Genomic DNA, 140,458 nt, shown 5'->3' with positions numbered 1-140,458 from the left:
TGATCTTGATCTACACTGGATGTAGACAGTAATTAAAAATAAAGTCCGAAGGGGCGCCTAGCTGGCTCAGTTGATTAAGCGTCCATCTTTGGCTCAGGTCATGATCGCGCACCCCATGCGTCGGGCTCTGTGCTGACAGCTCAGAGCCTGGAGCCTGCTTCAGATTCTGTGTCTTCCTTTCTCTCTGCCCCTCCACTGCTCGTGCTCTGTCTCTGTCTCTCCAAAGCAAGTAAAAATGTTTAAAAATTTTTTAAATAAAATCTTAAAAATAAAACAAAAGGATAACAAAAGGATGAACTGTATGGCCACTAATTTCATAACCAAGACGAAATGGACCAATTCCTTGAAAGATACAATCTGTCACAACTCACTCAAAAAGAAATAGACAATCTGACTAGGCCTGTATCAACTAAAGAAAATGAATCAGTGATAAATAACCTTCCAAAACAGAACATACCATGCCCAGATGGATCTACTCATGAAGTCCATAAAACATGTAAGGAAGAAATGATACCAATTCCCTATAATCCCTACCAGAAAACAGAAGCAGAAGCAATACTTCCTAATTCATTTCTGAGACAAGCATTATGCTAGTACCCAAACCAGACAAAGAGCTTACAAGAGAACTACGGTTCAGTATCTCTCATAAACACAGATGCAAAAATTCTCAATAACATATAAGCAAATCAAATGCAACAAGGCATAAAAAGAATTATAAACCAAGCAGGATTTATCCCAGGTATACAAGACTGGTTTAATATTTGAAAATCAATTAATGTAATTCATATCAACAGGCTAAAGAAAAAATCACCTGATCATATCAATAAATGCAGAAAAGGCATCTGACAAAATCCAACACTCATTTGTGTAAAAACTCCCAGCAAACTGAGATCAGAAACAATTCGATTCAAATCCAATCAAAATCCCAACAAGTTACTTTGTGCGTACTGACAAACTGATTCAATGGCTTACATCAAGAGACAAAAGACCCAAAACCACTAACTCCATACCGAAGGGAAGGAAAGGAAAGAACGAAGTTGGAGGACTGGCACTACTGACTTTCAAGACTTACTATAAAGCTGCAACGATCAAGACAGTGTGGCACTGATGAAAGAACAGACAAATCAGTGGCACAGGACATAATGACGGTCAACTGATCTTTGACAGTGGTGCAAAGACAGGTCTTTTCAACAAATGGTGCTGGAACAGCTGGACAGCACACGCAAAAAAAACTCCCGTACTCTTCACAAGTCAGCCCTAAATAAGGGGAACTTGGGTGGCTCAGTCACTTAGGGATCCGACTCTCGATTTGGGCTCAGGTCATGATCTCACAGTCTGTGAGACTGAGACCTGCACTGACAGCACGGAGCCTGCTTGGGATTCTCTCAACCTCTCTCTCTGCCCCTCCTCCTCCTCTCTCTCCCTCAAAATAAACAAACTTTTAATAAAATGTTAAAAAAAAAAAAAAGAAAAACTCACAATCCCCTACCCTAGCCAAGATTTTAAAACCAAAGCCAGCAAAAGTTCATCAAATAAGCTATTAGTCATTAAGAAAGTCAACTTGTGGCCTGAACCACTTGTTCCGTGAGAAAGTCTGTGACTTCTACGTAGAAATTAGAACACCTGCAAAAAAAATAAAGAAGTAAATAAACATTCAAAAATTCAGATTCCCCCAAGTTATTTTTTTTTTTTTTTTTTTTTTTTATTTATTTTTGGGACAGAGAGAGACAGAGCATGAACGGGGGAGGGGCAGAGAGAGAGGGAGACACAGAATCGGAAACAGGCTCCAGGCTCCGAGCCATCAGCCCAGAGCCTGACGCGGGGCTCGAACTCACGGACCGCGAGATCGTGACCTGGCTGAAGTCGGACGCTTAACCGACTGCGCCACCCAGGCGCCCCAACCCCAAGTTATTTTCTATGGAAAAAGGAGCAGAGCTTTAATCCCTCCATACTACATGGGAAGAAACTGGGGCTCAGAATGGGGAAAGAATCTGCCCAAAGTCAGCCAGCTAGTCTGGTCACACCGACGTTCCAATGCAGTTCCCATCAACCAAACAGCCCTTTCTCAGAACCATTCGGGCCAGACTGCCTCTCTCCCTCCCATAGGCTCCTTCTTCGTATGAAAGATGAACATCCTACACTCATCTTGGGGGAAAACTTAAAAAGAATGCGTGTAATGAATCAAACACAAGTGACAACTGTACTAACAGGCACAGGGCCAACAAACTAGGAAGAGACACAATTTACACCTACCAGGGTGAGGCAGGTAGGGTGAGCTTGGGCAGACTGTGGACGGTTTCCGCTGAACAGGAGGCAATTCAGCAGTAACTGACATGAAGAATTGAAAAACAGGCCTGACAATGCGGCAAACAGCAGGAATGGACGTTCTCTGTTTTTTTCTGGAGACACATACAAACACGCCCAATACTGTTTATTTTTGATCCTTGCAACAATTCTGCCAAACCACCTCTCTCTCCACTCCGTGCCCCCTACAATTCTTTCTCATTCTTTCCTCAATGCCCTGGAAGATTATCGAGCTTTGGTTTTTGAAGTTTGATGAAAACAATGGTGACACTGTCTATGCATTTCAAACTCTTTGTCCTCATTGAAACATCACTGGGACAGGACCAGAAGCCGCTATTAGGTCTTTGTTCCTGACGTCGGCTGCCCTCTCCGAGAAGGGCTGTGGTGGAAGCAGGACCACAATCTGGGGGCCTGTGAACCTCAGGGCCACAAAGCGACTTCAACCCTAGCCCAGCCTACACACCCTCAGGTCCATTGATGCCTCTTTTGTTTCTGATTGTCCCTCTTTCATTCATTAGTCAAAGTAAGAAAAGACTTAATGTAAAGAAGTAAGTACACAACGGTCCCTCTCTCCCTCACGATAGGCCATGTGTTATAAATGCTGAAATGCACTCTTTCCTTTTTCTCTTGGCTCATTATCTGTTTTGATCCATTACCCCTTTTCCAGATTATTTTTGGTGTTCTGTATTGGCCAGTCACATTTAAGGTTCACACAAATGTTTTCTAGCAATCAAATGATTCCATGTTAAAAAGGTAATTATCTTTGAAGTCTTTCCCATTTCTGGATATAAAAATGAGCTAACTAATGTGAAAGAGTAGAAAATCTCTAAGAAATTCCTTACTGACACAGGACCACCCCACACTAACAGAAAAAACTTCACATCTGCCAGCTCTTAACAAAATGAACGTCTTATATTGTAATTTCTCAGGTTTTTTGAATACTGACCAACATGTATGCAAAAACATGTTTCTGGTACCTGGTTATTCAGAGGTAACAAGACCAAAAGAATAATCCAAAATAAAAGATAATGCCACCAACCTAAAAATGAAAGAGACTAAACACAGCTGCTGAACTGACCAACATAATGAGTGTTTTAGGAACAGAACACCTCAAATTCCCGGATAAGGAACAACTGACCGCTAACTTCCAGCTAATCTCAAAAGCAGCAATGGTCAGGGCACCTGGGTGGCTCAGTCTGTTAAGCGTCCAACTTCAGCTCAGGTCATGATCTCACACTCCGTGAGTTCAAGCCCCGTGTCGGGCTCTGTGCTGACAGCTCAGAGCCTGCAGCCTGCTTCGGATTCTGTGTCTCCCCCTCTCTCTGCCCCTCCCCTGCTCATGCTCTGTCTCTCGGTCTCAAAAATAAATAAAAACATTAAAAAAAAAAAAAAAGCAGCAATAGAAAAAAAGACAGGAAATACTGTCAAAGTGCTAAGGGAAAATAATCATCAATCTAGAATTGGGTATCAGACAAAACTGCTTTTCAAGAATAACAGTATATTAGGGGCCCCTGGGTGGCTCAGTTAGTTGAGCGTCCGACTTCGGCTCAGGTCACGATCTCACAGTTTGTGGGTTTGAGCTCCGCATCCAGCTCTGTGCTGACATCTCAGAACCTGGAGCCTGCTTCTGATTCTGTGTCTCCCTCTCTCTCTGCCCCTCCACTGCTCACGTTCTGTTTCTCTCTCAAAAATAAATAAACATTAAAAAAAAAAAAACAACACAGTATATTAAAAAAAAGTACTGTCTCATCTGTGGGATTTTAAAAGCAGCAAAATGAAAACTAGGTAACAGCAGCAGATTAATCGGGAAGGAATATAGACCAGAGCATTCAGAGGTTCTCATAAGGGTAAGAACCTCCGAATGAATGCTCTAGTCTACACTCCTTCCCAATTCTTTGTCAGGGCAAAGACATCAATTAACTATAGGCTGTTAAGTTAAATATGAAACGTCCGCGGTTACCAAGAAAAGAGTGTCTAATCTCCGTATTACTGGGAATGGGTACAGGGGGTAGACAGGAGTAAAGAAAAAAAAATCCTACAACACATAAGGGAAGAAAAGAAAAAGAACAACAAAAAGCCAAGTTAGAAAGCAGAAAATATGGTAGTAGAAATAAATATTTCGATCACAATGAACATAAATGGACTAACTCATCACTTTAAAGTCAAATTACAAAAATGTAATCTAGTTGGTGCTGCTTTCAAAAGGCACATTTAAAGCATCAAAGCCACAAAAAAACCTGTTGGTGAAAGGGCAGAAAAATAGGTATCAGGCGAACATTAGCCAAAGTCCTGGTGTACAGCCATACCAATGTGACAAAATATCCTTTAATGGAAAAGGATTCTGAGAGATTCACAACAGAATGACAAAGTGTGCTGGTCACTGGGAATTTAATGAGTCTAAACTTACAGGCACAAAGCAAAATCAGAGAGGGCTGCAGAGATGGGACCAGTGTCCCATCATTAACAGGGGCCTTCAACCACACCCTCCGTAACTGACATGACAGCAGACAACTAGTTAAGGTTACCAGTTTGAGTGTGAATTCAATTACTGTACTTCATCTAATACGTATGAGGAAACCTCACCTTAAAAACAGAAACACACCCCAGCTTTTCAACACACTGGAACAGTGATAAAAATCTGCCACAAACCGGACACCATTAAAACAGCCTCAACAAAATTCAGAAACATCAAAATCACACTGGACCATGTTTTACTAACACAGTATGCTAGCAATCAGTAACAAAGCTTTAAAAAAACACATACATACACCAAAAGTTTTCAACATACTTTTTCTAAGCTCTTAAGTCAAGGGAGAAATCATAAAATCTGAAAACATTCAGAACTAAAAGAAACTCTACATAGCAAAACTTCTGAAATGTAGCTAAAGTAGTATTTGGCGGAAATTACTACTTTATTTAGAAATACACGTATGCAGGGTGGCTCAGTCAGCTGAACGTTTGACTTCGGCTCGGGTCATGATCTCACGGTCCGTGGGTTCGAGCCCCGTGTCGGGGTCTGTGCTGACAGCTCGGAGCCTGGAGCCTGGAGCCTGCTTTGGATGCTGTGTCTCCCTTTCCCTCTCTGCACCTCCCCTGCTTGCAACCTGTCTCTATCAGAAATAGAAATTTAAAAAAATACATGTACACTTAAGCATATGAAAAGGCTAAATATTAACGACACAAGCATCCTGTTTAATAAATTAAAAATCAGTGGGGTCCCTGGGTGGCTCAGTGGGTTGAGCATCCAACACTCAATCTCAGCTCAGGTCTTGATCTCAGGGTCATGAGTTCAAGCCCTGCACTGGTGGAGCCTATTCAAAAAGGTAAAAATAGAAGTTAAAAATTAATGATGAATTACACATAAGGCAGAGACTCAAAAGAAATTAAAATTTAAAAATTTCTGCCAATATATTTGAAAATGAAGACAAAATAAACAGATTTTAGAAAAATGTAAATTACCAAATGGAACTCAAGAAAAATAAAGACGCTAATGATCCTGTAAATATTAAACCAAACAAATCAGTGATTTTAAAATGTCAGACAGAAAACACCAGGCAGGCTTTGTTGGTTTTACAGGCAAATGTTATCAAACACTGAAGGAACAGGTAATTCCAATTTTACATATAAACTCTCTGAGAACAGCAGGAAGTACTATAGCTTATCTTATTAGACTAGAAAAGCTTTGATGGAATTTACCAAACTCGATACAAAAAAGGAAAATTGCAGACCAACAACAGACCAATCAACAGAGATCCATAAATCCTAAGATATTAGTGAGTCAGAAACATTTAAAAACACCAAAAAAAAATTTTAAGACAGTATTTTTTCAGATATGTCACGATCAAGATGGATTTGTTCCAGAAATGTAAGGTTAATTTCAATATTACCTTAATTTCAAAATTACCATATTTTTCTCACCTTACCAGATGAAAAGTTGAAAAATCCTATTATCATCATCTTGGTAAGACACAGAAGATGCATTCAGTTAAACTTAACACCCACTTGTGATTCTGTTTAATTCTCCGCAAACAAATCCCGAAGGAATCTTCCTCAAGTTGCTAGAGGAAAGAAAAAGTACCATACGTTTCATCTCATAGTGGAAGCTGAAAGCATTTCCTTCAGACCCAGGAACAAGACAATCATGTCTGCCACCACCATTTATCGTCTCCGTTGCAATGGCTGTTCTGAAGCAGCGCATTAAGACTAGAATAAGATATAAAGAGAAAAGTACTGGAAAGAAACGAACCGCCATTATTTACAGATGAGATGACCATCCACATAAAAACCCCACAAGAGTCCACAGGCACATTATTAAGTTAGAGAAGTTGCTGCACAGAAGAGCTGCATATAAAGGCAACCGCAATGCCATTCGGCAGCAGGCAGAAAATTGAACTAAAAAAAAAGTCATTTCACGAGGCACCTGGGTGGCTCAGTCGGTTAAGCATCTGATTCTAGGTTTGAGCTCCGGTCACGATCTCACATTTCGTGAGATCGAGCCCTGTGTCAGACTCCTTGCTCACAGAAGAAGCCTGCTTAGGATTCTCTCTCCCTCTATTGCTGCACCTCCCCTGCGCACGTGTGCACGCTCTCTCGCGCACGCGCTCTCTAAGATGAGTAAATTTTTAAAAAAATTTCCAACAGCAACAAAAAACTATAAAAGTATCCAAAGAATAAACCTAACAAAAGATGAGTAAGACTTGTAGGGAGAAACACCACAAAACTTTTTAAAAAACAACTACCCAGGGGCACCTGGGTGGCTCAGTCAGTTGAGCATCCAACTCTGGCTCAGGTCATGATCTCACGGTTCATGGGTTCAAGCCCTACGTCCGGCTCTGTGCTGACAGCGCAGAGCCTGGAGTTTCAATTCTGTGTCTCCCTCTCTCTCTGCCCCTCCCCTGCTCATGCTCTCAGTCTCAAAAGAAAAAAATAAACATTAAAAAAAAAAATTTTTTTTTTAAAAACAACTATCTGTAAACTAAAAGTCTGTTTCCTCTTCTATTTGGCCAGTACAGTGTCAGAAGACACTGACATCCTGTTTTGTCCTTTAATTCCATGCTTTCAATAAACACTTTTTAAAAAGTCCCACAGGGGCGCCTGGGTGGCTCAGTCGGTTAAGCCTCCGACTTCAGCTCAGGTCACGATCTCACAGTCTCACGGTCCGTGGGTTCAAGCCCCGCGTTGGGCTCTGGGCTGATGGTTCAGAGCCTGGAGCCTGCTTCTGATTCTGTGTGTCTCTCTCTCTCTCTGACCCTCCCCCGTTCATGCTCTGTCTCTGTCTCAAAAATAAATAAATGTTAAAAAAAAAAAATCTTAAGAAAATAAATAAATAAAAAGTCCCACAAACACAGTAAAAAGACAAGTCACAAATTGGGAAAAGACATTTTTCACACAATCAAAGATTATTAATCAGAATACACAAGAGTTTCTACAGGGGAGACTGGCTGGCTCAGTGGTGGAGCGTGCGACTCGATCTCAGGGTCGTGAGTTCAGGCCCCACACTGGGTGTAAAGTTAACTTTAAAAAAAATGAGAGAGGGGCGCCTGGGTGGCGCAGTCGGTTAAGCGTCCGACTTCAGCCAGGTCACGATCTCGCGGTCCGTGAGTTCGAGCCCCGCGTCAGGCTCTGGGCTGATGGCTCGGAGCCTGGAGCCTGTTTCCGACTCTGTGTCTCCCTCTCTCTCTGCCCCTCCCCCGTTCATGCTCTGTCTCTCTCTGTCCCAAAAATAAATAAAAAACGTTGAAAAAAAAAAATTTAAAAAAAAAAATGAGAGAAAAAAGAATTCCTACAAATAAGAAAAAGCAAAGAACTCAGTTTAAAAAAAAAAAAAAGAAAGAAAGAAACAGCCATTTCACAGAAGTGGAAATCCAAATAACCAAAAAGATGCTTAACTTCATCAGTAATCAGAGAAAAGAACAGTAAAACCATGCAAAAATGAGGGGAGCCTGGGTGGCTCAGTCGACTGAGCGTCTGACTTCGGCTCAGGTCGTGATCTCACAGTCCGTGAGTTCGAGCCCCACGTCGGGCTCTGTGCTGACAGCTTGGAGCCTGGAGCCTGCTTCAGATTCTGTGTCTCCCTCTCTCTCTGCCCCTAACCCACTCACATTCTGTCTCTGTCTCTCTCAAAAATAAACATTAAAAAACAAAACAAAACAAAAACCTATGCAAAAATGAGAATCTGAAGAGACTTTCTTCTAAGGGATGGGATGGGACAGCCAACCAGCCAGTGAGCACACGTGGGCCTGTCCACCAGCATGAGTCATCGGGGAAGTGCAGCTCAAAACCACAGGGAGATACCACACTCCACACCCACTAGGCTGGCTATTAATGTTTTTGAAACGGAAAATAATAAATGTCAGCAAGGACACGGAGAAACTACAACCCTGATATAGTGCTGGGGGGAACGTAATATGGTGCAGCCCCTTGGGAAAACAGTTTGGTAGTTCCTCAAAATGTTAAACATGCCATTACCACGATCCCGAACAATTCCACTCCTAAGCAAACGCGGAGGAAAATAAGAACGTTATGTCCGCCCAAAGACGTGTACACAAATGCTCTTAGCGGTACTACTCACGACAGTCAAAAAGTAGAAACAACCCACTGGATAACAACACGTGGTGTATCCATACAACAGAACATCACTGGACAATAAAAAGCAACAGACTACCGATGCTGACACCTTCCACAACGTGGATGGACCTTGAAAACGTTTTGCTAAGTGAAAGAAACCAGACACGAAAGAACTCACGGTGTGCGATTCCAATCACGTGAAATGTCCAGAACAGGCAAATCTACAGAAAGAGAAGGTGCGCAGTGGTTGCCAAGAGGTAAGCAGAAATAGGGAATGACGGCTCGAGGGGACAAGGTTTCTTTGGGGGGGGGGGGCGAGAGGGGGGATGAAAACGTCCTAAAATTAGACTGTGGCACTCATGACACGATCCTATAAACACACGAAAACCTGTTAAATCCTACACTTCAAATGGATGAAGTGTATATGTGAATTCTATCTCAATAAGGTGGTTATATTTTTAAAAACGAGATGTAGGTTCGTACCCACCAAATTGGCAAATATGAAAGTGTGACAAAGCCAGCGCTGGCAAGGATGCGGGACAACAGTGCCTGCAGGAAGGTACGTGGAACAGCCACCCTGGAATACGATCTGCAGCGTTTACGCAAGTTAAAGACGTTCAGGTCCCACACTTGTACTTCGCTGCACCGCTCTTCGAGGCCTACGCCCTGGAGAAACGTTTCTGCCTTTGTTGAAAGCGGCACCAGCACCGTTTCTCGACTGCAAACAACCCTTCCCTCCAGTGCTGGGACAAAGACGAGATGAGACGTACGTACGCGGTGACCAACAGGACAGAGCACAGAAGCCGGGAGGCGTGAAGCACGGCCACGTGCCCAAGGGTGGCCGCAGCTGCCCGTCTACACACGCTCACTCCCCCCGCCCCCCACCAGGGGCAGCTCCGTGCCCCACGTGCCCCACGACAGCCCCTCCCTTGACCTCCTCTGGCTTTGCCACTTAGGCTCCAGGAAACCCACAACCCCACGGGGCCTGCTCGTGTCTGGTAAGACAAAGGCAAGTGCAAGCGCTGCTCCCCCCTGAACGTGGCCCGACTTTCCCTCGGCTTCCGCACCTTCCCTCCTTCTCCTCTCGCCCCACCAGCCACCACTCACCCTAACGTTCACGGACTGCTGCTAACTTCCTATTTCCCCAAGAAATGAAAGAAAGAGGGAAATGCCCACGTGCTCCCACTGCCCTGCGCCCCGCAAGGAGGAGCCCACGGCTCCGGCCCGTGTCCCCCCTGCGTCACCGGTCGCTCACTCTCTGAACAATCAATCACCTCCCCCAGTGTTACAAAATGCCGTCATTTCTCCCATCTCGACAAAACCTTCTCGGGGTCCCAAATGTCCCTTCAGTGTCCCAGCACACGCCCAGAAAGAACTCTACCTGCTCTCCTCTTCTCTCCATCCTTCGTGAACCCTCCCCCCGCAGGCTTCTCGTGCACCGCCACGTGGGAACTGCTCTCGTCAAGGTCATCGACAACTTCCGTGCTGCCAAAGCCACCCAGCGAGGCCTGGGCCTCATTTCACTTGACCAGATGCAGTAGCACTGGCCACAGGTCCCCCAGCCCGGTCCTCCTCCTCCGCCTCGGAGGCCGCCTTCCCGTCGTGCCTGCCGACTCGGTCCTCATTCCTCAGTGTCCCCATTCCACCTTGGGGCTCCCAGGTGCCCTCACAACACAGAAGACTAACATTTCCGTCCTCAGCCCAGACCTCTCCCCCCAAGTGCAGACGGCCGAACCCTGCACGTGTCCGGCTGGCCCTCTAAAAGCTCCACAAACTCACCAGGTCCGAGCTCTCCCCAGCCTTTGGTAAGATGTCCGCACCCTGCACCTCCCGTGGTCTTCCCGTTCTTCACAGGTGACAACCCCCACGGCCAGCAAAGCCCCGCACCCTTCACTCTGCTCCCACGCTCCCTCTGCCCACAAACCCCGTCAGCTCTACCTTCAAGAGGCATCCAGAACCCACCCACTTCTCACAGCCACCCAGGGCCCCTCGGTCCCAGCTGCCACTACTGCTGACGGGTCCTGTGGCAGCACCGGGGCAGCTGTTCCCACAGCTTCGGGGGACTCTTCCAAAAGCATAAGTCAGGCCTCGTGCCACACTTCTGCTCCAAACACTATGGGGACCTCCCATCTCATTCAGAGGAAAAGATAAAATCCTAATGCTGGCCCGTGTGACTGGCTCGCAACCAGCAGCACCTCTGCCACTCTCCCCGGGCTCTCCCTCCAGCCAGCGGGCCTCCCCAGTGTCCCTTCAACACAGCAGGCACGACCCTTCTTCGTGCCCCCAGCTGACTCTCGGCCTGTAAGGCTCCTCCAAGCCTCGGCCCTAGGGCTGCCTCACCTCCTTCTCAAGGAGGTCCACCCTGACCCCCTTTCAATCTTCAAACAGCCCCCACCATCCCACCTCCCCGCTTTGCTTTCCTCCCTACGATATCACTCACCATATCACGGCCGCAGCTTTGACCTACCTGTTAACTATCTTTGCCCAATGAATTGTAAGCTCCATGAGGACAGAGACTTTTGTCCGCTTTACTCATGCCAGCGCACCCAGCATCAGAACATAGGTCTTAGCGCCTAAGACATAGTAAGTACTCAAACATTTGAATGAAGGAATCTCAAAACACATTGTGGGGGAAGGGGGAAGTCACAGAACAAAATGATTCAATTCGTATACTTTAAAGATTGCAAAAAATTAAGTTACATTATATAAGGATACATTCACATATGGCAACACCACAAAGAAAATGAGACATGTAGGGTAGTGCTTGCCCTCCTGAAGTCGGAAGAAAAGGTGGTCAGAGAAAGACCTAGCGAGAGCCACAGGTACTGGCAACATTCTATTCCTTAAGCTGGTTACTGGCTACACAGTTGCTGGTTTTAACATTTACCGTGGACACACACTGCTCCACTCTCTCTGAATTGATGATCTCATAAAAAATTAAAATACAAAAGCAGGTTAGAGCAGGACAGCCCCACCACCTGTCTCTTGTGAGGTTTTAGCTTTTGGAATAGTTTTATTATTTTTTCACTAGCATGTAATTGACAAACAATATTATCCTAGTTTGAAACGTACGACATAGTGATTTGGTGTTTATACACTCCACACTGTTTTTGTAAATAATGTTTCACTGGAAGACAGCCAGCCTCATTTGTTTACATGTTGTCTATGGCTGCTTTCATGCCACAACGGCAGAGCTGAGTCGTTAGAGATTCTACACCCCGCAAAGCCTAACATATTTACTAACTGGTCCTCTACAGAGAAGAGGTGTCTGGTTGTAATGCGGAATTTGTAAAGAAATTAAGTGCAAAATAAAGAAAGATCCAATCGTATGTTAAAACACATCGATCCCTCAAGGCCTGTGTGATTTTCTTCAAGAACACAGTACGCCGAAAAATACAGTTCTACGAAACAGAGGACACTAAAGCAAACGGAGTTACCTTTACAATGTTGCAAGTGCCAGAGGGATTTTAAAGACCTTTTTAGAGAGCAAAGTGCAAAACCTCAAATATATGATCTCTACTCCCATCAAAGAAATATGATCACATTTACCTAAGCATATATAATATAACCCAGATTTGAAAAAAAACATGCATATCAACACTAACGCCATAAGCCCCCCTCATCCGTATCACTATCACCCAGGACCACCCCAGAGCAGTTCGTCGGACCTCAAAGTCCTGTAAGATCCCTTAAAATTCCATTTTACCTCTTTAGAGCATTCACTACACCTTATATTAGAGACATTTCTGTACTTACTTCTATTGTTATTATGAAGAAGATTGAGAACAGTAATACCAACAAAAATATTACTCTGTTCTAACCATTGTGCAAATGAGTTTATATTTAATATTCATGTCACAGATAAGGAAACTAAGGAACAAAGATGTCATCGGATATTAGGGTTACACAGCTGGGAAGACTTTGGGAGCCAGAACTCAAAGCCAGCTATTTTAGGTCCTCGCATACTCTTGACCTCCACGACATACTCTGAATTGGGGAAAGAGAACAGTATTAATCTGTGAAACCCCCTTAGTTTAAGATACTATGCCATGACAGGCGCCAAAAGCATAGTTGTTGAATTCATGTAAGGGTGTAATAAATTGAGGATGAGAGGTCTACAATGGGAAGGGCATGTTTTGACCAGAAGGGACAGGGTCTTGGCAAGCAGGCACCAGAGGCAGACGAGACATGCCCCATGCCCACTGTCCAGAGGCAACAGAAAACCTTTGTATCTCCAGGAAGACACTATCCCCTCGTCTACGACAATGACAGAAAACTGACAAGTACTACCACCAAAAGGAAACAATTCAGAAATTAAGCATTTATTCTTAATTCTCAGTGAGATCCAGTTGTGATGTCACTCTTGAAACAAATGACACTAGAAACTGTGGTCTAGTGGGGCCACCAAAACCGGAAGGCATCACCCAGGAACAGAGAGATCTATCTGCTGCCTATGGGTCCATTCTCCAGCATGGCCTACACTCTTCTCTAAGAATCAATGACCTCGAAGTTTTGTTCCAGCTCCAAAACCATGACTTTCAAGAAAGGAAACCCCAAAGAGCCAACCAAGTCAGTCTTTTCAATGTTCCTCCTGCCACTGCCCCCATCTAGAGACAGAAAGCCCAAATCTCACCAAGGCCCAGCCAATGCATATGAACCACCAGGCCACCATGGAGCGTGACTTAGCGGGGAGTGTAGCACGCCCACCTTACTTGCCCCGATCAGGGTCTCGGGGTGCCTCGCATGCTCACCCAAGCTTTCCTTTCTCTTCCTGCCAAAGTATGTCTCTGGTGCCAGATTTGTATCCAGGTACGGGGAACTCAAGGCTCCAACCAGCAATCTGAAGAGCTTTCTCCAAATCTGACTCGACATTCAGTCACACCCTTACTTCTGCAGACTTTGTGTTCTACTCTCTAACTCCAAAATAAGAATCTGTAATTCGTCTTTCCTTTGGGTTACCAGATTTCATGGCAGTCAACCTCTGGGGCACACAAGCCATTCAAGTCAATATATATTCCCACTGAAACAAATACCACCCTAGTCTTCTCCAAAGTCACCAAGAAGTACAAAACCAATCAGAGCTTCTTTATATTAGGAAAAAGATGTTCAGAACCAATCAAACTTCATCTGTATAAATTCACAGATGACTGTGTCTTCACTAATACTTATTACAAAGCAGGTCAACACTAGCCAGCTGTGAGTGACGAGTAGTAAAACACTTCTGCTCAGAGCTAAGCCCAGACTGCTAAATCCAGGACATGAAATTGTCTCCACTGAGGTGAGAAGTCTTTCAACTACTACCAAGGTTCCTCCTACTTGCTTCTTCACGGGCTGATCTTCCTGGTATCCAGAGGTCAGTCCACAATCATTTAAGCCCTGAAATAAACTGGGTATTGATCCGACTAGTAACTATCAACCCTCTCCAAGTAAAGAAAAATAAATGGGGAGGGAGAGAGGAAGAAAGGGGTTTTCCGTGGCAACTAAATCTAAGCCAAAGTCAAAAGGCCACAGAAACAAACCTCTAGTCAGCCTAGACCCAACTGCAGCAGGAAAAACAAAAAAAAACACTCCCATTAGAGACACAATCAATTCCAAGGATGCTCAAGATGTTCATTCAGTGAGAACCTACACAGAGCCTCTGATCGGTTCGGGAGCAGTCTGTGTTTCCAGTTTGACCAACAACCATCATCTATGGAGCAAAACCCAATACAGACCGATCCTACTCGCCGTTACAAAACAGCTTCGCCAGCCCAGAAACGGCACTGCTTTTTCTAAGACACACCAACCAAAGAAGCAAGGCAAAGTAACCACTTAATACACTTAAAAAACAAAGGTGTAACTATTTTCTTAAGTGGCAAGAGACTTCTGGCAAATTCAACCCCCAAGGAGCAAAACCTAAGCTCTTTCTGCCCAGGCTTGTAGGGCCTCCCTGAGGAGCCTACTTACCTACTCCGTGGACAATTCTAACAAGCTTTGTTACCTGGCCTCCCAGCCAAAACTGCATCCCTTTTATAATTGCTACCTCTCCCTCCAGAGTGCAAGTCCTTAAGTGCCTGTTCGTGAGTGAGTCCCTAATACGGCTCCTGGCAGAGTAAGGATTCAATTACTCTATCTGCTGATCAAATAAATGAAGATTAGAAGACGTCGATGGGGGAGGGGTCGTTCGTCCTTCTCAACAACAGCCATAAGCTGATTTCAGGATGAAAGATTAGAAGGTGCCACCATGATCTTCTTTCTCCCTTTTAGATGCCCAGATACTAACATTCAATTGCTGGAAATCTGTAGTTTTTAAACCAGTGTTCTTCCATTCAACAAACAAGACAATCCAAATTGTAAGTATGTGTAAGAAAAGGATCCCTGCCCTTCTGCTAACGCACCTCTTCCCGCTCCCCAACTCCACCACCCACCCCGCCAGGAAGAGAAACACTCCCCCACTTGGGTCAGAGTCCAGAGCACAGAGGAGCCTCCTTTCCTAGCAGGCAAGGGTCTCTGTGTTAAAATGTTACACATGGAGTATGCCTCTCTCTTGCCCTAAAAAGGCAGAACTGGCAAAGAGATCCAGGGCTAACTCTCTGCAAATAGGCCTTCATTACAAAAGGAAAAAAAACAACAACAAAAAGATAATGATGAAGCTTGCATCTAAAAACAGAACTGACAACTGACTGACAGGATGGGAGCAAAGGATATAAAACTCAAAAATCACGTTCTAGGAGTAGGAGCAAACAGCCCTAAACACCTGAGAGCTGCACAACACAGTGATGTATTCTCACGAAGTAAAGGAAAAGTTTCTAAATTATATTATAAAATCTATTCACTTAAAATTTCTTTTAAAGTTCAGTCTTCAGGGACGCCCGGGTGGCTCAGTCGATTAAGTGTCCGACTTCAGTTCAGGTCATGATCTCGCAGTTCGTGGGTTTGATCCCTGCGTCGGGCTCTGTGCTGACAGCTCAGAGCCTGGAGCTGCTTCCGATTCTGGGTCTCCCTCTCTCTCTGCCCCTCCCCTGCTCGCGTGCTCGCTCCCTCTCTCTCTTAAAAAAAAAAAAGTAGGGGCGCCTGGGTGGCGCAGTCGGTTAAGCGTCCGACTTCAGCCAGGTCACGATCTCGCGGTCCGTGAGTTCGAGCCCCGCGTCAGGCTCTGGGCTGACGGCTCGGAGCCTGGAGCCTGTTTCCGATTCTGTGTCTCCCTCTCTCTCTCTGCCCCTCCCCCGTTCATGCTCTGTCTCTCTCTGTCCCAAAAATAAATAAAAAACGTTGAAAAAAAAAATTAAAAAAAAAAAAAAAAAAGTAAATATTAAAGTCCAGTCTTGAGGCACCTGAAACTAATGTGTGTACACCAAGTATCCCCACTACTAAGTGATCTCCTAGGTAGGATCTAGGTGCCACAAAGACAGAGCTCACAGGTCACCTGAAGGATTCCTTGGCCAACAAGTGGTCATTACTGTCTGTGGTCTTGAGCAGTCGTTCCAAAACCTAGCTACACTTCATTACTACCTGGGGAGCATTCTAAAAATATATTCTTGGGGCCCCTGGGTGGCTCAGTCAGTTGAGCATCTGACTCTTGATTTCGGCTCAGGTCACAATCTCATGGTTCATAGGATCAAGCCGTGAGTCGGGATCCACGCTAACAGCAAGGAGCCTGCTTGGGATTCTCTTCCTCCCACTGCTTCTCTGGCCCCTCCTGGCTCATTCTCATTCTCTCCCTCTCTCAAAATAAATAAATAAAACTTTAAAAAATATATTCTCAATACCACCACAAATTTCCAGAGGTGGGGTCCATCATCCTTGGTCTTAAAAATGTCCCAGGGGCACCTGGGTGGCTCAGTTGGTTAGGTGATCAACTCTTGATTTCAGCTCAGGTCATGATCTTGTGGTTTGTGGGATTCTCCCTCCCTCTCTCCTGCCCCCCCTTCCCTGCTCACATACACACAGTCTCTCTCTCTCAAAATAAAGAAACATTAAAAAACAACAACAACAAAAAGTCCTAAGTGACTCTAATGCGTGCCAGTCTAGCATCTATCTACAACAGAGTTTCTCAACTTCTACACTATTAATTTTGGGGGCTGGGTAATTTTAGGGTGCCAACTTGTGCATTACAGACTGTTTAGCAGCATCCCCGGCCTCTTATCTTCTAGAAGCCAAATTGCACATTGCCCACTCCCACAGGCAGGACGTGCAAAAATGTCTCCAGACATTGCCAGATGTTTCTTTAGGGGCAAAACTGCCTCCCAACCATGAAACACATACCTAGAGCAAATCAAAAACCAGTTACTTGAGATTCTCTTAAGGAAAAAGAAGAAATAAGACAGATGCTTAAAGCCAAGAGTCCAGGTTTATTTTTTTCAGTCCATCTCACCTAAGAAAAGTAGCTAACACACTACTTGGCCCACACAAGGACTCAGCTCTTGACTCATGAGGCCCAAACCACAGCTTCTGCTGCTTTTCATGAAATAAACTCAAGGCTGAGTTTCAGGTAAGTAGATAATTAGAAGAACTGCATTGTCACTATCATGTATTCTTCTTAGGGGTAATAAAAACATTATAAAATTTGGACCAACATATACTGAAGCTGCCTCTCAACTGCCCAAAATATGACATTTCAAGAAAGAAGTTCACAACGGCAACAAACTAAATACCGATCCTGACAAATACTGTTGTTTTTTCTTAAATTTTTTTTGGTAACATTTACTTACTTTTGAGAGACAGAGACAGAGCATAAGTGGGGGAGGGGCAGAGAGAGAGGGAGACACAGAATCCGAAGCAGGCTCCAGGCTCTGAGCTGTCGGCCCAGAGCCTGATGCGGGGCTCGAACCCATGAACCACGAGATCATGACCCAAGCTGAAGTCGGACGCTCATCCGACTGAGCCACCCAGGCGCCCCAGTGACAAATACTGTTTTAAGAAAGAGGTTTTTGTATACTAACTGGAATTTAAAACTTGAAAGAAAAAAAAGAGAGAGAGAGAGATTTTGCCTGTGATAAGCACAATGCCTTTGCACCAAAGCAATGCAAAAGTTACCTTAAAGGAGCGAACGTCACTCTGTCAAATCTTACCACCATTCATTTTCTGTCCAGCTGTGGTCTGATTCTCAAATTCTCAAGTAGTTAATTCAAACCAGCAAGTTTTTGTTTTGTTTTGCATACTTCACACAAAAGCTAAAGTTTTCTAATCCAAAACCCTGTTCTTAAGTTACCCCAGGCGAGATGCCCACCTCTACTTAAAAGTGCACAGGGGAGGGGCACCTGGGTGGCTCAGTCGGTTAAGCATCCGACTTCGGCCCAGGTCATGATCTCACGGTTTGTGGGTTCGAGCCCCGCATCAGGCTCTGTGCTGACAGCTTGGAGCCTGGAGCCTGCTTCGGAGTCTGTGTCTCCCTCTCTCTCTCTCTCTCTGCACCTCCCGAGCTCATGCTCACTCTCTGTCTCTGTCAAAAATAAATACACTTAAAAAAAAAAATTAAAAAATAAAAAAAGTGCACAGGGGCACCCGGGTAGCTCAGTCAGTCAAGCGGCCGACTTCGGCTCGGGTCATGATCTCGCGGTCCGTGAGTTCGAGCCCCGCGTCAGGCTCTGTGCCGACAGCTCGGAGCCTGGAGCCTGCTTCCGATTCTGTGTCTCCTTCTCTCTGACCCTCCCCCATTCATGCTCTGTCTCTCTCTGTCTCAAAAATAAATAAATTAAAAAAAAAAAAAAAAGTGCACAGAAACACTGCCCCAGTGCAAGCGAAGCAAGCCAGGTCCCAAGCAAGTGACACCGAGGGAAGGGCACCACGGTTCCGAGTACCAAGGATTAAGAGACTGTGAGTAAGTGTGTGACCGAGCGGATGGCATTCTGTTATTAGAGGCTCCAGACTCCCTAATCAGACACACCGAAGGCAAAACACTTCCATAGCATCCGTGGGAGAACGGTGACTTCCCAAATGAGGCTTGAAGTACATCTCAACACGCAGCACCCCTGCAAACCTCGATAACCCGGAGAACACGGACGAACAGATACCGGGACCATAAAATTGGAGTTGACAGACACGGGGACCAATCGCACCGAGGGCCTCGTATCCCCACGCAGGCAGGAAGAGAATCGGACCCGAGCTCCCGACGGGCTTTTCCTCAATTACCCACCTCTCAGACAAAACACTCCGAAGCACCAGCAAGAGCTTATCACTTCAGGAAACACTGGTGATTTGACGAATCTTCAGCCACCCCTCTCCTGGAAAAGTTAAAATAACTTCCAGCCTGTTTTCTCCGCAAAGCTGACGGTGAAACACACAGGGCTTTCTGGAGACCGTCACCGAGGGCCAGGGCTTACACGCTCATTTGACTTCCTAACGGTAATCCAAACATTCAAAAATCAAATTTAAATTGGCACCAATAGCCACTAATTGCACCAAGCTGATTCTGCGCGCCAGGCACCGTTGCTAACTCGTTCCCGCCCCACAAACGCGGGAGATGGACTATTATTATTGCCGTGTTACAGGGAAAGCAGACAAGCGGGGTAACTTGTCCAAGGTCGCAGAGCCAGCAAGTGGTGAAGCCGAGACCTCAAGCCAGGCACTCTAGCTTCGCAGTAGAGAAAAGCTGAAATCCCGCCACCGCTTAGGAGACCTTCATTCGAGTGGCTGGACATCTGGAGCCCCTCTCCCACTCGCCGCCTCCCTGCAACGTGACCTTGAGGACAAAAACCAAAGTAAACTTCCCATTAGCAAAGTGGGACGGTATCCACGCCGACGGGTGCTGTGGGGACGAAAGGAAACCACCACGTAAAAAGCAAAACATAAACAAAGCTCTAGCCGACCCGCTAGAAAACGTTAAGAAGGACCGGGAACGCCGCGGGAAGCTCGGAGGCTGAAGCTTCAGGGCGCAGGGATGCTCGCAAGGGCTCCTTCCGCGCCCTTACAACCGAAAAGTCCAAGTTGAGATGGGAGCGAGCAGCACCCGGGAGGAAAGCCCTCCAAGTCCGCAGCGGATGGGCTGCTTTAAGAGGGAGGTACTTCCAGCCACACGAAGGACCACCCCCCTCGCTCATATTCGCCGGGGAGGCGTTCGTGACCAGGTCCACCTTCGAGTCACAACACCGGAGTTAAAAAGCCGCTCGGAAGGCTATTTACATACTCCGAGCCGGGTTCTGCGTGTCCCGATGACTCTGCGGCCAAAGAGCACAAACCCACAGAACTTGTTTCCCGCAGAACGGAGCCCAACAATGGCCTTCGAGAGTCTGCGGCGAGCTGCCGCCTCAACTTGACACGCTCGCGGGCCCGCGCCCAGAGAAGTTGTCCGGGGCGGGCCGGAGCCGAGCGGGGCCCGGCCGGGTTAGGGGCGCGCCCCGCCCGCCGCCGCCGCCGCCGCCGCCGCCGCGCAAGGCCGCGGACGCCAACCCGGGCGCAAAGTTCGCCGCCGGCCCGCGGCCCGCCCCGGCGCCCGGCGCCGCCAGGCCCCCGCGGGCCGCGGCGGGCGAGCAGGCGGCTGACAGGCGCGGGCGGGGACGGGCCGCGGTGCCCGGGCGCCGCGCCTCCCCGGCCGCCGAGCGGCGAATTCCGGGGGGGAGGGGAGGGGAGGGGAGGGGGCCGGGACGCTCCCTCCCCGCGCCGCCGAGGCCGGGCGGAGGGGGCCTCGCCGTCGCCGCCCGCGCGCCGCGCGCCCCCCGCGCCCCCCGCGCCGCGGCCCGCTCCGCCGCCCCCACCCCCACCCCCATTACCTGGAGGTGCCCGCGACCCGCCGCTAGTCGCGCTCAGGCGGGAAACGCGCTCACCGACACCATCAGCGAAGCGCCCAAAATGGCGGACGTATCAAGCAGGCCTTGAGTTCCCCCCGCCCTCCCTCCGGCCGCCTCGCAGCCAATCGCGACCCTATCTCCGCCCCCAGGTCCGCGCTCATTGGCCTTCCTCTCCCGCCCCCTACAGCCTATTGGATCGCCCGGCGGCCCGGTTGCGCCTACGCCGATTGGCTCACGGGCCCCGTCAGTCAAGCGCGAGGGGAGCATTCTTTTCCCATGGACTTGACGGATCCGGAACCTCTAGGACCCCGGAGTCTGGAGAAACAAATCAGAAACCGGGAGAAACCTGGCCGGGTCCCCCTACGCCGTAGCAACAGCAGGGCCTCCGCTTGACGGACGCTGCGGACCACCAATCCGATGGCCAATGCTTTTTAAAACTAAACTGAGCCAAACCAATCCTGGCCATGGAGTTGGGAGCAGTAAGGGAACCAATGAGGTAGCGAGAGCCGCGGGGCAGGCGGGCTGGAGGGTCAGGAGCCGACCGTGATGACGTGAGCCACAATACGTCCCCGCAGTGGAGGGCGCCCCGAGCTGGGGAATTAGCTCAAATGGTAGAGCGCTCGCTTAGCATGTGAGAGGTAGCGGGATCGATGCCCGCATTCTCCACAGCTGCATTTTATAGGGGGGTGGGGTGGGGTCGTCCGTTCTCGGCCCCTGCCTCGCTCAAGTGGTGGCCGGGCCGGGAGTTGGGGTCAAGGTGAGGGGATGGCTGCTTCCACCCCCGGCGTCCCAGGGGTCTGTGACCCTAGCTGTGCGTCCACGCCCGCGGGAGTGAAGTGCGCGGTGGGGGGCGTCCCTTTTGTCTTGCAGAAGGATTTACACCGGAGCCTCTTCCAAAATGCTCGCCCAGGCCCCCCCATCCACTGCTCGGCCTCCCCGGCAGGGAGGGGCCGGGACACATTAGAGTAGCCCACCTTGGCCCATCTTAGACACCTTCTAATAACCCGTCTGGCTTCTCAGTAGGTGCGGAGCTCCGTCTAGAGTCACGAGTAAATCGACAGGAGGGCGGAAGTTGGCGGCAGGGCTGAGCAGCGCAGGCGAGGTGAGGGTGGTGTGGAACCCAGCCCGAAGTCGGCAGAACGCGAGCGCGCGCGTTCGCGAGGCTGCCCCGGGGGGAGTGCTGGCCTCTCGTGGGCCGCTCTCCGGTGAGCACTGTTCTGTGCCCAGCCTGCACGGGTGCGTGGGCACAGAGGGTCCTGGCTCTGGCGGTCTGTGGGGGACGGTCAGACACCCCTTGTAACACAGGCCGCAGAGTGGCGGGGGCCCCTCTGGAGCAGGTGGCATTTCAGCCCCCGAACAGGGAGGACAGAACCGTGGGTTCCTGGGTCCGGGTGGCGGGGAGAGAGACCAGAGACCCCAGGGCGGAGCTTTGGAGCGCTGGGGAGGCAGGCACGATTCGGTTGTGGTGGGAGAGGAACGTGGCCGAGAGAGGAGGTGGCCGAGGTGGCTGCACGATGCGGGGCCCTGCGGACAGTGCCACCGTGCCCAGGAAAAAACAAGAATCCCTAATGCCCAGACTTGGGTTGGGCACCAGGCCGGGCGTCATAACGGGGGCTCCATGCAGGGAGGTTGGAGTCTTTAGGGCAGCTAGCTCACTCCAGTGGTGCCAGCTTGGTCCGGGATGGCCACTCCAGCTCACGGGAGGCTGGTTTCTGTGACCTTCCCCAAGCCTCCTGAGAAAAGTGACATAATCTGGCCACTGCGGGTAGGGAGGGCAGGCCCAGGAGAGCGGCCGCCAGGTTGCCTTGCAGATAGATGCTCAGGATCTTTCTGTGCCCATACCCCCACCCTTGGCACCCACCTCAGCCGGCCCCCAGCTCCCTCCGTCTCAGGGACTCAGGCGCCCTCTGAGCCCCCATGCCACACAGGGAGAATGAAAACCAGCGGAGCTGGGTCAACCCCAGTGCCTGGAAGCTGGGCCTCTGGTGCAAACATGCCCCCTCCCCCAGCCCACCGCTTCAGCAGAGCCTGACGCTGATTCTCGAAAGACGTTGCGGCGGGTGGCTCTATTACGGTACGGTATTATTGTCCCCATTTTATAGATTGGTGAACAGAAGCCCAGGAAGCATTCAGGCACCAGGTGTGGGCCGTGTTGGCTGAGTGAGCTCGGCTGGGTGATCTCACCTCCCTGACTCTCCAGTTCTCATCTGTAAAGTACAGTACTGATAATACCTACTAACCTGTGTCCGTGCCCTGAAGGGTGCTGGACGTCTAGGGAGGTAGCAGCCAAGGGCAGATACTATTCACCATTGATCCTGCTGCTCAGAGCGGCCTTGGGCCTGGCCAAAGGCCACACAGCTAGTGAGGAACGCAGTCGACGCGGTGGAGGTTGAAACCAGTTCAGGTGTGCTGGTGCGGAAGGGTAGGGGGAGGAGACATATGCAGATAACCTGGGGTGGGGCCGGAGCAGGCCGGCCTGGCTGAGAAAACTGCAGAAGGACGGTGCAGAGGATCCGGTAGGGATGACTGAGGTCTGGGCGAAGAGACTGGGAGGGACTCCGGGAGGCATTGGAACTTACGGTTTCTGCTGGGAGACTGAGGGCCGGGAAGAGCTTCTGAGTTAGAAGGGGCGTGTTCAGGGCTGGCCCCACCTTGCAAAGGACGGACAGAGCAAGGGCAGCAAATCTCTGCTACAGAAGTCGCACCAGGCCAAAGGGCCAGGCCCCAGCCGCTAGACCCAGCAGCCCGGGAAGAAGCCGCAGGGAACCCCTGGACAGGGGGGCGGCGCCTGAGATGAAGGGCTGGGCCAGGGTTGGGAGCCTGGGGAGAGCCCAGCCCCACACAGAGATCCCTTTACTCACTCATCATCAGAGGACTTGCCTGTACACGCTTCAGGCTCTTTCACCCCAGACCCTGAGGAGGGTCACAGGGACATTTGCACTATAATTAAGTGAATGATGCAGTACCTCCCCCAACATAAGTGGGCCCCAAAAGTCTCCAATTATGATGAGCTAACCTAACTGGAAGGGTTGAAGTCAGGGAGGACTTCCTGGAGGCATCTGAGCTCAGCCTATCTCCTGAGAGCCCTAGGGAGCCATTGACAGGCTTTAAGCAGGAGAGTGATTTTGAACCTTTGCATTGGCCTCAGTATCCTAAAACTTCTAGAGTTCATGGATCACCACCTTCCCCTTTTCCCCCTAATCCTTTTATGGTTTCATTTTCACTGTTTAAATTTTCAATCCATCTAAATTTAAAAGTGTAATAATGAATGCCCACATACCCAGCTATCACCCCCTTAGCTTGTGGGAACAGACACAGAGCTGCCAAATTTCAATTCTATCAAGTAATGATTTTTAAATAAAAAATTGTTAGGTAGTGATTTAAAAAAAACACACCTTTATGCTATTACGATGATTTCATGAAAGAAAAGACATTTTAACCCATACGTACACTCAGAAAAAGGCTTTAAATTGAATAAGCTCAACTTGGGGGAAACGCCCCCTCCCCCATGGTCCTTCCTAATGTCATGTCACCAGGGCTCGGACCTGGTCTAAGGGCTGGAGTGAGGCCACCCTGGCAGAGGACAATGCCTCGAAGGCCAGGCTGGTGCCCGGCCAGGTCATGTGTTGAGGCTGGAGGGCTGTGGGGCCAGATAGGGAGCTCTAGGAGGTAGGAAAGGTCAATCCGTTTTAACATGGAAATTAAGTTCTTCTGTTTCTCCTCCTTTTTTTCAGTGCATTAAGATTCAGTCTGGGTTGCCAAGGAGGGGAGTGTTGTACTTCCTACCAAAGACTGTTCGTGGCCCCAGGGTTGGTAGAAAGGGCGGCCACTAGCGTTGCTAATGATCAACCTGTCCAATCCAGCAGGGAAGAAAAGAAGAGAGGGCATTTGGGGAGGCGGAGGGGGGGGGGGGGTAGGGGGTAGGTATGGGAGTCTGGGAGAAGCCCCCAAGGGGACAAGCCAGCAAGAGCCGAGTCTCACCCAGCTCCCCAAAGCACTCAGGTTTCTTGGGGACAGAAACTTCCACACCTGCCAAATCCCGGTTCCCTAGCGTCCTGCCTGGCGGCGGACATGGCCAAGATCTGGCCACCTGGATTTTGTTCAAGTGTCCAGGGCAGCTGTAGACCCACGGGGGCTGCTGGACCCGGGGCAAGGAGGAGCCCCTCACCCATTCTGGATGAGGCGAGGGAGGGCTGAGCGGAGCAAATGATCGGACCAGTGAGGAGTGAGACCCCGCAGGACTCGGGGGTGGGCGACAGAGACTTGGGGAGTAGTGGGTGTCACTGCAGAGGTGAGATGGTTTGGAAGGCTTGGGCACATTGAGCAGTGTCTGGTTGTCAGTATTGCTTGTTGTGTAAAGAAATGATTGAACAGGGGTGCCTGGGTGGCTCAGTCGGTTGAGCGTCCGACTTCAGCTCAGGTCACGATCTCGCGGTCCGTGAGTTCGAGCCCCGCGTCGGGCTCTAGGCTGATGGCTCGGAGCCTGGAGCCTGCTTCCAATTCTGTGTCTCCCTCTCTCTCTGCCCCTCCCCCGTTCATGCTCTGTCTCAAAAATAAGTAAACATTAAAAAAAAAAAAGAAAGAAAGAAAGAAAGAAATGATTGAACAAATTAGTAAAAAAAAAAAAAAAAAAAAAAAAAATCTATTTTCTCCCAAGCCTTGGTTTCCTCAACTGCGAATTGGGGACACCATCTACCTAGCGGGACCGTTGTGAAGTTTAAATGAAATAAGCCAGGTTAACTTCATTTAAGACACAGCTTAGATAGCACCTCTTCCAGGAAGCCCTCCCTGCCCTCCCATCTACATAGGATGTTCTCTCTGGGCCCCAGGATATCTCAACACAATGCTCTCTCCCCCTCAGCTTTGGAAACTGTTGGCCGCGCCTTCGACAAGCCAGCAGGTTGGCCCCCCTTCCTCCTAGCTGACCTCATGGCAGCAGAGGGTCCAGCAGAGTGGCCTCTGGAGACAGGCCTGGGATGCCAGGGGGGTGTCTCAATCCTCCCCTCAGCCCATGCAGGCTGTCACCAGCGGTCAGCGGCACAGGCCGCTTCTCTTCTTGCCTGACCCTGGCTGGCCCTAGGAGAACGGAGGGGACCCTCACAATGCACGACTGAATGGAAGGGCAGGACAGTGGAGGGGGTCCCGGTAGCCCCCCGTGATGCAGCTCCTGCTTCTGAGTCGGCAAAGTCCCTCCACCCCCACCCCCTCTGCCCACGTTGAGATTAGGGCTTTCATTGGCACCGCAGGGCTTGTGGCCCAGCCTGGAAGAACGGGGATCCTGAGTGCTCGGGGGGCCCCAACTCCCCCCCCCCCGCAAGAAGCTCTCTGGGGCTGGGGACCCCACCCTGGGCCTGAGAGCTCTGGGTGCACCCTCTAGGGCTGGTCCTTAGCGGTGTGACCTTGGGCAAGCACGTCATGTCTCTGGGCTCTAATAGGTCACAGCTTCCATTTACCAAGGAGCTGCTCCTTGCCAGGCGCTCACTGGGCAAGGCTTCTCAACAGGCATGATCCCATTGGAGCGGGATGTCTTAAATGACAGTCCTCAGGGACGGGTGACAGCACCCTTCCTTACCAGATGGGGCCAGCTGGATGAAGTAAGTGAAGCTGGCCTTCCCAGGAAGATCCAGTCCCTCCTTCTGCAAAGGGGCCTTGAGCACAGGTCCCCCCACCCCCCACCCCCTGGTGGCAGCCCTCTTGGTCCCAGGGGCAGCAAGAACCAACAAGTCCGCCAGCCAGTCCCCGTCACCGCCAGTGCTGACCGTGACCTCCAGGAACTCCTGGACAATCAGGGAGCAGGGGAGACAGTTCCCCGAAAGTCTCAGGAAACCAGCCTGCAGACTCATATGCCTGACACCCCAGCTATGTCCCCTGGTCAGGCAGTCTGGGGAGCCCTGAAGGCCACCACCTTTCCCATTCCGCCTCCCCAGCACTGGGGCCCCAGGGTCTGAGTGTTCTGGGGTTTCCTCATCTTGGAGACTGTCACCTCCGCATTCCAGGCCCTGGGGGCTGGCCAAGGGTTCGATCTCCAGTCCCAAAGGGAGGCCCTTCTTCCAGATCGCTGTGCATCGATTCTTCTGAGTGTGTCCCCGGGACTAAAAATGGTAGTTCTCCTCTGACCTCCCTGTGACATTCCAAGTGAGGTTAGTCCCTTCCTGCCTGGCACCTGGGGAACAGCCTAACTTCCTCATGACATGCCGACCGGTTAGTCTCCTTCAGCAGGCTGGGGATCCCCCCACCCCCGGGGGCGGGGAGCAGGCCTTATCTCTCCGACGCCTCCTGTACCTACCCGGTGGGTACACGGGTACCCGGCGGGCCTGGGGGCAGTGTTGACTGACTGCCCTTGCGGGGACCAGGCTGGGGCAGGTCCCCAGGGCCTGGGGGCCTGTGTGCTGGAAAGGACAAGATGGAAACGGGGGAGGGCACGGGAGCTGGGAGGTTCCCACCCGACCGTGGCAGCCCCATCCACTGGGGGTCCACACGGAATACACAGCCAGGAGGGACCCCCCTCTGTCCCTGCACCATCTCCGTGGACGGCAGGCGGTAACTGGGGCCAGCACGCACAGAGGTCAGACAGGCCGAGGAATAGCCCGAGGCACAGGTACGTAATCTGTGGAGCCCAGGGCAAAACGAAACGCAGGGTCTCTTTCTTAAAACCCATTTAGAATTTCAGGATGGTAACAGTGGAGCCGGGGCCCTTCACGAGGGCACAAGTCAGGCATCCTGCCTGCCCACCTCTGCCCAGAGGCTCAGCCCACCCCGTGGGGGCCTGACGGGGACCCGAGGTGCTCAGGAGGATCAGTGCACAACTCTGACAGCTGTCCCAGGGAGGACGGAGGGCGGGATTCGCCCCGTGGGGTGGGGACCCTCAGCTCAAAAGCACACGTGGCACAAAAGAATGGCGGTGACGTTTAAAAAAAATTAAGTTTATAAATATTTTCTCCGCTGTACAAAGTCTTCCCCGGCCCGGCCCGCCCCATCACTGTTCACATGTCTCGTGTTGCTGTTTTCTTAAATCCCAACTATATTTATTTTTTTTTAAATCATAAAATATATTTTTTTCTTTGTTCATATTTAAAACTATTTACAAGGGCGCCGAGAGAGGCCGGGGCGGCCCGGCGGGGGTCAGGACGAGTCCGTGCAGGGGGACGGAGGGGGAGGGGAGAGGTGGAAGCAGCTCCTCTCGGTGGCGGGGGAAGGCGGGCAGCTGTCCTCCGCCGACAGGTACTGGCTGTGGGGTGTGGGCGGCGGCGGGTAGGGGTCTGAGTCCGAGTTCAAATCCAGGTAGTACTTGCTGGCCTTCCAGCGGCTGGCGCTGTAGTCGCTGTCACACACGTCCGTGCTGCAGGGCGTCGTCGGGGGCGCCACGCCGCGGATGATGTAGGGCCTGAAGGGGGACAGGGGGGAGTGGCACCTCGTCTCGGGGAGACCCCCCGGGGCCCGTCACCTGTGTGCTCCCTCTGAGCCACGCCCCCCACGTCCAAAGTGGGCGTGTCTGCACCGACACACCTGGGAGCCACGCTTGCCTTTTTTTTTTTTTTTTTTTTAACGTGTATCTTGAGAGCCAGAGACAGAGCATAAGCCGGGCAGGGACAGAGAGGGAGGGAGGCACAGAATCCGAAGCCGGCTCCAGGCTCCGAGCTGTCAGCCCAGGGCTCAAAGTGGGGACGCGAACCCACGGACCGCGAGATCACGACCTGAGCCGAAGTCGGACGCTTAACCGACTGAGCCCCCCGGGTGCCCTTTGCTTGCCTTTATGGAGAACAAGGCTTGCAGAGCCTACCTGGCCTGGGGGCCTTGGGCAGCTTACTTGACTTCTCTGGGCTTCAGTGTCTCATTGGGAAAATGGGGAGGCTAAAACAGTACCCAGTTCCAAAGAGGCTGGTGAGGATTAAATGAGATTCTTCGTGGAAAGTGCCAGAAACAGTGCCTGACACCAGAAAGCGCTGGACGACTGTTCCCCATTTTATCATTATTACTGTAAGTGCCGGAGACCAGTGAGCCTGGAAGTCTAAAGCCATCTGACCCAGGCGGTGTGCCTCCAAGCTCCCCGTGACGACGCCTCCCAGACGTCTCCTGCGCCGGAAGGTTCTGTCAGGGCCACGGCATGGCCTGAGCTGGGGGTGGGGATCGCGGTGTGTTTGAGGGCCCCAGAGGGCTCACGGAGGGCAAGAAGGTGGAGCCAGCGCCCTGGGGCCAGGGAGGGGCAGCGGGTGCTGAGAACATAGAGCAGGTGGACAGGCCTCCTAGGACCCCAGGGGCAGAAAGGGACCCCGAGACGGGGGGAGGGAAGAGGTGCCATAAAAATAGGACATAATGAGAAAGGCAGGACGTGGAGCAGAGACTGAGGGACCTGGCCAGCGTGGATGTGACAGCCTGGGGACAGCCACCCACAAGGCTGCTGGGGACACCCTGGGATGCTGAGGCACTGGGGGCGGGGGGAGCACTGCAGGCCCTTGACTAGGGCAGTGGCTCGCTCTCCTTTGGGCCCGGAGTCCCTGAAGTGGCCACCAGAGGGCAGGCGCGACGCGCTCTGAGGCTTCCCCGCTCCAGGCAGCTCTAGGGAGCAGGGAGGTGCGGGCCACTCTCCAGCTTCTGCCTCCCCCTTGGGGCGAGCGGCCCCCATGCACCTGTGTGGTAGGCCTGTGGCCTAAGGCCACCGGGTTGGAGGTCACCCCAGGCTCGGACCTGGCCCCTGGACACAGGCCAGCACACCCAGATGCCTCTTCTCAGCACCCTCAAGGGCCCCCTCCCAACCCAGGGGGGTGGGGTGTGCCACCCCAACACGGACCCCCCGGGGGGCTGAGAGGATCATCCCAATGAAGGGCCCTCCGCGGCAGGTGCCACCCCTGCACTCGTGAGACTTGGGGCCCTCACGGGATGGAGGCGGCAGAGGTGGGCATCACTGCCAGAGTCCCGCAGCTGGATTCAAACACAGTCAAACCTTGGCCCCTGTGCACGGGCCTCCCTAGGCAGTGGAACCTGGCCATGCCACAGTGGGAATCCCCTGGTGGCGCCATTCAAGGCCACGCCTGCCCGGGCACGTCCCGACTTAAAAAAAAAAACAAAACAACCCAGAGCTACGTCTACCTTCTAGAGCCTGCTCAGAACATGGGGTTTGGTTCCTGGACTCAGCAGGCAGGCCCAGCTTGCCCCACGGGGAGGCAAGCCAGGTATGGTCTGAGCGGCTGGGAGAGCCCACCAACACCCCAAACCTCTCTTCCCAGGTTTCCTGACCCGGGAAACAGGGACCGGGGGTCCTGCTCTATCACAGGCTTGTCTGGAGGCCCAGACGGCCACGGGTATGGAGGGCGGTGGCAGGAACTTCGTACCTGTAGGGTCTCGCAGTGGTGGGAATGTTGGAAGAGTAGAACATGTCCACGTTGTACAAGGAAGGGTCCGTGGCGGGGGACGGCGGCGGGTTCAGGATCTGAGGAAAGCAAGCAAAGGTTACACCCGCCTGACGGAAGCAGGTGCTCCCTACGGTGCGCCCACCCTGGCCTGAGCAGGCGGGCAGGGCTGGGAGGGGCCCGCTTGGCTCCGCGGGCCCCCCACGGTCTGTACGGTTCCGAGTCGGCGTTCGTGAGACTTAGGGAGTGGACAGGAAGCCACAGCTGTCCCCCCTGAAGGTTGTCACGGTGAGAGGCAACCCTGCCTGTGGCCCAAATACCACCCCGCAGACCAGCCGTGACCCCAGGCCCACACCTGAAGGGCCGGAGTCCGCCAGGTCCCTGAAGGCAGCAGAAAGGGCCTTTGTGGCCAGGCAGATGTGTGCGGGTCCTGTTCCATCACCCCCCGGCTGCAGCGTGCCCCCGCCCCCCACCGGTGAGGGACTTCAGCTCTCTGGGCCTCCACTTCCCCATCTCTAAAGTGGGCCCCTTGGTGACACGTGGTGAGTAACCTACGCTCCTTATTCTGTGGAGGGTCCTCTTCAGCCCAAATAGCCGTCCTTGGGGAGCCTTCAGGATCTGACCCCAAAGTTGGGAGGGCACGATACTGAGGAGGGTGTCATTCAGAGGGGGGAGCAGAGACCAGGCAGGGAAACCTAGCGGAGAGGGCCTCCCAGAGGTGCCCCCACACCCCAGCTCTTGGGGTCCCGTTTCCTCTTCTGCCCACGTATCGGACTAGAGCTGGTTCCCCCCAGCGCACTGCTGACGGGCTGGTCTTCCCACGTTCCACGGGCGCAGCCCCTCAGCGACTTGGGCTCGGGAGAGCGCCTCCTTCTGGTCAGGTCAACGCGGCAAGCCGTGTCTCTACGCTGTGGGATACTACGATGGTGGCTGTGGGTCACCGTCCACCTGTCCGAGCCCGCAGAATGTACGAGAGCAACAGTGAACCGTACTACACGCTCTGGACCTTGGACGGCTGTGACGTGTCCACGGGGTTCATCGATGACTGTTATTCATCAAGTACTACATGACTCTGGCACAGGATGGGCAGGAGGCGTGTGGGAAATCTCTGTACCTTCCTCTCAATTTTGCTGTGAAGCTAAAATCGCTTGTACGAAAAAAGTCTTTGGGGCCCCTGGGTGGCTCAGTCAGTTGAGCATCCAACTTCGGCTCAGGTCATGATCTCACGGTTCATGAGTTTGAGCCCCACGTCGGGCTCTGCTGGCAGCTCGGAGCCTGGAGCCTGGTTCGGATTCTGTCTGTCTGTCTGTCTGTTTCTCTCTCTGTCCCTCCCTTGCTCATGCTCTGTCTCTCTCTCTCTCCCGCAAATAGAAACAAACATTTAAAAAATTAAAAAAAAAAAAAAAAAAAAAGGAAGTCTTTAAAACAAAAAAGCACATTTGTAAAACTGGTAAAATCTGAATAGGGCCAAAGAATATCACACCAACAGCCCAGTACTTCCGTTGTGCTGTTACCATAGACTGAACGTTTGTGTCCCCAAAGGTCCTATGTCGAGTCCTAACCCCCGAGTGATGATAGTGGGAGGTGAGGCCGTCGGGAGCTGATCTGGTCCTGAGCGGGGAGCCCACGTGAGCCCGGCCGCCGACCTCGCGCAGCAACCTCACCCCTTCCCGCCACGTAGGGAGGAGACGGCCGTCGGTGATCCAGAACTGGGCCCCTGCTAGACGCCACAGACCCCAAATCTGCCAGCGTCTGGATCTCAGACTTCCCGGCCTCCAAAACTGTGACAAGCAGGTGCTAAAGCCACCCAGCCGACGTCATCTCTGTCAGAGCAGCACAGAAGGACTAAGAGGACGTTAGTTACGCGAGGCGTTACCTTTGGGGGAATCTGGGTGAAGGACAGAGGAGGTCTCTGTCTGTTCTTACAACCGCACGTGAATTTACAATGATCTCCGAAAGCCAAACTATCACCCTCTCGGCTGGGAAAATAAAGTCCATACTCTTGGATACCTGCCTGTGTACAGATTACCCCGAGGACACATAGGAAACTCACCACGGATGTGCCTCTGGGGGGCAGGGGTTCACGCTCAGCGTGAGGGGGGTGACCGTCTTTTCACTGTACGTTCTACGGTACCTTTTGAATTTTGTACCATGAGCATATATTTCTGATGTGAAACAATATAGTTAATTTATTGTTTTGTTTTTTTGAGAGAGAAGGCAAGCGGGGGAGGGGGGTGGCGGGGACAGGGGATCCAGAGCGGGCTCCGCGCTGACAGCAGCGAGTCGGACGTGGGGCTTGAACTCACGAACTGCAAAATCATGACCTGAGTCGAAGTCGGACACTCAACCGACTGAGCCACCCAGGTGTCCCTTGTAGTTATTTTACAAATAGGTGGCTTCGTGCAGGGTCTGTGTTTGGCGTGATGAAATGTGCTAAAATCCACGGTGGTGATGCTCGCACGTGTCCGTGAATTTGCTAACCACCGCCGAATTCTACCCTGTAAGCGGGTGATTGGTGTGGTATGTACGTTATATCTCAACAAAGTTTTTAAACGATAGCTGGGGGGCGCCTGGGTGGCTCAGTCGATTGAGCCTCTGACTTCGGCTCAGGTCATGACCTCACGGTTCGTGAGTTCAAGCCCCACATTGGGCTGTCTGCTCTCAGCACAGAGCCCACTTTGGGTCCTCTGTCCCCTTCTCTCTCTGCTTCTCCGCTGCTCATTCTCTCTCTCCCCCTCTCTCAAAATAAATAAGTTAATTAATTTAAAAAAACAGCTGGCTGGGGGCACCTGGGTGGCTCAATCTGCTAAGCATCCGACACTTGATTTCAACTCGGGTCATGATGTCAGGGTTCATGGGATCGAGCCCTGCCTCAGTGAGGAGCCTGCTTGGGATTCTTTCTTCTCTCTCTCTCTGCCTCTCCCCTGCTCATGCTCTCTTTCTCTCTCTCCCTGAATAAACTTAAAAAAAAAAAAAAAAATAGGTGGTTGGTAATAGTGTCATCTCTTGCTAATAAGACCCCCTCCCCTCAGCTCCCAGCAGAGCCAGAGGACCGAGAAGCCAGGGGACTGAGCCTCCCGGTATCTGCATGGGGGACCCAGGGGGCTGTCCTGGAGTAAGCTCGGCCTTTCACGATCGCCGGTATTTCCAGCTGGTCATGTGGCACACGTGAATGTCAGGGGGACAGTAGCGGCAGAGAGGACCAGACAGACGGTGGGGAGTATTCTAAACTCCAGGCTCTCGGCTCTTGGCTTCTGCTGCCCCTAGACGCAGCCCCGGCCTGCAGCCTCCTGGAGACGCGGTTCCCAGCAGGTGAGGCCGCGACAGCGACCCTTGCTGCCCCCTTCCTCCCCGACGCCTGCCAGTGTCAGATGTGCTAAGGAGGGGAAGGCCCGGACATGAGAGACACAAGAAGGGCAGCAACACCCAGCCCTGGCGGGTGGGGCTTCCTGGAGACCCCCAGAGAGAGCGCAAGAGGCAGAGGTCACCTTAGAGGAGCATCTGTTGCAGGAAGTTGGGCTTTTAAGGATCAAAAAGCACAGAACCACGTAATGTCAGCCCCGATGCTTGTATACACAGATTCACACTCGCGGATCAAGCTCGCCCCGTTTCCTGGGGCTGTGCCCTTGGGAATGTCCTCCCCAGCCTCGGGAGAGGTCCCCTGGCAGGAACCTGTAGGGGGCTCGGGCGCTGGGGGCTTCTGTGTGTCACCCTCTGTGTGACCACTTCTCTCTGGCGTGTGGCTTGCCTCGGACTAGGCCCTCACCCACTCCGGCTCTGGAAGCTCAGCCACAAAAGTCACCTGTGAGTGCCAGCCCTTAGGAAAACAACCCAGCTGTTTTCTGGGACCCAGCAAGGGCCTGGGAGGGAACATCGGGTGCTCTTGGCAGGGACAGCAAGGAGAAAGTCACACAGGCACACTGGGAGCACCCCGTCCAGACAGGCCCTACAAGAGACACAGTCACGGACAGGGTGGGCCTACGAGGGTCAAAGACAATCCCCAGGACACTGAAATGCCCGGCGGCAACCTGGGAGGTGGGGTTATGGGGGAGACTCCGCCCTTGATATTGTTATGGGTTTCCAGATTAGCCACCACGAACATGGAACACCCTTTCTAAACAAGAAAAAAAAAAAAAAGTCACAAGGGAAAAACGACAAGACGTGCAGAGGGAGGAAAGTGAACGCTGTCACCATTCTCTGTGACGGCGGGACAGCTGATAATTCCAGAAATGCCGAGGTCACAGGAAGGGGTCCCCCTGGCCGGCCACCGATGGTGGGGACCCCCCCCGGACGGCCGGGCCTCCTCCCGCGCCCACTCACCGGCGGGTACAGCGTGGCCTTGGTGCTGGATGAGCTGCTGGACGAGGCCCCGGTGACGTGGTTCCGGTCGTAGAGGGGCACCCCGCCCCGGCCGCCCATCAGGCTCACGGAGCTCATCACGGACTTGCCGCAGGAGATGCCTGCCGCGGGGGGAGGGACGAGGTGGCTCAGGGGCCAGGCCACCCCCCCCCCCCCCAAAGCACACCCTCCTTGGCTCCCGCGGCCCCCAGGCCCAGGTTCAGGCCCCTCTGCCCACCGCCAGGGTGCGTCTTCTCCGCTCACCCCAGCCGTGCCCAGGGCCCTCGCGCACGTCGGCTCCTCACCTGTGAAGGGGCCGTGCTGTGAGCCGCCGGGGGCTATGAAATGCAGGGGTACGTGGGGGGTCCCGCTGACGTACTCGTGCGGGAAGGGCCCGTTGGCCCCCGTGTAGCGCTGACACACCACACGCTGGCAGACGAAGTAGACCCCGCCCATGACAAAGAGCGAGAGGATGATGCCCACGACCGGCCCGATGGCACTGCCGTGGGCCGGGGTGTCGTCGGAGGGCGGCTTGGTGATCTCTGCCAGAGGACGGGTGGGAAGAGACGGTCGACGTTAACCGAGAAGGACAGGCCCTCCCGCGGGGGGTGGATGCCGTGTGCCCTGGAGGGGCCGCTGCGGTCCAGGCACAGCACCCGCTGGGGGAGGGCGGGAGGAAGGGAGAAGCTGGGTGCTGGGGCGCCACGCCACCCCTCCACCCGGCCTGCCCGGAGCACCCTCCCCCCTCCACCCCACCCCTGGCGGAGCTCTCCACGCTGCCCGACAAGCTCTCAAGAGCAGTCTCGGGTTCATCCCCCAGGGTCCAAGGGCTCTCTGGAGGCCCGGTGACGCCCCCAAGTCAGGTGGGCCAGGAGGCCGCTGGCTCCGGTCACCAGGAGCTGACAGGGGCCACGGGGGTGGGGGCTCCGAGCCGCGCCAGCGGGGGACTTGGCCCACGCGCAGGGGCAGAGCTGGGCTGATGGAGACCCCGGGGGCCGGAGGCCTTCACCAGCAGGGCTCGCTGAGCCCCACGCGCCTGCTGACACAGAGGTCCCAAGTGAGGGCAGTGTGAGGGGCAGGGGCCAAGCCCAGGCTCGAGGGCCCAAGGGTCTTTCTGAGCATCCTGACGGGGCGACGAAGTCCGGGGGCCGGTGCTCCTCAGGCTGCCCCCCGCCCTGGGGAGGGAGCACGGAGACTCTAAAGTCAACTTTGGCGAAAAGAACGTTCACTTTCCCATCAGGCCCAAGGATTCCGTCCACCGCGTCCCCTCTTGCCAGCCAGAACCCAAAGCAGAGGAGGAAAACCGCCGGCTTGGGCGACCAGACCAGACTCTGGATAAATGTCGCCCCTGACGCCGGAGGCGCCATCATGCCAGAGGCTGAACAGAGACACGGTCAGACTGGCGCCTGCCAGCAAAGGGGTGGGGGCGTGACTCCCGGTGGCACCCACGGCCGCCCTCCGGCCCCAGGTCACTCACTTTCTTGAGACGCTAACTGAGGTGCCTCACCTCGCTTCACACGAAGGGACAACGTGCTCAGGGAGCCCCCCTCCTTCCCTGCCCTCAACACCCCTCTCCCGTAGTCAGCTCTCAGCCCAGATACGTCTACAGTGAATGCAGAGCCCACGTCCTCAGACGTGTGCACACATTCCCACTTCCTGTCTGAGACTCCGGCTCCCTCCCCGTCGGAGTCAAAGACGGCCCTTCAAGAGCCACCACCTCCAGGAAGCCTCCCTGACTGCCCTGGCCTCACATCCCACGGCCGCCGTACCCCTGACTGTACAGGCCACGTCACTCACGGGGCACGAAGTGCCATGCACCTCCTCGCCGGAGAGCAGGCTGGCAGGGAGAGGGCCACCCTGACCCCCATCTTCTGATGGAGATGCCTGACAGAGGCTGCCGAGTGAGGTCCTGGCGGGCAGAAGCGTGCCCTCTCAGGCACAGTCAGCTCCAACCACAGGGGCCTGTCTCCGTCCCAGCCGGAAACACCCCCATGGGCTCACGCGCCCCCCTCCCCCTCCCAGCTCAGCCCCACAGCTGCCCCTACCTCCAGGCAGGCTTCCCTGCCGGCCTCCCCCAAGGCCAAGTGCTCCCAACCTCCCAGCCTCCTCTGTCCGTGTACCAGGCCCCCAGCATGTCTTCTCCCTCTAGACCCCACACTCGTGGGGAGCACCCCAGCCCAGGGTGAACCCTCCACGGGAAGCTGGCTCACCGCACATGAGCTCATCGGAGCCGTCGATGCAGTCATGGAAAGAATCACATTGCTGCTTGATGAGGACACACTGGCCACTGGCGCACCGGAACTGGTTGGGCAGGCAGACGGCTGCAGGGGGAGGGCTTGCGTTCAGAGAGGCTGCAGGAGGACGAAGTGGACAGCCGCCAACAGGTGCTTCCCGCCCCGCCCCCGAGACCCAACAGAAAGGTCTGGGTTCCAAACGCAGAACGGACAAACGGGACCCTTTCTAGGATGGGTTCAGGGAATGGCCACAGCAAATCCGGTCTCCACCCTCCCCTCGACGACCCCTATTCCAAGGTCTAGGCACGGCTGGCAGGGAAGGGACCTCAGTGACTCCCAGGAAGTACTTATCAGGCTCCTACCACGGCTCAGGCCCATGCAGAGCCAGGGCTAACACAGCCCCTGCCCCGAGGCTCTCCTGAGTTATGGGGAGGTGACAGCCAACTAGAGGAATGACCTAGAATGGGTGGGAGCAGGGGCAGGTGATATCTCAGCAGAGCTCCCAGGGTGGAGGATAAGGAAGGGGGAGCAGGGCTCAACCAGGAAGGAAAAGGCAGCTCACGGCCTTTTAGACTAAGAGGAGGAAGGCTGGGTATGGCCTGTTTCCCTCGTGTTCCAGAATGCCAACCCAGAAGGAGCTACTGTTGCAGAGGAGGACACTGCCCAGGGGACTCAGCCATCGCCCACCCCCAGTGCTTGCTATCCAAGCTCTCCAGCCACCCTGCCCCACCCCAAGCGCCCCTCCCTGGGAGCCAGAGATGAGAGGACCCTGTCCTCGCAGCGGGTGGGACAATTTGTTGGTAACAAAGGAGAGGAAGCTTCTGAAAGAGAAGGTGCAGCCCAGAGCCTGAACTAGGGCGTGCTGTGGGTGCTGCACATTGCTCCCAGAGAAACATTACAGGGGGAGAGGCGGGGGGACGGTTCCCAGCCAGGGCTCCTGCCATCCTCTGAGACGGCCACCTAAACACTCGTGCTACGGCAAGGCTGTATGGCTGGGCTCAGCAAACGTCTCTGCCAAGGGCCAGGCAGCAGGTATTCAGGCCTTGAGGGCCACGGGTCTCTATCGTTTTAGTGCAAGTAAACGAGCGAGCCTGGCTGTGTTCTCACGCAACTTTACGAAACCTGGTGGCGGTCTGGATCTGACTCTCAGGCCGCGGTCTGCCAACCCCTGGCCTCCCGCCGCCATCAAATTCTCGGAGGGTCCATAAGCTGCAAAGACTTAACATCTGCGGCTGTACAGGACCAGCTGAGGAGATGAGCCCCCACCCCCGGGCCTTCATCTTCCATAAACGGCTGCTCATCACGAACGGGGACAGTAGACGGTGATCCACCAGTTGGGGGTTATCTCACAACAGCAGCCGGTGGCTACGGGGGAGGCAGAGCAGCCCATCAACAGCTCGGCGGCAGTCGTGGGGCCGTGGTGCTGACGCTCTGTGGCACGAACCACCGAGCAGGTCGTTTATAAAAGGGAAATTCAGAGAACGCCCAGAAACAGAGGTTAAAGTTAAACAGAGGTTAAGACCTCACTGCTAAGGTCTAAAGGAAGATCCTACTGGTCAGAGTGGACCGAGATGACTGAAGCGCATCTTTTTGTCACGTTCGGCTCACCGGGTTGCTAGAAACCACCCAGGAACAAGCATTATCCCACAGACTGCCCTGTGAAGGGCAGCGCTGCCTTTGGGGACGGGGATTTATCCAGCTGACTACTGGATTTGCCTGGGGATTTTGTGAAACTCTTGAGCCAGGGGCGGAAGGCAAGTAGACTCTCCCAGCCTGCCTTGGAGCCAAACTACTTGGCAGGACAGGGTGGGTGGCAAAGTTTTCCTCGGTAGGCCTACGAATAACATTTTCCTCTCCCAACCTGAGGATTTAGCGATTTCGCTCGGGACAAACGTTCTACCCTACTCTTGCGTGGCCAGCCTGGGTTCACGCTCCGGGAGGACGACAGGGCAGGTGGCTTGCAGGGGGTGGGAGAATCTCAGGAAGGGGGCAGCCAGGATGAGGCAGGGGAGGGCGGGGGTGGGGCAGGGCCTTTGAGGGTCGTGGTCCAAGCCAGGGTCGGGCAAAGGCGGGGGCGGGGCCAGCGGGCAGGGGCGAGCCAGTGGGCGCGCCCATCCCGGGGCTGCCGGGGGCGGGGCCAGCGGGCAGGGGCGAGCCAGTGGGCGCGCCCATCCCGGGGCTGCCGGGGGCGGGGCCAGCGGGCGAGGGCGGGGCCGCTCTCACCGTCGCAGTCCGCCTCATCCGAGCGGTCCTGGCAGTCGGCCTCGCCATCGCAGCGCAGGCGCAGGTCGACGCACTGGCCCCGCGCGCAGGGGAACTGGGCCGCCGAGCACACCGGGCAGCCCTCCTCGTCGCTCTGGTCGTCACACTCGGGGAAGCCGTCGCAGCGCCAGGCCCCAGGTATGCAGTCGATCTCCCCAGTGGCACACGCGAACTGGTCTGGCGAGCACGTGGGAGGCTCTGCAGAGAACAGGAACACCATCACGCCCCGCCCCGCGGGGCCATGCGCGGTTCGATCAGTGGAGGCCCGCGCGGCCTCCACTGCAATGTGACCTGCCGCCGTGAATCTTCTTTGTTGCCTTTTTTTTTTTTTTTTTTTTTTTTTTTTTTTTAACCGTAGAGGGGATAGGGGGGTGTTCGGGAACCTGGGTTTGAAGCAGCAGGTACTACACCAAGTTGAGCAGAAAACGCTCTGGGCTGGAAACTCGACCCTGTCCGCTGAGAAGCCGGGGCACAACCCCTTCGTGTGAGTCTCCATCCCCTCACATGCAACTCAGGGCACTGGGTTCCTGAGGATGCCCACGGTACCTCCAACTGGAGCCCTGCCTTTACCTGCCTGGGGTCCCAGGCTGGGCTGCCAGTCTGCTGCACCTTGTGCACGTCCGCCTGGCCACACCTGAGTGTCCATTGTGCGCACACACGCACGTACACATGCACACCCCTTAGGAGATGAAGGGTCAGAAAGCAGGTGCTCAGGACCAGCACCTGTTACAGGTCTGGGGCAGCTGCTGCAGTGGGACTGGGACTTCGTGGGACCCACGGACACGGCAGGGGCCGGTGGAGGACCTGCAGGGTGCCTTGCTGAGGAGTGAGCTAAGGAGAGGCAGGAAGGCGAGGATACCACGGTGAGGGGGTGCAAGGAGGAGTAGGAAGGCTCCCAATGGAGGGAGTCACCTGAAGATGGGGAGCTGGGTGGGTGGAGAGGAGACCTGGGGCCACCTCCTACCAGCTGACCACGGTGAGTCGTTCCACTCCTCAGATCCAACTTCCTCAGCACAGGCCAAGTGCAGGCCAGGACATGGTTGGGGCGCAGGGTGGGACAGGAGGGAGGTGGACAGGTCTGGGGTTGAACCTAGCCCCCCTCGGCAACTGTATAACCAGACAACCCCCCCGCCCCCCAGCTCCCCCGATCTCCGTTTCCTCGTCTCTGAAACAGAAGCGGCAACGCTAGACCCACGCCCCTCACGGGACAGCAAGGTGAGTGTAGATGTGTGTGGCCGTGCCGACTCGGGAAGGGCTCAAACAGCTTTCATGATGGCGTGCTGAGAATGCTGTCTGGCTCCTGCCACTTCACGAGGCACGAGGGTCCACGTCATCCCTGAGAGCCCCTCGGAGCTCTTATCCTTCTGTGCTGTCCCCAGAGAAGTAGCCAGGCATCAAGTCTGAAGGGCCAATGGCAGGGGAGGGGCAGAGGGGCACGTCATTCAGGAGCCCCAGGGCTGTGGTCCAAGGGAGAGCAGAGCACTCTGTGCAGCCCCATCTTATCCAGGGCAGCCTGGACATCTGTGGGAGTGGCAGAGCCACTCAGGCCACAAAGCCACTTGAGCCCTGGGGCTGGAACCTGGGAGAAAAGCCATAAAGACGCTCAGGAGGGTCAAAGCGGCCCCCAGCAGGGACAGCCACAAAATGTCCCCTCTGCTCTCAGCAAAGCTCTCTGGGGTTCACAGTGTGAGAAAGGACCAGCGAAAGCTCCTGTGGCCCTACCCCTCGAGCACCTTGGCAATGGACAGTCTCTCCAGGGGCAAGGCCAGCTGAGGATAGGCATCCGTGTTGTACTGGTGGGCATGTGCTGACTGTCTTCTGTGTAAGACACGGTGTGGGTGCCATAAGGGGTGAGGATAAGCAGAAAAGGGGCAGGATAAAGACCAGCCCCCAGGAGCTCACAGAAGAGAAGGGGAGATGAGAAGATCCAATGTGACCTGGGGGACACTGAGGGCAGCAGAGAGGAAGCCCCAGGATTTGGGCTTCATCACAAGTGACAATAACTGTTGTCCCTTTTTGTTACTACTGCCCAGTGTCCCACAAGTAATAGCAGCTGGCATTCCCGTGTGCCACGTTGGGGACCATGCAAAGTACTCGTTACTTAATGTCACAACAACTCCAAGGCAGGCACTCTCGACTGCTCTATTTTGCAGAAGAGAAAGTGGAGGCTCAGAGAGGGCAAGTGACCAGCTCGAGATTGCTGGGAAGTGGTAGGGCTGGGATCTGAACCAGGTCTGTCTGACCTTAAAGCTTATATCCTTGACCACTCCCCACTCAGCTTTAGGGAAAGAAGAGAATCAAGCACGGAAGGAGAAAGAAAAGACAAAACTACAAAAAGAAAACAGATAAGCCTGCTACTGGAGTTGCAGACTTTAGCACCCCTGCCTGACAGCTCACAGGCAGTTAGGGGGAATACAGACGGCTTGAACAACACCATCCGTCAACTGGATCTAACTGATGTCTACAGAACACTTCCCCCAATAGGAGCAGATGACACATTCTTCTCAAGCTGACATGAAGCACTCACCAAGAAAGATCACATGCTGGGTCATAATATTGAAAGGACAGAAATCATAAAAAGTATGTTCTCTGACCACAGCGGAATTAAATAGAAATCAGTAACAGACTAATAGCTGGGATATCCCCAAATATTTTGAAATTAAACAACACACTTCTAAATAACTCAGGGGACAAAGAAATTGTCTTAGGAGAAATTTTAAAACATGTGAATTAAGTGAAGAAGATATAATTTATCAAAATTTGTAGGATGCAGCAAAAGCAGTACTTAGAGGGAAATTCATAGCCCCGAATGCATACCCTGGAACAGAAAGGCAGATGAAGGGAGAGTTGGCCCTGGAGAATGGATGCCACATTGAGTGTGACTTTAAAAGGATGCTGGGCAGAGACCTGGCAGGCAGGGAATCAAGTCCCTGTCCGGTGTCCCAAGAGAAAGTCCTGAGGTCACACCTACCACCACAGGTCAGCAGGTTCTGCAGGAGCACGAGGTGGACTGGGCATGAGCACCGTGGTGTCCCGTCACCCTTGGCAATGCAGATGTGGGAGCAGCCACCGTTGTCCCGGGCACACGGGTGGGCCGCTGTGGAGACAAAAAGAGAGAGGGGGTCAGGCTCGGCCTCTCACCTCAGGACTGTAGCCCTAAGGGTGCTGGAAACTAGGGCCAGGCAAGAACTCACGAGAATGGTCACTCCTATAGGCCAGGCCCCTGCAGTTAATCCCACTTAATTCCCGGGGCAGCTGACAGCGTCTACTTCCATTAACGTGCATTTTACAGACAGGAAAACGAGAGGCTGAAAGCACTCACAGAACTGGCCCAACACCACACCCTAGCCCGTCTACACCAGCTCCCACTGCTCCCACAACCATCACTCTACACTGCCAGTCTCTCACGGTGTAGTGCACCACCCCCCACAAACATATGTCCACGTCCTAATGCCTGGAACCTGTGAATGTGACTTTATTTGGAAAAGGGGTCTTCACAAATGTAATCAAATTAAGGCTCTGGAGATGAGGTCATCATAGATTTTCGGGGTGGGCCCTAAATGCAACAACAGATGTCCTTAGAAGAGCCCCAGGAGAGGTGAAGACACAGACACAGGGGAGAAGTCTGGGCAGGGACTGTCTCGGTCTCGGTCTCTGTCTCGGTCTCTGTCTCTCTCTGGAGCCCCACTGGAACCATGTGGGCCCAAGGAGCACCTGCAATCACCACAATGTGAAGGACACACAGAGCCGCCCCAGCCCACAGCCCCTAGAGCGGGCCACAGGCCTGCTGACACCTTGACCTCGGACGCCTGGCCTCCAGGCTGTAGGAGAACACGCTTCTGTTGCGTTAAGTCACCCAGTTTGTGAAGACTTGTCATGGCCATCACAGGAAGCGAATACACATGGGGATAAATAGCAGGACGGCACGTCCCCAGGGAACTTGTGGTTTTCGATTCAATTAACCGAATTACCCACCACCTGAACAGGAAGACGCCGCCAAGGAGGGTGGCTGCCCTCCCCCAGGCGAGAGGAAAGGAAAAAAAGCACTATCCCCCGCCCCACGGAAAAATCAGTGTCCTGCCTCAACCTCGGGGGTTAAGAGTTTAAAGTGACAGAAGTCACGGTTTAGAGCAGAGGTCAGCAAACTTTCTCTAAACGAGAAAGTAAAGGGTTTGGGCTCGATGGGCCAGACCATCTGTCACAAGTCTGCCAGCTGTAACACAAGGGTGGCCATGGGTGATGTACAAACCAATGGGCGTGGCTGTGTGCCAATAAAACTTTATTATAAGATCAGGTGATGTCCAGATGGGGCCCAGGGGCTGTGGAGCGCCACGCCTGGTTTAGAGTTTAGCTGTAGAATTTCGTGGGTAAGCAGGTTGGGTGCTCCACGTCCCAGGTAAATATGGGAGCGCTCACTCAAGGATCTCCCACCCCCACCCAAAACAAGGACCTTCTCCCTGGACATCACACGTTGGCGCTCATGGGGACATCCCAGTTTCCAGCTTCATCCCTGTTTGCTAAACATTTCCTGGCTCTCCCAGCCCCTCAGGTCCAAGGACCTGCTGGTCGGCCTGCCTGGCTTTCTGCCAACACCGGCAGGTCTGGGCATTTGTGGGCTCAATGTTCACCATGCTGAATGGTTCTGAAGGCTGTGACACCCAGTAATCAGTGGCTTCCCTGAGAACAGTGTAAGGGGCCAGGGAAACTCAGGCATTCTCACCCCTATCCATTGGGTGCCTCAGCTATCCGGAAGCCGTTGGCCCAGTGACTTCACTTAGGCAGGGCCTGGCCAAGAACCCACAAGGACAGAAACCAGCCACCTGGCAGTCAACACAGAAGTGACCAATTCGCTCCATCGGAGGTCACACCCCCAAGCTCAGAGCAGGGAGCCTCACGACCTCACTCAGAGCCACGTGTTTGGACTCCACACATAACTCTGATGAACTTGATCTGCCCAACCCACCGGGGGGTAAGCTTCAGAAAAGCCAGTGAAGAAACAGGGGCTCTGCCCTCAGATCCAAGCCGTGCTGTGTTGATCAGCCCGTTGACCGGGGGGGGGGGGGGGGGGGGGGGGGGGGGGGCAGTTAATACCCTCACTAAGCCCCACCCTCCTCAGGTGTAATGCAGAATTAGGGCAAAACAACACAGGCAACATAGTGATGCACTGAGCACAGGGCCTGGGGGCTAAACGGCCAGAGCAGCATTGCAGAGCAGGGAGGCCGAGAGAAGCTTATCCACGCAAAGTGCCACACCTGACCCTGGGTGGGGGCCAAGGAAGTAGCAGGAGTTACTCAGAGCAGAGACAAGGACTCCAGGGACAGGACACGTGGCCAGCGGGAGCGTGAGGGGCCCAGGTGAGGCGGCAGGTGGGGCAGCGCCCCCATCCCAGGCCTTGAAAACAGGGAGCTCGAAGATGGCCAGACCAGGGGCATCGCAGGACAGGGACAGCGATGGCCCTGCTCACCGCTCTGTCCACGCAAGCCGCTGGCAGCTGGGGTGTATTTACTGAAAGCAGAGTGAGAAAGACAGACAGACAGACACGTTTTCCTGTGTCCACCTATAGTCCTACACAGAGCGGGTGGAGAAACCAGAGGTCCCAAGTGTAGGGGTCCTGATCTCCCAGCCCTTGGGCACAGCCCAGACTGGCGGAGGCAGAATCCTAAAATGCCTCCAATCTCCCAGCCTAATCCCCAACACGGCGGATGGGGTTCTGCTGGAGTTAATGAAAGGGGACGCTAATTTAAAAGTGGGTGACTCTCAGGGGACCCTGGAAAAGCCGAGCAGATTGTCCGGCTGGTAGCAGACGAGGAAGTCAGGTTCGGACCTGTTGCTGAGATGGAGAGGCATACTGAGGACCCGAGAGTGGCCCCTGCCAACAGCCGGTCAGCCCGCAGCCCTCACACTGGCCAGCCTCCTACTTTCTCCGAGGGGCCGGTTCAGGGCTCTGCACAGGTGCCCCCCGCTCCGGTCGGTCGGGGACCTGCCCGCCCTCCACGTACAGAACTCCTCCACGCTGATATCCTCCACGGCGTGGATGCCGGTCAGGTGGGCCACCCGGCCCTGGACTCGAGTCCGCTTGTCCCCGGTGGTCTTGTCCACACGCTCGATCATCTGCTGCTGGCGGTCAGTCCAGTACAGGTGCTGGCCCAGCACGGTCAGGCCCACGGGCTGCACGATGCTGGCATCCTCCAGGGTCAGGCGGTTGGCCCCTGCAAGTGGGACAAGTGCCCCCGAGTGGCCGCTGAGCCCGAGCGCTCAGCCCATGCTCAGCTCGGAACACAGGGCCGCAGGGAGCCAGGGGAGGGCGGGGGGGGGGGGGGGGGGGGGATTCTGTGCTCTGGCCAGGGCCAGGAGCTGGAGCGGATTCCCTGGAAGCTGGCCGACCTGGCACCTGGGCTGACCCCTCCCTGCAAGCACAGTGCTGCCGCCCCCTCCCCTCCCCTGCCCCGCGTACGGAAGAAAAGCCCCTCTAAGCAGGTCTCCAGCCCAGAGGCATCCGGGTCTAAGGCCGCCCAGGGCAGAGCGGCCACGAGGGTGGGTGCTGGAGGCAGAGGGGTCAGACTCCTGTCCAGGCCCACAGTGTGGGACCCTGGCAGGTCACCCACCCTCTCTGAGACGCGTCTTCTGCCCCGCCACACGGGGATCATTCAGGACCCACGTGCTGGAACTCTCAGATGATAATAGTAGGCGGTAGAGACATAAAGCCCCAGCGTGACGCCCGCCTGACGAACACGGCGGCTGCCCCCACTGTTCCCAGTGACAAGGAAGGCCGGGTGTCCCCGGGAAGGCCAGACGTGTGGGTTGCCGAGGGACCCGCTCCCTGGGGAGGCCCCAGGGCACCTGCCTGACAGGTCGCAGCTTTCGATACGCTTCAGGTCCGCGTCCACCCAGAAGAGCTTGCCCAGCCTGTTGTCCACCACGAGGGCCACGGGGCGGATGAGGCCCGTGGTGAAGAGGACCTCACGCTCGGTGCCGTCCAAGGCCGCTCGCTCAATCTTGGCGGCTCGGTCCTGCATGTTGGTGAAGTACAGGTACCTGGGGGAGGGGAGCAGGTGAAGGGTATTGAGTCCCCCCCCATCCCTCACCGGGAACGAGCTCGCCAGGCGCCAGATAGACCAGCCCCTGACCCCGCGGCCATCCAGCCGGGCTTTGGCAAGTCACCAGGCACAAGGCCCCGGCCTCTCAGGGGTCGCCCCCCAGGCCCTATGGGGTTCAATGTCCCCCCGAGAATTCCCATCCACCCAGAACCTCAGAAGGGGACCCATAATTGGAAGCTGAATCTTTGTAACGCAGTTACGGTGAGGCCATCTGGTCAAAGAACACCCAGAGCCCCCAGAAGCTGGAAGAGAGACAAGAAAGGATCCCCGCAGAGCCTCTGAAGGGGGCACAGCCCTGCCACCGCTTGACGTTAGGTTTCTGGCCTCTGGAATCGTGAAAGAACAAACATCTGCTCTTTTCACCTCCCCCGGCTTGTGGTCATTTGTGGCGGCAGCCTTGGGGACCAGCGCCCACCCCAGCGGCTGCAGCAAAGGAGCCCCTGCCTCCGTGGATGCCAGCCTCGAGGGAGACTCATCAGCTTGCAGAAGAGCCACTAGGCTTGTGCTCCCTGAGCACTCGTGTGCCGCGGGGGCTGACATCACCATCGTCCTTCTCAGAAGAAGACACCGCACCCCTGAGGTCACTCCACCTGCCCGGGGTCACGGGGGCAGTATGCGACAGGGTCAGGATTCCAACTTGGGTCTGCCCGGCCCAGGATGCGGGGTCGCACTGGCCGTTGCCCGGCACGAGCTCCATCAAGCGGAGCCCCCAAAAATCTGACTCCCGCCTGGCGCGGTGGCCGTGCACGAACCTTCCTGCGCTCAGCCTTGTTTCTGAGCTTTACGGCACGCGGCTTTAAGGCTCCCCCTCACCCTGGTTTTTATTCCCTTTGGGACCCTCCACGTCTGTCTACCTCCTCGTGGAAGGAAGAAGCTCCCGGGAGTCGAGGCTGTGCCCAGGAGGGTAGTGAGCTCCTGGTGGTGAGACGTATTCAAATAGCCAGCCCCCAGCTGGGATGCTATGGAAGGGATTTTTGCTCAGGGTTCAAATTTGATGGGGATGGTGCAGAACCTATGGATTAAAACTTCTATCCTTCCCGGGTCTCCCTGCCCCGGGGTGCAGCACCCCACACCACGGTGCCCGCCCACCCCACCGCCTCGCACCCTCGCTCGGCGTTGACGACGATGGCCCGTGGTTTGTCGCGGTCCCCACGGAGCACCACACCCATGGCGTCTCCATTCAGCCGGTGGACGTTGATGGTGTTGGTGGCCTCACACGTCCAGAACAGCGTCCGGCTGTAGATGTCGATGCTGAGGTCATGGGGCTGCCTGTCTGGGTTTTGGCTCTGGCTTGGAGAGGTCAAAACGAAGGGCTGCATGTAACACAGGAAGAGATGGGCGTTGGCTACGGGCGTCACGGGACGGCAGAGGCCTCGGTGCCCGAGTTCAGAATGAAAGTCGATCTCCGACCCTGCGTCTCGACCTTTCCTGTCAGATCAGCACTCCCCCACGTGGCCGCTTGAGAGGGAACCTGATCACGGAGAGGTCCCAGAAGGGCCCTCGCCCCTCAGCTCGGATCTCCAGCCCACCCCTCGGCAAACTCCCGGCGGACTGTCCGCTGCCACACCCTCCGGGTCCCGTTCCTGCCCCGGAAGGGCCGCCTGGTGGCTCGACAGTCAGCCCAGGGGCACAGCCTCCTTCTCGAGAGACATCTCTCTTCTCGCTCATCGTCTTGGGGTCATGCTTTGGGAGTAAGACCTTCAAGTCTTGTTATTTGTTCAACTCAGGGTGACAGGACCACAGGTGTACAGAACAGAGTTCCACCTCTCGCGGCCCCTTCCCCGAAGGAGAGGCCGGGGGTGCGGGCCCGGGTCGGGGTGCGTGATGACATACAGTGCCTGTCCCGAGCAAGGGGCCAGCCGCCCCCCCCCCCCCCCGGCAGTGGTTCTGTCTACACTCTCTGGGTCTCTGCCCTGCTGGAGAACTCTGCCTGACTCTGTGCCACCTGCTGTATCTCAGGGGGTTCCATGAAATGCCGCGGAGGAAGGGAGAGCCCGAGGTCACCCTCATCTGCCTTACAGACCAGAAGCCTCACTCCCTGGTGGATCTGGGCCCCTTGGGTTACCCCGAAAGACTGTGTTCAGGTTCTCAGGTGATCTGAGCTGCTGCAAGGCGGGCTTCCCCGGACTGCTACCAATGGTTTGGATGAAAAGTCCCCTCCTCTGAGGGCATCCTTAAGATGATGCTGTCACAAGAGCTCATTGCAAACTTCCTTTATCTCTTTGGCAGTCACTGAAACGAAGTCCCCTGGTGGCAAGAAGGGGCTTGCAGCCAAAAAGAAGCCCCTTCGCCAGGCCCAGCCTCTTGAACCCAGCTGGAAGGGTACACCGCCCCCCACTCCCCGACACACACACACACACACACACACACACACACACACACACACACACAGTCCCACTGGGCGGCTAGCAGTGTGCGACTCACATCTGAACACAGAGCCCTTCTTTAAAGGGTCGTGTGCCTCTGCAGGTGATAACACCCACCTCCCCAAGAGCTGGGCGCTCTGGGAGCCGAGCGTCTGCTCCAACTAGGCACACCCCTTTCCCCCGAAGCACAGACTCTGGCCCCTGAGACCACAGCCCGGGGCAACTGACGGGCTGGGACTGAAGCAAGACTGCAGCCCAGCCCTGGCCGTGTCCCGGGCATCAACCCTGACTTTGGGACGCCAGCCATCAGAACAGGCAGCTGAGAAATGCACGGGGCGTGAGGTGACACGCTGCCCACACCTGTCCTCAGGCAGACGGATGACTGTCCAGTTATAAAACCGGAACTCCACGAATGCAAGATTTCTTAATAGAATCCTATTCGAGGCCACAGTCAACACCCCACCTCCTCCCCAGGACAGAGTAGCGCCTAGCCACGTGGGGGCATCCACAGGGGTGCTGTCACAACAGCCCAAAGACCCAGCGTCCATCAGTGGAAGGACAGAGAAGCAAACCGTGGTCCACCCACACAATGGAGCGTTTTCAGCCTTAAGAGGAAGACAATTCTAACACCTGCTCTGATACGGATGAACCCTGAGGACATTATGCTAAGCGAAAGAAGCCAGTCACACACACACACAAAAATAAATAAACACTGCATGATTCCACTTATATGAAGTACTTAGAATATAGTCAGATTCGTAGAGACGGAAAGGAGAAGGGAGGTTGCCTTAGGGTGGGGGAGGGGGAGGAGGAGTCAGTGTTTCATGGGGACAGGCTTCCAGTTTGGGGAGATGACCGAGATCTGGAGATGGTCGGGGGTGACGGCCACACGACAATGTGTGCACTTCGCGCTGCTGAGCTGTGAACTTGGAAATAATTAAGATGATAACTTTTGTGTATATTTGCTACCCTGAAAAAGTTTACTAGGAAAACAACTTAGCCAAAGTAGGTAACAACTTAAAACGTCGTCTTTGGGGCTCAGGGATGCCCCTAATAAAGGATCAAAGCCACTAGAGGGTAGAGTTTTGCAAGACCCACAGGGAGGGAAACAGATGTTTTCCAAATGAAGTAGGAACCCAGAAGGTGTTTCTTAAAAGGACTTTTCCTTCAAAGTCTTCCCTCGCATTTGCGGGACACCACGAACGAATGGACCCTCTTGATGAGACTTTCAGGCAATTTGCGCCTGGTACCTTTCTCAGCAGGAAAGCCACCCATCATCAATTAACACCTCCCATTCTCCAAAGGACTCAAAGGGACTGTCACCTGCATGGTGGAGGGAAGAAAGGAATATATGCCCACCATTTCACCAGCTCTGCTCCCGCAGAGATGATACACAGCTGCCAAGGCTCTGCTGGAGCTTTTTTTTTTTTTTTTTTTTTTAAGTTTACTTATTTTATTTTGAGAGGTGGGGGAGGGACAGAGAGGGAGAGAGAGAATCCCAAGCAAGCTCCATGCTGTCAGTGTAGAGCACGATTCGGGGCTTGATCCCATGACCCTCAGCTCATGATCTGAGCTGCTATCGAAAGAGTCGGATGCTTAACCGACTGAGGCACCCAGGTGCCCCTCGGCTGGGGCTTTTTATTTTTTTTTTAATGTTTCACTTATTCTTAGAGAGACGGAGCCCGAGCAGGGGAGGGGCAGAGAGAGAGAGAGACACAGAATCGGAAGCAGGCTCCAGGCTCTGAGCTGTCAGCACAGAGTCAGAAACGGGGCTCCAACTCACGAGCTGTGAGATCATGACCTGAGCCGAAGTCGGACGCTCAACCGACTGAGCCACCCAGGCGCCCCTAGGCTGGGGATTTTATCACCAACCAAGGACACAGACCTCAGAGGACAGCCTGTTAACTTCACATCGTCGTTGGATGCAGTACTTTGCCAGAAGCGATGCTGAGCCCGTACACACAGCCCTAGCACCCAGTTCGGGGTAGAAAATGGCCAAGTGAACTTTACTGACACAAAAGTCACCCCAAAATCTCCACCGGCAGCATTTCTCTGCATCGCTGTTGTAACAGTGCCGAGATTTCACCGTGACAACCTACGTGCCTACCCCGACCGTGGCCACGGAGCAGGTCAACATTTGGTTCCGTGGCTTCTGTAAAAGGAGTCCTTGAAAACAGGCACGGTGAGCCAGGCGCGTCCGTGAGCGAATGCCACACGAACGGAATGCCGGCCACCGCCGCCTGCCACGTGGAGACTCTGAGTGGGCCCCGAGGCTGCAGTGACAACGTCCTTCATGGGACAGGCCACAGAAACCTAGCACGGAAGCCATCTGTTGTGCTGGAATAAGCATTCTGAAAAGACGAATCTGTCGGGATCAGTGAGTGATACGCCGGGGACGGCTGGAGCGCGACAGAGATTTCACCCTTGCCAACGCACAGGTCGTCCGTGAGAAATGCTCGGGGAACGCGGAGAAGGGCAGGGATACACGAGCACACACCCCCCTCCCCAACTCCCTCCATCTCCCGTGGGCGGCGTCACGCCTGTGAGCGCTGGGCTCGTGACTTCCCACCCGCCGTCCCGTCGGTTCACGCACACCCACGAGCTGCAGCCCTGCGCCCCCGCGTCCTCAGCAACTTCAGGTCTCTTCAAGGTAAAGCGCCACAGTCACTTAGGAGTTCCGTCTTGAACCACTGAATGTATGCAGAAAGGTGCACCTGTATTTACGACGTCCCTATCTTTTCTTCACGTGTCACCGGCGAGAGTTCAGAGTGCAGTGCGCCTCGCCCCCTTCCCCCATCGCCCTGTCGTCTGCCTGTGTGATTCTGCGTCGTGCAGTGAGTTTTAGGAACGTAGATGCTGCGTTAAAGCAAACAGACTGTACGATTCCTACGAACTAAAAATAAATCCAGAATAACCAATACCAACTAGGCTTGCGCGAAATCACTGTGGGAAGAAAAAGAGAATCGCATTTCTGCATATAATCTAAGGGTTTCCCACTGCTCAGGATTATACCCTGCAATGACATAATTAGAACCCAAGCCGTTGTCGACGCGAGCCGTGCTGTTGGCAAAGCAAAGCGGGGGAGGGGAGGGGGTGGAACTGCCATGGTGGGTTCCTCGCGGAAGTGACCCCCACATGCCCCAACGGGTTACACTTGCCTGGGTCCCGTCGTCCTTGGCTCGCTTGATGTTCTGGCGCCCGTCCACCCAGTAGATGAACTTGTCCAGGGGGTCGTAGTCGATGGCCTTGACGTTCCTCAGCCCGTGCAGGGGTAGGATGAGGTCTGGGCTGTGCTGGTCATCGGGGATCATGCGGCTGATGGCACATTTCTGGCTGAACAGCAAGAAGGTGGTGGGCGCTAGAACGAGGCAAACAGATGAGGGGGCTGCGCGTCAGCATCCGGAGCCAAAGACGGGGCTGGCGGGGATGGACCATGTCGCCCTTCGCGGCGGGGAAAGTGCCGGAAGGACCTAAAAGTATTTCCAGGGGGTGGACCGTGGGGAATTTTCCTCTCTGCACGATGCGTGTCTCTGCTGTTTCAGTATCTCGTGAGTGCATGAGTTATTTTAAAGCAGATAGCAACTGATTTTTAACTTCTCAAGACTTAAGACAGAAGCAGGGAAATAGTAGCAAATAGTCAACTCCCACCCACAAATGCACTTGCTGCCTGGACAAGTGTGTGAGTTGCCGTAGGCCCACAGGTGGTCAAGTGAATGGTATGAGGTGAACGATGGCGTGGGAGGGGTCACCTCGTGGGGGTGTCAGTGAGCAAGACGGCCTCAGTGCAGAAACTGCACCGCTCAGTACGTTTAAGAGGCCAACAGCCACAGCCTGTCAGAATTCCAGTTGGGTGGCTTGAAACAAAGTCACGGCCCCCAGTCTGCCGGCCACAGGAGCAGAGACTCGAGTTACAGGCATCCCCGCTGGGTGATGGGTCACCTGCACCTGTGCTTGACCCCGCAAGGTCCTGGCTCCCAGGGGACGGGGACAACAGGACCAAAGGGAGCCCAAGAGTAGGGAGGCCCAGGCTGGACAGAGGACCCACTACTTCATCAAGACACAAACACATGGGCCAAGCCCTCGGCTGAGACATTCCACGGGGGGGATCTCTGGACATAAAACACCGTCACTGGGGAGAGTACTCACTTACAGAGCCAGGCCTAGGCCTCTAGGTAACAGGCAGTGTATACAGTGCGAAACCTACTCAGCCACCCGTGAACACCCAGGCACCCCCAGAAAAGGAGCTCCTTTCTAGGGGCACCTGGGTGGCTCGGTTGGTGAAGCATCTGGCTCTTGATTTTGGCTCAGGTCATGATGTCGCAGTTGATGAGTTCAAGCCCCGCGTCGGGCTTGTGTGCTGCCAGCTCAGGGCCTGGAGCCTGCTTCGGATTCTGTCTCCTTCTCTCTCCACCCCTCCCCTGCTTGTGTTTTCTCTCTCTCTCTCTCTCTCTCTCTCTCTCTCTCTCTCTCAAAGAGAAATAAAAACGTTAAAAAACAGATAAATCGATAAACATTAAAAGAAAGAAAGGAAGCGTCTCTCTCCCTCAGCTCCCAGAACCAGCCTGATTTAACACGGGCGAGGGGTGCAGGAGCCAAGAAAGACACTCACGGCTGCAGTTGCGGCTGCTGGGGTCTAGGGTATAGTGTGAGGCGCAGCCACAACGGTGACCGCCAGGGATGGCGAGGCACAGCTGTCCACACTGCCCGTTGTTGTGCGTGCAATCGTTGAGGCCATCCTGGCGGGAAGAGTGGAACACCAGGATGTCCATCACGAAGTCCAGGTGGCCCTGGATGAGGGTGCGGTTCCGGCCACTGGTCTTGTCGGCCCTCTCGATGCTGTGCAGGTTCCAGTCTGTCCAGTAGATGTAATCGCTGTACTGGGTGAGGCCGAAGGGGTGTGGGAGGTCGTCGGCAATCACGACCCGCTCCTGACCTGCGTGGAGATACGCAGACGCGGCATCAGCAACACACAGCCGCCGCCGACCGGTTCAAAGCTGCCTGGCCACCCGGGTCAAGGTCCAAATGTTCAACTGCTTTGGAAAACGAGCAGGGCCGGCTGAAGCCGGACGCCACCCACCCCGTGACCGGGCAACTCCCCTCCTATCCCGCAAGAGGAGCGCACGTGGGGTCCGCTCGGGCGACATCGATGCGGGTGCGCACGGCAGCAACTGTAAGAGCCGCGAGCGGGAAACAACCCAAATGCCCGCCCATCAGTCGTGCGGGTGAAAAATGGTGGGCAGCTGAAAGAAGCCAGACCCTAAAGAGCACGTGCTGTATGATCACCAGGATAGAAAGTTCTAGAACAGCAAAAGTAGCACCTGGAGACAGAAGCCGGGGCAGCAACCACACCCTATACCCCAGCAGCGGAAGACCCTTGGAATGAACCGTGGGGTAACCCAACGATAGCATGGCCACGTGCAGAGCCCGCACGTGATACACCACGCACGGGGCTCTGTGTCAGGGTGGAGATTACTTAAAAATAAAATCTCAGAGGGGCGCCTGGGTGGCTCAGTCGGCTGAGCGTCCGACTTCGGCTCAGGTCACGATCTCGCGGTCTGTGAGTTCGAGCCCCGCGTCGGGCTCTGGGCTGACAGCTCAGAGCCTGGAGCCTGCTTCCGATTCTGTGTCTCCCTCTCTCTCTGCCCCTCCCCCGTTCATGCTCTGTCTCTGTCTCAAAAATGAATAAACGTTAAAGAAAAAAAATAATAAAATCAAATCTTAGAAAAGTTTTCTTTGAGACTAGGAAACAACATGCCGCCACATCAGTATTGGTTATCACGGGGCAGTGAAAATTAGGAATAATTTGCGTTTCTTCATATGGTTCTGTATTTTCGGAAAGTGTCTACGCTGACGATTTTGCCATTGGGAGAACACCAGTTATTAAGAGGCTCCCCGACTGTTTCCATCAAATGCACGTGTGCGCTCCCCGCCCCCCCCCCCCCAAGGGCCCTGCTGCAGGGACAGGTGTCCACAACCATCATGCGTGAGACGCGCTTTTACCCCAACAGCCCCAGGTCCGTGCTCCAGGCGCTGCTCGGCTCTCAGAAGCCCCGTGACCCACCCTTCATCCACCCGGGGGCCTTACTAATCGAGCGCTCGGTAAATGTCTGTGGCATTCAACGGAACGCATGCCACAGCAGAGTGCCAGCCAGGCCCACGACACGTGGCCACCCTCGGTCTGCAGGGTCCTGCAAGTCTCCAGGGTTTCCGTGGATTTCCGCCCGAGCGTGTCTTCGCTCTGGGGTAATTACTGAGCTTAATTATTTCAGGCAACCGCAGCTGTTCGGTGACTGGTTCCCCACGTGCACCAACCAGCCTCTTGTCGTTCACTGCGGGCCTGGGGACACATTCAAACCTTGCCGTTGGCCTCAGAAGCCGGCACGGTGAGCGTGCAGGGGCGGGCGGGGGGACGGCGGTGGTGCAGCCCGTCTGGAGCGGAAACCAGGATGCTGGGGCTGGGACAAGCCATTCAGCCAGCCTGTGCCTTGGTTTCCTTACCTGTGAAATGGGCACAAGCACGCCCACCCCGGGGAGCAGCAGCGATCAGGAAATCAAGTTCTCCCCCTCACACAGGGCGGCCCCATCACCTGGTGTGTTACCGAGAGAACTAACATAACCACTCCCCTCCAGCGGAACAGAGTCTAGACTTGCACGCCCCGCCCCTACTGCCGGGTGACTTAAAATGAGGCATTTTTTTTCTTTTTTTTACCTAATCCCAGGATGTCGCGTGTGGCCTGTGAGTGGTCCCAGCACAATGTCCGGCACGCAGTAGGTGCCCAGGGTCCAATGGAGATTAAACGTGTAGCCCTGGAATCTCTCTGTGACCTTGGGAAGATCCTGTGACCTCCCTGAGCCTCAGTTTCCCCATCAATGAAAGCCTACGCTGTGATACTGAAGGAGCAAACTGGACTCCTGGCACACGGCTTAGCTGGGACACGGCTCTCAGTAGGTGAGCAGGAAAGAGCTGTCACCCGGGCCTCTGTCAACATGCCTACGGCCACAGCACCAGGGGGTGGAAAGGGACAACCCCAGGAGAAGAGAAGGCTGGACGAACAGCCAGGGGTGTGTCCACACCTCCTGTGGGGCCTCGGGACTTGCAGGCCAGAGGGGACAGTGCAGCGGGGGCTGAGAGACAGCCAGCGCCCCGGCCCAGGGATGTCCCATCGCCGCAGGCCAAAGCCCCCGGCCCAGCAGGACCCCGCCTGGCCCTCACCCAGCATGTCGGACGACTCGATCATGTTGGTGTCCAGGTCCGTCCAGTAGAGACGCTGGTCAGCGTAGTCGATGGTGAGGTCGTTGGCCCGGCCCACCTTGTCCACCAGCGTCATGCAGTTGGTCCCGTCCATGAAGGCCCGCACGATCCTGGGCTTCCCGCCCCACTCGGTCCAGTAGACGTACCTGGAAGACACAGGGAGGGCAGCTCGGGCTCGGGTGCGTCCTCTCTCGCTGCAGGGCAGTGGGGGGAGGGACACGACCACCCCATCTCCTCTGCGTGGCCCCCACCAGCCTGGAGAAAGCCACATCAGTGACATCCCTTCAGGAAGCAGGGACGGGGCGACGTGCTCGCATCCCTCCAGATGCCGTCACCGGGCTGCCTCCCGAATTCCCACAGCAGTGCACCTGCAAGGTTAAGTGCGAACGCACCCGTTTACAGACACCAACTGGGTGCACAGATGGGGTGACCACGTAACAGAATATCCAGGCTGGGACACTTTGGTAGCAGAGACAAACGCGAATCAAGCTGGCCAGGACGCCGCGGTGACAGGGGAAGCCAGGCTGGGCAAGACGTGGGCAAGTCAGGGTCCCTTTACTCAACGAGGGCGGAAGACAAGCACACGGGGCTGGCAGGCACTGCGGGGCCAGGATTCAAACTCAGCTCTCCTGCCCCCAGTGGGCCCTCCTTCCCTTTTCCGCAGCAGCTCCACAGAAGGAAGCCCCATTCCAGAACCGTGTATTACTTGCCCTTCTGCTAAAACCTGGGCCATTCGCTCTGCGCTGTCGTCCTAAAATCTTTCCTTCCCTAACAGAGCGTGTGACAGGCAGGGTCTGGGGCGTGCCATACACATCACTGATGCTTTAGGGGCGAGCACTGTGTCCGTCTGCACTCTGGTGCAGAGGGAGACGCGACCCTGGCCGCTCTGGCCCCAGTGCCCGGGGCAGGGCCCCCAGGCCGGTGGCAGATTAAAGCGGGTGCCTTGCGAGGCACGTGAAACTCTGCCCAGGAGGCCTATAAGACGCCCTTTGCGAGCAGGCTGGAATCCAAGGACCTCAAAGCCGGCTCTGAGATGGAAAAGTCCGGCGACACGTGGCGGGGGAAGGAGCCCAGCTCTGCTCTCCCTGGCTACGTGACCTTCAGTAAGCCACTCAGCAACTCTGAGCCTCGGTTTCCACATCCGTAAAATCAGGGACAAAGACACTTGCCCCTCGCAGGCCCCCCCAGATGCTGTGCCGAGACAGCTCACGTAAAAGTACCCAGCGCGGCACCCGACACAGTGGCCGCCACTCCTTCCCTCGGCCTCAGTTTCCTCTCTGTGAGATGAACTGGATACATCCAAGGGTCCTACCAGCACCGGCCACCTCAAAGCTAGTGGGGGTCATTACCGCTCGAATCACAGAGCGCCCGCTGGACAGCCACCCCCCCCCCCCCCCGGGCCACAGGTCATCCCACGCCGGCTGACGGACAGAAGTGGGAGGGGACAGAGACGTGTGTGACAAGCAGAAATGGCTCTCACCCTTTGGTGGGGTCCAGGGCCAGTGACCTGGGGTTGTCCAAGTCCCTCCACACGAGGACCTGCCGGAACTGCCCGTCCAGCCGGGCCACTTCGATCCTGTTGGTCCCGGTGTCCGCCCAGTAGAGGTTCTGGCCCATCCAGTCGACGGCCATGCCTTCCGGGTAGTCGAGGCCAAACTCGATCACGTGCTCCACGGAGCTCCCGTTCATGAAGGCTCGGCTGATGGTCTGGGGGCAGGGGAGGAGGCAAGGGCCACGGGTTAGGAAGCGGCATTTGTGCAGACCTCTAACCAGGAGGTGCTTGGCCCACCTGGAACACAATACCGACCACGTCTGGGGCCAGGTCGTCACCAGCGACAGTTTTCAAATAAACGCTTGAAATGCAGCCAAATACAACTTTTTGTTAGGGGAAAAAAAAATGATTTGGTGATATTGAAACATGTACATTTTATACGCGTATGTACATAGACACGTCCTTTTATCCAAACATCTACCTCGTGACATTTTATCTGGAGGAACCAATGTAACGCAAAAGATGAGAAGCCTGCTGAAACGTCAGTGAGGCTTGTGCACAGAGGTGTTCACGACCGTGGTAATGGGGGTGGGGAACTGGAAGCCACCACAGCATTTAAAATAAGGGAATGGTGGGGTGCCTGGGTGGCTCAGTGGGTTAAGCATCTGACTTCGGCCCAGGTCATGATCTCACGGTCCGTGAGTTCGAGCCCCGCGTCGGGCTCTGTGCGGACAGCTCGGAGCCTGGAGCCTGCTTCGGATTCTGCGTCTCCCTCTCTCTCTGCCTCTCCCCTGCTCATGCTCTGTCTCTCTTCAAAATAAATAAAACATTAAAAAAAGAAAATAAACAAAAAAACAGGAGTCCAGCACATGAACCAGTTTGCCAAACCCCGCTTCCCTGTTTTCGTGTATATTCACACCATGCATAAAGAAAGCATTTGCTGGGGGTGCCTGGGTGGCTCAGTCAGTTAAGCGTCTGACTTCGGCTCAGGTCTTGATCTCAGGGATCGTGACTTCGAGCCCCACATCAGGCTCTGCGCCTCCAACTTAGAGCCCGCTTGGATCCCCGACCTCCCTCTCTCTCTGCCCCTCCCCGGTTTGCGTGTGCTCTCTCTCAAAAATAAGTAAATATTTAAAAACAACAATAAATAGATAAAATAGTTCACCAGATCAAGTTACAACAGACAGCATAGCTCTTTAAAGGAGAACGTAAGGGGCGCCTGGGTGGCTCAGTCGGTTAAGCGTCTGACCTCAGCTCAGGTCATAATCTCACAGTCTGTGGGTTCGAGCCCCACATCGGGCTCTGTGCCGACAGCTCGGAGCCTGGAGCCTGCTTCGAATTCTGTGTCTCCCTCTCTCTCTGCTCCTCCCCTGCTCATGCCCTGTCTCTCTCTGTCTCAAAAATAAATAAAAACATTAAAAAAAAAATTAAAAAAAAATAAAACAGAACATAAGACCTTTGAGGCAGGGCCGTCACCGGCAAGGTGTTCACGGCAAAGCCGTGCACGTAGGACCCCTTGCAGACTGTACCTTCAGGCTGACGTCTGTCCAGTAGATGTGATTGTTGGACACGTCGAAGTCCAGCGCGGAGGCCTCCTTGACGCCCGTGAGCGGGATGGCCACGTCATTGTTGTTGGTCTCCAGGGAGATCCTGTGGATGGCAGCCCTGCTCGTGAACACCAGGAAGGCCTCGGGGACGATGCAGGTCTTTGTGTCGCTCAGCAGCTCCAGGCCGATGGGGCAGCCGCACTTGGTCGCGCGGGGCGTGAAGAAACACAGGTGGCTGCAGCCCCCGTTCTTGTCCGCACACGGGTTGGTTCCTGGAAGGAAGCACAGCGGCTCTGAGCACGGGCAGCCCGGAGAGAGAGGCGTGCCTCAATCTGCCATCACACGTCCCTTCATCCCCGCCGGACGTCGAAGGGGGACACGAGGTGGGGATGACGGCCACCGTCCAGGGAAGGGGCAGTAACAATGACCCGGTGTGTCCGAACTCACGCCGTCCGGCCAGCAGCCTGGGAGGTGGGGGCCGTGCCCACCCCCGTTTTTCAAGCAGGGAAACTGAGGCCTGGAGAGGGGACAGGTGACACAGCTGACACAGGAAGTAGCAGAGATGTAAGAGTGCCACGTGACGGGACAAGCTACCCTTCCCTGGGCCTGGACTCCTGGCCCGCGGACCGGACCGATGCCCCGGACGGCCCCTCCAGCTCACCAATGCTCTGCAGCCTCCCACGCTCGGGAGCCGCCCAGGGCCGCCAAAGGGGTCTCTTCTTTACGAAAGCAGACGGCACTTGGCATGATCATTTATTTTTGGCCAGCCTGTTATTCTCACCTGCTGGGGTGCTGCTAAAAATCGGCTTTTAGTGTTAAGTATTTCAGCTAAAATGAAAGAATCCTTTTCCCCATCCCTCTCAGTAAATCCTCGGATGAGAGAGAGACAGAGAGACGAACCCAATTTCTCAACTTTAAATCATATCCCACGGAGACTTCTTTTTTCCTAGCTGTTGGGTTTTATTTTTTGTTTTCTTTTCTTTTCTTTTTAAACACTCACAGGCGGGCCTCACCTTCGAAGGTGGATAATCAACACGTTTCAAAAGGCGACTGGTAAAACTAAGGGTACCAGTCCCATCGTCTCTTTACCAGGAGTGCGGGTCGCTGGACAGTAAGGCCCATCCCAGGGACACAGAGGCACCCCACACCGCCCCACCTCACCGCCAGGCCGCTGCCCAGCTGCCCCTCTGCCAGGCAAACCTTGCCGCCCCCTGCTCCCCAAATTCCAAGCTCAGGTGACCTCCCTCGTGTTTCCAGGCCAGGCATCCCTAACATCCCAGCTCTGACCACTGCCTGTCTGCAGAGCTAAGGAGGGTCTCACCCACTAGACTGTGAGCTACTTGAGGGCAAGTGATGGATCCTCTCTGGTCATTCATTCATTCATTCATTCATCCCCCAAAGGTCTTTTGAGCACCTCCGAGGTAGAGGTGCTGTACTAAGTACAGAGCCCCTGCCCCCATGGAGCCCAGAGACCCGCCCCTCCACCTCCCCTACCACACCCGGACGCTACTCTCTCCAACGTAGCCTACTGACCTGCATCTGGAATCCTTTGCATAAAGAGACAAATCGTCACGTTAAGTGAGAGTCGGCAGATCCTGACTTTCAGCTAAAAGGTGTGTATTTGAGTGAGGGGCCATGAGACAAGGGTCACAGCCCACCCCAGGGATGAGGCGAGGCAGACCCGGGGTGAGTCCTGAGCTCAGCCACTTCTCGGCCATGTGGCCATGCCTCCTTCCTCCCAGTGCGAATGGGGCAACACTGTACTGAGCGTATAGGGCTGCTCCGGGCACTGAGGCACTTAGCCAGAGCTGGCACACAGCAGGCACTCAACGAACATTAACCATTATGACAATATTGCCAGAGAGGCCCGCCCACAACCACCACCTGGTCAATATCCCAGGCCCATTAAAAAAAAATTAGGAGGAAAAAAGGGGCGCCAGGGTGGCTCAGTCGGTTGGGCGTCCGACTTCGGCTCAGGTCACGATCGCGTGGTCCGTGAGTTCGAGCCCCGTGTTGGGCTCTGTGATGACGGCTCAGAGCCTGGAGCCTGCTTCCGAGTCTGTGTCTCCCTCTCTCTCTGCCCCTCCCCTGCTCATGCTCTCTCTCCCTCTCTCCCTGTCACTCAAAAATAAATAAGCATTAGGGGCGCCTGGGTGGCGCAGTCGGTTAAGCGTCCGACTTCAGCCAGGTCACGATCTCGCGGTCCGTGAGTTCGAGCCCCGCGTCAGGCTCTGGGCTGATGGCTCGGAGCCTGGAGCCCGTTTCTGATTCTGTGTCTCCCTCTCTCTCTGCCCCTCCCCTGTTCATGCTCTGTCTCTCTCTGTCCCAAAAATAAAAAAATAAAAAAAATAAAAAAAACGTTGAAAAATAAATAAATAAATAAATAAGCATTAAAAAAAATTAAAATGTATACACATATCCCTGACCGAGATGCCACACCCATTCCCTCCTGTCCTCAACCAGGTATCACCATATCCTGTCCTGCCCATCCCCAGACTGCGTGCCTGTGGACCAAAGGGGGGCCACAGCCTGCCGCTTCTCCCTTGTGCCAGTCGGCATGGCTGACCCGTGGCTGGAGGCTGACCACACTCACCGACGACCTTGGCCACGTTCACAGCCTTGAGCCCCATCAGGTCGGGCAGCTGGTCGATGATGACGTCCCGGGTGGCCTTGACCTTGTGCACACGCTCGATGCTGCGCCGTTGCCAGTCGGTCCAGTAGATGAAGTCCCCTAGCAGCGTGAACCCGAAAATGTGCGGGAGCTTGTCCTCCAGGAGCGTCCGCCTCTTGGTCCCGTCGACGTTGATCACCTGCGGGATGGCAGGCGCAGCTGTGAACCGGCCCCGGGCCTGGGCTGCCTGAAGTACGACAGCTCCCGGGATGCTCGGCTCCGCCCTCGCTGGGCCAGGATACAAAGCCGGGCGGCATGGTTCACTGGCCCAGCTGGACGGATGACCTCTGCGGTGACGGAGCTGGCTCAGGCCTCTCCCCGCAGCCTCCCCTACCTGGGTGCGGCCGCCGTGCCGACAGGTGTCCCCTCCCTTCCTGCTGGCAGCGGCTGCCTGCAGCACCAAAGTGCGGGCCTCCGACCAGGGGCGGGCTGTGACCACAACGTCTGCCCACACGCAGCTCTGGCAGACATCGGATCACTCTCTCGACACAGACTCGAGTTTCAAGAGGCTGGATTACTAACACACCGTGGGCCCTGGGCAAGACCTTCCACTTGTCTGTGGACCGATTTCTTGCTTGGTCGGGACCAGACGAACTCCGAGTCTGATGACTTCTGGCCCTGAGTCTAAGCCTGTAGCTCTAAGACGCTCTCCATCGTCAGGCCCGCTACCGGCCATTTGCTCTGAGATAGAAAAACTCAATCTTTTTCTGGAAGAATCAGTGCTGAGGCAAAGCGTTGACCACAAAAGCCACAGAGGAGAAAACTACTGTCAGACGCGAAAACGCCTTAACCAACCGAAGCACACAAATGGGGTAGGATGTGATTCCGATGACAGGTGACCCTGCAGAAGCTGACGCTGAAAGGAAGACTCGACAGAAACACGACGGCGAGGCTCTCCGGCTCTCAGGCCAGGATGAAAGAGACATGATGAATGAAAGTCAGGTCCCAACAGGCCTCCCGCAGCCAGATTAGATTTCCAGCTCATCAAGAAAAGTGATAAATCCTCTGTTTCGCAGGTGGTGGGAACGTAAGACAGATCAAATTCATGCTGAACGGAAGAGACTTGGGTCCTCTGCTGTTGGGACAGCAGAGGACAAAACTGCTTTGGTCACCTGGGAGGGGCAGGGAGCTCCACGTCCAGCCCGGCCAGTCCCTGCACCCCGTGGACCTCATTTCTCCACCTGTAACTGAGAGGAGTGGCTGGGGTCACCCAGGGAACTTAACCAAAGAAAGAACAATGGCCGGGCCCCGATCAGAACCGGAAGGCCTGGCCCCAGTACGGATCCTGAATGCAGCTCCACACAGGTGGTCCCAACGTGCAGCCCAGGTGAGAACACCAGATTAGGTGATGCCCTTGACCATGAGCTGGGGAGCTGCCGGCCTCGCCCAGGAGGGAGCTCAGGTTGTATTGATTTCTGTGCCCACCTCTGGGCACTATTTCCGGCCCCTCTGGTTTCCCTCCTTCCTCAGCTGGGAATAACCAGGTCTGGGGAAGCAGTGGTCCACACGGACGGCACATTCAAGCTACAAAGAAAATCATCGACAGCTAGAAAAAGAAAAAAAATCACGACTCAAAGCTGTAATATACCAAAATGTCAATACCGCCTTTAAGAGATTTTTCTCTTCCTTCACTATTTCCATATTTTCTCAACTTTCTTTAATAACGGAATTCCAGACATAAATAAATACACGTTCTATTGAACTGGGGCAAGAGAGTACATTTTTCCTGGCTCAGGAGCAATGAAAATGAGCCCACGGAGGACACGGGGCCAGCAAGGGTGATGGCGTTGGCTGCAGCCCGTCCTCTCTCCCCGCCTCTGCCCCTCCTCGGCCGCCCAGCTGCGCCCACCGCCAGGGAGGGGAAGGGTCCCGCACACTGAGAAGCCACTCTACGACCCCGATCATTTTCCATCCTGGCTGCAGAACCCACGAAGCACCTCAAAGGCTCTCCACCAAGACTCCTAATACTTGAAAAAAATTAACGATCCCAAAATGATTTTCTTATTAAAAAAAATTTTTTTAACGTTTATTTTTCAGAGAGAGAGAGAGACAGAGCATGAGTGGGGAGGGGCAGAGAGAGAGGGAGACACAGAATCTGAAACAGGCTCCGAGCTGTCAGCACAGAGCCCAATGCAGGGCTCAAACCCACAGACAGTGAGATCATGACCTGAGCTGAAGTCAGATGCTCACCGACTGAGCCACCCAGGCGCCCCCCCCTAAAGTGATTTTTTATGGCGGCTTTCAGCACACCATGAGCAAATCCAGACCATCCGTAAAAGTTAACTCTGCTGGACGGGGCCTTTAGCCAGTCCTGGAGCACCAGAAGAGTTGGTCCACCGGGAGCACCCACGTCTCAATATTCCAAATTTCCTAGAGCCCTAAGTGGCGCTGAGGGTGGGGAGACAAGACCCAGGGCACATGCTCATCTGACTCCTGCGAGGGTAACGCATCCACACGAAGTCAGGAATAACGGAATCAAGTCTGAACACCCGGGAATGCTGGAGCCAGGGGAGGGCATGGGAGACAGATTTTCCAGGTCAAGCGCTGACAAACTTTTCCTGCAAAGGATCATAAATATTTCCAGCTTTGCGGCCATATGGTCCTTGTAACGCCAAGAACAACCACAGGGAGTGTGTAAAGGAACAAGTGTGGCTGTGTTCCAGGAGAACATCGTTGGTGCAGAAAACAAAAATTACTTTCTGGACGCTGAAATGTGAATTTCGTGTCACTGTCACATGTCACGAAATAGCACTTTAATTATTTTTTTCAATCATTTAAAAGGATAAAAACCATAATGGTACAGAAACAGGCAATCTGGCCCACAGGCTGTAGTTTTCCCCCGCTCTAGAATAGAGGGGCCTGTGCCCCGGATTTTCAGGAAAAGAAACTAGTCGTTTTCAGGAAGTTACGGCAAAAATGCTCACGCAGATACCAAAGGCGCCCGGGGGCCAAACTTGCTCTCTCTGACCCGTGGCTTCTGCCCTCCTGTGCTTGGCCAACTCCACGGTCCCAAAGAAGCCCACGCTCAGCCCAGCACTGAGGGGAAGACGCCACACAGGTCTGTGGGGAGGCCCACAAAATGTGGGCCCCAGAAAGTCACCTGGCTGTAGTTTCCTTACACCGAATCCTCTGTTTCCACTGACTTAGTCACGCAATGAGATATGAGCCCAAGACCAACCCTTTGAAAGCACACGTTTATAGAAAAAGGGCTTCTGTCTTCTTAATAAAAAAAAATTTTTTTTAACGTTTGTTTATTTTTGAGAGAGAGAGAGAGCATGAGCAGGGGAGGGGCAGAGAGAGGGAGACACAGAATTTGAAGCAGGCTCCAGACTCCAAGCTGTCAGCACAGAGCCCGACGTGGGGCTCGAACTCCTGAACCGTGAGATCATGACCTGAGCACCCTAAGATTTCTGTTTTCTGATGGAATCATTATCACAGTCAGACATAAACCAGACATAAATTAAAACTGCCATGGTTATTTTGTTCCACGTAATAAAAAAGATCTTAGACACACACTTGCGTGCACGTGCACGTGGCTCAGCTGCCGGGATGCCCTGTGCTCTAACTTCTTCCCTGGGGACGAGGGACACACAGCCAACAGGCCTCGAAACCATCACTCTCGCACTGAGTTTTAATTCTGGTGGCACCGGAAGTCGCCTCCATCGACTCAGGAAATGTCAGGAGCAGGGAGATGGATAGATTTTTAACTTCTCAGTCCGTGATTTACCCCCAGCCCGCCGGCCAGCCTGCCCTGCCTGGGTACTCTGTCTGAGAGCCTATGCCGATGGCAGATGTCCACCAGCAGATGTCAGCTGCACTGTCCCAGCCGGAGTGAGACAGCAGGGGGCCTCAGAGAGCCCAGACGATCCAGGGCCCCCAGCAAGTCCACGGCAAGCCACACGCTGGTGACAGGTGACACTTCATGCTGCAGAGACAGGCTGAAGAGCCGGGGCTGGGGGTCGGCCTGCAAGACTATCGTCAAGTCAGAGCAACCCAGAAGGAAAGAGCCGAGGAGGAAGCTTTACAGATGAAGCCTTCAAGGAGCGAGACCACTCCTCGCTTCTACTCAGTAACGGCTTAAACCACCCCCCACGGACACACACCACAGAGCGTGCAGACGTGAGGCTGCTTCGCGCGTGTCCAGCCGTTTAAAAAACTTTTCTTTAACGTTTATTATTGAGAGACAGAGAGACACAGAGCGTGAGCAGGGGAGCGGTAGAGAGAGGGGGAGACACAGAATCCGAAGCAGGCTCCGGGCTCTGAGCTGTCAGCACAGCTGGGGCTCGAACTCACAAACTGTGAGATCATGACCTGAGCTGAAGTCGGTCGCGTAACCAACTGAGCCACCCAGGCGCCCCAGCCGTTTAAATGCTTTGCCTATTTCAGCGCTGATAATGGGTATAATTCCTCCCTCTACTCTAGAAACAGGAGGCACCAGAATCCGCACAAATAAGCTGGAGGAGAAGGCAGGGCATCAGAACAAGTGCGGCCGGAAAAGCAGCCGAGGCGCCGTCTGGGAAGCTTGAATGTCACCCCCCAGCACCCCGTCCCCTCTCCCCAGCGTCCCCCTGGAGCACTGACTGTCCCCGACGTGCTGCACTGTTGTCCCGTTATCCCGCGTCTATGCCCCCATCTAGGACACCCGCCCCCACCAGGGGGCCCTCTGTGCCCTGCTGCTCTCCCAGCACAAGGCGGCGTTCAGTAGACCCTGCAGAATGAACAGGTGCTTGCCGAGGGGTGGGGACGTGATAGACGGCACTGTGATGTGACGGGAATTCTGTTCAGGGACCGGCTGAGCAGCCACGGGAAAGGGGCACCTGCCTGGACAGGGACGAGAGGAGGGGGCCCAGCAAGGGGCAAGTGGGAGCCACAGAGAGCGTGTGGGAGGGAATGATGGAAGGGCGTGGGAGCGGGCACTCCTGACACAGAGCCCGTGTGTCTTGAGTCCCCACCGGGGGTTAGCAGGCGACCCCCACGCCAGCTGCACCCAAGAAAGCTCCCATCTGCTCTGGGAACAGCCACTCGCAATCAAGCGGAACGGCGATAATGATGCTGATGACTCAGTGACTGAGCGGGAGCACCAGCACTGGATGGGCTTCGAAGGTGCTTCCAGCCCGGAGAGGCGGCCTCCGGCATTTAGGGAAGGCAGACGCAACACCGTGTGGCCAAGCGCAGGGGACAGAGACTCGTCCCCATGCACGAGGCCGCCGCACATGGCAGGAGGGAACTCCGGGCTTCCGAGCGAGGGGACCGGAGGGCAGCTGGGCACGGGGGCTCCGGCAGCACTCAGGACGGAAGGAGCTGCTGGCGGGAGGCCCCACGCTAGGCTGCCATGGGACTGGCGTCTGCCAGGAGGCACAGACAGAGAGAAGTGTGGGGCGGCGCAGCTCAGGTGAGAGAGAGCTCAGGGAGGCAGTGCGTCCGGTTGCTTTCACGAGCCAAGTGGACACCCCTGTGACCCAGGCCCTAGGAGCTGCAGCAGGTCTGAGGAGGGAAGTGCTCTCGAGGTTGGGAGCCCCGCAGGGCAGGGAGGAGAAGGGCAAATGCCCAAGCGGATGGTTGGGGGGGGGGGGGGAGAGGGGCGCGGCAGGCCTGGTCCTGAGAAAGGCTGAGCACGAGCTAAGGGCACCCACGGGGCAGGTGCCTCCAAACCCAAGGGCTCCAGACACAGGAAGAGGGTTAAGGAGGTGTCCCGGGGCATTCCTAGCCCAGAAGGGTGGGAAACTATGGGGCTGCTATGCGGACGGTGTCCACAGACCTCAGCCCCCGCCCATCCCGGAGGGCTCCAATCCGCTCGTGTTGGGGAGGTCGGGGCCGCCCCCCAGAGCGAGCCCGCCTGCCCCCATGGTGGGGGCCACCCGTGACTCCCACCCATCGTGACGGCAGCCAGCTGGCCCCCTGAGGGGCTGGCCTGCACCTGACGTCCAGGACAGGTGTCACAGACACGGCCAGCAGGAGGCCCCACCTGGAGGGCAGTGCAGACTCTCCAGCGATTCAGCCTGTCCCATAAATCCCACGTACGTGCTGCTAATGCCATCCAGATGCCTCCCCGTCTGCTCAGGCCGGCATTTCCAGACCTTTGTTCTCCTCCCAATGCAGCTGATCCTATAAAGTCCTCCTCGGGCCCGATGGCCTCTTCAAAGGGAGAGCCGGCTTATCACCGTCTAAAGTTCCTTTCTTCCAGCGCACACAACCCCACCACACGGAACGCTTCCTCCCCGCCGGAACGACCCCACGACGTCTGCCCAAGGCCAGCACCCGGGCTCCTCAGCGTCTGGCTTGGCTGCTTCATTGTCACTGGACATAGTTTCTTGGAAGAATGACAGCTGTGGCTGTCCCAGCTTGGTTTCTACGTCCCCTGACCATGGAAAAGCAAACACATCCCCCCGCCCCCTGTTGCCCTCAAATTCCCGCGCGGCTGTTGCCCCCTGAAGCCCTCAAACTCCCCCGTGACCCCCAGCAGGGGCCTTCTGCACCTGGCCTGGGGGCCTGACCCAAAGGTCTGCCCTAAGGAACATCTGTTGGTCATATTCACCAAGATGGCCCGGCCCCGAGAACACGTGGCCAATTTCCTAGCACGCTCGGGCCGCCTCCAGGGATGTTCACCTCTGGGTCTGGGGCAGGAAAAGACTCACCGAGTTGACCCGGAGGACGGTCTCCACGTCCGTCCACATCAGCGGCCCCCCTGGGGCAGAGGTGGAGGGGCGGTCAGGCACAAACCCCACAGCCGGGGTCAGCATTCCCAAAGCGTGTGTCACCAGAGCCACGGCGGGGAAAGAAAGGGACCCGGGATCATATAGTTGGAGAACACTTACCCAGCTCGTGTCCTCAGAGAAGCTCAGAGTATCAAAGGCTCCCCCAACAGAAACCCTGCAGGGAGGTCACCACGCGTTTCCAGGTTTGCCTGACCCAAGATTCCCAAACGCTTCTGATTCCGCAGCCCCTGCCTTTAGGTTTTCTGGTGATTAGCTCCACGGGGATAGGCAACGGGATTGCGGTGCGTGTTCCTGGTTCGCCCGCGCAGCCGCTGTGCCCTCCGCTCTGTCCCCTACCCCTGGCCCGTCCCCATCTGCTGCCAGGCTGGCTGTTTTCAGTTCCTCTGGTTCCCTGTGAAACGGTGTTCCTACCTCTCCCCAGCCTTGCACCTGTGCCCATTCTACAAGGCGACGTTTATCTTCTGTATAGTAACCTGACATGTCTTAGGGCTTGGATGTTAGGTCTATGGATTGATTCTAAAGGTGGAAAACCAGGGGCGCCTGGGCGGCTCAGCCAGTTCAGCATCTGACTCTTGATCTTGGCTCAGGTCATGATCTCACAGTCCATGAGTTCGAGCCCCGCATCGGGCTGTGTGCTGACAGCTCAGAGCTTGGAGCCTGTTTCAGATTCTGTGTCTCCCTCTCTCTCTGCCCCTTCCCTGTTCATGTTCTGTCTCTCTCTGTCTCAAAAATAAATAAACGTTAAAAAAATTTAAAAATAAAAATAGAATAGAATAGAATAAAATAAAATTAAAATAAAAGAAAAGAAAAGAAAAGAAAGGAAAGGAAAGGAAAGGAAAGGAAAGGAAAGGAAAGAAAAATAAAAAATAAATAAAAGCAGAAACCTACTTACCACACGACTCTGAGCTAGGTACTGTCCCCCTGGACCTCCGTTTCTCATCCACAAATAGGGACCATGCCACATAGCTCAAAATACACGTGTCCATCCACAGGTGGATGGCTGATGCGGCCCATCCATACAATGGCACGCTATTCTGCCATAAAAAGGAGTGACAGGAGGGCACGTCACATCGATGATCCCTGGAACACTGTGCTACGTGAGGAAGCCAGGCACAGAAGGCTGGCTGTCCTAGGACCGCAGTCACATGAAATGCCCAGGACAGGCAACTCCGTAGGGACAGACAGGAGATGCGTGGGTGCCAGGGACTGGGGAGGGGAGACTGGAGACTGGCTGCTTATTGGGTCCGGGGTCCTGGGTGATGAAAATGTTCCGGAACTAGAGAGTGATGATGGTCGCACAGCACCGTGAATGTATTAGACGCCACAGAGTGGTACGCTTTGAGAACGTGAAAACCCTCATCTCGTGTCATGTTTGTTTTACCGCAGTTCACAACCCCAGCACACCGCTGCGGGAGTAAATGGAGCAATGCCTGTAACGTGTCCAGCAACATCAGCTGGACACACGCAGCCCCAGCCCGCTCCCAGGGGTGGTGGGGTCCGTGGAGACGAAGCCTCCTTGGCCGATCCCGCCGGAAACAAGGGTCTCATCTTCAGGCTCAGAGGCTCAAGAAAAACTCCCTGTAGCAACAAGATCCCTTTAAAGATGGCCATTTGTAGGGAATCCGACGGGAAATGGCCACTATTGCAACTGCTTGCGTCTGCCTGGGAGAGGCACCCACGCAGCCCCGAGCCCCCTTCACGGTCCTGCTCAGCAGTGTGGCTGGAAACTGCGACACAGACACGCATCGGTGTCCTCACTCCCCCCCGCCTCCTGCAAGCTGCCTGGTGGGGGTCTCTCCGGGAAGCGTGAGGGGAGCAAAGGTGACCCCCCCCCCCAGGTGGTGATGCCTAAGGCCGTGATGGGACCAGAAGCAAATGAGGATGATCCAGAGGTGACTACGAGGGAGGGAGGTGTCCACGCTGAGGAGAGGCACGAACGTCAGGGGCTTCCCCGTGACAGGGACACATTTAACTACCGTACCGCCAAGAGCACCTCAGAAAAATACACCCGTGAGCAAAAAGCAAGCTGCCAAAGAACACATCCAGGACACGACTTACGTTAACCACACAGAATCACGCAGAACAAGACTGTAACATACTGTTCGCGGTAAAAGGAAAGGTCTTTTAACGCCTGGGAATGCCTCACCAAATTCAGGGTAGGGTCACCTCTAGCCTCCACTATGTTGGTAAGATTTTGTGTCTTAAGTGGGGCGCTGGACGTGTGCGTGTCATTTTTTATTACGGTTTTGTATTTTGAAACAGTTTAAGACCCTCGCGTGTCAGAAACGCACCCGAATACGTTATCTTTTCCAGGATCCCGTTTGACCAAATAGCAAAGCACAGACATCCACCTGAGGCCCGCCTGGTACACGTGATGGGCCACAGGGGCGGCCAGGCCTGGCTTCTGCCTACTACTCAGGGCTCGAGGACGGCCAGGCTGTGCCAGGCTGCACAGCCCATATTAACACAGCTTCATGAACCAGCACCACCCGGGACTGGGAGGGAGGAGGCAGGGGATGACTCACCTCGATTTTGTCCGTCTTGGCATCTCCCCAGTACAGCTTTCCCTCCTGTAGGTCCAGGGCCAAGCCGTTGGGCCAGCCGAGGGAGGTGTTCACCAGGACGTGCCGCTCCTGCCCATCCAGGTTGGCGCACTCAATTTTGGGGTTTTCCCCCCAGTCTGTCCAGTACATAAGGCTGGAGAAGAAGAACAGGTCCTTAAAACACTGTCTTGTCCCTGCTGCGTCCCCAGGGCCAAGGACACCACCCTCCCCCCGCCCATAGGAGGCGCTCAGGAGACGCTGGCTAACTGCAGAGATGGGCACCGAGCCCCGCACGCAGGACCAGGGGCTCCGCAGAGAACAGCGGTGCCCCCAGCGTGGGCTTAAACTGCACAGGGTCCTTGGGTTCATCTCCCGCTCAGACGCCCTGCTGAGAGACCCAAGGCTGGAAGGGCTGAACGTCAAGGAGGAGGAAGGGGTGGAGTAGAACCTTCTTCAAGCAGCTGACGGGCTCCCGTGTGCAAAGCGCAGGCTCCAGAGGCAGACAGGCGGACAGCCCCAGCTCTGCCAGCGGGCACCTGGAGCGGGTCACTTCACGTCCTGAGCCTCAGCCCCCAGGGAAGTGACAGAAGCGCCCGACGCCCGGTGGGTGCTCCGCGGACGGCAGCCACGGCCACGTAACCACGGTCACCATCGCCACGGCTCTGCTAGTCCCCACGAGGGACAGCTCCCAGGTGTGCCCTCCCCGGCCGCCTCCCTCTGTCCTTCCAGCTCCTCCAGGCCATCTCCAGGACGCTGGCCCACATCCGGCCCAGAGGGCAGGAGGCTTCCCCAGCGGACCCCGGCTCCACCCCACCCCTCCCGCCCCCCAGGCAGGAGCTCCAACTGTTCCTCCTCCCTCAGGGTCTGCCTGGTTCACGTTCCTGGTCATGAGCCCCCAGGAAGGGCACTGCTACCCTCTGAGCTACTGAGGATGTCAGAAGGGCTCCTACATCGACTGACAAGCTGTTTTCGCAGAACCCTAGAACGGAAAGTTGGAGCCACACGGCCAGATCGAATCCCAACCTCCTGGCTGCGTGACCTGGGCCAAGCCCGTTAACCTCTCTGGGCTTTAGCCTCCTTCACTGTACAACTGTACCTGCCTCTCAGGGTAGGGGTGGGAGGAGGAGGTAAAGATTCAGTGTGTGTGCTGAGCTCAGAAGAGGCCCGGCCCCCCGTACGTAACAAGTAAGGGCCATCGCTTCGGTTACCGTTATCAGCCTAGAAATCACCCTGGTGAACTGTTCCGTTTTACAGGTGAGAAGCGCGAAGCCCGTGGGAAGAAATGACTTGCCCAAGCTCTCGGGGCCCTCCGTACGTGAACACAACAGCCCGTGTCAGACCTTCTGAGAGTCTGGTCCCCGGACGGGCAGGAGCAGAACCCAGGGGCTTGTTAGAAACTCAAGTTCTCGGGCCCCGCCCTAGCCCTCCTGAAACAAATCTGGGCAGAGGGCCCAGCCACCTGCATTTAAATAAGCCCTCCTCCAGGGGATCCTGATGCAGGAGAAAGCTCCAAAACCACTAGTCTCTCTCGCTTCTGGTCAGCCTGCCTCCCAGCCCCAGCCAGGCGGGAGGTCCACCCGCCCCCAGCCTTACCCCATCACGGGGTGCAGCACGATGGCCCGGGGCTCGTCCAGGTCCTCGGACACCAGGATCTTGCGGGAGGTGCCGTTGAGGCGCGTCACCTCGATGCGGTCGGTGCCCGTGTCCGTCCAGTAGAGGTTACGGGCCACCCAGTCGACCGCGATGCCATCTGGGTCGTTGATCTCGGTGTTGACCAGCGTCTGGGCGCCAGAGCCGTCCAGGTACGCCCTGCGGATGGCCCGCACCTCGTCGTCCGTCCAGTACACGTAGCCTTCCAGTGGGTCGTAGTCGATGGCGATGGCGTGCCGGATGTCGTCCACCTGGAGCACGATGTCGGTGAAGTCCGGCGTGTCCAGCGAGATCCTCCGCAGGTCCGTCCGCCGGGCCAGCAACAGCACCTCCTCGGCCCCTGTGGATGGCCAAGCAGTGGGGGTCAGAGGCCCGCAGCAGGGCAGCAGTGGGCACGGCAGGGGAGGGGCTCAGCCAGGCCCCCGAGCTCAGGGCTTCCTCGCAGGTGGTCCTCGGTAACTTTCGCCGAGGTCCCCCTACGTGGTCACCAGTTCGTCTTTGTGAGGCCAGCCATCTTCTAGATGAGACCATACAGACACAGAGAGGTCAAGCAACCTGCTGAGAGCCACACAGCCACCTGGCTTCAACCACTGTGTAAGAGCTGCTTCCCACTCGGTGCCCCTTCTCCCCTGCAAGCCCCTCTCCGGGCCACAAATCAGTTCCAAATACAAGTCCCACGGAGGCACTGGGCTCTAGATGGCAACTGCCAGCCATGCTTCTCAGAGCCCCGGCGGGGCCCCACCTTCCACAGGCCCAACTTCCATGGCTCAGTCAGATGCCACTTCTTCCCTGAGGCCCTCCCCCCACGCACCCCTCGGGAGCAGCTTCATGCCAGCTAACTGCCTCTGGCCACGTGCCTCATCTAACCACACACGACACTGCACGAGGGGGGCTACCCCACCGACAAGGGGGAGCTCCCTGGGGGGCTCCCCTGACACCCCCGTGGCTATAAACAATCCACCTCGGCCCTGGGCCCTCCCTGCTGGCACCTGTCAGAACTCCCCAGAGAAACAGCACACGCGGCCTCATGCTGCACCCCTGGCCTGGACACTCCCTCAGAGCTGGGTCACTGTCCACGCGTTCATTCTGGTCCTTGCTGGTCTCCAGGACCCAGAAAACCAGGATTAGGCCCAGAGACCACTTCTGGAACTTTGGGACCACCTGCCTGGTTTGACGAAAGGCCCAGAACGGGGAAGGACCCACCTCAAGTGGGGCAGCAGGATGGGGACACGGACGGAACGAGTTGAGCACATCTGTCAAACTCAGGCCCCCCCGGGCCCAGCCTCTGCAGCCAGCCGTCCGGTCGGGCCACAGCCCTCAAACAGCACACGGTCCCCTGTACCCAGCGCCAGCTTCTTGCCCCAGCGGCAGGGCCCTTGGAAGCCGGTGCCTTGCAGAGTCCATCTGGAGCCCCCGGCCTCGCATTTCGAGTTAAGGACTGTCCTGCTCCAAGGCCCAGAGCTCCTAATCCGAGTCCTCCACTAGAGGGCGTACACGCGGCAGCAATGTCTCTATCAGCCCAGGGCTGGGAAACTGAGGCAGGCAGTGCTCAGAAGGTACCCCAAGTGCCTGAGTATGCTGGAAACCTCTGAGAGCTAAACTCAGATTTGGTCCCAGTTTGGTGTGTGTTGGAGGGAGGGAGGGTAGAATTCTGAATTTCAACGAATTGTCTTCCCCTGGGCCCCAATCCTAGTATGTGGTGTTGACATCTGACCAGTCCTTCAAGGCCCAGGTCACACACCTCCTCCTCCTCTAGGAAGCTGTTCCTGCCTCCCCCAGCCTAATGGATGAGCTGACCACACACACACACACACACACACACCGCTGCCATTCTGGCACATGTCCCCTTAGCTCTCTGCAGCCCCCAAAGCCACACCCAGAGCAGATACTGACATCCTAGGACAAGCAGGGAGAATGCAGGGCAGAAACTTCCTGGCCCTGCTCCCACTGTGTGACTCTGGGCAGGTCCCTGACCCTCTCTGGGCTTTGGTCTCCTCGTCGAAAATGAAAAATCAGCCCAACCTGATGGTGTCCAACTTCCTGTCTAGCTCTGACATCAAGGGAACCACAGACGGACCTCCACAGAGGGCGCTGGCTTCATCTGCCACCACGGAGGGAAGGGGGAAGCCTGCCAGGGCACGGCCAAGAGGGCATCTGCACAACTGTCCAGAGGCTGCCGAGCTCCCAAGCCAAGACCGGGGCAGCTCACTGTGCAAGACGGAAGGCTGTGTGTCAAACCCCACTGACTTCAGGTAGGACTTCCTCCCCAGAGAAAACACTGGCTCCCCGAGGGAAAGCGATACTCGGTCCTGAAACACACGTGGAGACTGTTTCCCCCACCCCTGTTTGCATGACCCTTCAGACACAATCACCCACAACAGCATAATCCTTGGGCACCTGGGCGGCTGGTTGGTTAAGCGTCCGGCTCAGGTCATGATCTCGCGGTTCGTGAGTTCGAGCCCCGCGTCGGGCTCTGTGCTGATGGCTCAGGGTCTGGCACCTGCTTCGGATTCTGTGTCTCCCTCCCTCTTTCTCTCTCTCTCTCTCTCTCTCTCTTTCTCTCTCTGCCCCTCCCCCACTCATACACACACACACTCTCTCTCTCTCTCTCTCTCTCTCAAAAATAAATAAACATGAAAAACAAATTTTTAATAAATAAACAAATAAAAATAAAATAGCACGATCCTCACACCCTGTCCCGGAGGTATGACCGTGTCCCTTTTTACTGATGAGGAACTGGATGCACAGAGAGGGTAAGCTCCCCACTCAGGGGCACACAGCAGCGAGTGGGAAAATAAGGCGGCACAAACGCGTCAATCCCTGAGGCACAGACAAGAAGCCGGAGGCAGGTGTGCCTTCCAGCTTGGCTCAGTCACCCCACCAGCATCTCTGTAGGCGGCTGTTTCAGGCAGGCCCTGGACCAGGCGCTGGGGGCGGGGGTGGACGGAACAGATGCGGATCCAACCCCCACGGTGCTCCTGAGATCACAGGGCAGAGGCCTTCGGTGAGGGAAGACCATCCGCGAACGGGCACTAAGAAGGACAGCAGGGGTTTCAGGAGGCCTCCAAAAGGGGCCGGCTGAGACTGAGAGGTCCGGCCTTCAACTCCCAGAACCCCAGATTCCTGTGGCTGTGACCTTGATTCCAGACCCCTCAGGGGCAAAAGTGTGCCCGGCCCCAGCCCTCCTCCAGCACACCCCACCACTGGGGAACCCCATTACCAGCATCCCTTAAAATTAAGTCTCTGTCGCTGAGGCAGTAATTAAACGCTGAGATAAAACCGGAGGTGATAATTGACTCCAAGGGGGGGTGTCTGACACCCCTTGGGCTGCAGAGCCTTTGAAGTTTTTATTTGAGCTTTATCTAGAAGAATGCAGAGAACAGAGTCGGGGAGGCGGTCGAGTGCTCTGTCCAGGGCCAGGCCAGCGGTGGGCAACTGCGGACAGAGAACCGCTGGCCTGGGCTCTGCTGGCCGCTGGCCGAGCTGCTGCTCACAGACGGCCTCCGAGGTTGTCTGCAGCGAGGTCTGAGCGGCCTCGGGCCACCTGGGGTGGGCGCAGGGCACTGGGCCGGGCCCCGAGAGGGGAGGCCCGCCCCCTCCCTAGAACCAGACGCGGCTCCTGGGTAGGAGTTTGTTTAAACTGTTAAGAAACTAACAGTTTGGCCAAATGGTTTTCTCTGGGGTTGTTTAAATAAAGAGCCTGCCCCACAGTGCTGCCGAGGAAAGTGAAACCTCTCCCTTGCTGGCTGGGCAGCGGTCCCTGGAGCCTCCTTAGGGCGGGCTCCTGACCTCTCCCCTTCCTCCCTGCACACACACACGCAGGAAAGAAGGGCAACACCCCTGTCTTGGGGCCAAGTGCGGGGCATGGGGCGCAGGCCAGGCGGGGGCACGGCCTTCCTGAGAGCGAGTGTTCTGAAAACAAAAAAGCAGACCCGAGGCCTGGCCCAATGTCACGGGCACGTCAAGCTCAACACCGTCCCTGCCTGCCAACATCCATCTGGACCAAGCTGCCCTCCATCACAGGGCGCTGTCCCTGTGCCAGGCCCAGGGTCATAGAGACGAGGTGAGACGCAGGAAGGGGCTGCGGGAACACAGCAGCACGCACTGGGTGGCTTCTGACAGCAGAAACGGATGCCTTCACGATTCTGGAGGACAGAAGTGAAAAATCCAGCTGCTGGCTGGGCCACGCTCTGTCCGAAGGCTCCAGGGGAAACTTCCTGGTCTCTTTCAGCTTCTGGCGGTGGATGCTCCTTGGCTTGTGGCTTTACCGCTCCAACCTCAGCCTCTGTCTTCATACAGCCTCCTCCCCTGTGTTTCTGTGTCTAAATTTCCCTTTTATAAGGTCACCAGCCATTGGATTGGAGGCCTGCCCTACTCCAGTGTGACTTCACTTTAATGTGGTTACACCTGCAAAGACCCTATTTCCAAGTTAGGTCACACTCGCAGGGTCTGGGGATCCAACAGGTCTTTGGTGGGGGGACATGATTCAACCCATAAGAGGTGGGGAGCAGAGGGTGAGAGGAACATTCAATGGAAGGACAGGCAGGTTCGGGTCGGGGGGAGGACTCCAGGAAGAAGGGGGCGTTTGGGGCAACAGCATAGAGACCAGAGCGTGCCGGGCCGTGTCTGCAGCTGGAACGGGCAGGAACGGGGCAGACCCACCGACACCCCCGGCGAGTCTGATCTGAGCTTGGAGGCCAGGTGCTTGCTAAGAGGTTGACCTGGCCCAGCATCCTGTGCAGGCCGCCGGGCCGGCTCTGAGCCCATGACAGTCTGCAAGGAAGCCTCGCGCAAACAGCATGCTGTGCGTGCAGCGGGAGTCCAGCCACAGGACAAACAAAAGCCTCCCTGGAACAAAAGCCTGGCAGGAAACACACGCAAATGTCCGCAGCGGTTATCTCTGGACCGTTCCCGGTCTTCCTTCTAGTCTCCAGCAGGGGCCTGCACACGTTTCTACAAAGGACCTGACGTAACTGTTCGAGGCTCTATGGGCCACGACCGTCTCTGTCACAGCCACCCAGCTCTGCCGTTGTAAATAAAGGTGTGAGAGCGAAACTTCACACGTGGACACCGAACCTTGAATTTCCTGTCATTTTGCCGCATCACGAAACGTTCTTCTTGTGATGTTCTTTTCCACCATGTAAAAAACGTCCAAACCACCCTTTGTTCGAAGGCTGCACAACACAGGCAGCGAGCCATCCGGCCCACCGGCCGAGCGAGGTTCGCTGACCCACGCATGAGAAGGACGCGTGCCTTTTACAGCATTAGACGGCGCGTCCTAACAACAACGGCAGAAACCGCGTAAGGAGGGAGAGCGGATACGCAGGGCCTCTCGACCCTCCACTCGATTTTCCTGTAAACCTAAAACTGCCATACGAGATAAAGTCTATTTGTCTTGTAAGTAAACTGAAAGGCAGGCATAGAAGTCCCTAAGAAAACCACCCAGACCCCAGCAACAAACAGGTGAAGGCAAATTGACAGTCAACAAACACGACAAACGGGTTCACTTGGAGGGGCTAGAGGCGGAAACGGCCACAGCGGCCCCCCACCGCCTCCCAGAGGACTGCGCCCGGCACACGCTTCCCGGACGGCAGTGTGGCTCAGGGACCCTCTGACCCCACAACTTCCCCTCTGAGGACCCAGTCCAAAGCAGCCGCTGCAAACGTAGGCGGATTCCTGCTCGCGGAGGGTCACCGAGGCCTCGCGGTCACGGCAAACCCAAACCTGCGGACAATCTAAACGTCCCTCCGCGCGAGAACATCAAATACACGAAGGGCCACAGCGCAGTCAGGCGCTAAACGGCGGGCTCTGAAGAAGGGCCCCCAGAGGCGTGGAAGGGGTCAGCCCCGACGCGGCCCGCACGCGATGCACACATCACGCAAACCCAGATCTGAACGCGCGTGGAGAGCAGGCGAGCAGGAAACAGCGAAAACGCTGCCAGCAATCTCTGGGCGGCGAAGATACGGGTTATTTTCTCCGTTATTCTGCGTAACGTCTCCCTTTCTACGGTGAACACGAATGTTACTTTTTAACCAGAAAAAACCCAAGACTTTAAAATGTGGTGGGGGTGGGGGTAGGGGTGGGGGAGCGTACTTAGAGGCCTCGTGGTTGCCCTGGGGAGGGGCCTGGGCCCTGAGACAAGGTTTTCTCACTGGACAATCGGGGGATGGGGGCGGGGGGGAATGAAACCGCCATGCGGGGGTGACTTATTTGGCCCTCCAGGATCTGAGCCGAGTGGGAGGGAAGGACAGGAGAAGGGATGGGGCAAGAGGGCCTGTAGCCCCTGACAGCCCAGCAGGAGGAGATTGGCAGGTCGCCCAGTGCGACTTGGAGGGTTCTCACAGTTAATCCCCTCTGCACCCCGACACGGGAAAGGATTTTTCACGATGAGCAAAACAACACATCCCAGGATGCGGAGGGCCCCCAAGCCCTGCGCCCCCCACCTGGCCTTCCCAGCAGGCAGAGTGGACATCACGGACTGTCCCCACAGAACCCGCATCTCCAAGAAAGGACAGGCCCCTCCCTGCCCAGAGGTTCGCACCACCCCAGGGCGGCTCTTTCCACCCGCATCGTTTCATGCCGGACTCGGGAAGCGGCGTGCCCACCTCCCTTCAGCCCCAGCTCCCCTCGCTGGCCCCCCACCCCCCACCCCTGGCTTCGCGTGGGCTCAGGAGCGGGCCTGGAACCACACGGGCAGCACCGGGTCCCAGCACGGGCTGCCACCCATGCCACAGGCTCTAAGGCCGCAAACAGCTTCACAGCTGGTAGGCAGCTGACTTATTTTTGTTTTTTAGCAATTGATTAAGTTTCTCCGCTGCCCCCTGGGGTAAGCTCTTGGACGAGCGCTGAGACCACAGCCGGGAGCCCTGGCCCAGGAGACCGTGCCGAGTGACCACAGGGGAAGTGGCCGGGCCAGGCACTGGCTCCGAGGGAAACCTGAGGCCCAGCAGCTGTCGGCCGCGTGGCCGCCCGGGAGCCTATGGGAGGTTGCAGTCCCCTAAGAGTGGCCGGGCAGGTGCCTCAGTCTGCACAGCTCTAAAATGGGGGAGTCACTCCTCTGCCCGGGAACCTGGGGCGGCCAGAGCAGCAAGGTCGGTGCCAGCCTCAAGACTTCTGTGCAGCCAGCCCCTTCCTCTCTTATCCCTGGGTTTTCAGCCCCTCACGTGGTCCTCTGCCGCTTGCCTTTCCCCTGCCCCTCAGAGGCTGCCACAGCCCAACGGTCACACCCAGCTTGGACCCTCAGCCACACTTCCTTACTGAGCGACCGTGGGTAAGCGACTTGACCTCTGTCTACACACAGGTAAGAGTCAGGAGTGGATACGGCTTCCCAGCAAAGCTGAGAGGTCCCATGACAAGGTCAGGGAGCCTCTGAGCCCAAGGCCACAGCCCCAGCAGCCCCAGCAGCCCACAGCCCCAGGGGCATTGAGCACATCCCCGGGGACCTGCCTTGGGCCATGCTCTCTTTGAGCCAGCAGCAGAGACGTGGCCCGAGGGTTCGAGTCCCAGGCCAGAGGGCAGAGAGACAGAACAAAGTGTGGTTGGTTGGGCAAATTAAAGGTGGGCTACCCGGTGGGTCGCTGGAAACACAGGACTGCGGTCAGAGGCTATGAAGCAGTCGGTGACACACGATGGAGAAGGCTGGGTCCCACTCTTTGGGCACACGGCTCAGCTCTTCTAAAAAAAACACAGAGTGCCTTCCTGAGCCCAGGCATACAGCAGGGGCTCCATAAGCACCTGAAACAATCCTTCTTCCTCCTATAAAATCCTATTCCGCGGCTCCCAGACAGCGGTGGTGGCGGCCGCACCTCTGGAGCTGCGGCCACGGCTCCTGAGCCACGGCACGTGGCAGGTGCTTGGGCTCAAATCCCGCCTCTGTCCCTTCTTCTGTGGCCGTGAGCTAGCTCTGATGGACCAAACTCCTTTTAATTTTTTTTTTAATGTTTCTTTACTTTTGAGAGAGAGAGAGAGAGAGAGAGAGAGACAGGATCCCAAGCGTGACCACCCAAACTTCTGAAGCAGGCTGCCCACAGCCCCTCCCTCACCCGGCTCCCGTAGGGCACAGAAGAGTAGATCACTCAGAAGTGTGGGTGCCTGGCACCCCCCAAGGCGCACTATTACTGCTACGGCCCGCCCTGCCCTGGCAGCACAGGCAGGATGCACGGGGTGGGGTGACCCATGAGAAAGGGCTGCTGCTTTCGCTCAAAGGTGGTTGGGCTCCAGCCGTTCGCATGGTTCGTGCACCGCACCTTACAGTTTGTAAGGCCCTGCAGGAGACACGACCCCATTTGATACGCCCAGGTCAACGAGACACGGAGAGCCCGCGTTCCGTCAGGTCACAGCCACATCGTGCAGGGTCAAGGCCGGACTCAGACGCCCCAGTCCCCGCCACACCACGTCCCCCCAGAGGGGACAGAGGGAGGCCCTTCTTGGCGCAGTCCTCAGTGCCCGGCTCTAGCAGGACCCAAACACCTCAGCTCTTGCCACAGTAGATGCTCCTGAAGATACCTAATCGATCCCAGCGTTCGTCCAGGGGCTGATGGTGGCCCCCTGGGAAGCCAGGATCCCTCCCAGCTTCCCTCCCTCGAAGTGGGTGTGGGAGCACATCACAGCACTTCTCCCAGGGGGTCTGGGGCTGTCTGAATGGAGACCCGAGGGACTGTCAGGCGAGGAGCCCCAGACAACAGGTGCTCGAGACAACAGGCATAGCACCGGCAAAGGCAGATAGGCAGGTGCTCAGACGGTGGGCTGGAAGGGACCGAACTGTCCATTTCAGTTGGAACAGGAGGCAAAGGGTGAGAAAGAGCCTCCTGGCCTCTGTCTGCTGATAAGCCAGAGGCCCCGGCGTCCGCCCGGCACATGCAGGCCATCAGGTCACTGCCTGCGGGACACTTGCGGTTAGGGAAGGTTGAGGCACTAGGACATGGTCATTAGAAGCAAGACGGAGGGCGTGCAGCCATCACCAAAGCCAGAGGGGGCCCGAGGGGTGCCCGGCGGGTGAGGCGGGGACAGGGAAGGCCTTTCTCTGGCAGCCCAGGGGCTCCACCAGGGCTCAGACGTGCAAACCCAGAACCTGACTCAACAGACTGAGCTCTGGGGCCGGGCTGAAGCTGGACTCAGGTGGTACCAGCAAGGGGACACTGGACAGGCTGGGGTAAGGGTGGTGGGGAGGGCGGGACCAGGGGCTGATCTGGGGCCGGGCCGGAGCCGGACTCAGGCTGCACCAGCAAGGGAGACATCAGACAGGAGGCACGGGGACGGGGACAGGGCCAGTGCTGGGAGTGACGGCAATCCAGGCCTCTGTTGGTGGACCCAGGGCATCCGCGGAGCTAACCACACCCAGGAGGCGCCATTTGGTCTCATCCCCCAGCCCAGGATGACCGTTTTCTCTTTCCAAGAATACGGCATGCTCCCCTCTTCTCTTTTACTCGATGTAGAAGTAAGACCACATGGTGTGTGGTTCCATTTCTAGGACGTTCCCAAACAGGCAAAACTAATCCGTGGTGATAGAAGTCAGGACAGAGCTGCCCCTGTGGCATGTGGGGGGTGGGGGGCGCTGCATAAGGGCACCAGGGAATCTCCCGGGTGCTGGAAACCTTCCGGATCCGGACCGGGGGGTGGTGGTTGGGCAGATATACACAACTGCCAAATTGAAATCAGAATGTACGCTTGGAATCTGTGCATTTCACCGTCGGCAAGTGATACCTTCGTTTCCAAAGAAAATGCAAAAAAAAAAAAAAAAAAGTTAGTGCTTGGACTTGTCACACCATTTCCTGGGACTGTGCAATCTGATTTTCTTGCTATTAAAAATTCACGGTCCATGGCTGAGAACAGCAGCTGCCTTCTGTTTGCAGAGCCAACGCCAATCACAGCCCGGCCGGCGTCAGCCTCAGCCACAAGGGCCTCCTTTCTTTTCCCTTTGACCTACTTCCCCGATAAGTGACAAGACAGCCAGCCAGACTGGGAACAAACGCGCCCCTTATTCCTCGGCCCTGAGCCTCGGCTAATCCACCCAGGGAGACGGATGGATGTGAGGGGCTTTGAGACCTCGCCCCAGTTGTCAGTCTGCCCGTCGGACCCGACAGTGACGCCTCTGTTCCTCCCCGCCCCCCGCCACCTTGGCCCACCACATCCCCTCGTCCTTTTGTTCCGAGTCCCTGCGAACATCTGTTAAAACTACTTCTTGGCGAGGTGCAGCGGGCGGCCCCGTAAATCATGCAGCCCGAGCCGCCCGCCCGCCCGGACACGCAGTCACGGCCTCCTCTGGAAAGGCCACGGAGGAGAGCACGGAACGATGCTCAGGGCCAGGCTGGCCACCGCGGGGCAGCGAAGCCGCGTGCCCCGGCCACGGCCCCGGTTAAGTCACCTGCCCCAGTCGTCCGGGCCTCGAGCGGGGACGCGCACCGCCCAGAAGCCCCCAGTGATGAGGAATGTGCGGGGACGCCACTGCAGCCAGGAGAGCAGCAGGCTCCCTCGGACGGACGGTGGTGGCAACTCCCAAATAAGGCCCCGCTACTGCTGTTTTTAGCCCATCCCACATAATTGGAAAAACATGGGGAAAACCAAAGCCAGCTGGGCGCCTCCATCGGCCAGGCTGCTGGGGAGGGGTGCGTGGGATCGCAGCCTGGCCCAGGGATCCTGCCCCCCACCCCCACCGCTGGCTGGTGGGACAAGAGTCACTCAGGCCCCGGGGTCTCACCAAGCCGCTGGCAGAGCTGGAGCCCAAGGGGGCGCTGCTTGCTATGACATCCTTCCTGGTCTCAGAACCTATAGGACCCCCACTGGGGCCAAACTTCAGGAGGACCCAGAGGGCCATGGGACACAAGATGCTCCTGACCCAGAGGAAGGGAGTCCTGAGCCTCCCGTCCGGTCTGGATGGACCCACACAGGCACCGTGGGGAAGAGCCTCTCATCTGACACCGCCCCCCCCCAAGTCATGCTGCTCTCCCCATTTCACAGGGAGAGAGCCCACAGCTGGGAAATGGCCAGCTCCGCCCCATGCCTCCAGGGGACAGCTTGCAGGCCCTGGGCCGGCACCCCCTCCCCCACGCCCTGGGGCCAGCCCCCTCTTTGGGGAAGGCACCGACTCCCAGCGCTGGGCTGGCTTTCATTTGCTCAAAATCAGAGAAACACAGGACTCTTGCACAGCACAAACGTTTCTTCAGATTCAAGTCCACGGCATGACAACCAGCTGCCCAGACTGAAAGTCCCAGGAATCTGAGGCCAGGGCTTCAGGTCTTGAGATGTTTCCGGCCGTGCAGACTTTCTCCAACTGCTGCTCATCAGCCTGCCTTGGGCCCATGTCAAGTACAGACTCAGCCCTCCGCCTCCCACACCCGTCCCTTGTCCTGGAGACTCCGATGTGCTAGGGCCGGGGAACCTGGATGTGACATGAGGGTCCGAGTAATTCCGACACATCCAGGCCCCCGCCTCAGACCCCAATCCCACCCGGCCCGGTGCTGGCCTCGATCCCTGGACAGGGCAGCCGCATGCCCCGTGCCCATCTCTCACCGGCTGTGCGAGGAGGGCTCCCCGCCCGCCTACGTCCCCTCCTACCTCCTCTTAGCACCAGCCGGCCTCATCATCTTCTTCTGATTCCAAACGTCCAGGAAAGAATTGCTCGTCTGGCACCAGACTGCCCACATGCCTGCCTGCCTGGCTCCAAGTTCAAGTTCAAGCACAGCTCGTATTTGTTGGGCAGTCAGGCCCTCCTCCCAACAACCCCCCTCCCCCAAATCAAGTGCTATTATCATCTCTTTTTACAGGTGAGGAAACCGAAAGCACAGAGAGGCTGAGTCATTTTCCCAAGATCACACAGCCGGGACATGAGTGAAGGTATCCTAAAAGGATAACTGGGCATAGAAAGCCATCCCATAGTTGGAAACTGCTCTGAGACTGGGCCCCCCTGAGACTGAATTTCCTCACCACCCCAAAAGTCCTGGCAGACTCTCAACTACAGACCAAAGGCACAGCCCTCAGCTGTGGCCTCAGTATTCACCCCCTGGGATGCTGGACCTCGCGGAGTCCGGGGCCAAGAGGAGATCCACAAGTGGCCCCGGGGCCTCCTTTGCCAGCCCCTGAATCGCATCCTCCCACTGGTCACCCCGGCCTCGGAAGCCTCCACGGGTGCTGCTCAGATCCAGCCAGGAAGGTGCCCTGCACCGGGTTTGCGCCAGCCGGGACCTCTGGGCTCCACTGTCAGCGGTGACATTCTGCAGGGTTTAGCGTTTCGCTGTCTCCACGTTACCCTCGTGTTTCCAGTGACCATCTCCAGGCCATTTTCACAACCAGTACCCTGCACATCATCAGCAGTCAAAATCCACATTCCACGTGTAGTTCACGCCCCCCAGGAGGCAAAACTATATGCACGAGGGGGCGTGGGCAGCCTGGAAGGCCTCGCGAGAAAAGGAAAACAGCCACGGTACTCAGGTGACAGGATCACAGGCTTCTAATCACACGGTTTCCTTTAACGTGATGTTCTGTGGCAGGAAGCAACACCTGGAGGGCAGGTCTGCACCCCAAAACCCAGCTTGCCAGCGGAGGGGGCGCGTTCTAAATCTGAAGCCCTCATGATCCTCGCTCACGGCCCCGTCTCGGACTCCCTGTGTCTGTCGCCCGAGCACAAGGAACGCCCCTCAACGACAGAATCCGTTCCTCACGCATGCCCGGATCCCTCTGGATTGAGAAACACGGACAGATACCCTCCACCTTTCCACCCCAAGTTTCCAGAAGGCCATCTTGGTGGCAAACCCTTGAAATGTTCTGAGAAGCTCCTGGAGGTCTTCTCGACTGAAACTAAAATGTTTAGGAAACTCTGTTTGCAGGTTCCCACCGCCAACGGCTTCCCACTTCCGCTTCGAGTGGGTCCAGGGCGGGGGGCTGCAGAAGGCCCCGTGCAGCCCCCAGAACCAGCCAGTCTGCGAGCGAGAAGCACGTGGGGTGGGAACCACGCTTATAAAAAGGCGGAACCCGAGGGTCACGTCCTCGTGCAAAAGCCAGACTCCCAGCCCATGCTGTCCCTGTCGTCTGTGAGCCTCCCTGACCTGTGACGTCCCCGACGGGGCAGCCGGAGCCAAAGGAAAGGTGCAGCCTCTGCGTAAGAGTGGCCCCGGGCTGCCCTGTGCAGACGCCCCCAGCCACCCGCACCGGCTCCTCCGAATGACGACAAAAGAGTTTCTCGTCCCCACGCTTGGCATCCTCCCACTGAGTCATTTGTGAAAGTGTCTTTCACGGCTGGGAGGCAGAAACAGTTCTTACAAGACCAGGGAAGGTGACCCCGAGCAACTGAATCCATCCCGGGAGGCGGGGGGGTGCGGGTAACCTGCAAGCTGGCCACTCTTCCTGAAGGAGGCCAGGAGACGTGGCTCAGCCCCCTGCCACACGACTTCCAACCGGGACAGCCCTTGCTGCTAATCCTCCGGATCCACCCCACGGGAGTTCGTGGGAGCTTCCAGGACCCCCCACCCTTGTGCAGCCTCCTCCAGGAAGCCCTCTTACCCCAGGGCATCTCCCCTCTTCTGCCCCCTGCCCCCTGCCTCCCGCAGATGTTTGCAAAAAGAACCGAAATGCCCTCAAAGGGCTTGACCCCAGGCAGTGGTCCCAGAGCTCAGACAGGGGCTCCGGCTACTGGAATGCTGAGAACCAGAAAGTCCCCGTTCCTCTGCCTGGAAAAGAAATCAGCCCTCCCCCAGGGGTGGGAGGGCCCTGGGACGATGGAGGCGAACCTAGGCTTCCAGAGGCCCTGCCCTTCTCCCTCTGGCCCAGCGTGATGATGGACGTGACTGCCATATACTGTGCACTCACGACGTACCAAGGGCCCAGCACAGCACCGATTGATACAACACTGTCCTCCCCAGCTTCCCCGGCTAAGGGGTGGTCTGTGACCGCCCCCGCATCTCACAGATGAAGAAGAGAAGCAGAGTGACAAGTCCCCAGGCGCTGTCCGCCCCCGATGACCAATACCCTTTGTGCCCCCGGGGAGCTTGGGCAAGTCCTTCGTGGAACTGTAGGCTTCCCCAGCTGTGCACCTGCACTGGGCCAGGACTCTGACATTGTGACCCCAGACTCCAGTCCTGGAACTCTGACGCGTGGACCTCCTGCCTCACGGGGCCCCTGCGTCAGCTCCCCACCGGGGTGCACGCTGTCGCATGATGTACCTTTTGGAGGGTTGTGTCCACCCTCCCCCCCCCCCCCCCCCCGCTTGCCCGCTCCTTCCCCAAAGGTCCACACGCAACCCGGCTCCAGGCTGGGCAGAGATGCGGGCAGAGACAGCAGCCACGCCTGTCCTTCTCCCAGAACAGATGGTCCCCTCCCCATTCGGCACAGCGCTTGGACGGGGATCACCAAGCAACAGCACCAGATTCAGATCGCCCTAACCCCGGGGCCAGGCCCCAGGCTGGCTCTCTCACGGCGGCACGACTCGAAAACAGCAAAGACACAAAAAAAACGGAAATGCCCCACCGGGGGGAAGATGGTTCACCGGACAAGTATTTTTCAGGCGCTACAACTCATGTCACAGAAGCACATGCCCCTCCTCTAACTGCCGATGCCCCTGCAACAGCGTCAGGGGGAATGCAGGCACTGGTGTCCAGGTTTCCCTTGAGCTTCTCTACACACAAAGCAGGACGGGCTACGTAACGCGCAGGGCCGCTGCAGGCTGAACACAGGGAGCCCCTGCCCCAGAATTATCCAGCATTTCAAGTCAGCGACAATGGCATTAAACCAAGCACGGGGCTCTTTGGAAGCCAGGGCTCTGTGTGACCGCCCAGATCAAATGCCTGCGAAGTCAGTCCCGACGTCACCCAGCTCTTGCCTCAGGGCTGCCGCGCATGCTGTTCCTCGTGCCTCTTCCTTGGTCATTCTCAAGTCTCAGCCTGTCCCCTGGGAAGGACCTTCTCTGACCTTCCCTCCGGGCCTCCAGCCCACCCCCCGACCCCCGCCCTGAGTGTGTCATTCTGCGTCTCAGCCCTTCCTTTGTGTCCTGTGTTGCTCTGATCCAAATCTAAATTCGCATTCTTCATTCACGTGCCTGCTTGGTTCCTGTCGACCCCTCCACAACTCAGAGGGACATTCCCTGTAGGAAGAGCACGCGGAACTTGGTAGACTCCCTGTTTGCCAGGATGAACTTTTTGTTTTAAACCTGTGCCCAAAGGAGTGGTAACACTCCCTCGGCTCTGGTCGCAGGTCCCCAGGGAAGCCCCCAGTCTCCCTTTCCTTCCCCCCAAGTGCCACTGGCCCGGGGGCGGCCTGCTTCCTGACGTCTCTCGCCGGCCTCTCGCCGGCCACTCCACTGCCACACAGCCGTGCTGGGCCCGAGACACCCCCAGGGACAGGCTGCACCCTGGACACACCTTATTCCCCGAAAAGCACACTGTGAACGTGATGGCCAGAAATAAGGAGCCTCGGACGGTGCTCCAGAGGAAGGAGGGGTGACACATCAATAGGAAACGGTCATTGCAGGAGACCCTGAAGCAGCACGTGCTGCAAATTAAGGGCGGGGGGAGCACCGAGAAACACTTGTGTGGGGGGAGGGAAGTCAACTGAACTTCACGCACCCCCAATTTTCTCCACTGCGCAAGCGTCTGCAACCCGAATTTCCGTGGGGAGGGTGGTTATTAGGGCACGAAGATCCCATGGAAATGGGACGTAAGGATGAAAATGCATCCCCTATCAGTGTGGAAAATGCTTGTGGAAAAAGCAGGAAAGCAGGAGACGAAGCCAGCGGAGAGGCCCGCAGCCCCACACCGGCAGCGCGTGCTTGGGAGAGCCGGGAAGGCAGGAAGGGAGACGTCTGTTGGGCGCAGATCGCGGGGCGTCTCCTGATTCACAGCGTTCCCCTACACGACTGTCCTTTTTTACAACACACACAGTGTTCGCTGGGCAAGTCGTGACAGCGAGCATCTCGGCTACAATCACGGCTTTCTGGCAGCCCACTGCCAGGTCGCCGGACAGACCAGACCTGAGTCCCGAGCCCGGTAACGTGCCCGCACCTGAACGTCCAACCTGAGCTGAAGTCAGACGCTCAACCGACTGAGCCACCCAGCCGAGCCCAGATCTAACCCTGCAGCCCAGCTGCTGGGCCGCCCAGGTGCCCCCGGCTGCAGAGCTCCGAACACGTGAAACCTTCGCCGAGGGAAGGAGACCGCCAGCCCCACCCCACGCCCCGCCAGGCCGGCTCCCCCCACCCCAGCCAGCGCCCCCCCATCTCACCTGCCTTGCACGTCTTGCCGTTGTCCTGAAGCTGGACGCCAGTGGGGCAGGCGCACGTGTAGAAAGGCTCCCTCGGGGACAGCAGGCACAGGTGAGAGCAGCCGCCATTGTCCTCCGCACACCGCGTGTGGACTGGGGAAGACAGGGCGGGGTGAGAGAAGGTTCCAGAACACAGCCCTCGACCCCACCCACCCACACACGCCACTCCGTGGGGGCATCCTCCCTGCCCTGCTCCTCTTCCCAGCCTTCTACAATACGGAACCCTCATGTTCCTCGGGGCCCCTCGGATGGCACCTCCTCTGGGAAGGCCACCCTCGGCCAGGATCTCAGGACCTGCCCGTGCGGTAGGGACTGGGGGGCTCCTGGAGCAGAGGCCTGTCTTTGCGATGTGCTTGGAGCCCACGGGATCTGCACGAATGCTTGGTGGCCACACCTGGACACTCTAGGTGCTGATAACACCCTTCTCATTGTCCCAAGCCCATCTGTGACCAAAATGCAACTGAACAAATCCTTCCGGCATTTCACTCTGCCCAGGGCAGGCAGGGGCGCAGTGCTGTGACGTGTGGAGTATTAGCCCCCCACCCCCCGCAAACGACTGGAGCAGATTCGCAGGGGGGTCCCCCTCTTCTCCCTAACGCTGCCTCACGCACAGGGGGCTGCCCCCGCTGTGGGTGCGGTAAGGACCGTGATGTTCTCACCAGGAGACCATCCTAGAGAGCCCCACCTTCCCTGGGGTGCTGACAGCTGCCACCCTTGCACCCCCACAGTTAAGTTCAAAGCTGGAACCTTCCACAGCACCCCGGTCCCCGAGGGAGGACGTGAGCCCAGGGCCGTGACCTTGCTAGCTGTCCATCCCAGGAGCCCTGAGCCCGTGGGCGTCAAGCTTTCCACCATCGAGGACCCCCGCCACCACCCTATGGAGACCCCAAGCCGGGAGCCTCGACTCACAGCAGATCGATCACCAGTAACTACTTAACTTCTGTCGGGCCCCGACAACGAAGCAACCTTGCTCGGGAGGCCCTCTGCCAGCTCTGAAGAGGACGGGGGAGGGGGCGCAGGGCCCCCCTGAAGCAGCCCCCATACCCGCTCTGCAGGGGGCCCTCCCAGTTGTGCCCCGGCCTGGCCCTGCACCCTGCATACACCCCCCTCCCCTCCACCACACCTCTCCCTCTCCTCCTCTGCTGTGACGCAGGTGCCCCCAGACTCGGGGCTCCCGCAGAGGGAAGACGCCAGCCGCCCCCCACCCGGCCCCCGACTTACAGTAAGGCTGCCGCTCTGGGCTAAGCACTTGAATATCCATGGGCGAATAGAGGGCTCTAAGGATCTCCTTCCTCTTCTCTCCCGTCTTCTTGTTACAGGCGTGGATGGAGCGCGTCTGCCAGTCCGTCCAGTACAGAGTGTCCCCGGAGAGCGTCAGGGCAAAGGGGTGCGTCAGGCTGCCCTCCACCACCTTCTGCCTACAGGTGCAGGAGGCACGGGTGGGAGCTGTGAGCAGACTCCCCGCGGTCCTGCACGCGCCCCGCTTGGAAACCCTCCCACGGCCACCGCGGACCCATTCACGTCACACAGGACGGCCGCGGGGCAGTTCCAGCCTCCCGCCACCCTTGACGGTGACACGGCCCCCCAGCCCTTCCCAACCGTTTCTAGAAAAGTGGCTGGTGGCCAAGTGGCCCGCAGGGAAAGAAGAAGCGGCAAGGAGGAAGCCACCGCCGATGACAGCGAGCCGGGGACAACACGCCTGCCTCGCCCTGACGTTTGAACAACTTAGCACAAACTGAGCCAAACGTGCCTGTAACGCCAATAATTTATATTATCACAGTAAGTCGAACTTGATACCAAAACAACGGGGCGCCTGGGTGGCTCAGTTGGTTAAGTGTCCAACTTCGGCTCAGGTTATGGTCTCGCGGTTCATGAGTTCGAGCCCCGTGTCGGGCTCGCTGCTGTCAGCGCTGAGCCTGCTTTGGATCCTCTGTGCCCCCCTCTCTCTGCCCCTCCCCTGCTCATTCCCTCCCTACCCCCCGCCTCAAAAATAAACATTAAAAAAATTTTTTAAAAGGAAAAAAAAAAAAAAAAGTCTTTCTTCTATGTATTTATAAAGCCCAGCAAACGAGAACATGTTTTTAATGAGATTATGGACACCGGTGATAGATTTCTAACTTTACACCTGGTGGCGTGTGTGATTATCTGGTTTCATGACCTTCCCTCGACTATAGGCTCCCTGGTGGCGTGGAGGGCTGCAGGGGGCAGGTCACCACCACATCCGAGCCCCTGGCACCGCACCTCAGAGGAACATTGACAAGGTTTTACTGAGAAACTGAAAGCCACATGCCCATGACTGTCCCTAATCTGACCCAACGATGCCTCCGTTTTGTTTTCTTGATGTTACTCCTTTAATGTTTGTTTATTTTCGAGAGAGAGAGAGAGAGAGAGAGAGAGAGAGAGAGAGAGAGAGGAGCACACACAGGGGAGGGGCAGAGAAAGAGGGAGACAGAGAATCCCAAGCAGGCTCCGTGCTGTCAGCACTGAGCCCGACGCGGGGCTTGAACCCACGAACTGCAAGATCGTGACCTGAGCCAAAATCGAGAGTCGAATGCTCAACCGACTGAGCCACCCAGGTGCCCCTGCCCCCCTTGATGTCACTTTTTAAATAGACTTATTGAGGCGACATTCACGTAACACAAAAGTAACCAGTCTGCTAAGTGAACAGTTGAGTGCTACGCAGCACACGTTCACGACGTTACTTACGCAACCACAGCCCCCAGCTACTTCCCTAAATTCCCGCTGCTCCTCTGGAGAACCCCGGGCCCCCTCAGCGGTTCCCCCTCACGTCCCCTCCACGGGGGCCCCCGGCGGCCACCAGTCTGCTTTCTGTCTCCAAGGATTTGTGCAGCCTGGACATTTCACATAAATGAAGTCACGCCACGCGTGGCCTTGTGTGACTCGCTTTGTTTCCCTTAGCGTCAGGTTTGCCCGGTCCCTCCATGTTGCACACATATGCTAATGTGTCACCGCTCCTCATGTCTGGACGGCATTCCGCGTGTGGATGGGTCACACTCTGTTTGTCTATCCACCTGCGGCCGCACATCTGGGCTGTTCGCACCTTTGGGCTATGGTTCGCACCACTGCTACGGACATTCGCGTGCACGTCTTTATTCCTGCACCCATTTTCAACGCTCTCGGGGAGATGCCCAGGAGTGGAATCGCGAGATCGTACAGTCACTCGACGTTCGCATTCCGAGGCACCACCAAACTGCCCTTCGTGATGTTGTCATTTTTTAAAGTAACGTTTATTTGTTTTGAGAGAGCGAGCGAGCGCAAGGGTGAGGGAGGGGGAGAGAGAGAGAATCCCAAGCAGGCTCCGTGTGGCGCCCCACGTGGGCCTCGATCTCATCACCGTGAGATCGTGACCTGAGCCGAGTCAGGAGTCAGATGCTTAACCGACTGAGCCACCCGGGCGCCCCGTGTCGTTTTTTGATCAGAAAAGCCAGCGGTGTCGTTTCTCAGGCTGTCCCTCCTCCCTGCCTCAGCTGAAGGCACCACAGGAAGCTGGTGCCAGGCCTCGGCTCACCTCACCCACCCTCGCCCCTCCTCTCAGGACGCCCCTCTCCAGGTGGAGTTCCAGCCGTGAGCACCCTACCTCCTGCTGGGTCCACGAACTCCCTGAGCACACCAGCCGCTACTGAGCGCTTACGGTGTCCAGACGCCACGCGATGAGCTGACGTGCACCGTGGTATCGGACCCCATGGACACCTCTAGAAAGTACAACCACTACCCCCATTCACATGCGAGGCCCTGAGGCTCTGAGCAGTGAGGCGACCCAGCCGTGGTCGCAGCTGAGAGGCGACCATGCAGGTCCGTCTGGCTCCAGCACTTACCCTCTTTACCAGCAGATTATGCTCCTACTGGAACGGCCCTAGACACATTCATAGAGAGTGTCAGCCACCTGCAGAGCCGGAAGAATCTGGCAGTGAGACAGGAGGAGGGCTGAGTAAGCCCTGGAGTCACAGTGCCTGGCTTCTCTCGACTCTGACTAGCTGTGTGGCCTTGGTGAGTTCACAGACCTCTCTGTGCAACATCATAGTAGGGGATTATACCTGCAAACACTTCATAGGGTTGGTGTGAGCAGGTAACGAACTGATAAATATCCTGGCAAACAGCAAGTGCTATGGAAGGGTTAGCCACCATCACCCCGTCACCACGTCACCACCATCATCAGCATCACCAACATCATCATCGGTATAACCACCATCATCACCATCACCATTATCATCATCACCAACACCATCATAACCATCACTATCACCACCACCATCACCTCCGTCATCATCACCATCATCACCATCATCATCACCACCATCACCATCATCACCTCCATCACCATCATCACCATCATCATCACCACCGTCACCATCATCACCTCCATCACCATCATCACCATCATCATCACCACCATCACCATCATCACCTCCATCATCATCATCACCATCATCACCTCCATCATCATCACCACCATCATCATCACCATCACACCTCAACTCCATCATCATCACCATCCCACCATCACCGTTATCATCATCACCAACACTATCATAACCATCACTATCACCACCACCATCACCATCATCACCACCATCACCTCCATCATCACCTCCGTCATCATCACCATCATCACCATCATCACCACCACCATCACCTCCATCATCACCATCATCACTTCCATCATCATCACCATCATCACCATCACCTCCATCATCATCACCATCACCTCCATCACTATCACCATCATCACCTCCATCATCATCACCATCATCACCATCACCTCCATCATCATCACCATCACCTCCATCACTATCACCATCATCACCTCTATCATCATCACCACCACCATCACCATCATCACCTCCATCATCATCACCATCATCACCTCCATCATCATCACCATCACCACCATCATCACCTCCATCATCATCACCACCATCATCACCTCCATCATCATCACCATCACCACCATCATCACCTCCATCATCATCATCACCACCATCATCACCTCCATCATCATCACCATCACCACCATCATCACCTCCATCATCATCACCACCATCACCATCATCACCTCCCATCATCATCACCATCATTGCCATCATCACCATCACCTCCATATCACTTCCATCATCATCACCACCATCATCACCTCCATCATCACCACCATTTCATCACCACCACCATCATCACCTCCATCATCACCACCATCATCACCACCACCATTATCATGGTTTAAATGCCACCACTATCCTTGCCGTCTCCTGTCACAATCCTTCAACCAGGCACCCCAGCCGGCAGCGTTTCCAGCCTCTAACTCTCCCTTCACAACGACCATGATCACTCAGCTCCCCAAGGACCACAGCTCCCCTGGTTGCCACACTCTCCAAGTCTCAAGCCAGGCCCCAGGCCAGTCTGTGATCCCAGAAACAATGGGATAGAGCGTTCCAAACCAGCTGGGCACGGTCAGCGGAGGTCAGGGGAGAAATGAGGCCTCCTGCCAACAGCCAACAGAGCGAGCCTCTGACCTCAGTCGAGCCTTCAGATGATTGTAGCCCCAGCCAGGAGCTTGACTATAACCTCAGGACACACTCTGAACCAGAACCACCCACCTAAGCCACTCCTAATTCCTGATCCCCCTCCCCACCCCCAAAAAATCCCGTTTGCTGATTTAGGTGGCCCAGTTCGGGGGTATTTTGTTACACAGGAATAGATAACTAATACATGGTCCTGGATAAAATGAGGCAAACCTGCAGATATCCTCAAATCTGCGGGAGCTGTTACCTGCCTGTGTGTGCACAGTCTTCCCTAAGCCACGTGACTGCAGCCCACGGCACCGGCACCCACGTACTCCCCTCCTGGTTCGGGAGCCCCACCGTGCAGGAACAGGGCTCTCCTCCCAGGAGGATCCCCAAGACTGGGCACAGAGCTGGCAGGCAGTCTGGGAGGTAAATAAAGTGCCCTTCACCATTCCTACATCTGAAGCGTAATGAGGTAGGGGGCCGAAAGCTCTCAAAGCAATTACCTGACACGTAAAACATCCTTGATATTTCACTCATTTAACCCACGTTACAGAGAAATGGTTATGCGTAAGGCCCTCTGGTGAGGCCAGGGAATGCGGTGGACACGACCCAGGATGCATACTTGGGGCGGGGAGGAAGGGGGCACGGAGAACTCTTTACAACCCTGTCGGACCCTGAGGCGGTCAGGGCCACGATCCCTTCTCTGCGATTCTGAAATCCAAACAACTCTGACCACGGCAAGAGTTTTGCTACCCATTTTGTGGCAAGACCCGCGTGTGGCTGTGGGCTTGGTTACAGCCTTTCAACCCCACTGAGAAGGAGCCTCCTGTGTCGTGTTGTGAACATGGTCACGTGGGAGATGGCAGGTGCCCCCCAACCCCGGACCCCCCACAGGTGTGCTGTGTGCTCTGTTACCGCGTGAGGTTCTCAACAGTCCCGAACGCCTCGGGCCCCAGGGTTTCAGAGACGAGACCACGGGTCTGAGTTAAGAAGGGTCACCGGCCAGCGCCCGGCCCGGCCCGGCCGAGGCCCTGGCGGTGGCTGGGGGGCCGCGGGGAAGGTGGGGACCCACCGCCAGGCGGGCACTCACCGGAAGGAGCCATCCAGGTTGGCGCGGTGGATGAAGCTGAGCTTGGCGTCGGCCCAGTAGAGCTTCTGCTCCTCGAGGTCGATGGTCAGCCCGTTGGGCCAGTAAATGTCCGAGTCCACGATGATCTTCCGCGTGCTCCCATCCATGCCTGCCCGCTCGATTCGAGGTGTCTCTCCCCAGTCTGTCCAGTACATGTACCTGAGGAGGAGGCAAGCACGAGCAGAGAAGGCTAGCACAGACCTGCCTTTTCGGTCTCTGTTTCCTGTCGACGCGGCCGCAGACGCATAAACAGAGGCCGAATTTGTCCTAAAATCTCACCCGTTCGACATAACCAGTGCTTAGGGCCTGGGATATTATTGCTTCCAACTTGTTTTCTAGAAAGTTAGTAATAGGTTAATTTTTATTTTTTTGTTTAAATTTTTTTTTCAACGTTTTTTATTTATTTTTGGGACAGAGAGAGACAGAGCATGAACGGGGGAGGGGCAGAGAGAGAGGGAGACACAGAATCGGAAACAGGCTCCAGGCTCCGAGCCATCAGCCCAGAGCCCGACGCGGGGCTCGAACTCACGGACCGCGAGATCGTGACCTGGCTGAAGTCGGATGCTTAACCGACTGCGCCACCCAGGCGCCCCAGTAATAGGTTAATTTTTAAACAGAGTTGGGTAATCAAAACATACTGGGTTCCCAACTCGTTCTTAGACAGCAATATATTCTGGGTATCCTCTCCTTTAACTAACAGAATTCTTCCTTCTTGTCTTTTTTCTTTTCATTTTTATTTCTGAGAGAGAGAGAGAGAGAGAGAGAGACAGAGGATGAGCAGGGGAGGAGCAGAGAGAGGAGAGAGAGAGAGGAGAGAGAGAGAGGAGAGAGAGGAGAGAGAGGAGAGAGAGAGAGAGAGAGAGAGACAGAGAGAATTTGAAGCAGGCTCCAGGCTCCAAGCTGTCAGAGAGAGAGAGACAGAATTTGAAGCAGGCTCCAGGCTCCAAGCTGTCAGCGCAGAGCCCGATGCGGGGCTCGAACTCATGGATTGTGAGATCATGACCTGAGCTGAAGTCAGACGCTTAACTGAGTGAGCCACCCAGGCGCCCCCTCCCCCCCTTATTCTCTTGATGATAGAGTACTGTAAATTATTTACAAGACTCCACATCAGATGTTTGAGTTGTTCCTGATTTTTTGCCACTACAAAAATGCTGTAAATGAACTTTTTTTTTTTAATGTTTTATTTATTTTTGAGAGAGCGCAAGCAGGGGAGGGACAGAGAGAAGAAGGGGACAGAGGATCTGAAGCCAGCTCTGTGCCGACAGCAACAAGCCCGATGCGGGGCTTGAACTCACGAACCGCAAGATCATGACCTGAACGGAAGTCAGACACCCAACCGACTGAGCCACCCAAGGGCCCCTGTAAATGAACTTCTAAAGCCAATTAAAACAGATGGAATATTAAAACAGATGGAATATTATTTAACAGTTTTAAAAAGTTAGCCATGAAGCCATGAAAAGTCATGGAGGAAATGTCAAAGTATATTAATAAGTGAAAACAGCCAACCTGAAAAGCCTACACACCGTGGGATTCCCACCAAAAGGCGATCTCAAATTTTGGGGCGCCTGGGGGGGTTCAGTCAATTGAGCATCCGACTTCGGCTCAGGTCATGATCTTACGGTTCATGAGTTCGAGCCCCGCATCAGGCTCTGTGCTGGCAGCTCGAAGCCTGCAGCCTGCTTTGGATTCTGTGTCTCCCTCTCTCTCTGCCCCTCCCCCACTTATGCTCTGTCTCTCTCTCTCTCTCGCTCTGCTCAAAAATAAATAACCATTAAAAAAATGAAAAAAAATCTTGTCAAAACCACAGACTGTACACGAGCACATAGACAATCTCTGTACCTTCCCCTTAATTTTTCTGTGAACCTAAAATCGCTTAAAAAAAAACACACAAAGTCTATTAAAAAAAAACCCACATGGGGGTGTGCACGGACATTACAACAGCAGTTTTCCCTGGCGGGGAGGGCGGGGGGTGACCTGGGCTGCTTCTGCCCGCCCCCCGGTTTACAGTAAGGGGCGGCACGTCACATCCACGAGAAACGACCCCAATTAAAGCTTCTTATGCGGGGACACTGGGGTGACAGGTTCACACCCCCCCCCCCCCAGTACCCAGAGAATGCGTCCAGTTGTCCAGGCAGGGCGACCACCCAGCGTGCACAGCTCTTAGCGACAGCGGACCACACCAGCCCGGAGGACACATGACCTCCGCGTTCCGGTCAGATGCGGATGAGCCACGGGACCCAAGGATGGGATACCTGTTTTATTTGGCCTGCCTGGCGCGGCTCTGCAGCCAGGAGGGCAGGGTCCACTTTCACTCTGAGAAGCCCCGCTGGGGACGGAGAGGAAAAGAGAGCACCCTTCACACGGAACACCTCTCCCCAAAGCCTCCGTTGCGCTCTCTCCTCTGCACCTGGAGACGCGGCTGACGCCGGGCAAGCAGGAATTACTACTCCCACTGGACAGATGGGAAAACCGAGGCTCCAAAGGAGCCCCACGTCACATGCCAGTGGCTTGGGAGCGCCGCATAGCTCTCTGAGTGAGGCCAGGGCCTGGCCATCATATGACTCACCCCTGTGCCAGCAGGCCCGGGGCGGTGGTGAACTTTTCCTGGCAGCCCAAGGCCTGCAGGTGCCGTCGGCCAGCTCGGCAAAGGCTCCCGCCAGCCTGGTGTAGACGCCTTCCTTCCCGGTGTTTTCCCGCCCCCAGCAGCCTGGAGAGGGCCCAGCCTTTGCGCCACCCGCCGAGAAGGTATCGGGAGAATAAATCTCAGGGCAATCCACTCATGCCCTTCCCGAATGCTCCACGGCAGCCAGCGAGAAAGGCTCCTCAGGACCTCCTCGAGGAGCATAATTCAAATTCCTTCCCCCGGGTCTCATCGCAGAGGCCCGCTGCTTTCCTTAAATGGGGAATCTGCGAGCCCCTCTGTCAGCAGAGACCAGTTGGCGTGGATGTGCTTTGGCAGGATCCCTGAACACGGCCACAGGCCCGGCCAAATTCCACGGGGGAAAATCAACTTCCGAAGGAAAGCAGAGCGCCTGGTCTTTGCGCAGAGGCTGGCCGCAGTCGTGGGGCGGTCGTGGGTCGAGGTTGCGCGTTACTTTAGGGCAGGACCATTTTGCATGTTAAAGAAGGGGTTGGGTTTTAGACCCGGCTTTAACTTGAGACCCAGGAGCCGCTGCAGCCCCTCGTGGGCCGAGCAGGCCGGGGCTGGTGCGGCCCCCACGCCAGGTGCTCCGAGCCAGAAGGTCCTCCCCAGAGCCTGACCTTGGCCCTGGGGACGCCGGGGTCCTCCGTCTGCCCCGCCTGGATGCTCACACTTTGCCACCGGTGCTGCCGAAGCATTGCTAGGCTCAGCGTCAGGACCACGGGCGCTCCTAGCAGTGGGGCTCTTGGTCACGTGCACAGAGACAGACTGAGAACCTTCCTTCCTGATGAGGAGGTCCGGGGGGTATCCCCTCATCCGAGGAAGAAGCCCAGTGGGAGACCATGCCACCGGAGGGCACGAGGAAACGACAGAGGCTCTAACGGAGCAGGGAAGGGGAAAGCGGATCCTGCAACCTTGTGCAGGGACGCAGCACAAGACCTGTTGTCCCAGCTCTCAGGACGGCAGTCCCGTCCCCAGGACTCAGCCCCAACTTGTGACTTACGTCACTGTGGGCATCAAGCTGCCGGCCCGGAGTCCTCTCGTCCTGGGCGGCAAGGCGCCTCAGGGGACAGAACGGGCATCTCAAACCTTAGCCACAGGGGAAAGAAGTGTGGGGGAGAAGGCCAGGGCCCCAGAAGCCCTTCCCAGGGCGTCAAACCCAAGGTCAACGTCGCCCCAGGAGCAGGGTGTGGGAGAGAATTCAGAGGCAACCTCAGACGGGATTTTAATCCTTTAATGGGAAAAAGCCAGAGCCAGAGACTGACCGGCTCCCGGGGATGGTACAGGCAAGGCCAGCCTGACGGGAGCATGGAGCAGACTGCTCCCCACCGAGCACCCCCCCAACCAGGCACAAGCACCTCCCAACTGAGCACCTCCCCACCAAGCATCTCCCGATCAAGCACCAAGCACCTCCCAAGAGAGCACCTCCCCACCAAGCACCCAGCACCTCCAATCAAGCGCCTCCCAACCAGGCACCAAGCACCTCTTCACTAAGCACCTCCCAACCAGGCACCAAGTACCTCCTAACTGAGCACAAGCACCTCTCAACCAAGGTGGTGACAGGTCACGAGGAAGAAGAGAGACTTCTGTGACCCGACACGGAGGCTACGTTTGGGGTGGGGGGGAGGGGCATTTTTAGCATAACAACAACACGTACCGAAGCCACTAACTGTTCGTGGTGTTTTCTGCATGACATGTGACATGGTCGCAACCCTGCACAGCTGGGGACACTGAGACAAAGAGCAGCAGCACACAACCCTTGCCTCTTGTCTTTCTCTCTAACCTACGTGCAAAGTAACAGCAAACCCCGCATGGTTCTGCCTTCCAAACAGATCCCAACTCTGGTCGCTTCTCACCCACAGCTCGCCAGCTTTCTGATCCAAGCCGCCACCCGCTACGACCAGGTGACAGTGACAGCCGCCAATGAGCCCCCTGCCCCCACCCTGAAGTCCACTCTGGCTCCAACCGCCGGAGAGACCCCTTAATGCACGGGCCATACCCAGCGACTCCTCCACTCGAAATAGGGCCTGCCCCTCACCCACTCGATGTCCTCCCTTCTCCCCCCACCACCCCACTACAGCCCCTCCAACAGGCCAGGCCTCCTCCTACCCCAGGGCCTTTGCACTGGCCACTCTACCCACAATATCCGTCCCCTGTGTGGCCACATGGCTCTCTCTCTCTCTCTCATCTCTCTGCTCAAATGTTGCTAACAGACACTCCTAGGCTCCTGACCTACAGGAAGCCACTTGCCTCACCCTCTTTGTCTTTGGGCCCTGCATTATTCTCTTCTGGGGCTCATATTCTTCTCAGACACACTATCTATCTATGGCCTTCTCCCCTCGGCGCAAAAGGGCCTCAAAGCGGCAACCCTCAGCCTCTCCCATCACTGACAATGTCCCCTCCCGGCCAGGGAGACTCAGCCATGCCAGCTGCCACCTCCTAAAAGGTGGCCGGCGACTCCGGGAGTCGCGGAGCCACACCGCAGGAGAGGAGAGGTCTGAATGGGGAGCATCCTGGGAGGTCAGCGTGGCCCCGGACAGCTCAGCCTGCTTGCGGTGGGGGTGGCAGAAGGGGCCTCAGGGACGCCACTGTCAGGCTCGGCCCCCCAGGACGCTGAGGCTGGGGTGCTCCTCCAGTGGGGGGCGGCCCCAGGCTGGTCTTGCCTGACTCCAGTGAGTCTGATTATCACGACCTTCGGGGCCGTGAATCCCAGCCCATCCTGCCCCTGGTGCACGCGCACACGGTTGACATGGGAACCGGTGGGTTCTAAGTCAACACGCTGAGCACCCCGGACATGCGGTTTACTTGGCCACCACAGCACCCCTTCGCCCAGCCTGTTCCCCGAGCCACCCACACACCAGCCACAGCGCGGCCAGGGTCACCCGCAGGGCAGAGAGGGCACGGGCGGGGACAAGAGCAAGTTGGTGGCATTAGGTGACCAGAACCCAGGGGGTCGTACTGTCTTCCTGCTCCAGATGTCAGGGAGCCGTCCGTCTCCGACAGCGAACCGACGGTGGTTCGGCCGCTGCCTCCAGGCAGGCACCCGCCGCCCAGGTAAGGGCGTGGGGGAGGAGGGGGCTCGGGGGGGAGGGCTGACGGGGCAAGCAGCTCCCGCTCAGGACAGTCTAGCATGAGCCTGGCCGGGCCGGCCGGCGACACTCAGCCGCCTCCCCACGCCCCCTCCAGCACAGCCTCCAAATCCCAGGACGTTCCCAGCTTCACTGCCAGTCACACAACCCCACCTGGATCTCACCGCCGGGCCCTGAGCCTTCGCGGGGCACGGTGAGCCCGGCCAGCCCAGGGAGCAGAGGAGAGCAGACGGCTTCCGGGAGAGGCCAGGGAAGCAACCCCCCGGCCAGCTCCACTTCTAGACAAGGGCCTTCACCTTTGACACCCATCTTCGCCGACGCTGCCGGAAAGGCGTAAACGGCCCAGATTCTACCTGCTGGGGTGCCACCACGCTCCCGACAGAGACAGCCAGTGACTCAGATCCACGGCCGAGCGCTCCCAGAGCCTCAGACGTGGCAGGTTTAAAAACGGAAACCCAACCCCGGAACATCGAGGGGAAACAATTCTCAACAAGCTCTGAAAGGCGAACTCCTTTTAAGAGAGCCGGGTTTCCTCTGCAAGAGCTGCTCGGGCTCAAGGGAACTCAAGAGGGAAACCGCGACCCCCTGAGCCCCGCCAAGGAGGAAGGCAGCTGGGTTTACCCGTGAGCGGGGTCCAAGGCGATGGCCCGCGGCTGGTCGAGGTCCTGCCAGAAGAGGACCTTCCGGGACGTCCCGTTGAGGTTGGCTACCTCGATGCGATTGGTCTCGGAATCCGTCCAGTACAGCTTCTTGCCGACCCAGTCGCAGGCCAGGCCGTCAGGCGACACCAGGCCAGAGATGACCACGTTCTGCACGGCCGCCCCCGTCTGGTTCAGGTAGATCTGCTTGATGGCCTCCTCGCTCACGTCCGTCCAGTACACGGCTCCCTTGGAGAACTGGAAATCCACGGCGGCCGCGTCCTCCAGGCCGCTGACCACGACGGTGGACTCCAGCTTGACCCCGCCGGCATCCACCAGCCGCACGTCCCGGCGGTTGGCAAACAGCAGGAGCGGTGAGGCTGTGGGGGGTGGAGGCAAACCGTGAGGACCGCTGCCCAAGCCAGGAGCCGCACGGCCCGGGATGGGGGGTGCTGTGGGCACCGACCGCGTGCCCAGCCGCGCCCCAGGCCCCCTGCTCCTTCCCTCTGCTCCCCGAAGCACTGGCAGGAAGGTGCCCGGGCAGGCCCAGGCCGGGCCATCGCGAAGCTCCCCCAGTAACGGTACCGCTGTTACTGAAATCACAGAGGGCGGCCAGCCAGCTCCCCCAGGCCACGGTGACTCTCGCTGCCATGCCCGTCGCCTCACACGGGGATGCCGCGGCCGCACTGGGCCTCTAGGGGCCGCAGAGAAGTCACCGTGACAGCAAGGGAAGGGGATGTGAGGGCACCAGTCCTGGCCGGGAGAGCCTGAGGATTCCCGTGCGATTCCCAGACCCGCTGTCCGCGCTCAGGCCCCTTCCTAGGATGGTGGCCTCGGTGTCCCAGTCCGGAATGCCACCCCTCAGCTCAAACCCCTCCGCCAGCTCCCTGTGCCGCTGGGACTGAGGCCAGGCTGCCAGAGCGAGCGCCCCGCTCAAACCCAGGCCACGGCCTCCGCAGGCCGCGCGGGGACACCGGAGGGCTCAAGGTCAGGACCCCCCGTGGGGCTCCCCACCGCCCCTGCCCCGTCAGTCTACAGCTCTGAGGCAGGAAGGAAGGCTGCAAAGATCAAACGGGGGGTGATGAGCCACATCGAGCTGGGCATCCTGACCTCTCGCAAGGAAGAGATGGCCACAAAGGACATCTGTCCCCAAATCTCTGCCCCAGGCAGGTATAAACAGAGAGTACAGAGCATTGGTCCTCACGGGCTGACAGCTCTTTGCGATTCGCACACAGAGCTGTGCGGGCTCCTCTGGACCCCGGGGACCCCGTGCGTGGGCCTGGGCTGGGGGTGACATCGCGCCCATCTTACGGAAGGGGAAGATGAGACTTCGAGAAACACCTGCGTGGCCAGGTTGACCAGCCCCCGCACTCTGGAACCCGTGTTGTATTACTTCTCGGTGTATGGTTACTTCAACAGGAAGTTTCTAGGAATTAAAAAATGGAAACTTCCCTGTTCTCCCAGCTTCTTACAGGAATCTTTCCCAACGTGCCGAGGGTCCCAGCGGACCCTGCACTCCAGGAGGGCCCGCCAGCCTGGGTAAGAGCAGTGCCCAGCAGCTGCTGTGTAAAACGTTTCCCCCGCCCCACCCAGCCTCCAGCACCCACCTTCAAGAAGGTGAGTTACCTCTGCCCCGTAAGAGGTGTGGAGGAAAGGGGGGGGGGGGGGGGTTTGTCCAGAAGGGTGTAGGGCCCCACGCCCAGCTAAGGCTCTGGAGAGTGGAGGAGGGACGCCCACGGCCACAGGCCTGGCCAGCAGCTGGGTGCCGTGCAATGGTCAGGTGCCAGCCAGTGGGAGAAGGGGGAGGATGATGGCCAGGGCCAGGGAGGGTCCAGAACCTCCAGAGGAGGAAGAACCCATGACCACCAGAGGCCGGGGGGCCTTCCCTGGGAACAGGGCCACATGTGGAATGTGGGGGACACAGAGGCAGCAGCGGGCAAAGCCACAGCAAACAAAGACACCCCACGGCACGCCCAGGGTGATGGGCGTGCCTGCAGCACATTCCCATTCGTCACCATCGTGACGCTCCCGGCCACCCAGAGCAAGGATTACCAGCAAACCCGTTCCGCCCGCGAGGTTTAAGGTGCCCAGGCTCCTGAAGTCCCCGGCGGCCAGGTCCCCTGGCTCGTCCCCACTCGTCCAACAAAGGCGTGACCTGCCCAAGCACGCGCAGTCGAGATCCCACACTATGGTTCTTAACCTTCTGAGGGTCACGATGTTCCCTGATAAGCTGGTCCTCTCCCCACAGACACACAGAGGCACACAACACACACAGTACTGTCACCAAGCCCCATGACGTCCCCCGCCAGGGAGGACCTTGCTGAGGCATGCAGGGAGAAGCAGCTGACTTCTCTTGCTATACATCAGGATCTGTCTCATAAGGGAGTGAGCTCCCTGTTGCCACAGGTAATCAAGGGGAAGTCGGAGAGGACAGGTGAGGGGCTGCAGGGGAGGTGGACAGCCCCGCAGACAAGCAGTCTCCAATCGGCTGCTCTCCAGCCAGGACGTGCAGGGTGCGGGGTGCGGGGTGGGGAGGGGGCAAGTCGCTAGCCCAAGTGTTAGCCAGGAACCCAGAACACCCAACAGAGGTCTCTGAGTGGGATGGGGTGCTGAGCAGGGAAGGGAGAGGGAGGAAGGGAGCTCTTGGAAGCTGCCCCAGGCACAAAAAATCCTAGCTGTCTGTTCTTTCTCCCCAAACTGGAAAGACCACATTTTCACCATGGTTTACACTCTGGGCAGTTCAGGTGTATCCTTCAAAGGCCACAGAATGACAGAATGGGGGGGGGGGGGTGTTTTTCAATTTTTTGTGCTTCTCCCAAAGTGAGACTCTTGGGGAGGGGAGCCACCCTGGGAAGCCAGGGGTGGGTGGGCGGCAGGCAAACGTGGGTGCAGCCCGGGCAGGCGCGGCCCCAGCGGGCAGGCCCTTTCCAGGAGGAGCCACTCCTGCTTCTAGACTGTTTAGAAAGCATGGCACACTCAACCCCTAAGTCCCCAGAGGCACCCACCTCACTCTCCAGTCCCCTGGGAACCCACAGAGCGGGGGACTTCCACAGCTAAGAGAAGGCAGCACCCACTCTCCCGGTGGCCTGCTCAGGGCCTGGGGGACCCCGGCCAACTGGACCCCCCACCAGGAGACAGGGCTTCCCGGGGGGGGGGCCCCCTCTGCTCCCCCAGGCGGAGAGACGCTAAGGGGCAGGACAGACAGAAGCCAGCCTGCCATGGTGATGCTGGTGGGGGCAGGGCCAGGTGGAGCACAGAAGTGGGGAAGGTCCCAGGACAGCAGTGAAGAGGGACAATGCACTGCACCGAGCCTAGGACAGAGCTGGCCCGGAGCTATGGCAGAGCGCCGTGGAGCTCCATCTGGGACACGTAGAAACCCGCCCTCGTGTCCTATGTTACAGTGGGGGAAACAGACAATAAACACGAAATACAACAGAAAAGGCAAAGTTAGTGCCTTGAAACATCAATGCTATAGTTTGGAAAAACAGAGCAGGGTAAAGGGTTTGGGGGGAGGGCTGTCATTTCACATAAAATGGTCAAGGCAGTCCCCCTGAGAAAGTAGCAACTGGGCAAAGACCCGAGGGGGTGAGGGAGGGCCAGAAGGGACACACCACCAGCCGAGGGAGTAGCCAGTGCAAAGGTCCTGGGGTGAAGCATGCGGGAGGAGCATACGCTGGTTCTATGTGCTTGCTCCTTCCCGCCAGGCAGCCTAACTATGTGTCCAAGACCCTCTGATCCCACAGCCCCCTGCGAATCAGGGGTCTCAGCTGCCTGCCCCCCAGGTGAGACGACTGTAGCTCTGGGAAAGGCACTTGACCTGCCCCAGGTCACTCAACTCAGGGACGATCCGTTGACTTGTGGCCTGAGGTTCCGGGCAGTGAGAAGAAGGAATCACAGGAAGAAAGTGCAATGTAAGAGGGAAGAGGAGGGGAGGGCGGACAGGCTGAGAGCAGGAGCCACTGGCCTGGCCACCTCCCAGCTCCAGAACCCACAGGCATCGCCACGAAAAACAGACCGTCACCTGGTGGCCGCGGATACCGGGACAACCCTTCCAGAAAACACTGTGGTAAGGGGTATTAAGGACATAAAAACATCTAAGCCCTCTCCCCGGGGATCACCCTTACAGGAATTCATCCCGAGGAACACCCAGAGGAAGGAAAAAGGTCTTGGTCACGGTATTTGCTTTGCTGCAGCCTTACTTGTAATAAAAAATAAACAAAATGCCTCCCGAGTCAGAGGTAACCAGACTATCCTGTCAGCGCAGTCACATCCACACACATCACGGGAAAATGGTTGCGGTAACATCAGAGAACGTGTCAGACGCCGCGTCAAGTGAAAACACCCACACGCCACCTCCCTGTAAGCCCCGGTTTGTACGAGATCCGCCGATGCGTGAACGCACTGGTGGGGGGGAAACAGGAGACTGGACAAGGGAAAGCTGACCCTGTTGGCTCTCTGGGTAAAATCACGTTTTATGTTTCCACCCCAAATTCCACTTAGGTTGCTACAAAGTTATCTGTGCAAACGCATTTCTCAGGACCACGCGTCAGAAGGGCCACGGGCCGGTCGGCCTTCCCACCGCTCAGACCTGACCCTCTCGGACTGCGACGTCTGGTCTGGGATGGGGGTGATCACTGTACTTGTGAGGCCGTGAGGCTTGGCCAGGGCGATGCATACGAAGGCTCGGGCCAGGAGCAGCACTACAGCAGCCGGGCAGGCCAGCGCCGAGCCAGGTCTGTTCCAGAAGAACATTCACGGACTCGGACGGGCCTGGCCTGTCGCCGGGAGATTTGGGGCAAAACTTTAGAGGCAGGAAATGAGATCTGCTCTTTATTAAAAGGTACTACGGCGCCCCAAGCAGACTGAATCCCCCATGACTTTCTTCCTTGGTCCTGGTTTCCCAGTTGGCTTAACCAGGCGCAGAGTACGCTTTCCGTGACCCTGGGTTTCCACAGCCCCTTCTTGGCCTGACCCTGGGGACCCCTCACGGAGTCCTGCGCTCTCTCTACGCCTCTGTGGTGCCAGGGGCCTGGAAGCAGGTGGTCTGATGTTCCCGGCACGCTCGGCCGCTGTGGGACGAAGGCCGGCTCCTTCTCCCTCCGGCCTTGGGTACCAGGGCCCGTGATCAATTTCCAGTCCCCGCCGCAGCAGGAGCCTGAAACCCCAGCACCAACCATCCCCCCGTTACCCCGTGTAAGCACATCCACTATTTACACACAGAATTCATAGCAGATGTCCGGGCTTCCGTTGCAACACCCTGTATTTTATGCTGTTCACATGGTGACGCTAAACACAAGCAACGCAAGGTAACCCAATCCGCCGCTCGTCCACCGAACGAGCAACGCTTTTAGTACACGCCCTAGTGATACTCACCAAGCGTTACGCTGCTCATCGCCGAGCAGGCAAGGCCTGGACACAGAGCTGTGGATCCGTCAGCCGGGAGCAACCCTTTGTCCCACGCCAGCCCCACGGGGAAGGAAGACTACGCGGGCCCACATTCGAGGAGCCCAGAAACCGACGGGGCAGGACACACGCTGCGCACGCACAGTTAACCCACGCGGGAAGAAACGGCAGGTGAGGGCCACGGTCAGGGGGTGCCTGGAGCCTGAAGGAGACCGAGCCGTCAGCTGGACCTGACAGGCTTCCTGGAGGAAGGGAGACCGGAGCCTTGAAGGACGATTAGGGAATGCTGAGCACGTCTAGGCTCGACACCGAGATGCCCCTGTGCACTAAGTTAATTTTACTCGCGACGGCTTACAAGCCACTTACCCAACACCTAATGGCCCCGGGTGCCTTCTGGCAGTTCGTCCAAAAGGGTTTCGATGCTACCCTCTCGCCTACCCGTCCCCAATGGGCAGGCGCACCACCACCTCTCCCACCTGTGCCACTCGTCCGGTGCTCCCGGGTCCACCTCCACCTTCCCTCTGCTAGTCTCCTGTCCGCCTGTCCAGCCCTGCAACAGCACCGAGCAGACCCCTCCTGACTCTCCCCTCCCCATCCCCTCACACATTTTACAACCGGCTTCCCAAGTTCCGCAGTCTCTGCGGGGATCTTTTTATGGAAGCTTCAGGTTCTCATGGCACGAGAAAGCAAAACCGTCACGGCTTGGCTGGCAGCACAGAGAGGTCCAAACGACGCTTCTCGCACTACGGCTTGTGGCGGCGAAAGCCCGGCTTCGGGAGCACGGGAAATGACAAGGGGCGGTGGATGGAGGCGACGGCCACACAACAGCACGAATGCGCTTCCCGCCGCTGGACTGGACGCTGTGTAATGGTTACGATGGTCAACTTTACGTGATGTGTATTTTAACACTGCTACTTACAATAGTAAAAATGAAACCGGATGGTGGGGCGGCATAGAATATTATAAGCTACTGTAAAGAATGACTTAGAACTACAATTACAGCCTTCGTTCAGGATTTTGTTTTTAAACTTTTTAACGTTTATTTGTTTTTGAGAGAGAGCGAGTGAGTAGGGAAGGGGCAGAGAGAGAGAGAGAGAGAATGAGCAGGGGAGGGGCAGAGAGAGAGAGAGAGAGAGAGAGAATGAGCAGGGGAGAGGCAGAGAGAGAGAACAAGCAGGGGAGGGGCAGAAAAAGAGAGAGAATGAGCAGGGGAGAGACAGAGAGAGAGAGAACAAGCAGGGGAGGGGCAGAGAGAGAGGGAGACACAGAATCCAAAGCAGGCTCCAGGCTCTGAGCTGTCAGCACAGAGCCCGACGCAGAACTCGAACTCATGAACCGTGAGATCATGACCTGAGCTGAAGTCAGATATTTGACCGACTGAGCCACCCGGGCGCCCCCAGGATTTTGTTTTTAGATGTTGGGCAGTCATCAAAGCATGTCCACGATATGCTATTCGTTTATTTCATCCAGTGTAGACTCATTTATTCCTATCCCATTAAATGGGTTAAGATCCAATATTCCCATTTACTCTGATGTCCATACCTCCCTGGACTGGGATAGTGAGAGTCCCTTCACACTGGCTCTTGCACCCTCTTGGCACGTCCCCATTACCCGCTGAGGATTTCTTTACTTTCTGGCCCAATGACACCCTCGGGGCATAGGTGCCCTTTCCCCTGCCCCAGCCCTGGAGCTGGCATCTCCTCTGAGGAGCCCTGGTTCCTCTCCGGGGACAGTGGGACAGAAGCCCAGACCCAGGGGCTCCTGGGGGGCTCAGTCGGTTGAGCGTCAGACTTCGGCACAGGTCACGATCTCACGGTTTGCGGGTTCGAGCCCCATGTTGGGCTCACTGCGTCAGCACAGAGCCCGCTTCAGATCCTCTGACTCTCCCTCTCTCTGCCCCTCCCCTGCTCATGCTCTCTTACTCTCTCTCCCTCTCTCAAATATAAATAAACATTAAAAAAAATTTTTTTTTTAGAAGCCCAGACCTGGGCATCGGGTGTGCTCACCGCCACCTAGAAGTCACCGCCTCCGGGGCGAGACAGAGACAGAGGTAGAAAAACACGGGCGGGGGCCACCCTTTTTACCCACACATCCCATCTCTGAGCTTGCCCACTCGCTAAGTTGTACTCACAACCGCCAGGTCACTGGGGGAGCCTCTGGGATCGCCCGCAGACACACATGCACGTGCACAGGCTCAAGCACCCGCCCCGCCCTCTTGTTTCCGCTCCCACATTGCACACAAGCGTCCTTTTCACGATCTACTACTTAGTGCCACGCTGTTCACGTTTCTGTGCATTTTGTCGGGGGATGTCACCGTTAAAAACGGCCCCCAGGCCTAGCGCTCGAGTGCCGTCTAGCGCACCTCCGTGCAAGAAGGCCGCGGCGTGCCTGGGAGACAAAACACGCGTTCGACGGGCTTCCTCCGGGCACGACTCACCCGCTGCTGGCCGCGCATTCAACGCTAACGCACCAGCCACACATACTAAATAAGGTGTCTTTAAACAAAAGCACATGGGAAACATCACGTGCTCATCGGCAGAGGAAGATGTTGGGTTCACGGGAACCCAACCCTGCGCCCCACGAACGACGGTTCCGTATTCGCGAACCCAGCGTGCGCGGGGACCCTGCAGACCACGACTGCCGCCAACACGGAGAATCGTCTGCACGAACACGCACACGCGTTCATACACACGTGCGCCTAGAGCCATTTCTGAATCTCCTTCCGCGTGTCCGACATGCGGTACCAATCCGTGAGGGTGCGGGTGCCCCCTGCAATGTCACCCAATGCCCTGGGGCTGTTTCTGATCTTTCCCCCCTTTCTGGGTGTGTCAGTATCTTCTCCAAAGTGGAAACCTGGCGTTTGTGACTGGCAACCTATTTACTCATTCGCTCAACATAACCGACTTCCCAACTGCCCCCAGTCTCTGCCGCCCGCCACCGCTCGCCGCACCCCGCCTCGCCTCTCGGACGCCAGGAGCCCCAGGCCCTGCTACCCCCGGCACCCGCGTGCCGCACCCCATCACTACCCCTCTTCCTCACGCGCCAGGAGCCTACATGTGTGCACCGGGACAGGAAAGGAAGAACGGAGCCCTGTGTAATCGTGCTGAGTCCACAGATCGACGTGGTGGGAAGTGACATCTCCCGGATATTGTCTTCCTACCCCTACGCCTCCTTTAGTGTCCTTCTAACAAACCATATCACTTTTCCATACAGTCTTGCACGTTATTACTTAGATATAATCCTAGCTACTTAACTTCAAACCATCATTTAGGGCGCCTGCGTGGCTCAGTCGGTTGAGCATCCGACGTCGGCTCAGGTCATGATCACAGAAGTTCAAGCCCCGCGTCGGGCTCTGTGTTGACAGCCAGGAGCCAGGAGCCTGGAGCCTGGAGCCTGCTTCGGATTCTGTGTCTCCCTCTCTCTCTCTGCCCCTCCCCCGCTCACACCGTCTCTCAAAAATAAACATTAAAAATTTTTTTCTTAGTTAAAAAAAAATAAAACTAGCATGATGCTAACAGAGGAACTACAGAATCCCCTTGAATGTTATGACAAAGCATGAAACTTCAAAGGCACTGAGGCCGGGTGGGGGGGGGGGGGCGGGGGAGGAGTGTTCAGGGCCATGTGGAAGCCTCTCCCCACCCCCCAGGCAGGAAAGTTCTATTTCCCCTGTAAGAGGAAACGCACGAAAAAGCGCAGATCTGGCTAAAATGACAGGGATCGAGGAGAAATCTGTGCGGCCGCCAAACTGCAAGTGAGCTCGGCTCCCCAGCTCTGCGCTCAGAGACGCTCAGTCCCTCACCTCCACGTGCAAGAATCATGCACCTGACGGCCAAGCACAGAAGGCAGGGACGTGAAAATGGCCGTGGCTCTACTACGAGCACCGAGCTCGGCAAAATCCGACCGCTGGTTTCTCAGGGCGACTTCTCGATGGACATCACAGTAAATGCCCAAACTCCCTTTAACGCGGGCAGCCCCTCGAAGCCGGGGGCCTCCCCACCCCGCGCCTCGGGCCCCCGGCACCAGGGACGCACCCTCCCGCCCTTCGCGGCTCGGCGACCACAATCCCAGCCACAGTTTTACCTTCCGTCCCCAGCCTCTACCCAGTGACGACGGGCTCCGCTCTGCGACACATTCCGCAGCGGCCTCAACGTTCTCCAGGGGAGTCTTGACATTTACAGCAATAATAAAATGCTCGGTTTCCTTTAGCTGAACAGATGTTCTGCCTTTTATGGAAAAGCTCTGCAAACTCAAACTTGCCGGCCTGAATGGGCTGAGCCGGGGTGGAACCCTCTGTGACATCTCCGGGCGCTCCGGGACGGCTCTGCTCCCCAGGCTCCCTCCTCACCTGACCTGTCACGCCCCACCCCCCAGGCTCCCCTCCATGCCCCCACTCCCACCAGAGGAGACGAGGAGAGCCCACCCTCTCCACCACCGTGCCTGCAGCCGCTCCTACCCGCAAGCCCCTCCGGGTCCCTCACCGAGCCCGGGTGAAAGCCGGGTCCTCTGCGACACTGCCCAGCTGCCCAAGGGGACGTGAGCCTTCGAGGCTGCCCCTGGCAGGCAGGGCTTCTGGCAGAGGGCCCTCCTTCCACCCTCCCATTCCAGTGCTATCCAGCTAATGACCCATCCATCGATGGGGTGTGTTGACATGTGCACAAAAATAATGAATAAATATGACAGTTCGCTTCAAATCCAGAGCAGATACAGCAAGGTTGGCATAAGACTATACATAACCCATTACAAAGGCCTGTTTATCTATCCCCAAACCAAGGCTGCTTTTATTACAACCACAAGGGTGGGGAATTCAGAACCGACAAAACTTGAGTGGTGCCTCCTGGGGCAGGGCAGGCGGGGGAAGGCTAGAAAGCAGCTCGAGGAATCTTCCGGAACAGTGGAACACCTACTCTCGACCTGGGCTAAGGCGATGAGCTGTGGACATTCCCCAAGCTGCTCTCCCAAGGTCGACGCACATCACGGGCTGCAGAACCAAGGCCACACGGCCTCTCACCCCGCCTTCCCTGTCCCAGCCCAGCCACGTGGGTCAGTGCCCTGCCCTCCAGGCTTGCCTCTCACCTGCTGGGCTCCTGGCGTCTCCCACCTGCTCCCGCATCCAGCTCGATCGCCCCATTTCTGCCGTCCCTGAGCTGTCACACTAATCTCCCTAGCGCGCGCACAAACACACACACACACACACACACACACACACACACACACACACACACACACAAGGTAATTAACCCTGAGGTCCAGGCAAGTTTCCCGAGCAGGGACCACATTTCAAAGGTCAGGGAAGCAGATGAACAGGAAACCACAGGGGCAGGTTCGGGGGGCGGAGCAGGAAAGAAGAAATCAGCTGCAAGAGATACAAAGAAACTGAAGTTTCAGGCACTTCAGAGCAAACAAAGCCTAGAGGACACAGGCTCATTAAAGGGTTTCCATTAAACAGGGAGATGGGCTGGGGGTCCCCACTAGCCCCTGCACGAGGGGCGCCGTGCCCGGGGGGCAGGCAGGCGGATGCTGCAGCCAGAGCGGAGGACCAGCCTGGGCTCAGCCCCTCGGGAAAGTCCAGGGGCACAAGCAAAGGCCCAGGACCTGGCACAGACCCACCGAGTGCCTGCCAGAGGGACCCCTGAGTATCACCTGGGGTAGCCCACCACTCCCAAGGGCCTCTCTGAGGGTCCCAACCCTGGCCCGTGTGACACAGAACCCTTCCAGGGGTGACTGTGCGGCCCTAAGTCCCACCCCGCAGGGGGTCACCCCAGCCCAGGACATCTCCAGGGATGACTGTCAGAGGGTCATCAAGCCTCCCACCTCGCAAGCCCCAGACACCCCTTCTCGACTGAAGCCGTCTCCCCAGAGCCCGGCCCCCGGCCCAACTCCCACACCGGACAGCAGACCCCAGAGGGATGGGCAGAGAAGAAACTGGCATCTGCAGGGGGCCTACTCAGCCTCTACCTTAACCCAGTTCAACCTCCTAACACCCCCGCCCCTGGCCCTGGCAGAGGAGCAAGCTTTATTTGGGGGGGGCGGGGGGATCCCTCCAGCAGCTGAAGCCCACACAGCACTGGGCAGAACCAAGAGGTAGAGCCCCAACCCTAAGCTGGCTTCTGCCGGGGACAACTGTGAAGAAGTCACCCCAAAGCAAGGGTAACAGGGAAGAAGAGTGCTGGTGATGTCCCGTGTCCCTTTGGGCACAGCCCAGCTCACACACCAGTAGTCGACCTTTTTTCCCCCAACCTGTAAAGCCAGCCTAGGGAGAAGGGGACACAGTCTAGCACGGAATGGCCATTTTAAAGGCTCTGAGAAGTCCCGCAGTGAAGAAACCTACGTCATGCTCTATACCCAGGATTTCCCGAATGTATCTGATGAAAGAGCACCTTTTAGTTTTGGCCCAGGGGACACATTTTGAAAAAATACCGGCCTGAAGGTGAAGCGAAACAGAAAACACAAAGGTAAAACTGAACAAGACACATCCTCGGAGAATGGGCAGACACCACAGGTCCCCAAGTGCTGGCCATCTCCAGCTCGGCACACTCACTTGCCACCCCCAGCCACCTCCTCCCCCTTTCGTGGACGAGAAGCCTGATGTCCACCAAGGCTGGGGGCTCTGTGGGGCCACATGGTCTTCTGGCCAGAGAGGACGTCTGTCCTGACAAAGAGGCTTTCTCCACCTGGTTACCGGGAAATCGTCCGCAACAAACCACCCCACGTACAAATGATCCAAGAAGCTACAGGACATTGGTCCACACGGGCAACAGAGCATCCGAGCCCTGCCAACACCGCCCAGAACCACAAATGACCCACCTGACCCAAGGCCACGTCCTGGACCCTGGCCCCAGAAGTGCACCGAAACCCCAGAGCTGGTTCCAAGGCCAGGGAGGGGAGGACCCAGCCCACACCAGGGCCAGTTACCTGAGACAAATCGCCTTTTCCAAAACTGAGTCCACAAATGGAGCCCAGCAGTGGTGGAGGTCAGGGTGTGGTTATGAACCCCGCAGAGATTTCCCTGTGACGGAAATGAAGCCATGTCCTCTACCAACTACGCTTTAATTGGGCAAATATATAGATTTCCCTGCAGTGACCGTGCAGGTGCTGACAGGTGAGGGGGCCGGAAGGAAGCGGGCGGTCAGGGCTCACCACCCCGGTCTCCCCCTCCAGCTCTCTCGTGCTCTCGCTCACACGCGTGTGCACAGGCTCACACGCACACACACACTCACTCCGCATGCCTGAATTTAGCCACCGTGGAATGTTACCAACTCACTGATACCTAGGACAAGTTTGTAGGAAATATGACATTTGATTTATGTCTGCCAATGTGCGTTTGCACTAATTAGAAGGTTTGGGGCAGAGCAGGGGAAAATATGTATTTCAAAGTCCCAGTTTGACTTGCCAGAAACCAGCCCGTTACTAACATTCTTATTTTCGACAAAATATAGCATTCTGATTACATACCATTTCGGTTCAACAGCTCCCCGCTCCCGGAAGTGGCCCAAGGCCATGGCAGAGACTGACTCGGGGGCCCATTCCAGCGGATGGGGAGGCAGTGGCTTCCATCCAAAGCCCTGAGGCCCCATGGAAACAGGCACCAGGTGGCCACTCAGAAGGTGAGGCCACCCAGGAGAGCCTCTGGCCTCAGTGTCCTCCACACGCCCTTATAATGAAGTCGCCTATTTAAATGCACCCGGGGCTCTGCAGCCTTTCTCCTTGACAGATGAAAGAAAACAGTTTTCTAATTCAAATGGCAACGAAGGGGTAGGCAGTGGGGCCTGGGGCTGCCAATGTTAGTCCCCGCATGACCCCAAGCAAGTTTTGCCGGCTCTCCTAGCCTTGGTTTCCTCATCTACATAATGGGCACCCAGTCCCCAGAGCGGCTGCAAGGATTAAATGAGTCAATCGAACAGCCCTTAGACCCCACCTGCTACACCGTGAATGGGTAGTAACTATGAGCTATTTTTACTTATTAAGTCTAGGTATTTGTCCCATGGGTGCTCTGAGGCAGGATGCATTCACCAAAAACTAAAGATTGCGTTAAATGCATACCCCAGAGAAAAATGCACACCCCAGGGGCGCCTGGGTGGCTCAGTCGGTTGAGCGTCTGACTTTGCCTCAGGTCATGATCTTGCAATTTGTGAGGTCAAGCCCAGGTCGAGCTCTGTGCTGACAGCTCGGAGCCTGGAACCTGCTTCGGATTCTGTGTCTCCTTCTCTCTCTGCTCCCTGCCCCCCCCACCCCCCCCCCCCCCGCAACCAACTTGTGCTCTGTCTCTATCAAAAATGAGTAAAATATAAAAAAAAAAAAAAAAAGGAAAAAATGCACACCCCATAGAAAACATGTTTTTAATTTTTTTAATGTTTATTTATTTTTTGAGAAAGAGAGAGACAGAGAGTGAGTGGGGGAGGGACAGAGAGAGAGAGAGGGAGACGGAGACACAGAATCCGAAATGGGCTCCAGGCTCGGAGCTGTCAGCGCAGAGCCCGATGTGGGGCTCGAACTCACGAACGGTGAGATCATGACCTGAGCCAAAGTCAGACGCTTAACTGACTGCGCCCCCCAGGAGCCCCCCACAGTAAACATTCTTTTTTTTTTTTAATTATTTCTGTTATTCTTTTTTTTTTTTTCTTAACATTTATTTATTTTTGAGACAGAGAGAGACAGAGCATGAACGGGGGAGGGTCAGAGACAGAAGGAGACACAAAATCCAAAACAGGCTCCAGGCTCCGAGCCATCAGCCCAGAGCCCGACGCGGGGCTCGAACCGACGGACTGCGAGATCGTGACCTGAGCCGAAGTCGGACGCTTAACTGACTGAGCCCCCCAGGAGCCCCCCACGGTAAACATTCTTAATGGAGACCATTTTCTAAACTGTCCTAATTGCAAGCTTTTATGGGTTTCTTGACAGCCCTCAGAAATCAACCCAAGTACAGCACGTGTGTGTCTGTGTGTCTGTGTGTGCAGTTCACACGCACACGTATCACCCGTCTCAAGTCAGAGGAACAGGCCAATCAGTTGAGGAAGCCCTGAGGCCCTGCCGGAGTCTGGTGACGCCCACCCGCTTCCACCCGGCTCTCCAACCCGCCCTGCATCTGCACCGTGTCCCTGACACCTGTCCTTTGGGCAGGGACCGGTACCTGATGCAAGAAAGAAAGAAGGGGCCGGGTCGGCCCCAAGTCACGTAGACAATACCACGTCCCAGGCGCGCCGAGGCCACGCAGACACAAGAGTTCCACGCGCGGTGACACGGCAAACTCAAGACTCAGGAACACAGGTGCACACCGGGGCACCGCTAAGCCCCCAGCCTGCCAGTTGCCACCCGGGGCAAGCAAGACCGCCGAAACCCGCAACCGTCAGCGGGGTCTCTAGCTGGACTGGTCGTTTCCGCTGAGGCGGGAGAGGGTGGGACCGTCGCAGCCCTCCCCCCCCACGCCCACCGGCGAGGAAGCCGGCGTCTTCCCCATGTGGTCACAGAGATCGAATTGTTGTGCGCCGCAGAGGAAACGCGAAGTGAGCTCAGGATGCATTCTGGAACTGGCAGAAAAGAACATCTGGGAAAGGAAACGCACTTCAGAGACAAACATACCTTTGTGCCGGCTTTTATTTTCTTTACGTGTTGCAAAAAATGGTAATAATAAAGACGTGCCAAAATCTACCATCACGCTACAAAATCTCCTTTTTATGGGGCAAAACCGGGAGGCTCCGCTTTCAAGTGACCTACTGTTCCTGCAACAAAAGCAGCCCGCTGGGTGCCGAGGCCTCGAGGCGGCTGCAGGGAGCCAGCCCAAAGACCTGAGGCTCTCAACACCTCTGTTCCAGGCAGAGCGGAGTGGACAAGAACCATCCTCCACGTGGTTTAGCCTCTGGCCTCCTGGTCCCTGCTGAAGCCTCTCGGAAGCCTCTCCGGGCACTGACGTGCCTTGAAGAGCCAGAACCTCTCCGTCTTGAATATTTTATGCAGGTTTGGGGGCTCCCTATGAAGTTTGGCACCGGAGACCAGCTCTGATCATCCTGGGAACCAGCTATGCGTTGGGTCTAGAGGATCATAACCATGTGGAGAAGCCCAAAATTAGGGTTCGGAGGGGCCCTAGGTAAGCGGACGAGGGGACAGAGGCACAGGGGGACTGGGTAACCTGCCCGAGGTCACCCTCCACTAATCAGTGACAAGTACTCGAAATTCATTCATTCTGCATAATGGGGCCACTGAATGACCCCCAGGTCTCCCCACAGAAGGGTCAGACGAGCCCCCGAGGCCCTGCGGTGACCCTACCGCGGGCCAACGAGGAAGCCCAGCCCCTCAGCCTCCGCCCCTCTACCACCTGACCACACATCCGGGTTTGTCTGTTCCAGGACAACCCCTCTGTCCTCAGGGAGGAGAAGGAACAGAACAGAGAGGTGCACCAGCAGCCTGGGGCTTCGCACAGCGAGAGCCAGTAGGTCCCAGAGGAGTGCGGCTTTGGGTGGGGGGCAGGTCAGGCTGGTGGGTCAGCAGCCCCTCCTGCTCACCCCTGGGGCTCCCACCCCAGGCCCCCACCGGTCATCCCGGGGCAACCCCACACAGGGTTCCGATTGTCCTCAGACTCAACGCTCCCATCTGTAGGAAGGGGGTGTGGGCGCACCAAGTATTAAAACCACACAGCAGAGGCAGCTGGGTGGCTTAGTCTGTTGAGCGTTGGATTCTTGATCTCATCTCAGGTCTTGATCTCAGGGTTGTGAGTTCAAGCCCGATGCTGGGCTCCACGCTGGACGTGAAGCCTACTTTTAAAACACACACACACACACATCCCACACAGCAACCCAAGAATGCAAATCCACACTCAAATCCCTCATAGGGACTACCCAGTGCCTTCATGGGTGCCTCAGGGACTCTACGCGTGGAGCTAAATGTCTCCCTCACAACGGGGCCTAACGTCCCTGTCACACATTGAGCAGTGAGTGCAGGGGTGGAGGGAGGGGTGCCTGCCCCTCACCGGCTCTCCCCTCTCCCCACACGTAGGTCAATGCTCTGAGCCTTTTTGGTGACCAGGGAGGCACGGCTAGCCTCCCTGCCTCCAGGGCTGGTGTGAAGGCCAAAGTAGTAGGAGAAGGACCCGCCAGACAGAAGAAGGCAAACGCGGCAGGGAGAGAGGCCACCGTGCCGGACGGAGAGGGAGTGACCAATACTGAGGAAGCCAGAGTCCGTATAGCACAGGAGCCAGGCCCGGGTAACAGGCATGGGGTGGAGAGGGGCCCCCCTGCACACCTCACCTCCAGCACAGTCACTACTGACTGAGGGGCAGTTCTGACCCCGCCCCGGGTCTGGCCTGGGCCAGCCATGAGGACAGAGCTGCTGCCTGCCTGCGTTCATCCTGTTCCAGGGGCCTAGTTCTGGGCCAGGCACACAGAAGCACCTGCTAAAGGCTTAAATTACTCTCGGGCTCGAGGCAACAGGAAGTCAGGAAAGCCAGCTCAGGCCCAGGAAGGGATGGGCAGGTCCCACCTCGGCTCTTGGCCAGAGGGCAGGTGCGGAGGGAGGGCCAGAAGCTCAGGGCTGCGGGGTCTGCTCCCCTCTGCCAGAGAGGAAGGTGGCAGTGAGAGACCCGGCCTGACACACGGGCTGGAGAGCAGCCTCTCTCACCAATCACAGAGCGCCTACTGGGCACAGGGCCCCGTCAGCAGGCCAGGGCAAAGGCACTGACCATCCGCAGCCCAGGGCGGGGAAGGCAGATGGAACAGGCACCTCACCTGAGGGGGAAGGCTCGGTGCCCGGACTCCCTCCTCTGCCTTCGACGAGAAGCTGATGGGGCGGGAAGACCGACAGATACAGAGGACCGGAGATGAGTACTGGCCGGCCAGGTGCCCACCGCACAGGAGAGGTCGCCCCAGCCCCGGTCCTCAGAGCCTGCCAGGCGGGCCAGTGAGCAGGCTGTCGGAAGACAGGCACAGGGAGAGAAGAAATAGGGGTCCGTAATAACTTCCTCTGGGGAGGGAGAGGCAGGGGGTGTGCTGGCCACACCTAGAAATCAATGGGGGGGGGGGGGGGCTCCTGATGAAGGCACAGAGCAAAAATGCCCCCTGGCCACACCTCTGACAGAGCAAAGGTCCAGGAAGCATCCCGCCCCACACAGCCCTGTGCACCTGTTCCCCAGCCCCACGGCTTCCGGAGCCCAGGCCTGCCAGGCTTTACCTAGGCGAGGTGGCAAATTCAGAGTGATCGGGCTCAATATGGCCATTATTCCAAAACAGTTTCCACCTTCTAATGAGCCTGAGCTAAGATGGTTTCAGCCAAGCCACTGCTTAGCTGGAATTGAACCTGACTCCAGAATCCCCCCGAGGGCCCTCTCCCCGGAGAATAACAATTATGATTGTAATAACAGCCCTAATAGATAATAATTATTGAGCACTCACCAGGAGCCAGCCCCGTGCTAAGCACTTTGCAGCCACGTTACGTCCTCGGGCGACGATTACCCCAACAGGTGAGGAAACTAAGGCCGAGAGGAGTTAACTCACTTGCCCAAGGCCCCAGAGCTGAGAGCAGAGCCAGGAATGTGGGCGGGGCTAGAACAGGTGGAGGCTTCCGGGCCCCCAGGGCCCCGGGGGGGCTCCCTGCTGGGATTCCTCTGGCAACCCACTCAGCTGTTCACAGCGAACCTGGGGGACCAGCAAGGAAGGAGTCTGGGCACAGCAGGCCCTCAGCCCGGGGAGGGGGGCGCAAGACAGACTCTGCTGGGAGCCTGGGGGGCGGGGGGTGGTGCTGGATGGAAACACACACACCATGCCACAAGTGTGACAGTGGGGTGACCTGCCTGGGTACTCGCCGGTGACCCAGCTGGCCTTTGGTACTAGACAGAGGCGGACAGGAAGAAACGAGGCCCAGCTGCCTTCCCCACACCCACAAAGAGACGAAGGGGGACAATTAAGCAAATGTGTCCCCTGACACTTCTGACAGGGAGGATCTCCCTGAACACGGATCAGAACGCGTTCCTAACTCTGCACTCCCGCCTGCCTCTTCGTCCTGTTCTGCTGACACAAGCTAGTGAGGTTCAGGAAAACCCTGAACTTCTCCAGTTCCCAGACGCCAGCCATCCAGAAGATCGGTGATTTCATGCGGGGAGACCGTGGAAACCCTCTCTCACCAGTCCCCGGCCAGGCAGTACCCTAACAGGATCGCTCAGCTCAGCCTGCGTGGTGGGGTTCCCACCTCTGGCCACATTCCATTCCGGTGGGCGGGGCCCCAGCCAGGCCTTGCTGTGCAGAGAGGTCTCAAGAACTGGGCCACACGGGGATGCAGGAGCCCGGCTGGAGACCTGTTCTGAGCAGGTCTTTCTGAGAGGTGCTCTCGGTGCGGAAAAGCTGAGTGAAGACGTCCCTGGGAGGGGCAAAGGGAACCCCGAGCCTCTGCTTCTGGCAAACTTTCCAGAGCTCCAGCCAGCCGTGCCGGGCCACCTGCATGGCCGCACTCAGTTAAGCAGAAAAGGTTATTATTCCACAAAGGTGCTTTCCTCAAAGGACACAATCTTTCCAAACAAAGCGAAGATGGTTTAAAAACTAGAAATGGAAGCCAAATGGACGAAATTTGCTCTGTTCCGTTCTTTGGTCTTGAGCCTTCCTGCCCGCGCACTCCAGGGCTGGCGGCACAGAAGCCCCCAGAAAGAAGGTAGGGATTAAATGAGAACGAGTAAAGCCTCAGTGGGGGCCACATGGGCAGAGACCTCCCTAGGGACATGGCGTTCCGTACCCAGCCCGGCAGGTCAGGGGGGGGCCCGGCCCCGGGGAAAGGGAGACATGCTTTGGGGCTGCTCTGTTCACAGACACACGCCAGGTGGTCACCTGCTCTGCAGGGACAGGCAGTGCTGCAGCCACAGCTGACCGGCCCTGCACACCTCTTGGGCCAGGAGGGCACATTTAAGTCCCCTGGGCTGGGCCTGCTCCCTGGCAGGCCTAGGGATCCAGCATCTCAGCTCTTGTGAGCCGATTCTGCTTTGGCCTTGGGAAAGAACTCTGCGCAAACACAGGTGGGACCGCGAGAGCCCCCACAAACCGCCCCTGGGGAGGGTAGGTATTTCATGGACACAGGACTCTACGGTTAAGTATGTTCGAGAAGCACAGGCCTTCGCAGAGTCCGTACCTCAGGAATACGGGTTTCTATTGGGGGAGTGGGTCCCACGCTTGGCCTCAGAAGCCTTCTGTTATGGAGGACAGGTGTTCTATACCCTGGGAAACACAGCAGCGCTGGATACCGTGATGCGGTGGGAGCCTACCAGGCTGCAGATCTGGGGCCAGAGGAAGTAAGGACGGGTAAGATTTGCTCTCTGGACAGACGAGGCCTTGGGGACCCCGAGACAGCTCCTGAGCATGTAAGCATCCACGCCACACCAGACAGCAGGTGGAGGGACAAATGTGAAGACAGCCTGTGTCCCCAAGCCCCCTCGGGCTGGCTGGCCACGGAAGGTTCCGGACTCCGAGGAGACAGATCTGTCTGGAGAAGCACTCAACTCCCCCGGGGGAGCACAGGAGGGGGCTAAAGCCAGCCTGGGGGCAGCATGGAATAGCAGGCCAGAAAGTTCCAACTTCAGATGTTGGGAAACTGGTGGTGTTTTCGTGGAAGACGTCATCTGGCCGGAGTGAACGGTAAACGGGGCAGGGGGAGGCTCCCGGACACCTGCTAGAAGCTGGTGTAGTCTCCCGCCCCTGTGGGGGGCCTGCAGGTGAGGCCGGGGAGGGGCGGGTGGAGAGGAAAGGAGCACCCGGAGACCGGGGCCTGCATCGCAGAGGAAGAAGGGGCGTCAGAGGGAGCCGCACGCTCCAGCCTCGGTGAGGAGGACTCCTGGGGGTCCGAGACAGCGCCCGCTCCAGTCCCCTTTCCGCACAGAGTCTGCTCGGGGGAAAGTCCAGAAAAACGGCCTGCCCCCCCAAGAGCAACGCGAGAGCACATCTTGCTGGAAGCCGCTTTGCAGCGGGACGTCGCTTGGGTCACGGAGAAGGCCTGCCCCTGACAGGGCAGACTCCAAGGTGGCACCCGGCTGCCCGTGGACAGTCTGGAAGGCACCCAGGCACCCGGCTGACATGTTCTGGCCGGGGCCACGCGCTCGGGCGGCTTTTAATACCCTATTGAGCAATTTCCTAAGAGTTTGGCTAGGCAGGTACCGCCTCCCCATCTGGGCTAATAAAGGGGTGCAGCCCAGGTAAGAAATTAAAGTTACTCACATTTTGTTCTGGAGGGAACCAGGGGAGGGGAGCAGTAATTTACGCGGTAATTAGATTCGCCTCCGGGCTAACACTGGAATTAGTTGCATTAGAGCTTGTCTCCCGAGCAGGCTGCTGGCGTGAGGGAGCCCAGAAGCAGGAGCGTCGCAGGCCGTCCAGCACAAATGTCACCTCGGAAGCACCCCACGTGCAAACAGGAAGCAAAAACCTGAAGGCCGGCTCCTTGTGAATTTACTTCCACAGCCAAGGACCAGCTTGCTTGTCGAAGACCACTGCTCGAGCCCAGCCCTGGGACACCCGTCCGGCGTCACCGTTTACTGTCGCCGGATCAAGGGCTCAAAGGATGGAACCTGATAGGCTGACTCTGAAGCGTATCACTAAAGAATAAATGTACAGGTACAGTCAACACAATTTTCCGAAGACAACGATGAAGGGGGGAATTGCATCATCAGTCCTGAAATACACTACGATGCTACGTACAGAGGTTAAAACAGCACCCCGGAGGGGCGCCTGGGTGGCTCAGTCGGTTAAATGGCCAACTTTGGTTCAAGTCGTGATCTCACAGTTCGTGGGTTCGAGCCCCATGTCGAGACCCATGTCGGGCTCCGTGCTGATGGTGTGCAGCCTGCTTGGGATTCTTTCTCTCTCTCTCTCTCTCTCTCTCTCTCTGCTCCTCCCCCCCCCCAAAGTAAATAAATAAACTTAATTAAAAAAAAAGAGCACACTGGTACAGAAAGACACCAACGGGTCAACGGAGCAGGACACAAGGTACCAGAATCAGGAGCCATGCCATCTGTGGACACTGCACATGAAAGTGTGAGTGACATTTTAAATGAATGAGGATATGATGGGCCTTTCTGTCAAGGTGTTGGGACAACTCCCTATCCATTTATAGGGGTGTAGGGGCACACCAGGGACCGTCCAGATCCCTACCTCACACGTTATACCTCCCCAAAATTGGATAAACCAATGTCTGAATACCAAACATAACACCAAACAATAACACCAAAACACCAAACAATAACAGTCCTGGAAAAAAAATTAAGGAAGAGGTGTTTATAATCTGGGGGTAGAGAAACAAAGCACAAAACCCAGAAAGCTTAAGGGAATAGACCCAGAGTTTTGATTACGTGAAACCTCTTAATGCCTTTACAATAACAAACCACCAGAAATATGGGTGAAAGGCTACAGATCAGAAGACGACTCTGGAACAAATATAACATAGAGTTACTCTCCATGCCAAATAAATAGCTCTTGCAAATCAGTGAGAAAGATGAACAACTCAACAGAGAAATTTTATTAAGTTTATTTATTTACTTTATATCCACACTATGAAATACTACGTAGCTTTTAAAAAGATCTGAAAGTAAATGGGGCTCAGTCAGTTAAGGGTCCAACTTCGGCTCAGGTCACCATCTCACGGTTCGCGAGTTCAAGCCCCGCATCAGGCTCTGTGCTGACGGCTCGGAGCCCGGAGCCTGCTTCGGATTCTGTGTCTCCCTCTCTCTCTCTGCTCCTCCCCCACTCGTGCTCTGTCTGTCTCTCAAAAATAAATAAATGTTAAAAAATTTTTTTTAAAAGATCTGAAAGTAAAGATACAGGAAATGCTGAAGATATGTTAGCAAGTAAAAAAGGCTACAGCCACAGGCAGACGGAGTCTGTGTTCAAAATAACATAATCCACTTGCTACAACACGTGTTAAAGGTCTGGTCATACGCAATAAACAAGCAGGTACCGCGGTACATAGTTCAGCCGTTCCTACGTATTCGTGTGTGTGTCGCATTTAAATATCCGTAGACATCGGCAGCTCTCCCTGTCCATGGGTCCTATCCCCTTGCTTTAATAACATCATCTTTTTTGCACCAATAAAAAATAAGTAAATACTTGTACGTATTTGTGAAAGAACACGGCTAACAAATACGTATGGAGACGCTCGATCGGCCATCGGGAAGACGCCGATCAAAACCACAACGCGGGACCAGGATGACCGGAAGCAAAACAGAAAACAAAACCAAACAAGAGGTGACGGGGATGCGGAGAAATCGCCCGCTGCTAGGCTTGTAAAAGGCGGCACGCTGAAGGAGACAGTCTGATGGAGCCTCAAAAAAACTCAAGCCCGGACTGACACGTGGTCCGGCAACCCCACGTCCGGCCGTTCGCCCCAAAGTGGAGGCAGGGACCCAGACGGAGGCGTGCACAGCCGCGTCCTCAGCAGCATCGTTCACAAGAGAGGCGTCAACAGCCAGCAGGGGAACAGACGAGCAAAGCCAACGTGCCCTCTCCGAACAGGGAAACATTCCTCAGCCATACAGGGGAACGGCGTTCTGTCACCCGCTGCAACTTGGATGACCCCGAAAACACCACACTGAGTGAAATAAGCCAGACGCAAAAGGACAACCACGGGATGACTCCACAAAGACGAGGAAGGGACCACCGGCCGGCCCACAGCCACGGGAAAGCGGAAGAGAGGTTACCAGGGGCCCTAGACAGCGGACGACGGGGTGTGACCCCCTTCACGGGCACGGTTTCTGTTTCAGGTAACAGAAAATTCTGGAAATAGATAGTGGTGATGGTTGCACACCCTTGTGAATGCAATTAATGCCACTGAATCATACATTTAATGTTTGTGTTTTTTTGAGAGAGAGAGAGAGAGTGTGAGCAAGGGAGGGGCAGAGAGAGAGGGAGACGCAGAATCCCAAGCGGGCTCCAGGCTCTGAGCTGTCAGCACAGAGCCCGACGCGGGGCTCGAACTCACAAGCCGTGAGATCATGACCTGAGCCGAAGTCGGAAGCTCAACCGACCGAGCCACCCAGGCGCCCCAGAATCATACATTTAAGGGGCGCCTGGGTGGCGCAGTCGGTTAAGCGTCCGACTTCAGCCAGGTCACGATCTCGCGGTCCGTGAGTTCGAGCCCCGCGTCGGGCTCTGGGCTGATGGCTCGGAGCCTGGAGCCTGTTTCCGATTCTGTGTCTCCCTCTCTCTCTGCCCCTCCCCCGTTCATGCTCTGTCTCTCTCTGTCCCAAAAATAAATTAAAAAAAAAAAAAAAAAAAAACGTTAAAAAAAAAAAAAAAAAAGAATCATACATTTAAAAGTGGGGAGGGGCGTCTGGGTGGCTCCGTCGGTTGAGCGGCCAACTTCGGCTCAGGTCATGATCTCACAGTTTGTGGGTTCGAGCCCCCATTGGGCTCTGTGCTGACAGCTTGCTCAGAGCCTGGAGCCTGCTTCGGATTCTGTGTCTCCTTCTCCCTCTCTGACTCTCCCCCGCTCATGCGCCGTCTCTCTCTGTCTCTCAAAAGTAAACAAATGTTAAAATAATAAAAATTAAAAATAAAAATAAAAGTGGGGGGAAAACGGGCCGGGAGGGCAGAGCTGGGGAGACCATACTCTAGACCTGACAGTGCAGGATCCCAGGAGGGGGAGGGGGACCCCGAGGACCCTCAGGGAAGCCACACAGCCCAGTGGAACAGGAGCAGGGAGCAGCAGGCCCAGAGAGTGTGGCACACAAGGCCCTCCCTGCAGGAGACCACCCCCGCGCTCCAAAGACCCCCGAAGGGAGAAAACTGGAAAACTTCATGCGGGAAAATGCCTCCAGAGTTTAGGGCCAGCTGGTTTCCTTTTACAAAAAAAGGAAACTGAGGTTCATGGAACGGAAGTGTACCCAGGGCCCCACAGGGAAGGGCCCAGTGTGCGTGTGCCATTCTCACAGGCTCCCGCCAGGGAGAGGAGCCTTAACCAGGCGCCCCTGAGACCCCCAAGAGGCTGAAAACCACTCTCCCCCCTGAGCGAACCTTTGCTTCCCCTTAAACGCTAGAAAACGACATCAAGGCAAGCAAGAAACATACACTAAATACCAACCAAGAAGCGGGTAAGAAAATACCCAGAAAGTACAGTATCCCCCCACCCCTGCCAAAGGCCTCAGACGTGACCTCACCATGAAAACCTCCCAGGGGAAGAGAGACCTCGAGCAAGAAGGACACGGGACAGTGGACATGTGACTCTGGGCACAGACTCCATCCAGACCTGAGGTTCCGGGGCCACACGGCTGCCGCCACCCCAAGAGTGTGAGGTGAGCGCTCCCCTGGCCGGCGGGCGGCAGGGAGGGGGGTCGTGGAGGGTTAACCGTCCCCAGTTAACAGATGACAGGGCTGCTCAGGGATGAGCAGGACATATATGCACAAGGGCCCCGCGTGGCTCGGGGGAGCGCGACACCCTTACTTGCCAGGGAAGGGTCAGCAGCCAGCTTCAGGGCTATCAGGCACCCCTCGGGGACAAGCCCCTGCCACACCCAGACCCCCAACAGGTCTCACCGCTCCTGGTCGCCCTCCCAACCCCCCCCCCCCCCCACAAAAGGCGGTCTCACCTTGACTCTGACCATGCCCTCCAGCACTTTGAAAGGAAACCTGGGAACCTAGGGCAGGACTTTTTTATGTCCTTCCCAGTGAGGCCTGTCTTGGGAGAAGAGCCTCCTGGCCACTCCCCACGGACACTGGCTCACTGAACCCCACAAGCCAGATGCCACAGCTCACCTTTGCGGGTGAGGAAACGGAGGCCACGGCCAAGAGCTAGCCAACCACTCCCAGGGCTGAAGAGAAAGCAGAGACCAGCCTGGCACAGTAGCAGGAGGGACCCCGCCGCTGTCTCAACAGGTCACACTGGGACCCACGCTGTCCCCGGGACGGCCCCCAGGGCGCCTGTCTCACACCACTGCTTTCTAAGCAAATGTGCCAGCAGGCCCCCGACGCGGCCCCTCACCGCCACCAGCGCCTCCGCGATCCGAGAGCGTGTCAAGTGACTGTCCGAGAAGCCGCACAGGCCACAAATGTCCAGCGTCTCTCAGGGCTTTGGCAATACCGAACACGGCGCTAAGCCCACCTCTCGGCATCGCCCCTCCCGGAGGCCGCCACCGGCCCTTGGCTCGGCCCCGGCCTCGGCCACCAGCTCTCACGTCTCTGAACCGAGCTGTGGACCTCAGGACAAATCTGTTCTCTCCCGGCCTTGAAACCGCTTGCCCTGTTCCACACCCCACTCGGGACACCGCGGCCCGCGCCTGCCGAGAGGTCCCCAACCAAGATCAATCCATCTATGGGTGAGCGGATGAGCACGATGCGATCTACACGGTGACCGCTGCTTCCCCCCCCCGACCCCCCGCCGCTGAAAAGCAACGGAATGCTGACACAGGCTACCACACGGAAGCACCCAGAAAACGTGACACGCGGTCACAGAAGCAGCCAGACGCAAGAGGCCTCCGTGTCGTATGACACGATGTATATGAAACATCTAGAACACGCAACTCCATTGGGACAGACAGCAGGCTGGGGGCAGGTGGGGGACGGGAACTTACCGTTTAACGGGTGTGGGGTTTTATTGTGGGGAGGTGGACACGTTTGTAACCAGACTGCCACGGTGGTTGCCCAGTGTAGTCGTGTATTTACGGGCAGTGGACTGTATGCTTTATTTTATTTTTTTTTTTTTTTTGACTGTATGCTTTAAAAAGGCTAATTTGATATTACAGGATTTTCACCGCAATTAAAAAAAAAAAAAAATCAACTCATCACCTTTCACCTAGGACAGATCTGGCTCCAGCCTGCATTTCCTATCCCCGCGGACTAAATTCTTCCAGAAGCTCCCATTGCCTTCTGGATCACGTCCAATCTCTGCGTCGTGATCTGGCCTCTTTCGGGGGAGGACACCACCTGGTCCTCGAGGACGGGACTCAGAGACAGTGAGGAAAAGCCCCCCTGGGCCCACCTCTCCCATAGCTGCACAACCAGCTTCTGCGTGCCTGTCTGCCCCCGTAGGCAGAACATTCTGACGGCAAAGGCACACTCATCTGCCATTCTAGCCCCGCGCTTCACTCGGCACCTGGGGCCAAAGAGTCCTAAGAGCTGACCAGGTGCCAGGCAGGTGTTAACTCACTGAATTAGCGGTCAGAAGTATTATTATCCCATTTTACAGGAGAGAAAACTGAGGGACACGAAGGTGGGCTCAGCGGCGCAAGTTCGCCCACATGGCAACCACCAAGGCTGACGACAGACCCTGAGTACTCAGGCTCCGTCCACCCCGTCAATCACCTCAAGAGACAATAAGCGAGTGTTGCGCCAATAAGCGAGTCAGGACAGCGGACTAGATACCCAAGGTCGCTTGCAGAAGAAAAACCCAGACTGTGGAAATACCGCTTTTGGACATCCCGGCCAGAAAGATCAAGGACTCGATCACACAAGAGGCAATGCAGTTCAGCTGCCACCGGTCTCACACCGAGGCCGCCGGGACGGTCCCGACCGCCTGGGGTGGGGGGTGGGGAGAACCAGACGAAGACCCTGGACACAGAGAAGCCAAGGAAGCCGTCCAAAGCCAAACAGCTCCCGAGCACGTAAACGCAGGCTGGTCTGACCCCAATTGCTGAGTCCTCACCTGACTGCACCCCCACCCCCAGCGGCGTGCAAATTCTGCTAAATGCCTGAGCGGTGAAACAGCGCAGCTGAAATTAAATGGGTTCCAAATGCGACAGGATCTCCACAGCAAATGTGGGATCATACCGGTGGACTGGGTACATTCTTGGGTTTGAAGGGGAGAGTTAAAAAGCACGTGGGCCCTGCTTTTGAAAAGCAGCGGCAGTGGGGGAGGGCGGAGGCTCCTCTCTCGGTGGCCTCCGGCCTCCGCCCAGCATTTTCGTTAACTCAGCCCCCACCTGCTGGGCCCTTCCAGTGGGCCGGGCAGTAGGCATCTACAGGAACCACCCACAGGCGGTTGGGCGGTGGGGGGAGGTGGAGAGGGGGTCCTGGACAGGTGGTCCCCACAGCAAGTGCTGTGGGGCCAGAGGGGAGCGGTCTGGGCCCGCGGAGCTGAGCCGGGGAAAGCCATTCCCAGCACCGGGCCCACTAAAACAAAGGCATTTCCGTGGGCTCACAGCTTCAAATTGCAACAGGAAGCAATCAGGAAAAACAATTAGGTACCAGCGTACTGGCTCGACTCCGGACCAACGCAGAAATCGGGGACAGTCAAGACAGTGGTGCAGAAAGGGTGCTTCCTCCTCCTTCCATTTTAGGATCGGATTGCCACATTAGCCGGGGATCTAAAACCCTCATGCTGACATGCTTCCTAATGTAAAAATGATCAACTCTATCTTTGCCTCATACACGACTGAACTCCACAGACGTGATTCCTTCCCCTTGGGGGCTTGAACCACAAAACGGCAGGCATCCGACTCCAGCAACGTCACCCCAAAAGGGACAGGAAATCCCAAACTGCACCGAAGTGAAAAGCACTATGGCTGGCTGAGAAACCCCACCTTTAAAACAAACATCTCCCCCCCAACCAAAAAAAAAAAGAAAAGAAAAAAACCTTTTGCCTCCGTGATCCAGGCATTTCCGGAAAGAAAAGCAGCAGCGTTGGTCTGAGCTGCCCAGATACTGTCATTGCTCTGTCGTCACCTTGTTTTGCTGGTATCAGACATGGCTGAGAAATGTAAACCCGCTCCGGAGGGAGATACATTTGGGGTGAAACCGCCGGCATTCTCTAGGCTTCGGCTGGGAGGCAAACGGACGTGAGGAAACTGTCCCCTCTACGCCCCCCCAAACCTCAGGGAAGGGGCTGCAGCCCTGGGAAATGTGACCACAGAGCCTGGCCGGGACACCTCCCTGCAATGTCCACACTGGAAATATTCAGGGAGACAGCTGTTTGCCTTAAAGAGGCCCAGACAAAGGGACCTGAGCCACCCGCTCCCACCCCACCCCCCAAAAAACTGCTACCGGCAGCAACACAGCAGCCCGGGGAGCCCAGGACTCCGTGGCCCCGTCCAAGGCGGCCAGCCACACTCCAGAAAAACAAAACACTCACGTCCGAAGAGAATGATTTAGGTAGCGAGAGATTTGCTCCAAAACCACATGGCAATCTCCAAATTAAAAGAACATGTGTAGCGTTTCACAACGCTTAAGTTTCCTGAGCCCTCCTGACCTCAACTCCACCCCTCGGGACACACCGAAAGTTGCAGAGAAAGGTCCCCGGGCCCTCGATCTGTCCCCCAGGGTGTGCACAAGTGAGGCACCCGCGCGCTTCCCGACCGCGCGGCGCTCCGCGACCACGTCACCCCGCGCGGCGGCCCCACGAGGCCACCCCCGGCGTGGACACCGGCCGGGTGCCACCGCGGGGAGGAGGGAGGGGGGCGGGCAACGGCCCCACGGGTCCGCCGGGCACCCGGCAGGTGTCGGTCCGCTCGGAAACCGACAGCCTCGCCGACGAAACGGGGCGGCGCGACAGGCCAGGCCGCCCGGCGCCGGGTCTGAGAACTTTCTGTGCAACTTCGATCAGTTCTCGGGGCCGGCGGGCCAGCCGCGCGGCCATCGGAAACGGGCTCGCCGAGGAGTCCGCGACGCAGGGCGGCGAGGCCTGCCTCCCGGCCGACAGTCCCCGCCGTGCGCCGGCCCCGCGGCCCGGGGTCCGCACGGTCCCAGGGCGGCCTCGCCCGGCCGGCTACACGCGGCCGCACCGCCGAGCGCGCCCCGGGGCCGCGGGCAGGTGAGGACCCGCCCGCGCCGCACCTGGCGGGGTCGGCGCCGCCCGCGCGCCCCGCTCGCCGGCCCCGGGGTGGGGGTGGGGGGGCGGGGATCGCCCCGGCGGGACGGGGCCCGGCCTTCCCGGGAGGGGCCCGGGCGGGCGAGACAAAGGGCCCGCGCGCGGCTCCCCCCCCACCCCCGGGCGCCGGGCACCCGCGGCGCGCGCCCCAACTCGCCCCCAACTTGCAAAGTCGCCTCGGCGCGCCGCGCACTTGGCCGCCGGGCCATTGTCCCCGCGGCCCGCGCCCACCTACCCGCGGCGGGGGCCAGGCTGCAGCAGAGCGCGAGCAGCAGCAGCCGCGGCGGCGCCGCCTCCATGTTGTCCGGGGCCGGGCGGGCCCGCGCGCGCTCACTCGGGCTCCATGGCGCGGCGGCGGCGGCGGCGGCGGCTCCTCGCGCGGCTCCCGGCGCCTGCCGCCTCCCCCCCTCGGGCGCCGCGGACCAGGACGGCGGGGGAGGAGGGAGGAGGCGCGGGAGCGGAAGCCGCGCCGCGTCTCCGCCCCCCGCGCCGCCGCGCCCTCCCGCGGGCGCCCCCCGGAGCCGGCCCGCGGCCCTCCCCGCGCCCCCGCCTCCCGAGGGGCTCCCCGGGGGCGCGGGGTCGGCGCGGGCTCCACAGCCCGCGGGGGAGGGGGGGGGGGGCTCCGGGCCACCCCCCCCACCCCCCACCCCCACCCCCGCCTCCGATCGAGTTCCGGAAGCAGGTGGGTCACCTGTGGAGCCACCGGGATCCGGCCTTGACCGATGGGGAAACTGAGGCACGGGAGGGGGGCGGGGCGTGGGAAGGGCACGCGGCGGGGCAGCCGGGAGCCCAGAGCCAGGTCGGTGCGCTCTCCCGAGACCGACCGCGGCCGCCCAGGCGGGGTCCGGCCCCAAGACACCTGTTCTTGCCGGGGAGGGCAGAGGAGGGCAGAGGAGGGAGCCCGCAAGTCAGAGACAGAGGCTGAGGACCGACAGAGGCTCGAGCCGCAGGGGTTGAGAGTGGGGGTGGACTTCGGGTTATTTTACTCCACCAAATACATCCCCTCTACATTAGTTACGGTACACGAAGCAGCAGACACACTGTTCTTCCAAATATGCTTCCCGCCCCTCTGGGATCTAAGACCTCTCCTTTGGTTCAGAAAGCAAACGTGGAAGGGAGCCCCCATCCCCACCCCCGTCCTCCCGGCTCTGTGCTCCCTGAGCCTGCAGCTCAGCTCTGGGCCCTGGGGGCGCAGGGCAGGGGGGGCGGAGAGGGGGCAAAGCCCTGGCCCTGGGGCTGCCGGGCCCAAGTCCCAACTCCAGATCTGCTGCTTCCTGGAACCAGGTGTGCCCTTGGGCAGATCTAAATGTAACCCCTCCAGGTAGTCTTTCCTCCTTTAGAAAATGGGTATAGCTGTGCCCACCTCGCAGGTGCTGAGAGAGCCGGCTGTAACCCACATGAACACCCACATAGCCAAGGGTGTGCGCACTCTTCGTGTGTTTGTGACAACTTTACAAAGCTACTGGTCAAGGCCACGGTCTCCGTCCTCCTGAGGCTCGTGTTCCAGAGGGGGAGGCAAACATAAACAAGAGACAGATAAATTTAAAACAGAAGACCGAAACACCTTTAACAGATTACGAGGAAACACCATGGAACACGGGTGGTGTTGGGCTGCAATGTTTGGGGACGTGGTGACTTAGGGAGGGAGGGAGGGACACTGAGGGTACAAGCCGGGAACAGGCACGCGGTGGGGAGAGCCGTTCAGGCGGAGACAGCATCAGGAGTGAAGGCCTGGGCAGGGGCCAGCCTGGGTGCTGGACTTGTAGGAGGGATCACAAAGGCCAAGGCCACAGAAGCCGCGGGTGGGGGTGAAAAGGGTCAGATGCGGCTTCAGGAGAAGCCAGCTGGGACCCCGCGCATACCAGCCCTGGAAAAGGAGTCAAGAATTTATCACAAGACCAATGCGAAGCCATTGGGGGGGGGGGGGTGCAGTTAGGTAGCAAACACCCTTGCTGTTTCCTCATGTAGGCCCCACGCACAGCACGTCAGGGCCTGGCTGCCTCTCCTGGGGCCAGGTGCAGACTCCCTCGTTCTTCTAGCCCCCTCCACTACCAACCCCTCTCACACCCTGCCGGGGTTCCCACTCCCTGCCGTGACCCCCTTCAGCCTCATCTACAGCAGCCAGAGTGAGCCTGTTGAAACAAGCCAGACCACATTCCCTCCTCTGCTCAAGAACCTGTTGTGACTCCCACCTCGGAAAAGAAGCCAAAGGCCTTATGGCACCTAAGGGCCTGATCTGGCCGCATCCCTCCCTTTATCTCGCCAACCTCCTAATGCTCTGTCCCTCCTCTCCTTCGCTCTGCCCCAGGCCCAATGGCCTCCTGGCTTGTCCTCCAGCACAGCAGGCACACTCCTGCCTCAGGGCCTTTGCACGTGCTCTTCTGTCTGCTGGAACTCTGTGACCCCAGTTGTCCACACGATTTGTTCCCTCGCATCTTCAGTTCCTCAGCCAGGCCTTCCCTGGCCCCCTTTGAAAACCGTAAACCACCACCCTTGCAAACACTTCCTGTTCCACATCTTCGCTTTACCTTTCTCCTTTGCTCTGACCAGCACCCGACATACTGTTTACTCACCTTTCTGCTCTCCAGGAGAACGGAAGCTCCAGAGAACAGAGATTTTCATTTGCTTTGTTCCCCATACATCCCCTCTGAGTCTAGACTCGGGCCTGGTACACAGTAGGTGCTCAATAAATGTTTGTTGAATGACAGAATGAAGTGGAAAGGTCTGACCTACGATCATAAAAGGAGCACTCTGGCTGCTGAGTAGGGACAGGACCGTCAGGAGGGACGAGGGGATGTGGGGGGTGGGGGGACTGGCCACCAGATGGGCACCATGGCAGCAGCCAGGAGAGACGGTGGGTTGGACTGACGGGGAGCTGGGCGGGGAGGCTCATGAAAGGCGAGAAGGAACCGGATTGGACATGCTTGAGGAAAAGCTAATGGGTCTTGCTAAACACTCTGGGGAGGAGGGCTCAGTGTGGCCCGCTGTAGGGGCTCCCTAAGGGGACACTTACAAGAGCAGCTCGTAAGGAAAGGAAAATGAACCAAGCATCAGCAGAACGACAGACCTAGAGATTCTTTATTCTCAGGAAGGGAGGTGGAAAGCTTGACTCTCCGAGTAGGAGGAACTCAGTCAATACAGAACACGCCACGTAGGTCAAGGGGCGGCAGAGGCCAGTTCTGCGTGCCCTGCGGTCTCCTGTGCTGACTCTTGAGATGCCGGCGGTGGAGGAGACACCAGAGACCCCCCACCCCCGCCCCCCAAGAAGGGAAGGACTGAGCCCCAGGTCTTAAGGCATCAGAGCAAGATCCCAGGTTGCCTGACTCCTATCAGAACCTTGAGAAAAGTCGTTTGCAAAGAACAAATGAGAACTAATCACTATTTGATTCTGCAGAATGCCGACATCACAAGGGCAGTAATTTTTAGACTCCTCACTCATGTTAAGAAGCAACCGGAGAACGTGCTAAGCTCCTACTTCCCCCAGAAGACTGCCTGTCACGGCCCATCACGCCGCCGACCTTTTCTTAGGCCTCACACTTGGAAGCGTTCGCTCTCAATTCGCCCCTCAGATGCAAGTTCCATCCAGATGAGGTAACGGGGCTCGGCACCTGTCGGGGCTAATCGTTTCCGGGGACAGGGGCTCAATTGGGGTCCATTTAGGGCCCATCAGGGGATGACATCTCAGCCCCGTGACACTCGGGGGAAAGTGCCTGTTTGGTTTCCCTCCCAGGCTGGAACATGCTGACTCTGGAGAGAGTTATTCCGGGCACGAGAGCCCTCCTGCCCGGGAGGCCTGGCCACTGTGATCAGAGGTTCGGGCCGGATTCCCAGCGTTCCCCGGGCTCTCTGAGCCACAGGCATCCTCCCAAGGGCTGCTCGGTAGAGGTGCGCCGTGGGGACGTCCACGGAGCCCCGCGGGCCTCTCTCCTGCACAGGCACAGGGCGGTGAAGAAAGGCAGCCACGGCTGCATGGGGGTGGGGGGTGGGCAGTGGACGGCTTAAACGGTAGTGGGCGTGGTTTCTATGGCAGTATCTGGGGTGCGAGGGCGTGAAGGCTGGACTTCACCTCTCTGAGCCTCAGTTTCCTCATTCATGAAATGGGAGTGATGCTATCCGGTCGACTTCTTATCTCTCGGTGCTGATATGAACCTCAAATAAGCAAAGACTCAGAAAAAAATGCTCTTTAGACTTTAAAGCCCTGCACGAATGGGAATCGTGATTAACACGGACCCAAGACAGGGCCCAAGGGTGGGTGCGCAGCACTGGCTCCGTGTCACTCCCCCCCTCCCCTCCTCCCTCCCCTAGCTGTCACCAGCCCTCACTTTCTGTAGCCCTGAGTCCCAGCCCTCCTGAAGGTTCAGCAGCCGCATAACCTGGGTCCTTGGGGACCGTGTTTTCGACTCGGCCATGCCAGTGTCTGGTCCACCTTGCTTTCCTTCTCACTGCAGATTAAGAAGGTGACGTTTGGGGGCTCCTGGGTGGCTCAGTCATTAAGCATCTGACTTCAGCTCAGCTTTGTGAGTTTGAGCCCCACTCGGGGTAAAACACCGCGAGACCTGCTTTGGGTGAGCCCCATTTCCCTCTCTCTCTCTCCCCCCCCCCCCTCTCTCTCTCTCTCTGCCCTTGACTCACTTGCACCATCTCTGTCTCAAAAAATAAAAATAAAAAAATAAAAAGAAGAGGTTGACATTCTGATTTCATCTGCCTTTTTAAGCACCGTAAAGACACCTGTAGTAGGTTGAATGGTGGCCCTGTGAATGTTAACGTACTTGGAAAAAAGGGTCTTTGCAGGCATTAAGTTAAGGATCATAAGAGTCTGGACCATCCAGGTAAATTCTGAATGCAGTGACAGTTGTCCTTAGACCAGAGAGGCAGAGGGAGATTTGAGACGGACAGAAGAGGAGGAGAAAGAGAAGAAGGCGGAGGCAGAGAGGAGAGGGGTGTGGCTACAAGTCAAGGAGAGCCTGGAGCCCCCAGAAGGTGGGAGAGGCAGGAAGGGTCCTCCCCCAGGGGCCTGGAAGGGAGCGGAGGCCCCTGGATGTCAAAGTTCTGGCCTCCAGGCTGCGAGAGAATACATTTCTGCTGCTTTAAGACATCCGGTCTGTGGTTTGTTACAGCCGCCGCGGGCAATGAATACAGACCCTAATTTTCTCCAACCCATTTTACAGGGAGGGAAACTGAGGTCAGAGAGGTGAGGGCTTGTTCAGGGCATCATCTTGCAACTGTCTTCGTACCATAATGGCAGAGTGGAGGGATTGCAACAGAGGTGGTGTGCGTAAAACGTTTGCTCTCTGGTCCTCTGTAAACACATTTTCCTCCCGTGCTCCGGGGAGTCGTACGGCGATGCCTGTTCTGGAAAAAATAAAGCAGGGTAAGAGGGTCAAGGGGCACAGAAGGCCTCACTAGGAAGGCAACATCTGTGCAGACACCTGGAAGAAGGGAGGGAGGGGGCCTTGCAGCCGGTGGGGAAGGCCAGGGCACAGGCCCAGAGGCGCAGTGAGGGGCCAGAGGACCCGAGCACAGAGAACCAAGGTCGGAGAGGAGTGGGCCAGCTCTGCAGGGTCCTGGAGGCCATCTCGTCCGAGTGACATGGGGGACCACTGGAGGGCCGGGAGCAGGGGGAGAACACAGCATTCCACATCCATGTTACGGAACCTCTGTTCCCACGCGGGAAGGAGCCTCGGGGGCAGGAGAGGAGCCAAGCTGGCCAGCGGAGGGGCCGCGGGAGGGTTCCAAGTTCAAGATGGTGGTGACCAGGAAGGCAGCTGTGGAGACAGTGAGAGGCGGTAGGGTTCTGGATCTCTCTGCGGGGAGAGAGGACACGGAGAGCAAGACCAAGGTCGAGAGCGGGAGTCGAGGATGCCGTCAAAGCGTTTGGCCCGAGCGCCTGGGCGGCTGGGCTGGCACTCGTTGAGACTGTAAGTGTTGGTGAGCGAAAGACAAGAGACCCCAGGGCGTGGCATCCTGAGGGGCGGACTGGGCAGCGTCTGGGGATCAGGGAGGAGGGCTGGGCTGGGCGCAGAGAGGTGGGACTCTTCAGCGTTGAAGCCACGATCGCAGAGGAGCGTGGAAGGCGAGAGAAGTCCAAGGCCGCACGTTGGGGCCTCCAGGCTCAGAGGCGAGGGGACCAGGAGCGAGGGGCTCCCTGAAGGCAGAGGAGGAAGTGAGCGGAAGGCCAGGGCCAAGCGTGGCTGCTGCATACGAGTGGCCTGGGACTGGAGACAGACGTGTCCGCTGGGCTCCGCAGGTGGCCGGTCTCGCGCGCCCTTGGGGAGATATTTGGAAACGCACAGCAGCTCACGCGCACCCGGGGTCAACCGGGGCCAGGCGTGCAATGTGCACGTAGTTGAACACGTAGGACTCCACCAGTCCACGCGGCAGGCCCCTGGGGCAGGGCCCCTGCCTGGAACCCCAGGAGGCTGCCACACCTCTCTGGTCACTCTCTGAGGTCCTCAGGTCACTTCTGGCCCCAAAACAGCGTCGGTGAGCAGCTGCCATGCCAGGCCTGGCTTCACCATCAAAACGGAAGTTTATTCGAAGTCCCTGCTTCTCCCCTCCTCCAGCTGGCCTCTGTTCTCCTCCTCAGGGCTGGAGTAGGGGCGGGGGCAGGGGGAAGGACATGGGGGCGGGAAAGGGCTGGGGGGGGCGGGGACGAGTGTCCCTGGGACCAGACTGGGGGCCTGTAGCTTTGGGGATTCCAAACGTTAGTTCTTTCTATCTCGGGCTCCTTGTGGGCACATTGGCTATTTTTCAGATGCCATCTGACCCCTGGACATAGGACTTTGCCCAGTTCTGTGGCTGGCCAGGCAGCTACAGGGATGGCCTTGGCCTTTCATTTATCAGGCCTGGAACAAGCACAAGACACCTGTGGTGTCCCCCCACCTAGACCCAGCTGCAGGGACATATGTCCCCTGGTTCCTCGGAGCCCCCTTGTCCTGTCTCAGGATGAAAGGGGCCCACCTCAGAGCCTCTCTCTCTTTCTACTAAGCCGTCTCCTCCTTTGTGCTCTCATGGCAGGCAGTGGGCTAATTAGGTACTAGGCATCCCGGTTTGCCTGGCATTGAGGGGTCCCCAGAACATAAGACTTTCAGGGCACAAACTGGGAAGGTCCTGGGCAAACAGAAACGAGTCAGCTGCCCTAGGGCTGGTGAAACCAAGCTCCCCTCTGTGAGGCCCTCCCCACCAAGCACCCGGGCCAAACGGACAAAGCAAGCCCCACGCCGTGCCCGCCACCTAAAAGTTAAAAACCCCTCTTGAACACATCAATATCATTTTTTTATGTTTATTTATTTTTGAGAGAGACAGACAGACTGCGAGTGGGGGAGGGGCAGAGAGAGAGGGAGACACAGAATCCGAAGCAGCTCCAGGCTCCAAGCTGTCAGCACAGAGCCCAACACAAGGCTCGAACCCACGGACTGCAAGATCATGACCTGAGCTGAGGTCAGATGCTTAACCAACTGAGCCACCCAGGTGCCCCTGAATGTCATTTTTTTTTTTTTTAAGTAGAGGAATTTTCCTAAATAGAAGGAGGCAAAAGAGATATCCTAACCGAGCATATCCTGCTTGAAAAATAATTGTGATGATATTAAGAATTATGAGTATTTTTTTAGATCTGACAAACTATGTGTATGTAGGACAATTTTCCCAGGAGATCGCTTCCAAACTATTCAATGGAGAAACATCCTATTGTCTCCAAATGTCTTCATTATTTATATTCTTCGCAAATGTGGCAAAACCTTAGCAAATTTACAACCTAATAAAATTATGGGTGGTCACTGAAGAAAAAAAGTTATAAATTAGCCCACGGAGAGGGTGCCTGGGTGTCTCAGTCTGTTAAGTGTCCGACTTTGGCTCAGGTCATGATCTCACGGTTCGTGGGTTCGAGCCCTGCATGGGGCTCTGTGCTGATAGCTCAGAGCCTGGAGTCTGCTTCGGAATCTGTGTCTCCCTCTCTCTCTGAAAAAAAAAAAAAAAAAAAAAAAAAAAAAAATTTAAAAATTAGCCCACAGACTATATAGAATATAGAGTGTTCTATCCTCCTAGCTGGACAAACACGCCTTCCTAGCACCAGGAAGGCAGGAACTTTTTGGATTCCTCAGAGTTCTACGTTGGAGCATGGTGACAAGAGTCAGGTGAGGTCACTTGACCTCTGCCCCAGGGAGGCACCCGCACAGCCTGGACTCCATGCTCTGTGCTCTTTGAGCAGGGACTCCGGGGTCCGAGTGCCCGGGACAAGGTGGGGTGAGCAGCAGGGACCATGCCCGCTGTGGGGGATGGGCAGGCTGGAGGGGGTGCAGCAGCGGCCCCCCAAAGCTTGGAGCCCCAGGCAGGATGGCGCTTACCGTTTTGTTTGGGGCCTTCGACATCAGGCAAAACTGGGGTGGAAAGTCCCACATGAACTCCACCCCTCAAGAGAGACAGCACCGCTCAGAACAGCCTTGGCACCTGCCCTAAGTGGGAAAATGGCCAGGTTGAGATTCTAACCCAGGTCTCCTAGCTCTGCCGTGGCCCTCCTCCCAGGCTAATCCCCCCCGCCCCCCAACTTACAGTGACCGGCTCTCCTTCCCCAGGCCCGTGCCTCTCGCCAAGACCCCTCCTCACTCCCCATCTCCCGGCTCTGCCTGTAAACTGGAGAGTCTGCCCTCTTAAAGCACGGCCAAATCTCACCATTCCCCTTCTTTCCTGTCAGTCCCCTCAGCCACCCAGCCTCTCCAACCCACCGTCTACACTCTCCGCCTTCCTGTCCTCACCTCCTGCTCATTGGATCCTGCCCCCGCAATGACCTTCCCGGTGTCAACCCAAAGTCCGTTCCTGCTGTATCTTGCTTCTCCATTCCGCAGTCTCTTCCACCCCAGGCCTCCCTCCTGTGCTTCCTTGAGTCGCCTCCAATCTTCCCCCCACCCCTCTTCCGCTTCTCCCCTCTCCCGGTCGGCCCTTCCTGCCCACACACTCCCCGGCTTCGGGCATGCTCTCCGGTGCGTCGCTTTTCTCCACAGCTAGCTACCACAGCCCCCCGCCCCATCTCTCTCTCCCGGCTCTGCCCGCTGCAATCTGGCTGTCAGCACAACCAGCCTGAGGGTCCCGAAATGCCCGTCTGACCGTGGCCCTCCCTTTGCATGAACCCTCTATGGCTCCCCAGTGCCCCATGGCTCCTGCTCCCGCCAGCTTCTCCTGATGGCCTCCATCCCCTCCCCCCCCCCCCCCCCCGGGTCTCTCTGTCTAGCTGTTGCCCTCCTGCAAGCATTATGGTCACCTTTCACTGGGCGAGGCCAAACGGGCTCAGGTGGGGACAGAGAGAAGGGTAAAGAGAAAGGAGGTGCTGCAGAAACTCGGTGGGCGGGGGAAGGCCCCGCCAGCCCTCAGTGAGGGTGAATCTGGTGAAACGTGCCTTCGCAAAGGGTCAGCTTGGACGGGCAGCCGTGGAGAGGCCAGGTGCCCCTGGTGGCAGAAGGGTGTGTGCATGGAATGGTGACTCTCAGGTCTGGGGCCGGGAGCAGCCGGTGTCTGGGGTGCGCAGGAGGGAGGGGATCTGTAGGCCGGCAGGCCGCAGGGGCAAGGACCCAGACAGGGGACCCCTCTAATGGGGGCTCTGCACAGACAGAATATTGTGCGTCGTCTCGGGGACTCTCCCCGAGCTCAGACACGGCGTGGGTCTCAGCCCCTCCCTTCCTGCAGAACATACTCCATCCCAGTAGGATCCTGAGGTGTGGACACCCCAGGGGCGGTGATGGGAAGGGAAGTCATGGAAGGCGCCCAGGACAGGAGGCTTTGCCTAGAGGAGGTGGAGGAGGGTACAGGTCTCAGGACTGCTGGAGGACACGCCTAGGGGGTCTTGGGTCCGTGTGGACCCAGGAAGGCCCCTCCCTCACCCTGCTGAGGTCTTAGAAGCAGCCTCCGCCTCTAGGCTCTGGTGGGAGTGGCCTCACAGGGTCAGCAGGAGGGCTGGGCCTGG

The 140,458-nt window shown here is 56.7% G+C and overlaps 3 protein-coding genes and 2 long non-coding RNA genes across 30 annotated transcripts in view; 1 reads left to right on the top strand and 4 right to left on the bottom strand.

Annotated features, from left to right (window-relative positions):
• PPP6R3 (protein phosphatase 6 regulatory subunit 3) overlaps window positions 1-20,685 on the bottom strand; it is a 138,830-nt gene extending 118,145 nt beyond the window's left edge. For all 23 annotated transcript variants that reach the window (XM_058689907.1, XM_058689908.1, XM_058689909.1 and 20 more), the window contains exon 1: window positions 20,559-20,685. The gene's annotated coding sequence lies outside the window, so the exon portion shown is untranslated. The remainder of the gene's footprint in view (window positions 1-20,558) is intronic.
• A 6,793-nt stretch (window positions 20,686-27,478) lies between these two features.
• Window positions 27,479-130,928, bottom strand: LRP5 (LDL receptor related protein 5). 2 transcript variants are annotated; one of them, XM_058689896.1, is made up of 23 exons: window positions 130,742-130,928; window positions 101,339-101,735; window positions 94,949-95,146; window positions 89,558-89,754; window positions 88,298-88,429; window positions 72,035-72,431; window positions 70,424-70,595; window positions 61,105-61,321; window positions 58,494-58,783; window positions 56,953-57,179; window positions 55,434-55,618; window positions 52,830-53,153; window positions 51,379-51,578; window positions 46,959-47,167; window positions 45,602-45,792; window positions 44,757-44,966; window positions 41,729-41,854; window positions 38,719-38,955; window positions 36,472-36,582; window positions 34,567-34,803; window positions 34,244-34,383; window positions 29,906-30,003; window positions 27,479-27,960 (listed from the first exon to the last, which is right to left on the bottom strand). In XM_058689896.1, exons 1-23 carry the CDS (start codon window positions 130,803-130,805, stop codon window positions 27,699-27,701), a joined length of 4,821 nt encoding a protein of 1,606 aa, XP_058545879.1. In that variant the 5' UTR covers window positions 130,806-130,928; the 3' UTR covers window positions 27,479-27,698. The 2 variants fall into 2 exon arrangements, with proteins under 2 accessions (XP_058545879.1, XP_058545880.1); XM_058689897.1 differs by lacking the exon at window positions 101,339-101,735 and having other exon boundaries at window positions 130,742-130,851.
• Window positions 78,184-86,241, bottom strand: LOC131488282 (uncharacterized). The gene is made up of 3 exons (XR_009250144.1): window positions 86,168-86,241; window positions 82,788-86,133; window positions 78,184-81,793 (listed from the first exon to the last, which is right to left on the bottom strand). It is a non-coding gene; the product is annotated as an uncharacterized LOC131488282 (long non-coding RNA).
• LOC131488280 (actin nucleation-promoting factor WAS-like) lies at window positions 130,850-134,920 on the top strand. Of its 2 annotated transcripts, none has more exons than XM_058689929.1 (3): window positions 130,850-131,188; window positions 133,901-134,097; window positions 134,812-134,920. In XM_058689929.1, exons 1-3 carry the CDS (start codon window positions 130,850-130,852, stop codon window positions 134,876-134,878), a joined length of 603 nt encoding a protein of 200 aa, XP_058545912.1. In that variant the 3' UTR covers window positions 134,879-134,920. The 2 variants fall into 2 exon arrangements, with proteins under 2 accessions (XP_058545912.1, XP_058545911.1); XM_058689928.1 differs by having other exon boundaries at window positions 134,237-134,853.
• Window positions 134,921-135,137: 217 nt separating this feature from the next.
• LOC131488281 (uncharacterized) lies at window positions 135,138-139,384 on the bottom strand. 2 transcript variants are annotated; one of them, XR_009250143.1, is made up of 3 exons: window positions 139,257-139,384; window positions 138,849-138,956; window positions 135,138-135,858 (listed from the first exon to the last, which is right to left on the bottom strand). It is a non-coding gene; the product is annotated as an uncharacterized LOC131488281 (long non-coding RNA). The 2 variants fall into 2 exon arrangements; XR_009250142.1 differs by lacking the exon at window positions 139,257-139,384 and adding an exon at window positions 139,054-139,217.
• Between the last annotated feature and the right edge of the window lie 1,074 nt (window positions 139,385-140,458).

The sequence above is a fragment of the Neofelis nebulosa genome, chromosome 10 (assembly GCF_028018385.1).
Source record: "Neofelis nebulosa isolate mNeoNeb1 chromosome 10, mNeoNeb1.pri, whole genome shotgun sequence".
NCBI classification, from domain to species: domain Eukaryota; kingdom Metazoa; phylum Chordata; class Mammalia; order Carnivora; family Felidae; genus Neofelis; species Neofelis nebulosa.
This window is presented reverse-complemented; position numbering and strand designations above follow the sequence as displayed.

Bases quoted from the DNA above. Each gene is read 5' to 3' on its own strand.
- LRP5 (XM_058689896.1), bottom strand. From the start codon at position 130,805: ATGGAGGCGGCGCCGCCGCGGCTGCTGCTGCTCGCGCTCTGCTGCAGC. The intron at 41,855-44,756 runs GTACGTGGAGGG...TTGTCTCCACAG, and splicing joins TATCAGCGTGGAGGAGTTCT to CGGCCCACCCGTGTGCCCGG. The intron at 34,384-34,566 runs GTGAGGAGCCGA...CCCCCGCGGCAG, and splicing joins ACAGCACGGCCCCTTCACAG to GCATCTCCTGCGGCAAGTCC.
- LOC131488280 (XM_058689928.1), top strand. From the start codon at position 130,850: ATGGCGCGGCGGCGGCGGCGGCGGCGGCTCCTCGCGCGGCTCCCGGCG. The intron at 131,189-133,900 runs GTGGGTCACCTG...TTGATTCTGCAG, and splicing joins CGATCGAGTTCCGGAAGCAG to AATGCCGACATCACAAGGGC. The intron at 134,098-134,236 runs GTAACGGGGCTC...TTTCCCTCCCAG, and splicing joins GCAAGTTCCATCCAGATGAG to GCTGGAACATGCTGACTCTG.